Here is a 142,766-nt window from a genome sequence, read left to right as displayed (position 1 = left end):
TAAAGTGAAACCTTTAGAGAACAAACTTTGTCTTTAATGTTGTTTTTTTATATTTTAGAATATTTGTTGTCATCGTTAAATTTCTAAAGTGAAACCTTTAGAGAATTAAGACAATTCTGGAAAGTGGGAAACATATCCGCTGATTGCAACTGTTGTCATGATGCTCAGCGAAGAGGTCGTCTTCAAAAAGTCTCTTTTTTAGACAACCTCTTCCTCAGCACCGCTTCTTCGCCTGCTGCGCGTGCTTTCAACGTGCGACGTTTGCTCTGTGGGACCACAGGACGCAAAACTCGCATCTCCTCCCTCTCCAAACCTCATCCACACAAAGAATGAGGGTCGATGCGTCGCTCTTGTGGCATACCGGACTCTCATTCACATAAAGAAGGAGAGTCATCTTGGCATGGACGGGACAAGAGGCGACAGTTCACGGGGGGCCACCTTGGGCCGGCGCCGTGCTGCCTGGACGGAAATCCTCCTCAGGAGTATCCAGGGATGAGCAGAAACAGGGTCATCCGTCACGATGAGTATTCCTAGATGAGAAGCTTTAACAGCATCTGAGCATAGAGAGGAGCCGAGGCCCGATCAGCGCCCGGGGAGGCTGATCTCAGGAACCCAGTCGTTGAGACTGCGGCTCTCCTCACAGAACAGGTGCAGCTTCGCCAGAGCAGGGTCCTCCCAAGACCCTTCAGCTGGGTTCTGTTGAAAATGAAGAGGAAATATGGTTTAGTGATATGTTCCTTTCCAAAAAGCACCGAAATTACACTTCTCAAATGATTTAGAACCACATATTCTGAGCTCTACATACCGTGATCAGGACGCAGTGGGCATCTTCAAGCTGCTCCGCCTTGTCTCCAACGATCTCAGCCAGACGCTGCATGTCGCTCACTCTGACGATGCTGATGTCGTTGTCAAAGCAGAAGGACTGGATGAGGGTGAAGTGGATCTGCAGAGCGATGTCAAACTCATGATCGGTGGCCAAGACGCAGAAAGACACGCTGTCTGGATCACTGTGGAACAAAGAAGAGACAGGGTTAGAGATCAGTTAGCAGCTGTTCTAGGATCATCATGTTGGCTGCTCAGAGACGATGCCAAAGTCACTTTTAAAACCCGTTTAGTGTACTTACTCAGTCATGATCTTAGCGCTTTCGTAGACTCCAACAGTGAGTCGCTCCTCAGCCTGAGCGCAGAGCAGAGCTTCCTTCAGAGATTTCCCAGGTGACTGCATGATGCTTTAGGTAATAGTTCAGATGATGTGGTCAGTAAGTCCAGAAAAGACAGTTTGTGCTTCTTCCTTCGAATCTGCAAGCTTATATACCCCAGACCCTGGCACACGCTCACTCTCTGATTGGCCGTGTGAAGCACAATGGCTACAACAGGCCTGCAGCCCCCACCCCATTCTCTGGGGCGCGTGCCTATAGAAAGTCTTAGAAGTCGGGGGAAGTCTTGGTTGAAAGGATCAGATGAAGAAACTCTCTGACCTTTAAATAATTGCCTTGGCTAGCTTACAGGGATAATGAAACCACACAAGAAGAGCAGACTGTGGTCGTCAAAGTTCTGGAAGAATTAGAGCAGCCATTGACATTCAAACGAGGACCATACACATCTAGAGTACATCAGGGTTGGGCAATGGACCGAGACAGTATCAATATTGTGATATGATACTAGCTTTTGTCTTAGATGTTAAATAACGTAATTTAAATGTGTAAGGCTTGTACAACAGACAAGGGTTTCTGAATCAGACTGTTCAAGTGGTTTTGTTTTAAACCTTTACAACCTAGTCAGTAATCCAAATTACTGAATACTCTCAGTATAGATATTGTTAATAAAGCACCTTACAATATTGTCATAATATGTATATCGAGTCATTTGGTCAGAAATAATAGATTTCTTCACATCGCTGAGCAAAACTTAGCATTACATCTTAACATTTTGTAAACTGGGCCACCATTCTAGGCAGAAATGTATTTCCAAAATGTATTGAAAGTTGTTCATTATAACAGATTCCCCACCACAAGCAGGAGTCTTTTCGATGTTCTGCTGAACAGAAAATATATGGAAATCATATCTGCCTGGAGCTGTTCAAAATAACTAAAGTAAATGTTCAAGAAGTGTTTTGTTTTGATGTTGTTCTTCTATATTATTGCATATTTCAAGATGCGTGTCTGTTTTTAAGCTACTTTTTAAGGTTCCCTTCAGATATATTCATGTCAAAAGTGATCTTTTCACTGCATTGTGTTTTTTTTGTTAAAGCCTCCAGAAAAGGTTTGAAAGTCTGAATGAGTGCCACTTTGAAGGGATTATGAGCACATATGATAGTCCCCTTCATAATAATGTTGCAATCAGCTTTACTCTAAATATGTAAGTGTTCATTTTTTTAATATCTTCTCTCGTTATTTATGGTTTTAAAAAAAAGCAAACATATTTTCTTCTTTTTTCCTTTACGTACACAATTAAATGCTTTGGATTTAAGGCATATGATAAGCATGTTTTTTGGCCTTGATGTAATTGTAGTTTATCTAAAGACTTTAGTTGATGTTATCAACAGAGTACATGCTATTTAAGGAGTATTAAAAAACTACTTTTTGGGAGTTTCTTTAAAATGTTGATTGTACCTAATGTTTTGGCTACTTGTAAAGAGTAACATTCCAAATGTACAGCATGCATACACTCAAATACACACAACGTTTGCACACATTTGCCAAAACAGTAGGTGCTCCAAGTGACTGTTATGCAGTTACAACATATTTGCAGATTAAACTTCGTTTCAACTATTACGAAATGAAAATATAACATTATTGGAAGTTTGGAGATCCAGTGATCAATTAACACGTTGCAGTTGGTACTTTTTCATGTGTCATCATAATGCAAAGATACCTTATTTGCATAGGACGTCAGGCACACTTTTATAACTCAAGACCAATTTCACTGCATGCACTGTTTGTTGTAGATTGGGCAGTGGCACGCGCCGCTGCTTTGCATGCCTAAAGGCCGGCCCTCACTTGAGGCGCGTGGCATCTGGAGATGCCTGCGTGCTTTATCGCTCTGTCTGCACCAATCCCCTTAGCAACCGAGAGATACCATCTGTCCCCGCGGGAGGGAGGTGAAGGGGGGGAGCAGACAAAGCGAGTCAGGCAGCACCTGCTGCGCGTGAGGGGCAGTTTTCAGTCCACTGGAAATAGGATGTTAAAGTTTTGAGGTTGAAAAAAGGTAGCATACCTTCTTGTTCAGTTAAATGCAAAGGCTTTATTGTAATATGCACTTTGCACGTTATTATTGGAAATTCAAATCTTAAATCGCAGGCTCTTCCAACAATCCAACACAGAAACACTTAAAAAGAAATAGCAAATAATGCAAGACAACATTAAAATAACTTAATGCAATAGAATGGTGCAAGGGACACATACATGCAAGTAGAATGCAGAAAAACACAAAAGTTGGCTGTTATGTCTCAAAAAACACTTTTATTTATTTATTAAAATGTTGTATTTTTTCTTTATGTACTTTTATTTCCCTCAACCTTAAGTCCTATTTGCACACCACACAAGCCACATCAACATCTCATCCTGCAGCTTTAGAGCCCTTATATCCCTACAAAGAGGTTCAGGGTTTACGAGTCGCCGCAGGTCACCAGGAAAAAAAGAGCTTTCACCACCAACACCTGTCGCGCGCTGCAGAGGAGGCCTCCGTGTGGCAGATGTGTTGCAGAAACAATGGGTCGGTATCGATTTGCACGCGCCTGCCTGCCTGCCCTGTGGCCATGCAAGCTGATCCTTCCTAAAATAGTTCAGTGTTTGAACCTCCCTCAGCTGGTTCCAAATCAAACGTTAGCATGCAGCTGATGTGCTGATGAGTTTGCAGAAACTTAAAGCGATGGTATATACATATACACATTTGATGAAATGCACAGATAAGAGTTGTGTTGTAATAAATAAATAAAACACCTTGGGCCTTCTAGCACGTGTTTACAGCGCAACCCGAACTTGATTTATATCTGCCTTTACGTGTCTGGCACCGTTTGGAGATAACACTTTTCATTGTGAAAGTTTAGCCCATAAGCACGACTCTTTGGCATTCAAATGTAATCAAAACTCAGACAACAGCCTGGTGAATGTGGAGACTTGTAGACAAAGGGTCGGCGCACCCAGGGGTCGGTGTTGACCTGGGTTTAGGAGAGGGGAGAAGGGGGGTCCCTCATAGCGACAGTTCTCCATCTGCCGTTCTCCCTGCTGCAGAACAATAGCGCTGAATCAATCACCGCCAACCTGTGTCTCCTGCACAGCCAACCCCCCTCCTCTATTTACGCAGCAGTGGCAGCAGGTCTGACCTAATGCGAGATGAGCTTTGGGTTAGTATGCAGATAGAATAGAACCAAATAAGCACGAACTATTAGGGAGATACTGCGTTATCAGTAAGACAGATGTATTTGAGTCGTGCGTAAAAGTTTAGTCGTGCCTAAAAGTGATCATAAATTAATAGAAGGTTCACAGAAAAATGGTTTATAACCTATACTGTATGGATGGATAAAGAAAGACACATACAAATATGCCCCATATATAGTTGTGCGTAAACGTTTGGTCGTGCGTGAAAGTGATTGGCAACAAACTAAAGGGTGTCATAAACAACTGAATTTAAATGCACAGATAAACATCATCAAAACAAATGTTGCATACACATTACACAGATATAATACATTGCGTAAAAGTTTATTGATTCCTAAAGTTGTCAAAAATAGGTTTAATTCAATCCTCCAGATGGAGACATTTGATGACTCCACCCACCAAAACTCAAAACAAAAGTGCAATACACTTCACAAGTTCTGCTTTAGAGTTCAGTTCGTGTGGCCCCTGAACTCCCCAGAGTAAATAAATAAAAAGCGAGCAGGGCCAGCTGATGGTGGACACGTGGTCAGCATGGGCCAGCAGTGCAGATTGCGCAGCACCCACAGCGTTCTGGCACGCGCTCCTCATTTGCATGTGTATGGATGGCCGTAATAATAGAGGGCTTCTGTGCTCACAATGGGCCGTTTTTATGGCCAGCCTCTATAGCCACAGATGGCATCATCCACCTGCCCTTTCACTGTGCTGGAGGGGGAGGGGGCGCTGCACACTTTCTCCATGTTGGTGCTGCAAAATGTCAATAAAAAAACCTAAAAAACAAGAAAGATTTTATTTCAGATTGAATGTTTGAAAGTCAGGAAAGTGCATTATGGGGTTTTACAAACTCTGCTGAAGATGTGCACATTTAAATGAATCATATCAGTTAGTTTGGATCATTTTAGGATAACATCTCAGATATTTTCTATTATTTTGTCCCCACTGTTGCACAAATTATGCAGCTTGTGAGTTTTAATAATTATTATAAATGCATGCAATGTTATGCATGCTTAACAATTATATTATATTATGCATTTGTATCCTTACTTTGGAAATGGTTTGGTTGCAGCAGCATACAAGGCACTGCATGGAGTTAATCATATAACAACATACAAACATGATCATAAACTGTGAAGACATGCAAAACATTGGAAAAATAAATGCATATAAAGTAGAATAAATAATATGAAATATACAGAAAGGCTGAGTTTTCTGTCATTTGCACTAAAGTGCTAACACTTCTTTTTATTTTAATTAAGGTATTTTTAGTTTCAGTCCAGGCTGCAAGCACTCAGAGGGGGGGTGGGGGGGGGGCGTGCGTGGCTCGATGACCCCCATCAATCTGCCACGAGCCACAGTGTCACAATAGCATTATCATACCAATACACCATTCATCTCCCAGCCAATCAGGGCGCAGCGCTTTCACTGCCCTGCACGAGCTACAGAGTATAAAGAGGGGAGGCTGCGACCCAGAAGGCACTCTACTCCCTTTCGGATTTACTGAAACTATCTAAATATATCTCCTTCGTGGAATAATCTTCATCATCTTCATCATGACTCTTGAAGAAGTTCTGATCCAGAAGCCCATCGAGCGTGCCCAGTGCACCGGTAACGCCTTGGAAGAGGTCCTGGTGACCGCTAAAGAAAACGACTCCCTGACTGTTGGTGTCTACGAGTGCGCCAAAATTATGAACCTGTAAGTATGAAACTCTCAACTGAATGTTTCAACATTTGAATCAGTGATTTTACACACTTTGGGTAGTTTTTGGATGGAATCTCATGGCTTGTTTCTTTTATGTTGTCCCTACAGTGATCCAGACAGCGTGTCTTTCTGCGTCCTGGCCACGGATGAGGAGTTCGAGTGCGATATTGCTCTGCAGATCCACTTCACCCTCATCCAGTCCTTCTGCTTTGACAACGACATCAGCATCGTCAGAGTGAGCGACATGCAGCGTCTGGCTGAGATCATTGGAGACAAGGCGGAGCAGCTTGAAGATGCCCACTGCGTCCTGATCACGGTATGTAGAGCTCAGAATATGTGGTTCTAAATCATTTGAGAAGTGTAATTTCGGTGCTTTTTGGAAAGGAACACATCACTAAACCATATTTCCTCTTCATTTTCAACAGAACCCAGCTGAAGGGTCTTGGGAGGACCCTGCTCTGGCGAAGCTGCACCTGTTCTGTGAGGAGAGCCGCAGTCTCAACGACTGGGTTCCTGAGATCAGCCTCCCCGGGCGCTGATCGGGCCTCGGCTCCTCTCTATGCTCAGATGCTGTTAAAGCTTCTCATCTAGGAATACTCATCGTGACGGATGACCCTGTTTCTGCTCATCCCTGGATACTCCTGAGGAGGATTTCCGTCCAGGCAGCACGGCGCCGGCCCAAGGTGGCCCCCCGTGAACCGTCGCCTCTTGTCCCGTCCATGCCAAGATGACTCTCCTTCTTTATGTGAATGAGAGTCCGGTATGCCACAAGAGCGACGCATCGACCCTCATTCTTTGTGTGGATGAGGTTTGGAGAGGGAGGAGATGCGAGTTTTGCGTCCTGTGGTCCCACATAGCAAACGTCGCACGTTGAAAGCACGCGCAGCAGGAGAAGAAGCGGTGCTGAGGAAGAGGTTGTCTAAAAAAGAGACTTTTTGAAGACGACCTCTTCGCTGAGCAACATGACAACAGTTGCAATCAGCGGATATGTTTCCCACTTTCCAGAATTGTCTTAATTCTTTAAAGGTTTCACTTTAGAAATTTAACGATGACAACAAATATTCTAAAATATAAAAAAAAGAAGAGAGAGACAGTTTATTCTCTAAAGGTTTCACTTTAGAAAATGGCTTAATAAAGTAAAAAAACAATGATAATTGTAATATTGTCTTATAAACATAATTTAAAAAAACATAATTATGTACTGAAGACAGAAATGAAACTATGAACTTGTGATCATGATGTTGACATTTTTTGGAAAATGTTTGAAAAAAATAATGTTTATCTTCTAACAGTTTCACTTTAGAAATTGTAAGTGGAAAACGCTTAATAAAAACAAAAAAAGAATACGATGGTGTGTTGTGTTTTCACTTTCTCTTGCAAAGATGAGTTGTGTGTTTTGGGTTGACGGGGTCAGAGAAGAGGGAGGGGCGGTAATGAAACTAACAAAAGTTTCAAACTCAGCAGATTTGCATGGAAGGCGCTAAGGCCTGTCATCTGGTGTCCCTGTAGTAAAAAAAAACCCTCCGTGGTCCCTCCACCAGCAGACCTCATCTGCATGTGTATAGATCCGGGCACAAAGGCTGCAGCTCCCGGCCTGTCAGCTGCAGCGGGCCGCACAGAGCTCCCATTGTTCGGCCTGCAGATGTCTCTCCGCAGCCTAGCCGCGCCATCTGCCGCGTCCTGCAGGTGGGGGTCGGGCAGGGCGGGCCTGGGAGGAGCTGGGGAGAGATGGGGGGGGGGGGGGGGGGGGGGTGAGGGAGTTTGCCAGAGGGGCTGCAGGGGTCGGGTCTGGCTGGTTTGGGCCGGTTTGTCCCGGGCATCATCTGGTGTCCTGCCAGCTGCTGTCGGGACTACTATTTACTAGCAGGCACTTCGCGAAACTTTTGGTAAACAAAGCACAATGACGCGAGATCTGCTCTGCTGCCACCCCCCACAAAGATTTTTTTTCCTGCACGACTTTTCTTTATTCAACAATGAGACTACTTTTAGGACACAGAACTCATGTGTGCAAGTGTAATAAACACATTATGTTCTTATTTCCCCTGCACTCCAAAGTGTGCAAAGCTCAAATCAGGTGCACAAAAATATTTTGCATGAAATACTTTTTGCACAAAAATCTGGTATTATTTTGAACAAAAAATGTGTGCGGCTGCCTCTGGGGGCTTTTAAAGAGCATTTGTGACTTTTTATTCAATTAAAGTGTCTAAAGTAGCAATAAGTTGCATTCAATTATTATTATTTGTATAATGTTCATCTCTAATTTGAGCTTTTTTCTTTGAATCAGATCTCCAAACCTCTAAAAAATATTTAAATAAAAAAAACAGGAGTCAGAATTTGTATTTATTTTTTATTTCAACACCATTAGGTTTGTTTAAATGTGTCAGGCACTTTTAAAAAACACTTTCTGCTATTGCAGTAAAAACTGTAACGGCCCGTCCACATAGCGGCTTTGGAAAAAGCTTGCCGGCGGGCGTGTCTGAAGCTCGACCAACAACCAATCACATGAATCTCCCGCCCCTGACACACAAGCAGCGGTTTGATTGGCTAGAGCTTGTACTGGCATATGATTTGATTGGCTGACGCTTCCACCGAAAGCTTCAGAAGCTTCAAAAGTTGAACATTGCTCAACTTTTGCAGCCTGAAACGCCAGGAAAGCTCCGCTCTGCTTCCCACAATGCAGTTCGGCGAAAAGTGACGTCACCCCATTCAAAGTGAATGGGCAGAAGCGTTGGAAGAAGCTTCCAACGCCGCTGTGTGGACGGGCTGTAAGTGTCCGATACACAATGTGAAATATAAAAAAAGCCACTAATTCCATGCTTGTAGAAAATATATCAAAACAGTTCTGCCAGTCTTTTTATGAGAGCACACAGAGTTTGGATGTGTGTTTGATGCCCCTGTAGGCGCTGAGCCCCTCCCTCTTGGGGTCGCTCACCATCCCTCGCACCACCGGGGGACAGTCGCAGCCCCTCCTCTTCTGGGCGCGGTGCAGCAGGATGCGGTACACCCCCGTGACGGGGCTGCGGCTGTGTTTGGTCTGGCTGTCTGGCAGGTGTTCCGCGCTGAAGCCCAGCTCCTCCAGCGTGGCCCTCACCTCCTCCTCCACCTCCTCCTCCATGCTGCCCCGCTCCAAGTGCAGCAGGCTCTGCTGAGCGCTAGACGGCTCCGGGTGCACCAGAGACCAGGGGAACTCCACGGGGAGGAGCCAATTGCAGCCCATCATCTGGTCCAGGGCGTAGCGCTCGTCGGGGGCCGCCTTCAGGATGCCCTTGATGAGCCTCTGGCAGGGGCCGGGCACCCAGGGCGGCACGGTGTAGGCGCATTCGATGACGCAGCGCCGCAGTTTTCCAATGGTGTCGGCGCGGAATGGCATGGTGCCGGTCACCATGAAGAAGAGCACGACCCCCATGGCCCACACGTCCACCGGGGGCCCCAGGTAGCACTCCTCCCTGAAAAGCTCCGGGGCGGCATACTGCGGGGAGCCGCAGAAGGTGTCCAGTGCGTCGCTGCGCTCGGAGATCTGCGTGCTGAACCCAAAGTCTGCCACCTTCACGCAGCCGGTGCTGGTGAGCAGGACGTTCTCCGCCTTCAAGTCGCGGTGGATGATGTTGTGGTTGTGCTGCACGGTGAAACATAATTCAAATGGATTAAAATGATAATGGAATCCATAAAAACATCACGTTTTAAACCAATCCACTTCCTTAAACAAATCATACAACTTAAGCTGAAGACACAAGCTGTGTTCTTCACGTTTGTTCTACGACCAATACATTGTTTTTACAGTTTTTAAATCAGTTAATACCCCACTTGTGAATGTCCGAAGCATTTAGGTGTCTTAATAACAGCTGTTGCTAACACGTTTTTATCTTTCGCTTAGCGGTGGTGCCATGCGATTGTGGTGTAGTTTGTTTATAGCCGAACCTTTTCATTTCTGGCTACTCCATTTATGCCTAAAAAATCATAAAAGTTGTGGTTCAATTTGGAGATCATCCTATATAATGTGTAACAAATATAAATGTATGTTTGACATAGGGCTTGTTTGTTAAGTCCAACAGAAATATTCCATTGCTTTTTGTTGAGGGAGCAAGGCTAAGTTCCTGGCTCGCATCGAAAATATGTCATCACTGCACCGCTGTATAGTGTTTCTATGCTCTCAGTTGAGTCCCTGCAATCAAGCTGCAACATAAAATATCTGCTAACTTAAAAGACTAAATAAATACAACTTCACGTGGTAAAAATGAACACAGAGTTTGATCTCTCACCATATATTTGACGGCAGAGAGGATCTGGGCGAAGGTGATCTTGCAGGTGACGTCGGACAGTTTGGTCTCGGTGCAGATCCTGTTGTGCAGGTCTCCTCCTCCGGCGTACTCCAGCACCAGGAACAGGCGGCTGGGCGTCTCCACCACCTCGTACAGACACACCACGTTGGGGTGGCGCAGGCACTCCATGCTGCTGATCTCCCTGGAGAGCAGGCGCTGGGCGTGGCTGTCCAACCGGGTCCTGTCCAGGATCTTCAGGGCCACTTTGTCTATGAGGAGGACACAGGGACATTACATTCAATGAACAGAACATGTGTTAAGGTCTGATTGAATACTGAATATTTTAAATTAATACTATTTAGATTGTTGGACAGGCAAGAAATGTGTTTGAAGACATCACTTTCAGCCTGTCTGTTGATATCTTAGTGCTGTAACAGTTAGTACATTATAATTGATTATGAATCATCACAAAAACAGAGATTCAAATGTACATTACATTTTGAACACAAACTTACACACTGAACAACCTTTCTTATTAAATACAAAAACACTTACCAACTGTAATGATCACATATTTACTCACCTGAGCAAAAGAGCCAAACTTTCTGATCGATCCAATTTCAGGATTTCCTTACTTTGATATCATTCATAAAATATCTTGGGGTTTCTGTTTGAAAACATCACATTGGACTCTTGGACCTTTTGAATGAGTTGTTCCACTACTTCCTGACATTTTAGATATGATCTTCTGATCAACTGATAATGAAAATACTGTTTTTTTGCAGCCTGCATCACTACTGCATGACATTTTATATGAAATACTACTAAAGAGTGCTGATTTACTAATAATAAAAACAAAAGCAGAAGGACCAGAGTTTTGCTAACATGACCTGGAGTTTGGGTTATGTAAATGTGTTCATTAAGAAATTATTATATTATATGTGTCTGCATCCATGAATGTCAAGTCAAGCATACAATACCCACAATGCATCATATTATTGTGAACAGCTGATGGGTGGGTGTAATTTTTAGAGTTGTGCAATACTCTACTTTATGAGTAGTGTGTATAAAATGTATATGCAGTCTTTTGTTGTTCCTGATATTTAACAAGAGACTCCATCCACTATAACTTATATGAACCCCCATGCCCAAAAGCTGTGTGTACCCATACCCGTACCCATAAACTGAGTGTATCCCAATTTTTTTTGTAAGTTAAATGGATTGGACATTAAAGCCATATGTACCAGTGAAAGGATCCAGGCAAAGGTTGAAGGTTATTCCCACAGTCTGATATATTTTACATGTACCTTTAGTCAGAGCGTGGAAAGCCAACTTGACCCTGGAGAACGTCCCGAAGCCGATCTCCCCGCGGACCTTGTAGAAGCCCACCCTGCGGCCCACCACCAGGTCCTTGATGGTCTTATCATCCTTGCACAAGTCTGTGGTGAGCTTCTGCAGGGGGCTGAGGCGCGGCAGGGGGTACGCCTCCTCGTCCTCGGGGCCCACCTCAGAGGTGTCCTTCAGGCTGTGCCGGCTGTGGTGGAGCCTGGTGCTCGCCACCTGGTACTGCCTACCCAGCATGCCTGCTGCCGGCAGAGCAGCTCATCTGAAAAGACACAGTTACAAAGTCCTTGACTGCTCATTACAGTGTGGTAACTTTTTACCTTGTTAAAAAGCTAATAGGATGTTAAAAACCACATTTTTATTTCACTGGAAAGTGCATTCATGTAAGAGTAAGGTAAGAGGTGATACCAGATGCCTGTTCCTTTATTATCAATTATAATTATTCTACACCTGAAGTTATCTGGTGCATCACAGTAGGGCTGCAATGAAAGATTATTTTGATTATTACATTTAATAACTTTAAAAGTTGGAAAATAGTATCAAATTCAATTTGTTGCATAAAGGCTAAGGTAATGTCTTTACATCGCTTGTTATGTCAGTCCAAAACTAAATATATTAACTCTAACAATATAATAAAGTGAGGAAATCAGCAAATCTCCATAATTAAGATGCTGAAAACACCATTTCTGGCATTAAAACAAATAGTAAAATGATTGATCTAATATTAAGATAATTGCCTTTTTTTTTGACTTTCTTGTTAAAGCTCTACTTCAATATGACGTAGGACTTTAATAGATGCCTTACAACAGTTTGTACCCATAATACTACACGTTTACTGGACTACAATTGTCAAATGGCTATCTATTTAACAAATACATCAAGAATATAGAAAAATACTTGTTTCTTACCAAGTTTCCAAACTGCTGTGAGCCGTGGACTCCATTACACGAAGTTGGTTTTGGCATCCACATTTTTTGTCATGCTGCCTGTCTGTCCCCCCCGCACACTGAGCAGAAGTGTCCTCTCCACTGATGAAGGATTAAGGTGGTGTCATGAACTCTAATCCTGGTTTAATTTGCTTCGATGTCAATCCCTTCAAATTGCTTACATCACCTCACGGCATCAAAAAGTGGCCAAAAGGGATTCAAAAGACGACGAATGTGAACATGTATCCACAGCATGCATAACTACAGTATTGGTTTGCAGGTGTAGTGTGAGACACTATGGAGTTGATCTCTGGGCTCTTATGAAGATTAAATGCTATGTAAGGGTGTTAGGCGATGTTCCCATAGAGATTAGCTTCATCTGTCTGTCCGCTTTAGACGCTGAGCAGCAGAGATAAAGGGATTACAAAACTCCAGGTCACACTGCAGCAGGAGCGTTTTATACAGGTGTGGTGTCCTTGAGGGGCAGCGGAGGAACAGCAGGGACACGCTACACTCAAAAGTCCTCAAGATAGTTATTAACGCATACTTGGAGCACCATTGTTTTCATTATTGACTGATCTTTTTCCTGAAAGTTCTTGTTCATTTTCAGTGGCGGCGGGTCATTAGGGGCAGGTGGGGCACAGCCCCACCTAGTGTCAGAAGAAAGTATTACAAATAATGATTACAAAAAAATACTAAAAAATAAATAAAAAAACATATAAAATATATTTTAAGGTCATGTTTAATAATCTGATTCGTCTGTACATTTCTGTTTTAGTCTGTGTTCTTCTAATTAGTGTCTAGAGTGCCGTTTTGAGCTGTTTAGAGCCATGTGGGACAAAACCCGATCCTGCCCCTCCCTCTCACAGTCTAAGTCAGGGGTGCCCAACCAGTCGATCGCGATCGACCGGTCGATCGCGGGGAGATTCCCAGTCGATCGCGAGATGTGTCTAAAAATAGAACAACAATATTCAGTTTTATCGTTAATGTCCTATAACATAATCTTCCTGGGCCAGAATAATGCACTTGAACGCATCAAAGCTTTGTGATTGGCCGGCATGACCCCATGTGTCGGGGCGTGGCTAGTGGGCAGTGCACTAATTCGCTAACGTTGTCCGTGGCTGCTTCTCAGGTCGATTAAATGAAATCCTTGCTTCCCTCACTTGCGTCGTTTCCCTGCGTTTAGTCCCTCCCACCAGGGAAGCATGGAGAGACGCAAGGAAACCACGAGAAGCAGGGAAATGAGTTTTAAGAGCAATGGGACGTCCTTTCCTCCGGAGCGTCACGTGAAGCGACGTCCGTTTGTGATGACGCCGCACAGCTGATCGTCTGACAGCAGCTCTGTTCCCGTTATTTTCACAAACACCCCCGCCTCTGTTAGTACACATTTACTGACACAAACATTTGTATCATCTGTTGTAGACCCAAATACATTAAATACAATAAGAACTCATTCTCAAAAAAGATAAACGCCATTCTTAAAATTTATAAACGAACAATAGTTTGATTAATATTGATTAGAGTGCACAAAATAAATAAAATAATTGAGAGAAGAAAAAGAGATATGTTATCTATCAAAACCCAGTTAGATTAACATTCATTGGATTGCACACTTTGTTTGTTTGTTTGGATATGTAGTAAATTAACATTTAATAGCACTTAATGACTGACTGAATGGAAATGACAATAAATGAAAATGTAAAACGAAAAAAGCGATCATGAAAATGTTTCCAAAAAATGAATTAAATGATTTTTGACCACTTTGTTGTTCAGATATATCACATATTTGTAACTAAATGATACATGAATTGAAACAAAACACGGTATAAACTGAGGAGTGACTCCCGTGAGATTCATGTATTTTCTTCACTCCTTGCTCTCATGTCAAGAAGCATCAGATCAGTGCATGCGCTGCATCGTCCAATCAGTGAGCGATACACAGTAAGGGGGCGGGGCGAGTATCTGAGGATTTCATCGGAGGATGGTCTGGTGGTTCCTCGGTTATCGCTCCTCCATGATCGCTCCTCGCTCCTCGATCCTCGGTCCTCCGGCAGAAATAAGAGCCATGGGACGGTACTCAAGATGGCGCAGGCAAATCAACTTCCGGTGAGACCGAGACCGAGGAGCGAGGAAATTAAAATAGTCGACCTGAGAAGCAGCCCATGTCAACAGGAGTGACAGTCCGCACACAAACAAGACCGCAATTATGGCAGAAGCAAAACATATAATTTTAACTCCGAGTGGGAGGATGATTATTTTTGTATTTATTCCAATTCAAAGTCCATCTGTCTCATCTGCAATGCGAGCGTAGCTTTATCGAAGAAGGGTAATTTCGGAGCGGCATTTCAAAACAGTGCACAAATGCTACGAGACGGAATTCCCTCCTAATTCTGCCCTACGCTCCAAAAGGGGAGGGGCCTGAAAGGACAGCTAAATGCACACCAGTCCATTTCCACCAGGCCCAACAACAAGAGCAAGGCTGCTACCAGAGCATCTTAACGTGTCAGTCACGTTCTTGCGAAACACATGAAGTCTTTCAAAGACGGCGAAGTTGTGAAAGAAGCATTCCTGGAGGCTGCCGATGCGCTTTTGGGGACAGTAAAAAACAGTAGCATTTCAACAGGTTTTTGATAAAAACTCAAGTTAGATACAGTTATTAATCAGCTGTACGTTTTAGTTTGTTTGAACTTATTCATTATAATTATTGTACAAAATGGTATAAGAATGCAAACTTAAATTGATTATAGTCTATTATCAATTCAGGTTAAGAAACTAGTGTTGCTTGCATCCTATTTTAAAGGCATTTCTTTTTATAATCTACTAAAATGCAACAAAAAAATTGTTTGATTTTATTAATTTTGTCTTTTTTATTGCACTGTTGCAGCAGATTCCTGTAGCTTCAGATCTCAGTTGTCTTATTAGTAAGCCTCATTTATACTTTTGTAGCAACACTATTTTTATATAATGGCAAAGAAAGGGTTCAGAGTATTTTCTTTTTTTCCTGTGTCATATGTGGCAGCACTGTTCAATGTTTCTTGAAAACATTACCCACTGTAGTATGTGACGTGTGAATAAACTCCAACTCTGTATCAACAACACTGTTGTGTAACTTCAGTTAAATACTTGTATGTGTGTAGATTAGAAAGAGGTAAGATAAAGGATCTGCATTATTTTATGGAGTATTAATCGTACGAAGGTCAGTTTTATACAAGTAGAAGTGTGTATTTACCTGGTAGTAGGCTACGCCTCTCTATTTGGACTGGTAGATCTCGACAGACTGTCAACTTTAAAAGTAGCTCTCGGTTCAAAAAAGGTTGGGCACCCCTGGTCTAAGTGAACGGTGATTGTAAAAACTACACTGCGCATGCTCAGAGTATTTTTCTATTTAATGTGTGTGGCCAAAAAATAATGACCGTAGGGGCATAGTGCTCCCATCCCCACCATACGTCATCTCACATAATTCAGAATTGATTGGCTGTAAGTACTCACGTGTGCAGTGCTGCGAAACGTCACGTGTAGTTTGAAGAGGAGACGAGAGAGCAGCATATAGCTAACATCACCAGCGATTAAAAGAAGTAAAAAACTGAAAGAAAATGAATGAAGTTGACCATTTACTGGAGCACACATTTGAGACACTTAGTCTCGGAGAGAAACTGGAGGTAAAGCGCCTCGGTGCCCACCATCCACCGGATTTCCAAATGGTCCAGACTGCGGGCAAAGTTAAACGTGGGTTTAACGCTGAGTGGTTTGCTAAAAAGAAATGGCTAACGGCGAGCATCCAGAAGAATTCCCTCTTTTGCTTTCCTTGCCTGCTTTTTGGTGAAGATCAAGGTACTTGGTCGAGGACAGGTTACAAGGACTTAAAGCATCTTTCGGAGAGGACAATGAAGCATGAGAGCAGCAACAGTCATTTGGAAAATGCCGTAAAATTGGGATTACTTGGAAGGGTGAATGTTGCAGCTCAGATTGACAGCGCCTACAGACGCGGCATTGATTCTCATAATAGGAAGGTGGAAGAAAAACAGGTACGTGCTTGGTCGGATCATCACCTGTATTAAACTGTGTGGGAAATGTGAGACAGCACTGCGGGGGCCACAACGAGTCGGCGGACTCTCTGAATCCAGGGATATTCAGGTCAATTTTCGAGACAATGTGTGAGGGCGATTCCAGGCTTCAACGGCACTACGAAGCTCAGCTTGTTTTCAAAGGGACATCAAGCACCATACAGAATGAACTCTTGGACTGCATGTATGATGTGTACAGGGGGGAAATAGCCAAGCAAGTGGACAACACATCAATTTGTTGCCGTTCAGGCCGACGAGACAACCGATGTCTCCTGTAAATCGCAAAATGGTGATAGTGCTGCGATACATTATGCCTGACCTCACAGTTAACAGAGCGTTTTTTGGAGTTTGTGGAAGTAAGGACAAAACTGGTGTAGCTCTCTCTAACAGCATCAAGGCTGTTCTGGAACCCCTGAAGCTGAAAGAAAAGCTAATCGCTCAGACCTATGACGGGGCGGCCGTCATGAGCGGTAACGTGCGCGGGGGTACAGACGGTGATGAAGGAGACGTACCCAAACGCTCAGTTTGTTCACTGCTACGCCCACCAACTGAACCTGACCCTGCAGCAACTGTGTTCAGCAAGGATGAGCATCCTGAAGGTGTTTTTTTCTCCGGTTGCTCCAAAACGTGTTGCAGCTCTTGCAGAGGCAACACAGAGACGCATCCCACGGCCACCGGCTGTTGAGATGGAACTTTAAAAGCAGAACTGTGAACGCGGTTTGGGAGACCCGAGATGCACTACTTCAGTGTATGAAGCATATACGCGCACAACCAGGATGGGATGCGGTCACCATAAGTGAGGCATACGGCCTGTCAAAGAAACTGCTGGGAACCGAGCATTTATGCAGCTCCTGGAGTTTTTTTCGTTGCTTATGCCAGAAGTGGATGTTCTATACAACACTCTGCAAAAACGAAAGCATCGATGCACCTGGGATCAACAGCGCGCTCTGCCGTTTCAAGGAAAATGTTCAGAAAATGAGGCAGAAAACTGATGCATTGGCCGCCACTGCTCATGATGGAACAGACGAGCCAGGCCGACGAGTCAGCAGCACAGCGCCGGTGATGAAGGAGGCTTGTGACACAGTCATCTCACAGGTGGAACAGAGGTTCTCACAGAGTGACCATTTGATCGCTGCAAAGCTTGTTGACAGCTCATTCTTCCCACAGCATGTCCTGTCATTTCCTACACCTGAGCTTGACTGCGCCGTGAAACTGTGGCCTGCGTTGGGAAACAAGGAGAAGTTGAAGTCTGAGCTGACCACGCTCTACCGCCACAGTGAGCTTCACACTGGAAACACTGCCCTGTCTCTATGAAATCCATTCACGAGAACAACTTGGAGGAAACGTTTGCTGAGACTGTTATTTTGGTCAAAATAATAGTGACAACTCCGATGACGACATCCGAGTCAGAGAGGAACTATTCCACCCTCAAAAGGATAAAGACTTTCACTCGCAACACCATGGGACAGCCGCGACTTAACGCATTGGCCATGCTTTCAATTGAAAGCCAGTTGATCCAGCAACTACAGGACTTCATCCCCAAAGTGATAGACACATTCTGTCAGAGGAAGGACCGCCGTGCCGCTTTTCTTTTCAAGTGAGCCTTCAGCTTTGGTAAGTTCATTTATGTCATATATTTTGTTGATCTTCAGTGTTTTGCCTCTGCTGGATCGATTGATATTGTGACCTCGATGATGAGTGTCTGTGTTTTCCTTATATTTACAGTCTATGGTGTTTTAATGCTAAAGCATTACGGTTGTTGTTATTGTTAAGAATTACTTTGTGATGGTGACCTTTACTCCATGTATGAAGGTGCATTACTATGACATCCCCACGCTGTGTACGTAAATGTATGCGCTCACAGTGTTGCTCCTGTGGTCTTCAGTATGTAATTTGACACTCCCCCTCTCACTCTCCTCCCCCCTCTCTCTCGTCCCCCTCTCTCTCTCCTCCCTCTCTCTCTCGTCCCCCCCCCTCTCTCTCTCTCTCCCCCGACCTCTTTCTGCCCCCCCAGTTTTGTACACCTAGAAACGCCACTGTTCATTTTACACTTTTTCCAGCCAAAAAACCCTAAATATATTCAGTTTACAACATTTAGTGCTACAGCTTTTATAGCGGCAAACTCAGCACCTTTAAAACATGTTATTCTCAGGGTAAATTGACATTCTTATTGTAGGGGAGAAGAAGGGGGTAATTGAGCCAGTGGGTAAATTGAACCACCCCCTGCAGGCAACGCCTTATAGTTGTAATCAAGTGACCAGAAAGTATGCAAGCTCCACCCATTTCTCACTGCTTGTGAAAGAGAGATACTCATTGTGGTCTGGTAAGTAAACATTTTTACAAAAAAACGTGTTTTGCTTGTCAAAGTACATTTTCTAGATGTCAGCTATATCGGCTGTCATGTCAACAAAAATGTATCCAGGTTTAAACACATATTGTATATGTTGATGCGTATTAAACCATGTGAATCATTAAGCTAAAGATGACTTTTAATGCTAGGCTATTTTTTCTAAAATGGTAGTAAAAGCCGTGGGGTAAATTGAGCCAGTTTTTCAATGGAGAAATGAATGAAAGTAGGCCAAGTTGATAATAAGAGCTCATTGTAGGCTACATTTAAAGTTGAATTTACCCTGTGTTTGATTGGTAAGATGTATGAAATTGTATCACCATTTGTGTGATTACTTTTCCTTTTAACATGTTAAAAAAAAATCAATTAAATCGAAATTTATATTAAAAATATTTGAAAAACTAAACTTGTATTTGGTTTGTTATTTATTGTTTATAGTTACCTTTAAGATTTGTTGTAGGTATGCCCAGGTTTGAACAGTGGTTCAATTTACCCCCTGACCTGGATCAACTTACCCCTAACCTGGGGCAAGTTGAGCCACAAGACTTTTTTTTTTAAGAAGTAATATTTTCACTGCCCTTGATCAAATATGAATTCTTATCATTGCCATTGATAGGAGACATCCTGAATTATAGGTGTGTGTTTTCATTTTTACTATGTGTAATTTCTCCTTGCTTAGAGGACAGCATAACTAAAAAATGGCTCAATTTACCCCACTCTCCCCTACTTACTTTTATCTACATTTTCTCATCTTGTAAATACTTATTTTTATACTTTTAGCTTTTCAAATTGTGACTATTGGGTTTATTTGTTTAAACACACGATATGTAATTTTCAGCTACTAGGGGTCTCTAAATTCTGATGGAGAGTTTGGTAGCATCGTAAAGTAGGGAAGCGTTGGCGTTTGCCATTGCAGTCAGCTTCTCTCGGTTAGGACGACTTTATTGTTAAACTTTCAGAATGTTTTAAACAGGGCCATATACTTCAGAGAGGTCTCTTCATCTCCGAAACAAACTGACCTGTTGATAAAAGCTGCTAAAAACAACGAAAAAAAGCAGTTTTACAGTAAAAACGAGTGTTTTCGTTGGAGGTTAAAGTTAGCTTAGCTTGTTTCTCTGAAAACCTCAGATCCAGACGTCTAATGAATAATACCCTTCATCCGGTTTGAATGTATAGTAAGAAACAACATGGATCTTGAGGGTAAAAATGTACTTAAAACTGGATACAATTTCAATTTATAATGAGTTTCTGGCAGACAACCACAACTCTGATGATTGCACAAAGGAGATACAGGCCACCAAATGAAACGGTTACCTCATAATCTCTGTTCTGAAAATTGTAGGACACATTGGGAAAAATTGAATAACACAACTCAACCAAACATGTTAAATGGGTCTAGTCGTTATTAGACATTTTAAGGTGGAAATTGTACAGATTATGCATATACATTTTATTTTCAAAATCCAATATAGTTGCAGTGTCGGTTGGCTGGGATTTATAAATAATATATATATATATATATTACATAATCAACCACAGGAATGCTGATTTGGTATTAATGTTTGTAGGCAGGAGTAATGATCAGGAACCCTTTCGACCTCATAAATATGAATTTTCTCAGGGAACACTCTACTGTCATCTAATAAATAAATTAGTAAAAGTTAGTTGATATAGCCAAATAAAGAAACATATTTTTTAATGTATTCAAGTAGATGTAAAAGTTCTTCTTGACTTTCATACAATTCAACAATGGGAACTACAGTTCAAAAGCCCTGCTTGAAAAAAAGTCTAGATACGTAGAACACAAGTTCGTTGAGTCGAATTCTTGGAACGGGATTGGCCTTCCAGCGATCTCATTTACTCACTTTTACTTCTTCCCCCCCCCCCCATGCAGGCGTCTGATTGGATTAAAGCCTTAGAAAAGAACATGGCCTGCGGTCAAACGTGCCGTCACCTGTAGAGTCTAGCATTAAAGATCACAACAAGCAGTATGTAAAGTACGTCAACATCTCTACAGGAACTGGTTTTTCTTGAAAATGAAACCGATATATACAAATATGGAAATTGCTTTAGTCCCCTGAAGGAGATTCATGCACCGGTGGAGCTTCTGAACAACCTAGATCTTCCTCTTCTTCAGCCGGCTGTCGCTGAAGACGCTCACCCGCTGGTTCTCTTCTAACTCTTTGATTCTCTGACGCAGAACCGCAATCTCTTTGTTTTTCTCCTCCTGGAAGAACTGCAGCTTCTGAGGGAACACACACACACACACACACACAATATAAGCGGATGAGGGTAGTTTCATATTTAAACTTCGCTCAAATACAAATTTGTACTGAAAAGATTTGAACACATCATCAAAATGTAACTCAATTTAACCTCCATTAGAGTCGCCTGTTTGCTCAGTTATTTAGCCCAACAGGACTGTCCTGCTTGCAGCTATTCACACCTTTAATAACACAGATTTGTTGTTCATGATGTAGCATTGTTACCATAGACTTAACATGTGCCCCCCTTGGCCTTAGGCCGTGATCATCTGTTCCCTTGGACCCCCCCACCAGCAGCTAATGCCTTGCAGAGATAGTACAAGGTGTCATTCCTTTATTTTATAATTCCCTGCTGAGCTGCAATTGACACAGTACTAAACGACTTCTTTGTAGCACAGCACATCTCATGGGATCAGCGCACTTCAAATTAAGTGCTTGTTGGATTACCCGACAGTGTCTGAGACCTCCCTTACACCCACCTTTATAACTTCAGAACTTCAGAGGCTGTCTGTCTCTACTTGGCGAAAGAGAAACATTCGCGCTGTCGCCTCTCACTGTGCAACCTAAATGATGATGGGGCATGCTAGGAAGTAGCTTCTAGGATGTTTCCTAGAAGCTGGGGAATTACAGGATGAGACATCCAGGTTAAATCCAATACAGTTCGCTTTGATCTCAGCGGAAGTAGCGAAAGGTTTAAGGTTCAAATCTCACTCCCCTTGCACGAGTAGACATCACTTTGGCTCATGATGTTCTCCTCATTCTTGCACACACTGCTTGACAGTTGGAAACACGTTCCTGCACCACGGATAGATCACTTTTTACATGTGATTTGTACCTTGTTAGTTAACCTCTGTAATCTTGCACTAATATTTTTCACATTCTATGGACAATTTTGCACTAATGTACATTCTCAAATATTGAAGTGACTGTTATTTTGTATATATTGATTGTTGTGTTTTTACTTAATGTGTGCACATGTAAAAATGTGTCTTTGATTCTGTGTATATACATATCTGCACACATATTTTTTATATATATTTGTTTTTATATTCGGATTGTGGGAAACGGTATTTCGATCTCTGTCTGTACACACAAACTGGAAGATTGACAATAAAGTTGCTTTGAATGATGTAGTGTGTGGGCTGCTCACCCTCTTGAAGACGCTCTGAGGAAGCAGGTTGGAGCCGTGCTGCTGCTGCTGCTGCTGCTGGCTCCACTGAGCTGTACTCTGAACTCTGGCTAGCTTCGCACCAAACTGTCAAAACGTACACAGCAAAACAATCACAAGCTGCTTTAAGAGAAGCTGGACCTTCATATTGGGTAATCATAATCAATAACTGTCCACACTGTCTGTTTTTAAAGCACTTCTTAAAACCCACCTCTTCTCCTTAGTGTATTGAAATATGTTAGATTGTTGCATTTAAAGGTGGGGTCGGCCATTTTGGAGAAACCCGCTCGAGTGCGCTAGAATTTGAAAATACACAACCGGAAAAAATCTGCCACTTCCTTACAGAGCCCCTCCTCCAACACACGGATTTTTTGTCAAAGCACTTAAGATATTCATTGCTATCGGGATGTTAAGAGCATTCCATGGAATATAACAAAAAGTGTTTCTCGAGCCGGTTTCTCAAACTTACCTACCCCACTTTTAAATTGTCTATTGTTATTTACTTGTACTTGTTTTATGGTGTGTGAGCTGTGCTGTGTGATTTGTTTATTTGACTACAGCAGGGCTATCCCTTTGAGTATAATGTTAAAATCTAATCTACTTTTTTAAAGATTTCTTTTTGGGCCAGAGTGCCTTTATTCCAGAGAAGGTGTTACATTGAGAGATAGAGGGGAAGACATTGCCTGAAAACTTCGGTGGGCTCGGGTTTCGAACCCACCTACTAGCTACTGTAGTGACAACTCCTGTCATTGATTGCATCTCTGCGTGAATGATTAGATCATTTCACCTAAATCAAATGAAATGATGTTGATGGTTAAATTAGCTTCACATGTCGGCCTACTGAGTTCCATTTAGATCTCTAAAGGCATTGGGGCTATGTTGTTTGATTGAATTAAACACAATAAATGCACTCCACTGTTGTAGTATTTACTGTATCTGAAGCTCTTAATACGATTGCTCATATTTCAAGCGATCTTTTCCCCGGCCCCTTGCTTTGGATCATCAACCGGGCCCATTCCAAACTAATTGAATAGCCCTGCTGTACAGCACTTTGGTCTGGAGGTTTTAACGTGCTTTATGAATACAGCTGTATTGTATAATAACCTAATACCAGGCTATACTTAATCAATGTGGGTATTACACAACAGTCTTGTCAACTCAGAAAAAAGAAATAGTTTGTGACTTCTTCTTTATGCGTGGTGATATCTCCAGCAGAAGCTTTTTCTTTACCTCCATCTGTAACTTGAGGAGCTCGCTCTGCCTCTCCCTCTCCTGATCCTTCAGCCTCTTCTTCAATTCCCCCAGATCCAGATCCTTTTTCTCCAGAAGAGTCTTTACTTCAGCATCTTTAGCGTCCACTGACAGAAAATATACATATATACATTTTTACTATTTGGGTCTTTTGCCTCTGCTCTCTGATCCTGGTGGCTGACATCATTGTTGTGATGAAGCTCTAATATTGTCACTTTAATATCGCTTGACTGAAAAATGAAGGGAAAGAGGCTTAATACCTTTGCTTACATTAGACATTTAAATATATATATATATATATATATATATAAAAGGACACATCTGACAAAATGTATCAACACGTATGTATCACTCATTCCACTTTTACTGAGTTTTATCTTTTTACCAACATCAATTTTGATAATCTCTATCACATATTCATACATTTTTTTAATTTTAAACCTTTAAATGACAGTTTCTTTAACCCTTATGTTGTGTTCGGGTCTCCCGTGACCCGTTTCAAGTTAAAATTATATAATAACTACTCTCTAGTTTTTTTTATCGGAACAAGGCTTCATGATATCCTCCACAACGGCTATATCAACACTAAAAAACTAATTTTGACAATTTTAGCCAAGTCTGAAGGTCTCTAAAAAGAAAAGTGTATAATTTGGTGTTCGGGTCAGCAGAATTGTTTTGGGGGACTCGGGTTCAAATTTGGCCCAATCAAGATTCTTCTTTGACTTTAGACGCCCCACCCCCTTCACCCACTGTAACAATCATTTACAAAAATGTTTTAAAGATTGTGTTCTAATAGTATATTGTAGTCGGATAACGTAATGATCCACTGTCTTCACTATAGGAAATATGAGTGAATTGAATCACATGTTTTACTTAAATATGTGGTGTAATGTGTTGTGGAACCATACCATTAAATTACAACAGGATTGTACGGTTATGAATGCATAATAAGTTAGTTATGATGTAGTTAAAACAATATTGGATGATAGTCATTATTTGAGTGTTTTGGACTGAGATAAATCATGGGTCAAAATTGACTCGCCATGAACGGTAACAGCTTTCGGACACAACACAAGGGTTGAAAAATATCCCTGGTGTTATGAAAAAAAATTAAATGTAATTATAGTTTGTATACAAAAGCTAGGGGGATTGTTATATTTCAACATATGTTATTATTAGCAACAACATTGATTGAGGAAATGGCTCAGTTTGGTCTCTCTGCTTGAACCCCCTGCTCTGTTGTTTAGTTTGTTTCACATTCTCACACACCCATACATTACTGATTTCTAACTGTCACGGTTGAAATATTGTCCTCTTGTGGTTTGACTTACACTGGTGGAGCCCCTCTCTGCGGGCGTCCTCCACCTCTCTCCTGCTCTGCTGCCTCACGGTCTCTAGCTCCCTCTGGTGTCTCTCTCCTTCTGCTCTCATTTCACCGATGAGCTGCTGAAGCTCAGCTTTTCCATCCTGTTGAAAACCCAACAAAACTAATATATGTATGTCAATGTTATTTATCATTATTGCCTAACAAGTCAAATGTTTTTTTTTCATTCTCTAATGTGGCAACTTTCACGACAACCAATGTTCCCCTTTTGATTCTGACCACCACAAAAATATATTCATACAAAATACACATTGCCACTTTTGTATTTTATCATATATATTTCTTTTTTTCATAAATGTTGTCCCAAAGCTCAAAAAGCTCAACATTCCTTACGTTAATAGTAGGCACACAAACAATTGTATACAACCCAATCAAACGTAAATTCACCTTTAAAACGTCTTTGTACACTCCTGTATTTAATTAACTTAACAATAAATTCCTTTCTTACCTCGGCTGCTCTCTCCTTGTGTTGTTTCAGGCTAGCCATTTCACTCTTCAGTCTCTCGTTCTCCACTACAATATGGACATATTCAGAAGAACCATTATGAAAATCCCTTTATCTAGAAGTATACTATACATAAATGGTGCTGAGTGGTTACTTACAAGTGATAAAAGTGTAATTTTGAATAAATATCACAATTTTCAAAGCACAATTTGAATCAACTGCAGTGCTATTCAATTCAGCTATTCATTGAAAGTAGATTAGAGGACATATTCATTTTTAACTCTTTGTTAAACCTGTACATACATGGGTGCATAGGATTGCTTTTTTTCCCCTGACAAAAGTCAAAGACTGTTTTTTATAGGTAATTGCATTTGTTGGTAGTGGGTTATTGTTCAGACCTCTGAGGTTGCACTGCTCCTGCAGAGTCTGCTGCAGCCGGTTCACTGTGACGAGGAGACTGTCTCTTTCTGCAACAAGTAGACCAATAATTAGCAACTATACATATGTATATCATTGGCTTCTGATATAAAAGAAAACAACTCAATGAGAGACATAAAGCTTATGCCACCACTGAACATTTTTAAGGATGTTAAAATGTATAGCTTGAATTTCTGGAGAAATGTATGTGCAGTCTTCAACAAGGTATTCATTTGTAAAAAGGGAGCAACTATAGAACTACTTGAAAAAAAAAAGTACAATAAGAATATAACAGTTAGCTTTAAGGAGATGAACTATACACATAATGGCAGTCTGTCCAGATGTAGAGTGGAAGAGCTGTGCAGCCGAAATGTGCACAATATACTGAAGAATACTTTCATCAATATGTTATCATTGAACCTCCGGGCAAATAATGCTTCCTATCAGCCCAGCTTTACATTTGCAGAAATTAAGAATTGGATTTCTGAAATATAGAGAAGCAACTGTCGAACATGATGGTGTCGTTCAGCAGATGTACCAGTAGAGGGAGACATACACAAACAGAATCAAGCTCGACAAGGATCTCAGATCTTAGGAAGTAAATACTGTAGTACACAAAAACAAAAACTCACCCTCAATCAGACTTTTCTCTTTGGTCTGATAGAATTTCATTTGTCTACTGGCATCCTCCAGCATGATCTCAAATATGTTATTTTTGCCATTAACCTCTGCAATTTTCTGTTTAAAAAAAAAGTAAAACAAGAGTAAATACATTATACCAACCCACCTATTTATCTATACTGATAGCTGACATCAGGCTCGGGTAGTAATGGTTTACATGTAACGGTTATGTAAATAGGATACATAAAAAGGTCAATATATTCCCTTACAGTTATGTTAAAGAAAGATTGTCTACAGATTACTGGTACATATTTAAAAACAAAGGAATTTCTAGCAAGATTTCAACTTTTCAACGTAAACATACATATGAAACATGACTGTTTTTGACAATATTTTATAACTACGAGACTTTTTTTCACGATATCATTTTACATTTTAGTAACCTTCTCAACTCTGACGTAAATTGACGTTAAACACAAAATAAATAGTAAAACATACATACAAACAAACCAAACATTAGCAGCTAACGATTACCATTAGCTAATGGTAATCATATTCTTTGAACATAACGTTAATAGCGTTCCGTTTTTACTTTGATATTGTCAGAAAATGACGGCGGTTAAAATAACTTTAAGTGTTAATATCAGCCTCATAGATCTCTGTATTTATTTGTATGTGAGAAATAAAAATTATTCAACTTATCCTCAAGTATAACAAAGTGGAACAAACGGTACGACAGGCAAATAAATAAGACGGTAGTCATCCATAATAAGCCCTCAGTGAGTTAGCTAACGTTAGCTTATGTACCTGTTCTAGCAGAGAGAAGTCGTCCATTAACATGTCGAGGAGAACACAGTTGAACTTTATCATTTCCCTAGTTAAAAAGAAAACGGATGTGGGAAAATTAATAGTATTGTATTAATGCTTAAGTTCCAATGTTAAGTCAGATAAAAACAATAGTAGCTAGCTGTTGGCAACACAATTAAGCTAGCCCTTTCCTGCACGCGCAGGTTATGTTAATCATGTGGTTAACAACGCATCCGGGTACTTTACCTCTACGCAAGGCCACGCCCCTTTTAGATAATAGATAAATATAAACATTTTTTATTGGGTTATATTATTTGGGGTTAAGACCTTCTTATTATACATCCATGGTTAAGACCTATGGTTAAGACGTACATTATCAGAATAAGTGAGAAATGGATTTAACTTCTGTTAGACAGCCATATGCCATACATGTTTGCATACATTCACAGTAAATATTTATTCAGTATGATAGCTGTCTTAACAGAAGTTAAATTCATTTCTCATTTATTCTGACAATGTACTTAACCCCAAATAAAATAACCCAATAAAAAGAGTTGTTAAATAATAGTGAAGTCACGTTGTAATAACAATAACTCATCTCTCTCGAGTTTTCTTTTTGAGCTTTGCTAAAAGCCACTGTGTCAACTGTCCATCTTGTGTTGCCGTCCGGAGTTGTCCAATATGGCGGACCATCTCGGGAGGGACTGCGCCACTCTATTTGAATGGCGGTAAATACAAATTCTCAAGATTTCGGTAATCACAGAACATTTACTGAACGGTTGTTTATATAGACGTATATACATCATGCATAGCATTCATCACTGAAATTCATTATTAGTATTAAGCAAAGGAAGATGCTCATAGGATGTTACTGTAAATGCATTAACTTTTACTTACATTGAATGTAAATGATAGACCTAGTGCAATGCTGCAACATGTAGGCCTACTTAAAAAAAGCTATTTATTCTACTACTGAAGGCTATTATTCATCCTTACACCATAGACTGTATATATAAAGCCTTACACTCGTAACATAAATGATACAGTCGCCTGTGTACTCTAGCTGATATTAAGACAGACACATAGCAAAAGTATAAAGTTGTTTATTTGTAACACGTTGAACAGTTAAAATACAATAACTATACAAATGTTACACTGATGACCATGTAACCCTAATTTATCATTTGCATTAAATGCGCTGTCAGCCCGACAACAACTACAAACCTTTATAGTCCATGCAGTGAAAAAGAAATACTGATTGAGCTTGCAACTGACAACCCAAAATCTATTTTAGCTGTCTGCTCTAAAACACAGTTAGGAAAATAAATAGTAATGACATTGAAGTAATTATCATCTAATAGCCTATAATATGTTTCATTTGATGCGTTACACATTTATAGGTCTTGCTTTTTTTTTTTTTTTTTGGAGTTCAAGTGTTGGAAACCATATGATATTTGAACCCCAATACGTTTTAGTGTTAAAAATAATACAATTGTGGCATTTATTGAAAGGAATGAAAACAATATGAAAAACCACAAAATATGGCACATGATATATCACAGAGTAATTCCATCTGAATGTATTGTATCACAAAGTAGCCTTTGATATGTACAACATTATAGGAACGAAGCATATAAAAGTAAAATGAAATGTTTACATCAACATTGAATGAAATTACTACCACTAATGTCAAAAATGGGAAGTAAACAACCATCAACTTTGCAAAACCTGCAACAACGAAACTGCATTGTCAAAACCGTTTTAAATGAAACATATTTTTACATATTTATGAACGTTTGTATAACAATTCTTTTTCGGAAATCCGCTCAGGAAAGACGTTGAAATGGGTCAAACTAACTAATGATTTTTACCCATGAAACCACTGTTCATGTCCCTGGTGAAACTTTAAGTCGACGTTTACATAATTAAATTGGCGTTCGTAATGTAAAACGCAAGAACAAATACTTATTTTAAGGTAAACCATGATGCTTTTTTTTTTAACCCAACAAAAATACTATGTTGCCTAAATTTACTCAAGCAGTTTTGTAGCGTAATTAATTTTTCAATACACAATGTTAACAGCATGTTAACATCTACGATTGTAATCCGCTGAAGATATGTTGCTTCCCTTGAAACAATTGAAAATGCAGCTATGGGTTGCTCTGCAGATCCACATCTGTTTGGGCTAAGCGCCAAAATCAAACACTGAAAAAAATCTGGTGAAGACAGTGGAGCAATTAGCTATTAAAGAGTCAGATATTTTTTTGTGAGTGAATATTGGACTTACATTCATCAACAGGACAAAACACAACTGCAAATAAAGGATAGAGTTTCCCTTTGCCATTTCCACACCGGCAGTCAAGCATATTGTTATGTTCTCTTCCTCCCTCATAGCAAACTTCCAACTAAACTGTTACAGCCCGTCAGAGGAAGCAACACGAGGTCAGAGGTGAAGGCAGGACAGGAGCACAAGCAACCCACAGACTATTTTAGGACACCTGACATTCAATACTCTTGGGAGAGCAAATCGTTTCCCAAGCTTGTCTCTGCCTTCCATTGATTTAGATGAAAACTTTGAACATGTCAGAGGTGATCTATGGTGTTACGCTTCCCAAAAGTTCAGGGGTAAGATAGCCGCCTGGTGTCGGCACGATTTTTGGGATTATGAGCTGGGGGGGAGGTGTCGAGTTCGGGGTGAGTAAGAGGCTGTACTGCCTGTTAACGCACCCCACCACGGTGTAGACGGGAGCAGGGGGAAGAGGACACACGGTGGTGGTATCTGATTTGTGGTAAGGCGACAGGGATGGGGTTGAACTTGAGTACCCTGCTATCTGGCAGGGTTCACCCATGTCTCCTGAGGACACCCTGGGGCTCCTTTTACCAGCATTGAGCTCAGAGGTGTAGCCTCCATGATCTGGATTCACCACCAGGAACTGCAACTCTGTGTTTTCTTTCTTTTTCTCCAACAAGATTCCTTTCTCTCTGTCTTTACTCGTGCTTTGTCCCACCTCTGTCTGGTCCTCGGGTGACAGCAGCACCTTGCCAGATGACCTCACTTCACTCACCTGGGTGTACAACGCTTCTCTACCTGGCGCTGCAAAACAATGCTCCCCGGCGTTGGGGTTTGGGACGTGCGAGCTTGTCTGTTCTGAATCTCTGCTTTCGGTAAGATTCGGGATTAGAGGAATGAAAGGAGAGGGCTCCGGTTCGCAGGGGAGGTCCGGATCGCAGCAGCTGGCCCGGCCCGAGTCGTCGTCTCTGAAGCCGATGGAGAGGGGGGAGCAGTTGGAGGTCAGGGAGCGCTCCATGAGACAGTCTGTGTCCAGGTCCGTCAGTCTGTCGCTCTGCTCCTCGATGTCCAGATCGATGAACTCCACCCAGGGGTCTTTGTTGTACAGCTCCGACCTCAGATCAGGGTAGCCACCCAGGATGGATCTCAGCTCCCTAAGCTTCCCTTTCTGAGAGATTAAGAGAAAAAAGAGTTGATAAGAGAGTAAGTTCAGATGGTAAAGTATTTAGAGGCCAAACGCTAATAATTTGGGTGAAAAAAAAAAATCCCACATCCGACAACCCAACTATCTTGTTAAATGTTCTGAGACCAAATCGAAAACAGTGCAATGTTGTTGATATTTTCCATGGAGTGAGTTATTCAGCCAACCAAAATAGTTGAGGTTGAAGTGTGATGTAGGTGAAAAAATCCTTTATAGGTCAAAAATAAAAGTTGGGTCTGAAAATGGCTTCTCTTATGCATTTTAAGTTACAAATGTCACTAAAACACAGTGCAAGACAATAAGGACAAATAAAGATATGTGGCTTTGAATACCTTGAGTAGTTCAGGGTCAATTCCACTTATTTTGGGTCCAGGAACAGGAGGCAAAAGAATAACCATCAACCTTAGGGAAGGAAGAAACAAAGGACAAATGTAACAACTAGCTTTATACCTTACATTAAATAAGTCATTTGTGACATTGATATGTGTACAAAGGGCATTATCTTTAGTTAGACTCATGCATTGAGAAGTAAGTTGCCTTTCCCTTTAATAAACGCCATAACTGGACTCTGCCCATGAAGTAAAGTTGTTGTGTGTCATCCTGGATTAACAGCTTACCTATTTGTGTCATATCAATTAGACAGTAGCTAAATGCCTAACTCACTCAGTGAGACAGGTTTCGCAATCTCCAGCTTTGTATAATCTTAAATGTTGTTCAGCAGTTCAGTCAAGTGCGATAAAAGAATATTCGCACAAGCTTCAACATGAACCTCAAGCTCTCCATTGTTCATTCAGTGAGTGTAGAGGCCTGATGCTTTATCTCCGCTCAAAGTTGAGACTAGACTTATTTTGCAACATTTGTACTTTGACCAGGCCCTACTGTAAATACTTGCACCAAAATATTTTATATTTTACTGACATGGTTATATTACCAAATGGTTAGAACAAGGTCCTTTGGTAGTTCCTGCACCTAAATATTGGGAAACTAGACAGTGGAATTTGCTACCTTTCCCACAAAAAAAAGCTTGTTTTAAGGGTCGACACTCAAGGTGATACACCATGATATCACCATGAGTTCCCCTGTTGTTCACTTATATTAAACCAATTAAGTTTGAATCAGGTTTTCTGAAATGACATCTTAAGAGGCGCGAAAAGGCCTTTTAATGCTTGCTTTTGGTGAATTTAGTAGAAAAGTCAGAAACCAATTAGACAAACTTAGTAAATATACACTTGCAGAACAATCATTTGAACATGGGATGAAGCCGGGTTGAAATATAGTGCTTAATTGTTGCCATGTTAGATTTAAAAAGGTTTTTATAGATTTTTTACATGAAAATATCTCCGTGTCATACTACATCAATAAGAAAATAATGGCAACAACCATAAACAAATTAACAATTTTGGCTCAGATTAAGAGAAAAATGCGATACATATGCAAAGAGGGCCTTTTTGAAAGTAATTTAGGATAAATATAAAAGACAGTTAGGCTCAGTTAGTAAAACAAATAACTACATATGAATATTGGTTGATGATCCTTATTCTCAAAATTGACCCTTGCATGAAAAAGCAATGTTTTATTATTTGAAAATTAGTACAGAAATCATTTGTTCGTTATAGAATGAACTGTAAAAAGTTTTCTGGTGTATGTCTTTGTATAAACTTTGCCTGCAGATCTTGTTTAATTAAATCAAGTCTGTTTTTATTATGTTTTTTTCTGCCAGTGAGATCTCTCCTTCGACTGGAAACAGTTTTATTTCTTTTAGTTTCTGTTTATTGTTAAAGTTATTATCATTAACATTGCTCTCAAGTTGTTTCAGGGTGTCTTAAAAAGTATTAAAAGTTGATAAATCAATTTAGCGAAAATTAAGGCTATTAAAAAGTATTAAACGGCATTTTCCAAGGTTTTACATTTTGTAGCTTGTTTTCAATAAGTATATAAATGGTCCAAAGAGGTTGTATTCTACAGTCTGCCTGAATGTAATCATTGCGTAGGTGTGTAGTGTGATTCTGTGTAGTTTATTTATGGCATCTCGTTGGGTTTGACGTCATCTGAACAGGACATCGCACGCTCACTGCTTGATAGCGCGCCAAGGTCCGTTTACGCCGGTTGTTAAACAACATCGTTATGGGGAAATGCAAGTCTGCGTCCAAACGGTTGGAAGATAAGGAGGAAGGAAGTGTGTCGCCAAGGTAACCAGTTAGAACTCGAAGTAGCGATGAGGTCTTATAATGTATGGAAAGGGTCTTAAAAGGTATTACATTTGACTTCAGGATTCCTGCATATACCCTGTGTATGTGTGGATTTGGGATCATGGGGTAGCGAATAAAGGGGATCCTAGTAAAAAAACAACAACAAAATAACAAGAAAGCAATAGAAAAAAACAGACTTGACTTCAGACATCAGTACGAACATTGCAGAGCATGTTCAACACTTTTGAATAGCGAGCCTATCGAGGTCCACAGCCCACAGTGTGCCGTTCCCACACAGAAACACTGACACTGCTCAATACTTACTTTTCTTGCTGGGAGATGATAACCAACATCAGGATGGTGACTAAACACAGGGCCCCGAAGATGAGCAAGGCCAGCACTGGGAATCCAGACACCACTGAAAAGGACATTTTCAATGAATATAAAACATCAAAGTATCAAATCACTGACTTACATAACTTTGCTGGTTCAATGTGTTCTCTTATTTGCGTAATGGCTCAGTCCTTGAGACAGAAACTGCTTCAAAGAAATGACTCAGGCGCTTATTCAGACTCCAGACAGATGAAAGAGTGTCCTCACATTTACTTTATGAGGTTTCTTTATGAGAACCTGTATTAGACCTGAAGACACCTGGCTTCCTCCAGTTAAAGGAAAGCTGGATTGAATTAAGTACGGTTGTGTTAAATAGTTATCCGGTAATCAAATAATAAGATGTGTTCTGCATTAGAGGTTGAAAAAATACTCAGACTTTTAACTTAAGTAAAAGTACCTTTGTCTTAACATATTCCACTATAAGTAACAGTTCTGAATTCTACACGTTACTTAAGTATATGTACAGAGGTATTAAAAGCATGTTGTACTTTGAGTGCAGAATGGCCCTTTTGGAAGTATCATATTATTATAGAATATTATATTATTTAGTTTTATCACTTACATATACATTTCAGAGGAATTAAAAACTGTTGGAAACAGTTTTCTTTTTAAAAAACTGGGTTTATTTACCTTTTTGTACATATAGAAAATGTCATCCGTTTTATATGCAGGAAATAGCCGGTAAGTATGAGTGTCAAATAAATGTAGTGCAATAAAAAGGTACATAATGAAGTGGATTAAATCACATTGGTTTTCTCATACAGCATCTCTGTATAGTATGTGTATTCACTCTCTGTCCTACACGGCTTGTTGGAGCTCCTCCCCCCCCCCCCTCCCTCCCTATGAGCCCACTGTGCTCTGATGTGTGATTATGTGTTACAATGGCGTTTGCTAGCAACCAGAAAATGACACCAGCAATGACAAACAGATGAGAATGCTGCGTGGGGTCTGGGTGCCGTGTTGGCGGGACGTTGTGGGTAATAACCGGAAAAGCATGACAAGGGACCTTTAAGCGATGCTAGCTGCATGGTTGGTCACTCAGTAAGTCCACCACTGAAATGTCTCATGATGTAATTCAGAACTCATTCAATTCATGAGTTCAGTTATCTTTTTGTCAGCCCAAATACTTTGATTTATGACCAAACATCTGCAAATCGGCCAGCATTTTCCATCGACCGCAAGTTTACAAATGTTGGCAAGCTAACACTCTAAACTGATATAATTCTGGTAACTGTTTTTATCCATAAATAAACACAATCTATGGTGGACATCTTAGTTTAGGTACAACAAATGGAGGTACATCTTAAATGTATTAATTAAAGTGGATTCACTTGAATTTTCTTTCGGGATATGGACTTGTCTTATGTCTTTAAAAGAAAAGGGAAACATTGAACTGATTGCTCTTCTGCTTGTTTTTTTTTGCTTGTGTTTCTGCATTGCTTCAGGTAAATGTTGGTCACAGTGTGTGTGTGATCACAAGGATAACTACATAACATCAACAAACTATTTTTCATTTTATGATTCTGAAGCTCAGCAGAAAAAGTGGAGCTGTTAGATAAACTCTTAGCCGGAATACTGAAAGGTTTATTCAGGGTGACAAGGACGTTCAGCTGCAGCCTCACAGCTAAAATGTAGAAAGACGTATATAAAAGCAATTATGGTCAGCCTGAATGCAGTGAGTGTTAACCTTTAGATGGTACGTGTACGATGACAGACTCGCTGAACTCCCCAAACAGTTTCCCAGCCAGCATTTTACACCGAACACGGATCTCATGATTGGCATTGGTTTGAAGCCCAAAAATGGAGCGACGTGTGCTCTTCACAAGGTCGACCTGTAAAAAAGTAGATCAATCAGTCTATAGTCGGATATTTCAAATCAAATGTACATAGGTTGTACATTTTTAGTTGTAATTCACACACTAAAATATAACACGCACCATTTCCCACTGGTCAGAGATGGCGTTGCGGTACTCAACCTCGTACTGCAGCGTCATCCATCCCATCTTCACGTCGGCGGATTGAGGAGGATTCCAGCTCAGCATGATGTCAAAGCTAGTGCCAGTCACACTCACATTTAGCAGAGTCCAGTTCAGGCCTACTGGAGGGTCCGGCTCCACTGCAGGCCAAAAAATAGAAGCTTTATCCTCAGCATGGTATTATCAACAAACTTCTCTTTTAACTAAACTCTATACGTACACATAGATCCATTCAATCAATACATGGGATGTGGATGCTAAACTTTGGAACACTTTTTAAAATGTCTGTATCTTTCCACTAGTCTAAAATAAGATGTTACAATATACATATCCATTATTTAACCAGGTCAAAGTCTTACTTAGATATGAAATGTAATTTTTAAGAGTGACATGGCTAAGATAATCATTATAATCATCAATACACAGAAAAATACAACAGTAAAGCACCACAGATGAATGAGCAAAAAATGCAGTTAATATGCAATATTCAAAAAGACACGCACACTTTTTAAACCATCAAGATCAATCAGATTGGTCAACAGAGCTATTTCTCGATGTTTTAAAATGGAATAGTAATCATCTCTGTCAATATCAGGCCTAGATCTGTCTAACCTTGAGGACAAATATCTATATAATTATAGTGTCTATGCACAGATTACAAAGAACCAGCCCAAGGAAAGATTTACTTATAAAACCAATGAAAGTCTACAAGCATACAAAGAACACCACTGAGCAGCATTAGCATAAAGAAAAACAGTGGTGTACGCATTTCACTTCAAACGCCAGTTAAAAACGGTATTTATTTTTCTGAGAATATGGACAAAAGCATGGGTACTTTACCAGGTTGCAAACAAATCCTTTGATACGAAAGTCTTGCATGGGTTTTTATTTTCTACCAACATTCTGTTTGGATCGTGACAGGCGTGCAGTTCACTCACCGATGTCTTGAAGTTCGAAGCGGATCTCGTCATATATGATGTCTTGATCCCTCGAGTGCAGTTGGACTCGGTAATCTAACCAGACGGATGTGTGGCTCTGGTTGAAAAAGCACTGGTTTGGCCTGTCTGTGCTGTAGTGAGGACACTCCCTCCACTCCACAGGAGGAGTGTGGGGGAGTCTGCAAACGAGGAAGACACCAGTTGTTTAAAAAAAAAAACTGCATGGAAATGACGGGAATTACTTTGTTCAGTCCGATAATCTACTCGAAGCAGTTCCTAAATATTTTACAGACACATATATATTAGATTATTCTAAGACCAGTAGTGGAGCTTTATGTAAATGTAAGCCTGCCTTGAATGCGATTCTCAGTCGCATGTCATGGGGTTGTTCAAATAAAAAGTATATATCCTCTGGGGGGGGCGGGTCATTGCTCAGTACATTTTATGCCACTCTGCCAATTACATCACGAGATATCTTGCAGACAACGTGGAACATTTGGCCTAAGGGGAGTGGTAGAGATCATAACAAAATCTGTAAATACATATTTAAACAAATACATTTCCCTGTTTGAAAATACTGGACAAATCAGTTTGGGAGAAACTATTTTCCCTCTCCATTAATTTGAAGCTTTTGGTTTGCATTTCTAAAGTCACTTACCCATCAATTTGTTGTTTTACATTTGCTGAAATTATCACATTAGCATGAATAGTTAAAGGGGACCTATCATGCAAAATTCACTTTTGTACGTCTTTTATACATACATATAGGGAACTCACCAAGTGTCACCAAGTGTCACCAAGTGTCAGAAAACAAAACCCTCTCTTTTCCTCCGTACCCAAATCTCTAAAAACGGGGCTGCAACGGATCTGATACAGATTTGAAATATCTCTGGCGTCAGAAACGAGGAGCTCCGCCTATATGGGCAACTCTCCACCTATCAGGAGAAGACAGCCACGGCCATTGCCGTTCGAAAGCGCTGGAGACTGTAGTACATATGCCTGGCCTGTAGGTGGCGCTGTAGTCTGCCACAAAAGCAGCGAAGAAGACTTCTCAGATTCAGCCCTTGCAAAAACAGGGCTAAAAAAGAGCAAATAGAGCGAAATGAGGCATGGCTAAAATGCATGATCTGTTTGGTATTTTGAAAAATGGCCCTACAATATATTATTAAAATATAGCATGGTCCACTTTAAATAAAATAAAAAATCTTCAAATTTCTTTCCGTTTTTTATCTGGACGTTCATTTCCTATGATTCACAGAAAGAGCATTGCTCGGTTATCAAAGTGTTCCTCCTTACTGTTTGGTGATGTAGAATAAGCGCAGGTTTCTCGGCTCGGAGACGCTTCTGGAAGTGCCGACACTCCAACTGCAGCGGAAAGTCTCCATATTGTTGGAGACGCAGCCCGTGAGGTGTGGGTTTTCCTGGGGGAAACCTGCAGAGGGAGAGAAACATCCATATTAGTTTTCCCTGTTTTATTTTGTCCCGTCAAACATCTGTCTCTGGTTTCCTGTTTTATTTTGAAAAGTGTTCACCCCCAGTCTTGTCTGTTGCTTCCTGTCTCTGTGTTCCCTCCCGCTTGATCACCCGATTGTGTTCACCTTGTGCCCCTGTGTTTTCTCCTCCCTCCCCACCTGTGTCTTGTTCGTGGGATTAGTCTTGTGTGTCTTGAAGTCGTTGGAAGGATTTTGTTCTGTGGGATTTAATGGTTTGCCTTGCCATATTTTACTTTGTTGCCTGGCCTAGTTCTGCAATTAAAGGATTATTTGATTTTCAACCAACCTTCTGCATTTGGGTCCTGTCTACCTTGCCCTCCAGCCGTGACAAAACATTTCATTCTTTTAAAGAGGCAAAAATGTACAATGCTTTATGTTCAACTGTTGTGAATTGACACATGTATACACAACCATGGCTTCCATTGGTTTCTGTGTTTGGGTCCAACTGCTTGCCATACCCTGTAACCCCAAAATGTTGACCCACATCTACTGTAGGATTTACAGTATGCTGATTATGGATAAGTAAGTCATACAATCCTGCTTCAAATAATCCAAACTATGCCTTTATTTGTTCGTTTTTTTGACAAGTACAATGGCTTACATTTTTAGGAGTATTTAGGCATATATGTGGTTGGATTCACTCAGTATAAACTGTTCAGTGTTACTATGATCATAGAGCCAAATACTCGAACATGATTCTTGTTTTATTTTGTGATTCAGATGATCAGCAGTAGTATGGAGGGGGCTGTTAGATAAACTCTTAGCCGGAACACTGAAAGGTTTATTCATGGTGACAAGGACGTTCAGCTGCAGCCTCTGGGGTGTAACGTACAATTGAAAACACTTTCATAACAGCTTTTTTCATCCAGACTTTATTCAGTGAGTGTTTACCTTCAGATGGTACAAATACAGACTGGCTGAACTCCCCAAACTGTTCCCCAGCCAGCATTTTGCATCGAACCCGAATCTCATGATTGCCGTTAGTTTGAAACCCGAGAATAGAGTGATATGTGCTCTTCAAAAGGCCGTCCTGTGGTAAGAAAACAAGGTTTGAACATCAGAGGAAGTGGAACAGCTAAATTATCTTATTTTCATCTTATCTCATTCCTTTTAATTTTCTAAGAAACATTCACAATCAATGTATCAAAGTCAAGGTCAACTTTATTGTCAATCTTTCAGTTTGTGTGTACAGACAGAGAGATCGAAATGCCGTTTCCCACAATCCCGAATACAAAAATATAATATGTATATCCTATATATACACAATCAACAGACACATGTTTACATATGCACACATTAAGATAAAAACACAACAATCAATAAATACAAAAATAACAGTCACTTCAATATCTTTGGGAATGTACATTAGTGCCAGATTGTCCATAGCAGCGTAAAAAGTGTCTGGTGCTGGAATTAAGTGTCAAACACCTACCGCTTTCCACTGGTCAGAGATGGCGTTGCGGTACTGGACCTCGTACTGCAGCGTTATCCATCCCATATCTGCAGATGGAGGCGGCTTCCAGCTCAGAATGACGTCATAGTTATTGTCGGTCACAATTCGCAGAGTCCAGTTCAGGCCCACCGGGGGATCTGGGCGCGCTGCAGGCGAAAACAAAAGAGTTTTAAAGGTCACCTATTATGCAAAATCCACTTGTTCATGTCTTTTATACATCAACATGTGTCCCCTCTTCTTCATGTCTTTTATACATCAACATGTGTCCCCTCTTCTTCATGTCTCTTCTACATCAACATGTGTCCCCTCTTCTTCATCAACATGTGTCCCCTCTTCTTCATGTCTTTTATACATCAACATGTGTCCCCTCTTCTTCATGTCTTTTATACATCAACATGTGTCCCCTCTTCTTCATGTCTCTTCTACATCAACATGTGTCCCCTCTTCTTCATGTCTCTTCTACATCAACATGTGTCCCCTCTTCTTCATGTCTCTTCTCCATCAACATGTGTCCCCTCTTCTTCATGTCTCGTCTATATCAACATGTGTCCCCTCTTCTTCATGTCTCTTCTACATCAACATGTGTCCCCTCTTCTTCATGTCTCTTCTCCATCAACATGTGTCCCCTCTGTGGAAAGAGACTCTGGAAGTTTCAGGAACAAAGATTCTCTCTCTTTTTGTCCTGATCCATTTCTATAAAAACCTGTCTGAAAATGAGCTGATCAGATTTTGGCCACTTTGTGATGTCATAAAGGCATCGGCTTGTGTAACCATTAGCCAATCAGCAACCAAGGTAACCCCCCCCCCACATCACCTGAATCTCCTCCTAGAGCACCATTGTGTTCTTTTTAACCAAATCTCTCTCAGAGGGGCGTGGGGAGGGGCTCCTTATTTTCATCTAAAGTAACAGACAGAGAATCAGCACTTTGGAAACAGGGCTGAAACAGAGGGGATTATGGGTAATGCTGCAATGATCTGTTTGGTGTTTGGAGCCAAACACTTCAGAGACATGTTTGTATATATCTGAGACCTGTAATATATTGATGAAAAACAGTATAATAGGGGACCTTTAAATATGGGCATATAACATGAGATTGACTCACTTTTGGACTTAGCTTCAAGTGTCTATTTAAGAAACTACAGATTTGTGGCAGCTTCACGTGGGATTTATTGACAAAAAATATAGAATAATGCAATGCACTTACTATTCAGTTAGAGAGAAACACTACCATGCCCTCAGATATAGTAATATCTCACAGCTAAGTGTAAACCTGAACTGGACTCTTGCCTTGTCAACTGAGTGAGCAGGTGCTCCATATTCCAGATAACGCTTGAACACAACCATGTGCACATGTGAGTAGTAAAAGCAGTGACCTTGCTAGAACAGGTGGAGAAAGAGATTCTTTTAACCGTGCTAAAGTAAATGTACTTATACCCTTAAGTGCAATTTCTGTCATCTTCACCTTCTTTGATATCAGAAATATACAGTATGTACTACTAACTGACTTCACATGCAATCCATTTGTATATATTTTTGTTTCTTCTTGTCCTTTTATTAGCTGCATCAAACAATATATATTGCACTTCAATGATAAGAACACAAATATATATGTAGGTTTAACATTTCAACACTTATTATTGTATTTTTAATATGTATTGCATATTGTTTAAAAGGCCTTTTGTTGAAATGGTTACGTTATTGAACCCGAACTCTATCAGAAAGACAGGAGGATGAACTCAAAAGAAAAGGGCCTAATAGTATATATAGGGGACCTTTAATATCAGCAATTGAACAAGACTCTTTTGGAACAAAACTGCGTATACAGTAAGTACAGCTTACACATAAGGATTCATGGATTCATTCAATAGAACATGGGTGGTGGAGAGATGTTATTTGGAGTATCACTATGAAAATGTCTCTATTTGATTACTTACACAGGGATTTTCTTTTTCTTTATACATCAAGTAATATTCAAAAGCCACTTAAGAAGATCTATGTTCTCCATGTTTCTAGGAATAGGAATACAACATGTGATATACATCAGGCTATCAATGATACATGGACCTTCAGAATATGGATAGGAATGAATCTGGAAAGTAAGATGTATGAAAGTGCTACTGAAGTGGAGATTTCTGGCTAAAGAAAAATCATGATTTTACAGAAAAAGGCATTTAAAGATATGTATTGTGAAATTTGATACAAGACTCTACCTGTGAAAAGTCTTACATTTTACAAACAGATATCCTCATCAATGTACAGAGAAGACCATTTATTCTCTGTTTGACTTCATGCAAAGAATTCAAATATCATCAAAACTAGGCTCAGATGTTATAATAAAAGTATAAAAAACCCATCTGATTTCTTCTACCAGTTTGGCATGCATTTCTTTATTACAACACCAACAAGTAATTGTTGTTTTCCTCCTCTAAAAACAATAGTAAATACTAGCATTTTGAAACTTGGATAATCATGAGTTATCAAAGATTATTGTTGTGATTAACGAAAACATTTGTCTAATGAATTGAAGTACTTATATGTAATAATACTAACTGATTGAATATCATGGTGGCAAAATATGCATAATTCTAAACATTGACTAGTGCATGAAAACACGTATTGTTTGCCTTTCAATATGTACATGGGTTTATATTCTGCTTTCTATCAACTTCCTGTCTGGATCGTGACAGGCGTGCAGTTCACTCACCGATGTCTTGAAGTTCGAAGCGGTTCTCGTCATACATGATGTCTTGATCCCTCGAGCGCAGTTGGACTCGGTAATCTAACCAGGCGGATGTGTGGCTCTGGTTGAAAAAGCACTCGTTTGGCGTGTCCGTGCTGTAGTGAGGACACTCCATCCACTCTTTAGCCTGTCTGCAATGAGGGGGGGGGGGGAAGACAACATTTGTTATAAAATTAGAAGAATTGTATTCTATCTTCTTTAAAAGGTCCCCTATTGAACAAAATCCACTTGTTCATGTCTTTTATACATCAACATGTGTCCCCTCTTCTTCATGTCTCTTCTACATCAACATGTGTCCCCTCTTCTTCATGTCTCGTCTACATCAACATGTGTCCCCTCTTCTTCATGTCTCGTCTACATCAACATGTGTCCCCTCTTCTTCATGTCTCTTCTACATCAACATGTGTCCCCTCTTCTTCATGTCTCTTCTTCATCAACATGTGTCCCCTCTTCTTCATGTCTCTTCTACATCAACATGTGTCCCCTCTGTGGAAAGAGACTCTGAAAGTTTCAGGAACAAAGATTCTCTCTCTTTTTGTCCTGATCCATTTCTATAAAAACCTGTCTGAAAATGAGCTGATCAGATTTTGGCCACTTTATGATGTCATCATGATTTTTTGTCTTGTGTAACCATTAGCCAATCAGCAACTAAGGTAACCCCCCCCCCCACCTTATCATCTGAATGTCCTCCTAGAGCAGGGGTTCCCAACCTTTTTTCCCAAGAACCTCCCACACACACACACACACACACACACACACACACACACACACACACACACACACACACACACACACACACACACACACACACACACCACACACACACACACACACACACACACACACACACACACACACACACACACACACACACACACACACACACACACACACACACACACACCACACACACACCACACACACACAACACACACACACACACACACACACACACACACACACACACACACACACACACACCACACACCACACACACACACACACACCACACACACACACACATGGGTTTCAAAGTCTCAAAAATGCTACAACTACTGTCACAAACTGGATGAATGTGATGTATTGTGTTAAAGGAGGATGAAAGCGTAATTAAGGAGCACTATTGGAGTGACTTTGATGGTTATTGGACTCAGGATTCATTCATTTGGATTCCCGCTGAATGAAGAAATGAAAGGACGACGGAAGTGGAAACAATTCACAAAGGGATTAAACTGTTTAAAACACATGCTCAAAATAAGCCGGATTTTGCCGATGTGTTTATGTGGATTCAAAAGTCGTAAATAATCTACAAAATGGAGGAGACCGATCTGATCGGAGCAACTGTGACAAATAATCCAACTGAAACCGGCATGGACAATGACTATGTTTTTTTAAATGCGCTTATACAAGCCCGGTTTGGACACTTTACGGGCAGAAGAAACATTTATATTAAAGAAACAATTATACATTTCTGTCTTTTTATGCCTTTAATAGCTACTAACTTGATTTTGTATTCAAATTAATTAATCAATTATTTTTTATATTTTATTGTAATGTAGAGACAAGGCTTTTAGCGACAATCATGTATTGCAGTACAATTATATGTAAAAAAAAAAAAAAAGTCTAAATATGATATTTGGCCTCAAATCATCTGAAGCCTGGCTCACCCTCTGCGATCTTCAGTGGTTCCCCCCCAGGTGGGGAACCACTGTCCTAGAGCACCATTGTGTACTTTTTAACCAAATCTCTCTCAGAGGGGCGTGGGGAGTGGCTCCTTATTTTCATCTAAAGTAACAGACAGAGAATCAGCAGATTTGTGGCAGTTTCACGTGGCATTTGTTAGAAACACTACCATGCCCTCAGATATAGTAATATCTCACAGCTAAGTGTAAACCTGAACTGGACTCTTGCCTTGTCAACTGAGTGAGCAGGTGCTCCATATTGCAGATAACGCTTGAACACAACCATGTGCACATGTGAGTAGTAAAAGCAGTGACCTTGCTAGAACAGGTGGAGAAAGAGGTTCTTTTAACCGTGCTAAAGTAAATGTACTTCTACCCTTAAGTGCAATTTCTGTCATCTGCACCTTCTTTGATATCAGAAATATACAGTATGTACTACTAACTGACTTCACATGCAATCCATTTGTATATCTTTTTGTTTCTTCCTAGTCCTTTTATTAGCTGCATCAAACAATATTGCACTTCATTCAATGATAAGAACACAAATATATATGTAGGTTTAACATTTCAACACTTATTATTGTATTTTTAATATTTATTGCATATTGTTTAAAAGGCATTTTGTTTAAATGGTTACGTTATTGAACCCGAACTCTATCAGAAAGAAAGGAGGATGAACTCAAAAGAAAAGGGCCTCTTCTTATCTCTTTCCCATTTTTCAATGTGTGACCTTGGTTTGCTTAAACTCACAGAAAGAGCATTTTCTGTAATCATTATTTCCCCTTACTCTTTGTTTTTGTAGAACAAGCGGAGATCTCCCGGTTCTGAGAAGTTCTTGGAAGTGCCGACATTCCATCTGCAGAGGAAAGTCTCCAAATTGGCGGAGACGCAGCCCGTGAAATGTGGGTTTATCCGGGGGAGGACTGTAGGGAACAGAGGGAGGGGAAGAAAAGTAAGCACACATCGAATTATTTTCCAACTGTAAAGATGTATGACGCTTTCTCCTCTCTGGTGCAACTCATATAAATCATGGCTGTGCTCCAGGGAGAGGATAGTAGCTGTAACTTAAACCCTGTGAGCATCGCAGCCACAGGGCAAACGTCAGCTTTTTCCTGGAAGTCCTTTTATTGCTCTTCAAATTAAAGCTGCGGTGGTAGAGTTCACCACCACGGCTGTCGTGGAATCTGCTTTCTGTGAACTCAAAGAAGGCACAGAAAGTACTCCTTGGAACCAGTTTTACTAGCTGCGTAAACTCAACCCATGTGTGCACACAGAGCATGTTTCTACAGATTCCTCGCAGCAGACTAAGCTCCCAAACCATGTCTGTCTGTCTGTCTGTAGGGAGTTTCACACTCTCAAAGCCAAACAAATGAAGGGGCTCTATAACGCTTTTTGGGGTTTTTCCTTTCCTATTGAAGAAGAAGAAGAAGATTCAACTTATTGTCATTACGTAATACAGGTACTATGTAACTAAACGGTTTCTCTGCATTTGACCCATCCTAGTGTTAGGAGCAGTGGGCTGCCATTATGTACGGCGCCCGGGGAGCCGTGTAGGGAACGGTGCCTTGCTCAGCGACACCTCGGTAGCACTTGGTCTTTCCGGGACTTGAACTGGTGACCTTCCAGTTGCCAAGCCAAGTCCCTATGGACTTCGCCACCCTAATAGTGTGATATATAGGTTTTTGTACATCTTTTCAGGCTATAATCCAAAAGTGTCTCTCCAACACACTACCCCCCACTGCCTGAAACACCTTCATTGGTCTCCTTTGTTTACTTCCATAACATAGTGACATCCCTAAGTAACACTTGTGCTTCTATTGGCTAGCACTCCAACACATTGTACGTGATCGGCTAAGGGTCAGGATATCTCTAAGCGGTTGACCAATCACAACAGAGCCGGCCAGCTAACCAATCAGAGCAGACTGGGCTCTGGTTTCAGACAGAGGGTGAAAAGAGATGCTGCAGCACAGGCAGTATGAGAACAATAAAGAGCTTTTAGAACATTAAAGCATGGAGACATGTCCCAGTAGAGACACTACATACTTATATGAACCTGCAAATGAGCATAATAGTAGTGCTGTAGCGACGCGTCGACTTCAAAATATCGTCGACGACATATTTCCGCGTCGACGCGTCGCCACCATAGACTGTATGACGCCACACACACGTGGGTCACCCAAAGCAACAAGCAGTTCGCAATCGCACTTCTAACACAATGGAGACTGAAACGGCTACCAACTCCTCCTCACAGGATTGCGCACGAAGCCCTCAAACGAAAACATCTCGCCCTAGGTCTTCAAAAGCATGGGAATATTTTAAAGTTAGTCCAAAACGCAAAGATATTTATATATTTATATCTCACTGAGACTGCTGCTTGACCGGAAGCAGCAGCTAGCTGTGGTGGCAACCATTAGCAGCTAGCATTTGCTCTCCGATTTAAAATGGAATTATGGATTATAAATTCAATAATTTTTTTATACATAGACGTTAAAAACCTATGGATTAACCGATTCAGCCGCGTTTTTTCTCATTTTAATGCCATTGAACACGTATTTTGATCAGATTGACAGCTACGGTGGTGAGACGATCTCCCTAGAAGCTCTGTGAAGGTACGTGTTGTGATGACTGTATTTGCTTCCCCTGTCGCGAGTCCGGATCACTCAGTGATGATACTATGTACCTACATAATCTGTGGAGTCTCAGCTTTAATCGGATATCTTGTATGTGCAGCTACGATAAGTAATAAGGGTACTTTTATCTTGAGTTCTGTGCCAATGTCCGTTAGCATTTTTCGCTCAGGGGTCATTTAGATGCTTCTTATGAGACTTGTGTTTTGTTTTGGTAAACATGGTTTGTATCGTCAGTTAGCTGAGATTATTTCCGTTAATCTGGTATAATACATTAATAGGTTCTTAAATATTAAGATCCCCTGAGACACAGTATCGTGAAAACATTTTTTTTTACATTACGTTTTTTTTACATTACGTTTTTTATGAATTTAACAACAGAAAAATAATCGTTCGATTAGTCGACTAATCGATCAAATAATCGCCCGATTAATCGTTTTCAAAATAATCGTTTCCCCCCAGCACTACATAATAGGTCCTCTCTTAGTAACATTTAGAAAATATTGTTACTGAAAAATCTATTGCAGACAATCATCATAGTGAAAACCTTATCATGACAGCCATAAAATAAATTATAAATATTTGTAAATTACTACCATTTTTAGAATGCTGTTGACTGATGGTCATACACATAGGGAAGGTTTTTATAAAAAGAAAATAAAGTTTAAAATAAATAAAGAGACATTAAATGTAAAGGAAATGTCCACTCAAAGGTTAGTCCACATTATTTGACAATATGAAAAAAAAAAAACTAATTTACATATTTGAATTTATAAAATAAACTGTAAATCTGAAATGGAAAAGTTGTCTAATGTAGACAAGTTATCCCTTTAAACAAATAGCTGACTGTGCTTTTGTATTAAGCAGGGCTGCTGATTGTATTACCAGTAGGGATCCTAATCAATGATTCTGGGGACAGCAGCTGCTGAAATCAACATGTAAGAACACACGAGTGCATGCTTGCCGAGCACAAGATGGCTCCTTCACAGCTGAGAGGCAGTGCTCAGAGCGACCATTAAAACCTCTGGCTCGCTTAGGGTGCTTCAGGGAAAAGGAGGAACAGGTTAAAAATAACCTGTTTACCAGATTCCCGACTCCTCGGAACTCTGCTTGGCTCAGGATTAAAAGAAAAATCTATTTGACACTCAGCTATGCCGGGCATTGACATGTCTCACCTCATCATGTGTGTGTGTGCATGTGTGTGTGTCAACTTGATTTATTAAACATGTTTCTGGGTGTGACAGCAACTACAGTAGTACAATTGATAAATACGTATGATATGACAATAGAAAACATCCAACTTCTGCCATACAGTTTATATTATACTTTTAATTAATAGAGGTTTGTCAAACACATACATATAAATCTGAGGATTGTATATGGGAATGGTTACCTACATGAGTTTCTAGAAAGTGTACTGTATCACATATATATCACACAAATCTGGTCTATATTTGCAACCAGTAAAAAAAAGTGTGGATTGGAAGCATTGTGGTTTACTTTTGATTGTAAATAATTATAGGTCCCATTTAGCCCTACTACTACTTGTTAAAAACCCTACTTCAGTAGTAAATGGTCATAAATTGGGTAATTTTAAGTATTTATGTTATGTAACATAACATATGTCATCATTTAATTACCTTATGTAAGGGGCAAGAGTTAACGTAAGTTGACTTAAGTCAACCTTTACTTTTGGTTTTACACAAACAGCAGTTTCCTGATATAACATATTGAGCTGATAGGGTTAGCTGTTGTTTGGTGGATACACAAAACAATTCATCAAGTATTGTTAAGGTCTTTATTTTTGCTGTCCTTCCTTGTCAAGTTATGAATGGCCCTGTATCCCTTCACAAACTAAATCAACTCGCTAACCATACATTTTCCGCTCGCTGCTGTGTTTGCTCAACAGCCGCGAGACAGAGTTCACCCCTGGTGTAAGTAAACATGTGAGCGGCAGCAGCCAAGCACTTTGTGAACACAGCCATCAGAGCCAAAAAACACACACACACAATTTCCAAGATTGAAAATATCTATTTGCAACATATTGTCATTACAGGACTCCCCTTTCTGAGGTCACACGCATACAGAGTAAACATGCTCACAGCATGAATCTCTCTAAATGCTGCCGACAGTTTATTTCAGGGTGAAACAAAAACATCCTCGCTCAATCTGTTTTGAAAAGACCGCATGCGTTTCCTTTTCAGGAACAAATTCGAGCGGAGCAGGAAATAGCAGCTATTAATCTCCTTAAAAGGACTCACTCATACAGCAGATGCCGTATGTTATAGAGGCAGCTTATTGTTTTTGTCATCTGTATTTCCATTATAGCATCTATTAACATCTGCTCAGTATGTAGGTGGCAAGCCTTCATTAATGTCTTCCAGTGAGCACATGTCCGGACATCAATCAGTGCACTCTCAGGAGGAAAGACCTCATCCTCTGTATTTAGAAAAAGCCATTTCCTACCATGGCTAAGAGCTTTCAAACGCTTTCAATAGTAATGTGGGGAACCTTTTACTAACAACTAACTAACAAGGTCTAACAACATAACAAGCTTGTGTATGCCTGAATGTATGGAGCGGCAATATGACCTCATAATCACATCAAGAAGCAATGTCAAGAGGCAATGTCCTGATTCCTGGATGATATACAGTGGTAATCAGGTGGTGAGGAAGAATATTCAAGTTCCCCCTACAGGGACTATTTCATTTGTCGAATTAAATCTTGAGCGTCCAGTGGATTTAAAGTTGGAGCCATTTTCTACAGAGTACCTAGAAATGTCCGTAAAATAGTACAAGAGATGATCTTCAGTAAGAAATATCCAATCATCAAGCTAGTGCCAAGTGGTTGTGTCTAAATTGAAAACCCATCGGAGAAACCTTGCGAAAGGTTTACCCAGACTGGCTTTACTGTAACCATTAAAAGGTAAATATGTAACTATCTTGCGAGAGATTCACAAATGAAGGCGGGTTAGACCTTGTCGTGCATTTATTTATTTTAATCTTTTACATTACATTACATTGCATTTAGCTGACGCTTTTATCCAAAGCTACTTACAATAAGTACATTCGACCAGGAAGACACAACCTTGAAGAAAACAGAATCATATAAGTACATCAGGTTTCATAGAGCCAAACATTTCAAGTGCTACTCAACTGGCTTTAGGTAAGCCAGTCCTTTATTAGTATAAAAGTGCTTATTTTAATCTTGCGCAGAGAACATCCCATCCATGATCTGTTAAATGGTGCACAATTTCCCCTCGATCTTCCCATCCTGTACTTGTTGTTCCACTATCGCAAAATGGGTTTTGAGTGCATGCTTTAAAGAGAAACTAAGAGAAGAAGACAGCTCTGACCTCTTCTCGTTAGATTTAGCAACATTCTGAGATGGTGCTGCTAGCTACTTTCGTTAGAAAGAGTTTGGCAAAATTGGCAGAGTTTTCTAGTTTTATACATTTAAAATCTAGTTTAGACTTGCTAGCTTCTCAAATGTGACTCAACCAAGCTTTAACGCACAACTATCAATCTGTAAGACCCAACTCTTCAAATAAGTTATAATCAAGCATTTCCTATACATTCAAGTTGCTATCAACAAAAACAGCTGGGTTGTTGCTAGCAGCAACCTGTGTTGATTAGAGCATTGAAAGGTACAGTAGGCTAGCCGCAACCACAGGCTAATTCCCATGCCTCAAATACATTTTTAGGTACATTGTGTATTCAATTTTTATAGCCGTTAGCACTCCTTCCCCAGCAAGAGTATTTGGACGTCACTCAATTAATTAAGCAAATAACGCAAAGGAGAATTAAGTGTTGAAAGCATTAAACGTTACTAAACAAACGTAAACAAGACATAGCCAGCCATAAGCTCTGTCTACAAGATACATTACGTCTCTTATAAATACTGAGATAATTAGTTTTTCATTTTACATACCAAAAAGCTATCTACCACAAATTGTCACCACATTGGTTTCCATAACTCCTTTTGAGATGTGAATGCAGCGATTCCGAAAAATCTGGAGGGTATTCAAAGTTGGCGAACTGTAGCGCACGAGTCTGTAAAAAACATGCAGAGCTGAGGCACCGTTGAGTTCAAAGGACAAATTAGCAGCAAGTTGAAAGCTTTCACTTGCTTGTTACGCTACAGGGGGAAATGACATGCCTCTCAGAACACGGCTGCCTTGTTCGTAAAGCATAAAAAGAAAAACAGAATAAAAGTAAATGGCAGGAGAACAGGCTGAACACATCATCTGTCAACACCAAGCTGAAGTACACTACAAGTGTTATGTAATGTGACAAGCACAGGATGTCCCCATGTGACATTAAGGGTCAATGCAGACCGTGTGTATCTTTGGGTAAAATACAACCTGTGTGTGCGAAAATACAGTCTTTTATTACCACTGAGGGGCTGTTACGGAGAAAAGGGGGGGGGGGGGCGCGACACTCTAAACAGCTTCCCATTGTTCAACAGTGGAGTACTCTCTACTCTCCAGAATTCCTGGGAAGCCAATTCACTAGAAAATCTGCTCGCTCTGTGTGGAGGGCTTTGCTGTTGTGCAACACATATTCATTTGCATGCCAAATCAGTACGCAACACACAGTAACATTGCAACTGGACATCTTTTGTATTATTCAAGGCGCTTTCAAATTGGGCTGTTGTCTATTAAGGGTTTTATCTGGTGTTGCGCAACTTGTAATTGCCAACCAACTACATCAAAGATAATTAAACATCTAAAAATGTGTAGAAAAGTTAAACAAATCTAAATCAATGCCAACCACAAAAGTTGCAACCATAATAACACAATATGTGATATAAAATAACAATAATTCAAAATCTGCATCATGCAATCATGTCTTGAAATGCCAAGAAATGCTTTAAAAATCGAAACTTCTCATAAATATTCATACACATACCTGGCTCAGAAGCGTATTCCTGCGCTGAAGCAGTGAAGATGTGAAGGAGGAAGAGGAGCATGGTGAGAGCGACAGTCATGGTGTTGAGCTGTGGAGAAAACATGTGGCGTATAGTTAGTTTCTCCGTGCAGTCCACCCAGCTGCACCACACAGCCAATGAAGGCCCAGCCCACTACCACCATTAAACACTCCTTAACTTCTCTCAGATGAGAGGTTAGGTACACCCAGGATCAAACCAGTGCTTTATATAAACACATTCAACAAATAACGTAATGTTCCAGTTTGTAAACCGGGCTCCAGTGCATATCAGCTTATCTGTTATTCTACATCCTAACATTCAGCTGGAGGAACTATGCAAATATTTCTCTAAATACCTGACTCTTTAGGACACGAACCTAATACGTCAAAGTCAACTTGATTGTCAATCTTTCAGTTTCAGTGTACAGACCCCCTTGTATGTCTTTGAATGTGTGTAATACAGTAAAGTTATACTGCTTAAGGATTTGAAAAAGTTTTTGATGCTTTAGATACAGTTGACTTCTTGATGTGAAGACATTTGTGTATAATTTCCCTTATAATTTAGAGCATAGTTGATATGATCTAGGGCTGCACGATATTGAAAAAAAACTGACATTGTGATATTTTTTTCCCCTGCGATATATATTGCGTTTTTTTTAACTATATTTAACCGGATGAAGGATTTTAGTCAAGGACGTCTGGATCTTAACTGGTTGACTCATCATACCTTAAAGGTTGCTTACCCTCAAATAAGGGGGTTCATCTGTGAATGAAGAAGAGAAGAACCTTTTTGTATCCAAAATAGTTCCAGATGGCAGATGTTGCTTTTCTTTTTGGAAGTAAATCTTCATTCTCGCCGGTATTGTCCTCCTCTGCCTCGCTCATTTTTTACCGGTGTTTTGATGGTCTGCAAACTAGCGGGGCGGGGCCTGCTGTGATCTGATCAAGAATGATTGTGATTGGTGGTTTGCTGTGCATGCAGAGCCTGCATGTCACTCACTCAAGTACCCCTGACATGAGAGCCGCGCAAGTTTTCCTTTTGTAGCAAACAGCAAAAATAATTGTAACATGACGTGTTTGAGTTAATTTGCCTACTTAATATCGGCGCCCTAAAAAAAAAAATGACATTTTTTTTAAAAATAAAATCGCACGTCCCTGCGCATGCGCATATCGCGGTTATCGCCATGACACGATATATCGTTCAGCCCTAATATGATCTATGGTAAAGTATTCAGAACTTTTGAACGCTTGAACCTTAACTCAACGATTTCTCAACAAAGCAACCAGTCATGCCAACTTTAATTACACTGTAATCTGAGTTTTTTTTTATTTGAACTGTATTGTCATGCTATAATTTAGATATTTTATTTAAGTGTATTTGAAGTGTACTAAGTATTATGTTCGTAACCTGTATTTAAATCAGGCTTTGTAATTATTTGAGTGACCGAGATCATGTAAGTGTATTTCAAGTGTACTATGTATTAATTTATTGAGCTGTACTTAAATCAGGTTTTAAAATTGTTTGACTGATAGAGATCATGCAATGTTATTATTTGTTTATTGATTGTTATGAACCAGTCTGAGGACCACAGATGGAAATGAGCTATTAGCTATAATCTGGCATATTGCATCTCTTCTCTTTGCTGAGATTAATGTTTTTGTATGCATGGTCCTTCTATAAATAAATACAAATACAAATCGATGAAGCAATCGAAGGAGAATGGTCAACAACTAGTTTGATTATCATCCAATCGTTGACGTTGTCTTTTTCTTATTGCAAAATATCATTTTTTACATACCAAATGAGAAATTGGTTAATCTAGACAAATTATAACCAGATTGGTTAATAATGAAAAATGACCCTTAGTATGACTTTTTCAAGTATATGCTTCATTACTTTATTCTTTGAACTTCAATTTTAACTTAGTCTGTTCTTAGTCTTAATCTATTAGGAAGCTGCAGCTGATTCAGAACGCCGCTGCTCGAGTCCTCACTAACACTAAGAAAGTGGATCACATCACTCCTGTTCTGAAGTCTTTACACTGGCTTCCTGTGTGTCAAAGAATAGATTTCAAAATACTGCTGCTGGTCTATAAAGCACTGAATGGTTTAGGCCCAAAATACATTTCTGACCTACTGCTAAATGATGAACCATCCAGATCTCTCAGGTCTTCAGGGACTGGTCAGCTTTCTGTCCCCAGAGTCAGAACTAAACATGGAGAAGCAGCGTTCAGTTATTATGCTCCAAATATCTGGAACAAACTCCCAGAAACCTGCAGGTCCGCTGCAACTCTTACTACTTTTAAATCCAGGCTGAAGACTTTTCTTTTTGTCGCTGCTTTTAATTTAACTATTCATATCTTAAACTGCACTGTAACTTTTATCCATGTACTTTTTTCTTTTAATGTTTAATTGACTGCCATGTATTTTTTTCTTTTAATGTTTATTTTATTAGCTTTTCTTTTTAATGACTGATTTTAAATGCCATTTTCTTAATGTCTTTCATTTTTTGTAAAGCACTTTGAATTGCCTTGTGTTGAAAGGTGCTATATAAATAAACTTGCCTTGCCTTGTATTTCAGATTAATTTTCTTTGTGTTATTTCATAATGTTATCATTTCAAAATATCCAATGACTCAGGAGGTTATGTTCTTTGGTTCAGTTTGTTTTTTCATGGCACTTGTTGAAAGGTCGATGGCCATGGAACATTTATGAATAGATCAGAATCATATAATAATAATAATAATAATAATACATGGTATTGTATAGCACCTTTCCTAATGCTCAAAGACACTTTACATAAGAGGATATGCATTATATTTCACAAGTTCTGCACTCTCTGAATCCTTTTCCAGTTTCAATATAACTTTTCAGCGCAAACAAGAACACGTACAAAGAAGTTAGAGTTTTCGAACAATTCACATATTTTTCCTTGTAATTTAACTAGGAGGGTCCTATTTAGATTATGAGCACGTTTTATTCATATAATTTGCGTGGGATCATAATGCGTTTCCTTTCTGAAGAGAACACTTTTGTTCTCACCATGACATACATCTCCAGCCAACAGGATTGGCTTCCTGCCAGCACATTGTGAAATCCATCCTTACTACATTTTGGACCTTGTTTGGATCTTGTTTACTGAGCCTTGGCTAGGGATTCATTCAGGATTCGTGTTATTTTCATTTTGTGAGGTAGCGTTTTTCAACCCTCTGTGAATTAGTGATTAGGATTTACCCGGTATTTGTCCAATTCATTATTCAAATCCTCTACAAAAACGTCCTAAATGCTGAATAATCTGTTTTGGAGACGCCTCCTTACTCACAAAAAAATAACGGATTTAGAGTGAAACATAAAATGACCTAATAGCATAAAAATCTGTGTCAACAGCCAGACACATAGGAACAATCCCTGAAGGTGTTTTTTGAAGGTAGAGCATACGTCAGAATGGATAAGATCATTGAGGTATCATGTTCATGACCCCACCTTGTGAACAACATTTCTTTATGGAAGATTCAAATAAAGGTATCATTATAACATATTGATATGTAAACTATATATGTAAGACTATAAAGGGGGAAGCCAAAGTGCCAAAATGTGCTGAACACAAGACCATACATTTCCCTGCTACGAATAAAGGGATTCTAATTCTGATGTATTGAGTTGTCGATGTATTTAAACTGCGTGAACAACTCTTTCATTGAATATTAATCTCTTCTAGGAGGGGAAACCCAGGCTGTTGCAAGCACAAGTGCTACATTTTGATATGTACAGGACTCAATATACAACATATTTACTGGTATTAACTGACCCTGATTACATGCAGTATCGCAATATAGATAAAGCTTAATCGATCTTTGCTCTTCCTCATAGCTTTCATACACATTTTATAAAAACAGTCATTTTTGTCATAGAGACAAACAAAAGATCCCTAATAGATTCTTATGTAGCAGTTACAAGTTCATTTTATTCGATATAAGTGTTTATATTATTAATATCCACACACATTTTTCTTAATGTATGTCTAAATATGTTGCTGTATCTTTAACTTGCTTGATTTACAGTCATTCGAATTATTATAATAATACCATTTCCAGTGATGTTTACTCTTTGCAATTAAAGGATTACATTTACGTTTCTTTAATCCTAGACTGTAAAATAAGTAAATCATTTGTGGTTATTTTCTTTCCATTATCTATTTTGGCCTCAAAGGTCTTCGGTCAGGCACTTAATCTGTCCCTAATTGTGTCAGGTGAATTGGAGGGCTTAATATATAACTAGACATATTCGCATTGCTCGGGCCAAGTGAGGGAAAGACAATAACTCACTTCCACCAACACAAACGTTGCTGTAGTCACGGCATTCTGACTCTGTAATCTGTGTATACAATAGTTGGTATGTTGATAACAGACACACATTTACACTGATAAGACACATGAACAAACTACACTCCCTTCATAGCTGCAGATATCATCTCATATATATACAGCCTATTTTTGGATGAACAGGTGTGGATTCCAGAAACAAACTCAAGGTCATAGAGTTTGGGGAACGTACTAGTACACTTGGTTCATTAGTTTTTCTCTGTTTCTTTGTATACATTTATATCTGCGAGTCATTTAAACCACAAAACAGCATTGTCCTCGAATGTCTCTCCCTCTCTACTTCTAATCAAAAAAGAGCAGAAACTTAATTATAGCAAGGATAGCAGAGAAGATAACAGACATATATTCATCTCACATTGTGCCCATTTTAAATGCATCATAGTGTATTGGGTATGGAATTAATCTGCAGAGGCTCTGCTTGAAAATGAGTCCAACAAAGGCCAACATGTGGCCTGTATAATCAAATGTAAAGCTTGTCTTTTTAGCCTGATTACCAGAATTGGCTGATACTGAAACACTTGTTGATCACAAGTTGCAGCCCCCACCAGAGGATTACAGAGGCACGATTATGCTTATTGGGGGTTCTCCCTTTCATGTGGTGTGTTGTATGGTGGGTCTGCAAAGGGTCAAATCCCAAAGTTCTTTACAGAGGGAGTTTCTCTCCAACACACTCCACCCCTGCCTGAAACGCCTCCATGTGTTTGCTGTACTTCTGTATCCTAATGAGATTGCGCTTGACTTGTGCTTCTATTTGCTTGCACTCCGACACATTGTATATATGGTAGGCTAAGAGGCGGGACATCCCCAACCAATCACAACAGAGTCAGCCAGATAACCAATCAGAGCAGACTGGGCTCTGGTTTCAGACAGAGGGTGGAAAGAGGTGCTGCAGCACAGGCAGTATGAGGACAATAAAGAGCTTTTTGAACATTAACGCATAAAAACACATCAAGGGGCACGAAATACACATTTGCAACTGAAAATAAGCGTATAGGGGAGAAGCAAACAGACATTGACGGTATAAACAGTTGTTTTTTCTAAAAGGCTAAACTACTGTACAGTCATGTTGGTTTACAGATAATAAAAGGCTAATGGCTCCATCTATGTTAGATTAGCCATGAAAGACAAGCCTACACAACGCATGTTCTCCAAAGAGGCTAAAAATAAAAAAGTCCTATACAATCCATGTTGACCTTGCTCTCTGACTTGACAACACAACGGTCATGACTATTTTGGGAGCCTGCTGTATGATGGCATTGGTAAGTCGTAATCGTAAAAGGAATCTAGGTCATTTGTCGCAGTATTTTAAGTAATATTTAACTAGGCATTGTGTGAATGCAGCATCAATGAAAGAACATAGTTGTATAATTGAAGGGAGGGTCGTTTAAAGCCAAAGAACATAGAATTTGAAGTACTGAGTCACTTTGGCGCCTTACAGTCATTGTTGATTTGGCCCCATGGGGACAGCATAACAAGCTCTAAGCACAGTGTTATTGACAAACTAGCACCTTATAAACTGTGATTTCAAAAGTGTTAGCAGGAGTCTTAACCGTGCATAACAATGTGTTGAACCTTCAAACTATTTTCAAATGTCTGGTTTTTCTCAATTATTTCCTCCTCAAGATATTCATATGAGACAGAAAAAAAGAAAGCTTGAATAAGTGCATGTTACACAAATAATTATCTTATTTTTGACGATAGATTTATTGTGAGCAACCACTTGAATAATTAGCGAATGCATCAAGGGGGTAATAGTATTCTTTCTAGGATATAAACAAATGTCCCCTTAAAAATTGCAACATACTAAGGTTACGCAAGTCCCTCCAAATTAAACGTTATGGCCCCTTGGATACTTAACACTTAACAGCACTTATGAGAATACTTATAATTGCTTTCCATGCTTGACCAACTATAGACTACACTTTATTTATTTATTTGCACATATAAACGACATATATAAAATACTTTATATCTATATATATATAGATATAAAGAGAAAGAGTTTGAACAGTGTGCATGAGAAACAAAAATGCTTTAAGAAGCTAAATCCTCTATTTTATATATTAGTAGTAAGACAAAAATAAGATTTAAATGCACAATGTTCATATAAGTTAATGTTAAAGTTCAGATCCACTTGCAACATTTAAAACTCAAGAGGCTAGTATATTATATATTCAAATATAGACAACATTAAGGCTTACTTCACAGAAATGGCAGTTCAATTAGTTTGTTATCACAGTTTCGGCTGTTTTTCACACAGTGCTGTCTGAGATGTTGTAAGATTAATAAAGGAATATGTAGATTAAAATGCTCTGATACCATCACATACAATATATAATGAAGTATCCACTGTCAGGAGGATGTCAGTGTAGGATACTGTCGGTTTGCATACAGCAGCGTAAACACACGGACATGCTAAACAAACGTGAAGTAACTCACTGTGGTGAAGTGGACAGCGGTCTGCTCCCGTCCTACAGCTCCCACACGAGGTCCTGCAAAACCGGGTACACCATTTCAATATCTCACTCACAAATGAAGTCCACAATCCCTCTGAACACAGCGCCGACACTCTCTGGAAAACCAACCGGGAAACCGAGCTCCATGCAGGGTGGTGACGCTGTCGAAGAAACGCCTGCTCACTGTTCTCCTCGTGTGTGTTTATGTGTTTATGTGTGTGTGTGTGTGTGTGTGTGTGTGTGTGTGTGTGTGTGTGTGTGTGTGGTGTGTGTGTGTGTGTGTGTGTGTGTGTGTGTGTGTGTGCGTGTGTGCGCGAGTGTGCGTGTTTTTGCAGCTGAAGCAGCCAGCCTGTTGTTCCCGAGTAAGAGAGAAATGTCGCCTTCTGCTGGTGGTGTCTGGCTACTGCAGGATAACGCCCAACAGATCTCCAGGAATCATTTCGGATTGTTAAATAATTAAAGTCTAATTAGATAAATGTAATTCAGCATTCATTTTGTTCTATTTGTTTTTCTATTATTATTATATATTTTGTTATATAGAAATGTTTTTTTTATTGTTTTTAATTGAAATGCTATGGCTTTAGTTGTGTACAGCTTTCAATTGATTTAAGTGACACAGTTTAAAAAGCACATTTGACGATATAAATGTTATGCAATATATCAAAATATATACATTTTGTATTGATATCTAAATCTGCAAAGTAACTGATGTGGAAGAAATGTAGTAGAATGTAGAATAGTGGTTACTAAAATCCCATTAATGGAAATACTCAAGTAAGGTAGAAACAACAAATCAAAATTGTACAGAACTTGAGTAAAAGTATTAAGTTACATTCCATTAAAGCTTGTCCATAAGTCCATCATCCTAAATAACTAGAAGTAGAAGAAGAAGTCCAGCATTCAAAATAGTATCTTGTAAAAAAGTAGTAGTTTTGCTAGATCTGCAAAGTAACAAAATGCACAATGTAACGTTGGTTAAAAAAAAAGTTCAATATTGTCTATTGTGTTGTGTCATTGTGAAATGGATTGGAGGAAATTCAGTCCAGCATAGAGGAAATGTTCAAAGTACTTCATATTTTCACTTGTATGTTATACTGTATGAACAGTAACTAAAATGAGGATGTGAGCCTCTATAGTAAAGTACAAGTTCCTAGTTCCATGTACCGAAATGAAAGCAGATGAAAGGGAGGAACAATCTAAAGGAATGAAAGGAATAACCTAAAATAATATAAGGTTTTAGTTACTAGTCTTTTGACATATTACGGAACTGCTATGTTTAGCGCGTTATTTCACAGCCTGGGAGTCACTTTACAGGTCAGGTTTAGTCTGTGGTACATGTAGTTCTCACATGGCAGTAACTTGTTTTTGACAGCCTGTGAGGACCACCCACACAATTGCTTTGCATAGCACACATGCAGGCAGAGACACATGCAGTCACACATGTCATATAGTGGCAGTGTGGTGGGAACAAGCTGTCAAAACAACTCTTAAAGTCAATATGATATAAACTGCGGTCTATTTACATACCAGCAGACAAGGACAGACATTAGGATACAGTTGGAGTTGTGTTTCTGGCCTCATGATAGGCTATATGTAATTGCAATACTTACACTAGCATGCCACAAACTCCTGAGAGAAGTATTGGTCTCTTTAACTTCTCAATGCCCAACTACTGTATGTTCGCCGGCTAGTCTCTTACAAGTCTGTTACATGCGGCCTATAAATATTAGAAACAGTCCTAAAAAACCCCAACATGTTTTAAAAGTTCAATCATATAACTATTTTCCGTGTCATTATAACCCCACAACTTTTGACTGCAGTTTATTGACAGCTTTAGAAGAAGAGATTATTTTTCATCTGAGTTCAGCAAGTCAGTGAGCCAGACCTACAATTTAAAAAAAATGCACTTCAGGAATGCACTTCTACTAATGAAAGCTTTAGCGCAAGTTCAATAAGGAAGACCTAACACGAGTCACTTACACGTCACTCTATGGCTCCCTTCCCCCCTCATCAAATACGAGGGCGTCACCCCTCAGCAGCCAATAGCTGCACATGCTAAATTCCTTAAATGCCTGCTCTTCCTCCCTGTCAGTTGTCATTGCAGATGATCACACGCAACCCGCCTCCCGTCTCCTTCAGGACAAAGCTAAACCTTCCTCCTTCAGACCGGTCTCACCTACTCATCACCACCACCAGTGTCTAGACCCCGGGGATTTAATCGGAGCGGTTATTTCCCTCCTGAATGATTATCCTGCAAACCGGGGCCTAATCGCCAAACACCATTACATTCTCCTGTTGTATTATCGTGGCAATCATTTCATTCATATGACGTGTAAACAATAAATATGTAATTCTTACATCACGTCTCTCCGGTTTGAACTGCGGTTTTGTACTGTTGGGTCATGTGTTTTGTGTGTGTCATAATGGACTAAGCTGCATTTTGTTGAGCAATCCTGTGTGGCAAAATAACAAGTAATCCTTGAACCCTTTGCACTGCAGCAGACATGTGTTCCTGTTAACTCTCAAAGTATTCCAGTGTATGAACAACCCACTTCTTGACCTTCAAAGAAGGATGAGAGCTGAATAAAAACACATTTGTCTTAAGGCACAAGGCCTGGACTTAACCAATGGTAGACCTGTCACATTGTATCTTCAAGCATAAAGACAGGACACAATGTATTAACGGTAAAGGTGCTTGGTAAATAGTGAAGTTAGCATTGTGTTTACTTAGTTAATGTTAATTATTAACTGTTACGAACTCAGACACTTTGGATGTAGGACCCAATTGCACAACACGGGAGACAGAGGTAAAGTATTTGTAAGATACTTTATTTTCCAAATACAGCATTGAACAACAAAAAAGGTAACTATCAAATCTCTAGCCAAGATGACAAAAATAGAGAACAAAAAATTAAAGCGCTCACGTAGTGAGGAATCAAACTTTTCAAGAGCACAAGGAGCATAGACCTGACCATATAAGAGACAAAACGAACTGACGAGGAACACTGGGAGACAGGGGAATTTAAACACATGACAATGACAAACAGGTGTGAACAATCAGGGGCGGGACTGACGCTGATGAGCACAGGAGACACAGAAAGGATGCCAGGTGAAAACAAGGAAGCCTGGAATGAGAGATAAACGGTGAGTGAGAAAACAAACATGAACCTGAACCTCTCTAGCATTTCTCTCGGTGCACAACATTAACAGCAAAAGCAAAGTTCAAATAAAACTAAATCATACAAAGAAGCTGAAAGCTGGATCTTCTGAGATTGCAATTTGCAAAACAACATTCCCGACCACACCCACCGCCAGAGGGAAACGTGTCAATGTCCCAACACCAGAAAGGAATGAAGGCGTCTCCACACACTGTCTGTATTCATCTTTAATATGTAACATGTCTTGCTGAATCCTGCAGGTCAGCTGCAACTGTTGATATTTTAAATCGAGACTAAAAACATTTATTTTTGACACTGCATTTGGATGAGTTCACATTTTAACTGCAGTGTGGCTTTTTATCCATGTATTTTATACCTGTTTTTTTATCTTTGCTTTTTAAATGCTTGTTTTTAAAATGCCTTTTTATAATGTGCTTCATCTGTATATTGTTTTTAAATGTCTTTTGTCTTATTTTGTAAAGCACTTTGGGTTGCCCTGTGCGGAAAGGTGCTCTAAATAAACTAGCCTTGCCTTGCTGCTGAACCCAAAATAAGAAATGACTAGATAACAACCACAACTTATTCATATCCAGGCCTGTTGCGGCTCACGGCTACAACCATATCAGAGCGATCAGTCATCAGGTGGTGGTACTTGTATTGGGTAAGATCCAGTTAAGATGTAGCTGCCTTTGGTGATGTTTGTCCTTTTCTAAACAAACTGCATGTTAACTTAAAGTATCACAATCAAGCGTAAACATGCATTTCTGAAAAGTGTGGCCAATGTGGAAGTGCCCTAAAAGTTAATTATTTCAAATGGCCACAGGGAGCCACACCTATGGTTCAATTAAAATAAGTTTATGAGAAAATGACTCTACTTCTCCCTTGATTTATTAACCTACTGAACATTTTCCTGATGAGTTAATGATCTCAATCACTAGTTTCAAATCTTATTCAATATAGCATTATGTGGATTTTGTCTATTTAGAATAAAACAGCCAATACGCTAAACTCCAGGCTTTGAAACTGTAGAGCACAAACCAATGGGCGACGTCATGGTGACTAAGTCCACTTCCTTTAAGCAGTCTTTGTTCACAATGGACTTTGTAAAGCAATTTTCAGAAAAGATGGATGGGGAGGATATCACTGTTGTTTTGTTTAGAAAAGTAACAAGGGGCTGGATACATTAGTTATGTTTCAGTTTTTGTCAGCATTGCGAGATAAGGCATTTGGCCTTGGCAGAGGTCTGTGCTTTCCAAATTCCCGTCTATTTTATTATATTCCTCTGGACATCTTACTTGATGCTGTTTGGGCTTTTCATAATGATTTTACTTGTATTTAAAACAAGTCTCAAAAACATTGCCCGTCTCCGCCCATCACTCTCCTCCTCTGCTGCTGAAACCCTGATTCATGCATTCATCACTTCACGACTCGACTACTGCAATAGCATCCTCTCGCAGTGCTTCTCAAAGTGTGGTCCGCGGACCACTGGTGGTCCGTGAGTGCCCCCTAGTGGTCCGTGAGTATATTGGTAACATTTCACATTTGAAATAAATACATTTATTTAAGTTTTTCGCACTCTCGCTGGAATATCTCCACAATGGAGCGAGCTTAAGTTTCACTTTTGATTGCATGATATAGCCCAGATAAACACCTTCATCACACATGTTGCCACTTGTTTGTACCATTTTCAGGCGATTTGTAAAAAATGATGTGTTTTTGGATATTTGTGGAGTTAGGTGGTCCGTGAGTGTTTTTTTATTGGTTAAGTGGTCCTTGGTATGAAAAAGTTTGAGAAACACTGCTCTACGGCATACCATCCAACCTAATCAATAAACTCCAACATATCCAGAACTCTGCTGCCCGCCTCCTCACCCACACCCGCTCCCGAGACCACATCACTCCCGTCCTCCAGAACCTCCACTGGCTCCCCGTCCGTCAAAGAATCAACTTCAAAGTCCTCCTCATTACTCACAAAGCCCTCAACAACCAGGCCCCCCCCCCTACCTCATAGACCTACCTCACAGACCTGCTGCCCCACCACGCCCCTTCCCGCTGCCTCCGCTCATCAGAAGCCAACCTCCTATCCATCCCCACCCGCACCAATCCCCGGACCTGGGGGGACAGAGCCTTCTCCGTCGCTGCCCCCTCCCTCTGGAACTCACTCCCCCAACCCATCAGAGACTGCACTGACCTCACCACCTTCAAAAAACTCACAAAAACTCACCTCTTCAATCTGGCTTTTAATGTGTGATTGTTTTTGTATTATTTGACTTTAACTTTAACTATATATTTATTTGTTGTTCCTTCCTTTTCTTTTCCCTTCACTATATCTGTAAAGCGTCTTTGAGCACCTGTAAAAGCGCTAACAAATTAAATCTATTATTATTTAAAAGTAAAAAAGTCCCATTTTGAAAAACAAAACAATAAAAAAGATGAATTTATTTTATAACTCTAATAAGAAACAACAACATGTATTTTGTGCACAGAGCAACAGAGCCAAATGCATTCAAATATGGGCCACATGGGGGAATTTGTGAACTTTGCCCAAATCTTCCTGACTTATACTGATATCCTTCTCTACGTAAACAACTATGATGCAACTATTCCTGTCACATCCCAAATGTGACTGTTTTCACAAAAGAACAGATTTCCTAACTATTATTTTTGTACACTTCAGCACTCAAAGCAAACAGGCTTATGAATAGTGTTACTGGAAATAAAGTCATAGTTTGAGATAAACAAGCAATAACACTGGCCTTGAACTGAAGCTGTGGAAAAGAACACTGGGTCTGTGTTCATGACCCAGAGGCGTTACAAATCTGGCTGTACAGATTAGAGTTTCTTCATTCTTGGGAATTCCGGTACTCGGGGTTGTGTTGAATACTCTGCACTCTGCTGATTATATAACCAGTGTTTTCCAGTGGATCAGACAAGAGGACCATATTCTGAGAAGCACATCATGAAGGTACTGTAAAACACACATTTATTATTTATGATACAATGATATCGACAAATGGACAGTGTTATATGTCAGTAACCTTAAAACTGTCTCTGAGTTTATCTACACTACAATTTGTATTTCTGTTATCCCTTTCCAATTGATAGTAATACATCAATTCATACTGTCACCACTCACTAACTCATGAACTAACGTCTGTTAATTAGAGTATATCAGTTTGCTTTACATAATCAATGTAGAGCAAACTGAATTGAGCTAACAGTTTTCCTGTTTTCGGTGTACAGATGGATTTGGTTGCAGTTCTGTCTTCTTTTGCATTGTTGGTCGTCCTTATATGTCCTGTATGGTATGTACACACAACTGTCCTAACATCTTACTGCAATATTATCGCTTGTACAGTAATGTATTAATTGTGGAACAATGTCTCTCTTCTCCACCATATCAACATTCCTGGGACCCAAGAATGCAGCTTTAAAAAAAAAAATGGATTAATACTTTTCTGTTCATTCTCAAGCGACAAATATAACATGAATATTGTTTTATATTGTCCATGTCTTTCTCTATTAGCTGTCAGCATGTTGACTGCAGATGGGGGTCTTATGGAGAGTGGTCAGAGTGTGATGGCTGCTCCAGGACAAAGGTACTTTAAACCACAAATCCTTTGTATAGGTTTTCATTTCAGACCCCATTTACATGCAAACGTATACGAAACGCAAACGAACCGAATACAATATCAAAAAAGTCTTCCGTTCACACGAGAACGCTCGGGAGTGCTGGAGACGCCGTAGTGCATGTGCCGGGCCTGTAAGTGGCGCTGTACTTCCACACGAGACCGCTCGAAGCGCTTGAGATGCTGTAGTACATATGCCGGGCCTGTAAGTGGCGCTGTACTTCTGCCACAAAATACACCAAAAGCAGCGAAGAAGACCCCCGAGCATGGTTGCCATGGTCGCCCTTCTGTTTATGCCCCTAGTTTCCTAGCAATGATAATAATTAATATTTGATCAAGGGCAGTGAAAATATTACTTCTTTAAAAAAAAAAAGTCTTGTGGCTCAACTTGCCCCAGTGTAGGGGTAAGTTGATCCAGGTCAGGGGGTAAATTGAACCACGGTTCAAACCTGGGCATACCTACAACACATCTTAAAGGTAACTATAAACAATAAATACCAAACCAAATACAAGCTTAGTTTTTCAAATATTTTTAATATACATTTTGATTTAATTGATTGATTTTTTTTTAACATGTTAAAAGGAAAAGTAATCACACAAATGGTGATACAATTTCATACATCTTACCAATCAAACACAGGGTAAATTCAACTTTAAATATAGCCTACAATGAGCTCTTATTATCAACTTGGCCTACTTTCATTAATTTCTCCATTGAAAAACTGGCTCAACTTGTGTAATAACGTGTGTAATACTATTTGCGCAGATTTATAATTTACCCTATCCACTGATTGTGATCAAATTACGTAATATTTGCTGCAACATATTATTGATTTAACCTGGCATGACTTTCTGAACTTGAGGGAAGGCTCTCAATTCATGTTGTGTGGTAGGTTATGCAGACAGGTTCCCTCGAAACTTTGAAAAACGTAATTGTATGTTTATAGTAGATGTTTTAATCAAAAAGTGGCTGCTTCCATGTAGAAAATACACACAATTTAGTGACTCTGAGAAAAGCTTCACGGCAGTAAGTTGCAAAACATTGGGAAATAAAGTGATGTCACAAGAAACAAAAAATGATTTCATGTTAATGGTTTAGGTGCGGACCCGCCATGTGGAAGTGTACGCCCAATTTGGGGGTGCGCCATGTTCAGGAGAAGCCACACAAGCACAGCCATGTGTCTCAAAGAAAGGATGTCCCCTGGCAACAGGCTGTGGAGATCGGTTCCGTTGTACCTCTGGTATGTTGTGACATCTTGTATTTAGCTAAATGTGGAAGTGACTCTAACCTGCATTTTTTAATTGGCCTATGGGGGGTCACTTCACGGATTACAAAAAAGTCAGATGCTTCTACCTTGATTTTTACACCACTGAATGTTTACCTAATCAAATCTGAAATGCTCTAAATATGCATTCTTTCAAAGGGCCAACAGGGGGCGCCTTAAAAGGGCAGATTTGATAGAAGTCTATGACAGAATGACTCAATGTATCTCTTGTTTTATTACCACACTGAATGTTTCTACGTCTCATTCATACGGAAGAGGATTAGGGCCACATAAAACATTTTTTTGTGAGGATTTGAAAAAAACATTATTATTTTTTGTTCTGAGATTAAAGTCAGAATTCTGAGATTAAAGTCAGAATTCTGACTTTAATCTCAGAATTCTGACTTTAATCTCAGAATTCTGACTTTAATCTCAGAATTCTGACTTTTTTCTCAGAACAAAAAAACATTTTTTTTTGGGAGAAAAAAGTCAGAATTCTGACTTTAATCTCAGAATTCTGACTTTAATCTCAGAATTCTGACTTTTTTCTCAGAAATACCGGTAACTGTAGAACCAGCTTCACTGCGATTTACACATTGCAGTAGGCAACAATGGAGGACGTGAGTGCATTTCTGCGCGCCAGAGGGGTCCAAGAGGAAACCATAATAAGTCATTTTACAACCATCTGCAATGGTTCTACAGTTACCGGTATTTCTGACTTTTTTCTCCCAAAAAAAATGTTTTTTTGTTCTGAGAAAAAAATCAGAATTCTGAGATTAAAGTCAGAATTCTGATTTTTTTCTCAGAACAAATTTTTTTTAATTTTTTTTCAAATCCTCACAAAATTTTTTTTTATGTGGCCCTAATCCTCTTCCGTACATTCAATATAGAATGCTTGGGTATCTTGTTATTTACGGTTTGCTACCACATCTTCTTAATGTTTTTACCTTAGAACTTTATCCCCTTCTTAGTATTAGTTTTTTTATTTCATAAAACCCAAAAACTAATTTCAGTTAACAAAACATTACCATTAATTTAAATATGCCCAGGAATGCTAATCTTTTGGTTAGGTTTTGCTCAGGGTCTTACCAGATTGTCTCAGTTGTTGCAATACTTTCTTACACTTTCTTATATTCAGCAAGACTTCACCAATATTATAATAGAGGTAACTTTTCACATGTTTTTTCTAAATTATGTATTGTAGAATAAATTGTCTTTACTGTAAACATTACGCAACGCAGGTCAGTGTATCAGCCAGTCTCTGGTGTGCAACGGAGACCAGGACTGTGAGGATGGTCTGGATGAGAGGAACTGTGATGGAGACAACAGCCAGTACTCATGTGACCTCGACAAAACGCCTCCAAACTCCGGTGTCACAGGCAGAGGGTGAGTAGATTCAACTCCAACAACATGAAAATGAGTGTGATAAAGGCTTGTAATCGTCATATTTGGGGTGAAATTGTTGCCTATACATTGGCTCCGAACATTGGGGTCTTAACATCCACAAGGACGTTTCTCGGGGAGTTTCATTTGTTTCTGTTAAAACACATCACTTAATCCAAGGTGGTCAGTGTACTTCAAAAAACAAAGTGTCCCTTAAAAAAAGGGTTATAATCACAGATCTACTTAATAAGAGTTCATTAATTCATTCCTTACAGGTACAACGTGTTAACAGGCAAACTGAGAGCAGGTGTGATCAACACTCTGAGCTTCGGAGGGCAGTGCCGGAAGGTGTTCAGTGGGGACCATCAAGACTCTTACCGACTGCCACATAACATCCTCAGGTACAACTTCGAGGTGAGTGTTTATGTTCACAGATAAGGAGCCAATATGTTATAAATGTAATGTGTTGTTATTATTATTATTATTATTATTATTCCGGTGTTTTATAACAACCTGTAGAACACTCTCTACAGGAAAAGGGAAAACCCCAAAAAGCATAATGGGCCCCTTTAACTGATATAGATGATTAGTTTGTACCTGCTGTATATACAGTTAGGTAGTTTTATCTAAGGCAATTAATCATATTCTATAGGATCATCAGATTTGTCTTGTCATAAATCCCTAAGGACTAGCAGCTAGCATGGCAAACAATATGGCACAATAAGCTCTCAGCAGCTACGCTAATGAAACCAAATGCTGAACTCTGTTTGTGCTGCAGGTGACTGTAGAAAATGAAGACAGTGATGAATCCTACGAGAGCTCCTGGTCCTACATGCAGCACATCCAGGCCAACGCCTTGGTGGGACACGACCGTCGTAGTTTCCACAAAGAGCTCACTGACAATAAGGTAATGACAAAACTTATTTAGAGTGAAACCATTGATATGGCTCTTCTTGGGCTTTGTGACTAGTTGCTTTAAACCTATTATTCACCTATTATGCAAAATCCACTTCTTCATGTCTCTTCTACATCAACATGTGACCCCTCTTCTTCATGTCTCTTCTACATCAACATGTGTCCCCTCTTCTTCATGTCTCTTCTACATCAACATGTGTCCCCTCTTCTTCATGTCTCTTCTACATCAACATGTGTCCCCTCTTCTTCATGTCTCTTCTACATCAACATGTGTCACCTCTTCTTCATGTCTCTTCTACATCAACATGTGTCCCCTCTTCTTCATGTCTCTTCTACATCAACATGTGTCCCCTCTTCTTCATGTCTCTTCTACATCAACATGTGACCCCTCTTCTTCATGTCTCTTCTACATCAACATGTGTCCCCTCTTCTTCATGTCTCTTCTTCATCAACATGTGTCCCCTCTTCTTCATGTCTCTTCTACATCAACATGTGTCCCCTCTTCTTCATGTCTCTTCTACATCAACATGTATCCCCTCTTCTTCATGTCTCTTCTACATCAACATGTGTCCCCTCTTCTTCATGTCTCTTCTACATCAACATGTGTCCCCTCTGTGGAAAGAGACTCTGAAAGTTTCAGGAAAAAAGATTCCCTCTCTTTTTGTCCTGATCCATTTCTATAAAAACCTGTCTGAAAATGAGCTGATCAGATTTTGGCCACTTCATGATGTCATAACGATTGTTTTGGCTCGTGTAACCATTAGCCAATCACCAACCAAGGTAACCCCCCCCCCTTATCACCTGAATCTCCTCCTAGAGCACCATTGAGTTATTTTTAACCAAATCTCTCTCAGAGGGGCGTGGGGAGGGGCTCCTTATTTTCATCTAAAGTAACAGAGGAGAATCAGCACTTTGGAAACAGGGCTGAAACAGAGGGGATTATGGGATGCTACAATGATCTGTTTGGTGTTTGGAGCCAAACACTTCAGAGACATGTTATGTATATATCTGAGACCTGTGATATATTGATGAAAAACAGTATAATAGGGGACCTTTAAAGGTGTATGTAGAAGTATACAAATAATGACTTCTTGGTGTTTTGGTGTCAATCGTCCAGGCCTACAAACTTATAATCCTGAAGAATAAAGTGGAGCTGGCCCAGTTCCAAAACTCTGCGCCTCAGTATCTGACTCTGGCTGAAGGTTTCTGGAAGGCCCTGTCCTTGCTGCCGTACACGTATGACTACTCTGCTTACCGCCAGCTGTTTGAGATATACGGCACACATTACCTTTCTGAGGGCAAACTTGGAGGCGAATACCAAGGCTTGTTGGAGTTAGACCGTCAGGCACTCGATTCAACAAGTAAGAGCTTTGATAATAATTAAAACCTCACTTTTAAGAGTGCCTTACAATTCTAGAAGTCTTGGACTTTTGGGATTTGTTTTCTTGCATTAAAAGGTTCCCATCAGAACATTTCTGAATATTTTGCTCCTGTCTTGTTTGTGTAAAGGTACAACAAATATAGACTACCAGAGGTGTTGGAGAAAGGTGAAACGCCGTTTATTTAGAAAGAAAGTCACGACAACCTGTGAAAAACTGACAAAATCTTTATCCTCCAGTCATGGTAAGTAACAGGAAATCCTTATTTAAAGGTTTGCCCTGAAGTGTCAAAGAACACAGTTATGCAAATACATTTTGTCAAGTTGGATTGAAATCTCTTTTGCCTTTTGCCTTCAGGAAACAAAGTAAACAACATGCCCATCAAGGTCAAAGTGTTTGGGGGAGATATGGCTTTGACGGGCGCTTTGGCTCTCCTGGATCTTGATAACCCAGAAGCTAACGGAGAAATCTATGACAACTGGGCCTCGTCTGTCAAAGACTTCCCTGAAGTCATAGACATGAAGGTATGACAGTGAGCTGGTACACAGCTGGTTGTCAGCTGTCATCTGGATGTTTATTAATTATTGTTTGATTAGTTGATCGAGCTTAACTAACCCTTCACCAAATCCCACCCCCCTTTGATTATGTTGCTGCTCCTGTCAAATTTGTAATTTCAGCATGGCGCGTCTGCAATTTAAGTAGAAAATACTGGCAGGATTAACATTCAAATTTGATATACGTTTTTTTTAAACAATAAGCATGCTCTGTCAAAAAAGACAAAAATAACCTTTCCTTTTCTAACAGGATAACTACTATTAGTCCAGCTTATTTAAAACCATATTTGGACTTGAATATACAATAGCACTCTTTTAAACCAGTTGAGTCTTCCCCTGTTGGCCATTAGAGAGAATGCAGTTTTAACACATTGGCTTTAGTTTTCAGAATCAGGAGTTGCCCCGTGTTTTGTACATTATCTGTGTATAAATGTTTTCTATACTTGCACAGTTGTAAAGTGTACACTTGTTTTCCAGCTGCGTCCTCTGTATGAGCTGGTGAAGGAAGTGCAGTGTGCAGGTTTAAAGAAAGTCCACCTGAAAAGAGCCTTAGAGGAGTACCTGTTGGAGGAGCATCCCTGTCACTGCGGGCCCTGCCAGAACAACGGGAAGCCGCTGCTGACGGGGTCCGAGTGTCACTGTGTCTGCTGGCCGGGAACATGGGGCCACGCCTGTGAACAGGGAGCTGTGATTGGTGAACAACCAGGTACACAGAACTTGAAATTAGTTTGGGATCAAATGTCACAAGATACATGTCACTGATAGTATTATCATAGAAACAATGGTGACACAAAGCACTTCTAAATCGAAACATAATCTTTCAAAGGTTGCATAAGAACAAACATCCATGAACAAATTACATTTGTCATTTTCATTCTTACAATACAAAAAGCTTGCAGAAAAGCAAGACAACTTTCTAAACTAAAGAAAAGTAAAAATTCTCAAATGTAATCATTGAAGTGGGGTTACGAGCTTAAGAGCAAAAAGCCTCCCAGTAACTGGAAGATGTAATAGCAGTGTAAAGAAAGTGCTTACAAAATCCTAAGATTACAAAAATGTAATCCAGATTCAAAATTCAAATACGTCCAACCCACTTTCCTTTATTGTCTTGAAACGGCAAGTTATTTCTATAAGATTTACCCGGAAAAAACGGGTAAAAATGTACGTTTATGTTACCATGCAGTCCAATCAATGAAAGAACAGCATAAGATAATGTTTATTTGTTCTCTCAGGTGTGATCGATGGCAGCTGGACCTGCTGGTCTTCCTGGGGAACCTGCTTTGGAAGTAAAAAGAGAAGGACCCGAAGATGCGAAAACCCCGCCCCCAGGAATGGCCAGCACTGCATCGGAGAGTGGTCGGAAGTGAAGCCTTGTGAGGACCCAGACATCCGGTACTTACAGTAAGTTTATGCACAGGAACTTGTGGGAAACAGGGTGTATCCCAAATATATGACCCCAAAGCAAACCCATAGATTTTCTGACTTGGTTTTCATAATATAACAGAAGATTTAAGACTTAATATCCTTAATTTGATTATACACATACACAGTGGCATTTCTATATGTACAAAAGTGGTGGGGCACAAAAAACTTAGATGTCTATAAGCTTCTGCAGTGAGGTTCATGGCTGGTGAGGCACTGGCAGTGACTCTTCAGGTTTACAAATATTATATTTTGACCTAAATCAAAATATAATATTATTTTCAAAAGCTTTTTTAGTCTGATGCTTCAATTAATTTTAAACAGACAGTTCAACAAAAGGATACCCAAAAAATGTAATTTTATCATTTAAATATTGAATTGTTCTCTCTTAGTAAGATCCCATTTTCAATAAAATGGTGGTCTTACCTTGACTTGAAGATGAAGTCCATTTGCCTATCCTTCTGGACAAAAATCTCTATTACTTTTTTGTAAAAGTCCTCCTTATCTTCTTGTAGTTTCAAAAGTCTATCATAAATCTAAATGATGGATTTATGATTCGAAAATGATAAAAGTAGGATAGACATGTGGATATTATCCGGCTGAACAAAACGTACATTTATCTAACAGCTACGTTTCCCACACATCTTATTTTGAGCTATTTTCTAAAATCCTATGGAGAAATCTCATTGCTTTTTTGTGGAGGGAAGCCATGCGCAGCTTACTTCCTGGTTTTAGGACGCGTCTCTCTCCTCCTCTTCACACACCACACTTTTCGCGGCACACGTACTTACAGCCAATCAGCTCTGAATTATGTGAGATGACGTATGGTGGGGATGGCAGCTCTATGCCCCTATGGTCATTATTATGGCCACACACATTAAATAGGAAAATACTCTGAGCATGCGCAGTGTAGTTTTTACAGTCACCGTTCACTTAGACAGTGAGAGGGAGGGGCAGGATCTGGTTTTGTCCCACATGGCTCAATAGGCACACACTGTAGACCAGTGGTTCTCAACTGGTCAGGCCTCGGGACCCACTTTTTACTTGGTCAATACATCGCGACCCAACATTTTGAAGCACTCAAATCTATTCAACAAAAAATCGTGCTGTAATATATACGCTTTTCAGCATACAATATTAATAAAAGTGAAGTACAGTGCATATATCCCTTATATCCCTTCACAAAACTAAAGTATGCTTTTAAAAAAGTTGAATGAGTTGATGGAATCAAAGCTGAACTATATAAAAAGGCACGCATGCTGAAAACCCAACCCCAGCAGGGGGTCTGGGGGGATTCTCCCCCAGGAGATTTTTAGAAATACTAACATAAACTATGCATTCTGGTACACTGAGAAGAAAATAAATAAATCTATTACTTCCCGACATATTAATAATATTTTATGCCATTGTTTGTTTTTCACTTTGTTCTGACAGCTGAACGTGCTGCTCCTCACAGAGAGAAGAGAAAAGAGGAGATAGTCTGTGTGACTTACTTTAATTTGTGGGTAAGGGTAGATAGCTCCCATTGTTCTGTGACCTGTCAGTCATCAGAACGGGGGTCATATTTCATTATGTGTTCATTTTTATCTGAAGTTGTACCCATGGATGTATAAAAAAGAGTTCTACCGCAAAGTTATTCTCCGTGGGGACTTCCAGCAACAATCTTGATTCTGATTGGCCAGAAGACTCGAAAAAACATCAGCAAAGATATTTTATTGAGAAGATGATCACTACGTGACAGAAGTTTTCAAAACCGTTTATGGTCTCCGGTACTTCCAGTCCAACGCCGACTGCATGCACAGCGTTAGAAAATCGGGCCTTCAAAATAAAAGTTTGACTTTTTCCCCAAAAAAAAATTCCAATTTTTTTTTCTTCCCGCTCGAAACAGGTCCGCGACCCACTTTTGGGTCGCGACCCACCAGTTGAGAACCACTGCTGTAGACACTAATTAGAAGAACACATACTAAAACAGCAATGTACAGACGAATCAGATGATTAAACATGATCTTAAAATATATTTTATAATTTATTTTTTGCATTTTGTTGTAATCATTATTTTTAATACTTTCTGCTGACACTAGGTGGGGCTGTGCCCCATCTGCCCCTAATGACCAGTCGCCACTGCACATACAGTAGAAGTGGTTTAATGTGTAAGATATGCCATAATATACATTATCAAAAGAACATTATCAACAAGTGGAGAGTGTACAGTGTGGATGTTATGTCAAAGATGTCTATGTCTTCTTAACTACTTAAGTTAGCATGATAGCTAACTTGCACTGGCCCGTCCTCTCTTGTTTTCCCACGTATTCCTCTAGAGGTGATAGTGAGGCACTGTAGAGCCAGTCCACACATTAAATACCCTAATTATGCAATACAATTCGCAAAAGGTGGTGTTAGTGTTTTAATTTTCTCTGAACTTTGTGTGTGCAGGACGATGGAGCCTCAGTGCTTCGATCTCCCTGCAGTGACTCCACCAAAGACATGTGGAGCACCCCCAAACCTCAGGAACGGATATATTGAGGTGAGTTTGCTTGATTTATGCATGCATTTCCAAACATTTGGACTACCTATGTTGCAAATGTATTATCTTTTCAATTTACACACGGCATCTATTGCACGTCTGTCCGTCCTGGGAGAGGGATCCCTCCTCTGTTGCTCTCCCTGAGGTTTCTCCCATTTTTCCCTTTAAACTGTGGGTTTTCTCCGGAAGTTTTTCCTTGTACGATGTGAGGGTCTAAGGACAGAGGGTGTCGTATTGTCATACTGATATTTTGTACAAACTGTAAAGTCCACTGAGACAAATGTAACATTTGTGATATTGGGCTATATAAATAAACATTGATTGATTGATTGATTGATTGATTGATTGATTTATGCTGTTTAAAAAGGTTGTTCCAGTTACTGTATTATAAATAAACTGGAGTTTTATTTTCTCAGAATCCCAGGGACTTTTACCTGGTTGGAAACACAGTGCAATACTCCTGCATTGACGGTTATTACCTTATTGGAGGCGCTGTGGCTCAATGCACTGAAACCCAGAAGTGGAGGACTGAATCGCCGGTTTGTAAAAGTATGTCTTTCACTATGTCAGGGAGGTTATGTATCTGGCTGTATTATTAGTTTATTAGCGATATATCTCAGAAACGACTTTACTTTAAACGATTCAATAAAGAAAGTTGGGATTTTGTAGGCACCAAATCCAAATCCATCTGATAGTTACTGAGATGTTTTTCAAGGCCCTAAACCCCAGATTAAGTAAAAAGGGCAGACTCATTGCCAAATGTAGTCCTTTTAGCTAGTCCTTACTAACTCAACCAAAATGGAGTATTTTCAACTGTCATGGTTGCCATTAGACAGTCAGCATTTTTGTCTGTCACTCCTTTTTTATTTGTACGCAAATGTGGATTAAGATGAAGATTAAAAATGTCTAAAGATTTTCTACGTGTCCCTTTTATGCACCTCTAGAAATCCCAGTGCTGTGTTATGTCCTCAGTTCTTCTTGCTAAACGTTCCCCTCCTCCCATCTCAGGTGCCACATGTGGGTTTCCTCTACTCAACAGTGACATCATAGCCACCCCTATCGAGGCAGCCTATCAGATTGGACACAGAGTGTCCCTGTCCTGTCCTGTGGGGTCGGTGCTGGACGCGGAGGAGGTGTCAGAGATCATGTGCAGTTCCAGTCTGCAGTGGTCTCCATCACCGGCCAGCGCTCATTGTAAAGCAGGTACATTGCATTAACTCTCAGGTTCAATGTGAAAGTGTAAATATACATCTGTTTGCTAGCAGCTTTTGCCCCTGGGAGCATAAATACAATTAAATAATTATGTTTTACTGCAACCCTGATCTGTTTTGAAGCAACATTTTAATTTATTTGGAGTCAGTCAAATATTGAATCCAGTTTACCTCTATATTTTCTCCTCAGTGCTCTCAGGTCCCACTCCTCCACCTGGCCTGAAATGTAAGCCTTGGGAGAACGTAGGAATAACTGAGTGTGTGTGTAAAATGCCATCTCAGTGCTCGTAAGTATTATTTTTTATAATCATATTATTGTCATGCACAGGGAAAGGCTTTTTTTTAGAACTACGTAGAAAATATATGTAACGATTGTTTTCCTCTATTGCCCACATTAGGACTTCTCTGCAGATGTGTGCCAGACTCGGTTCAAGCCGAACCCGAGTACTCAGTCTGTGTCAGCTCGGAGCTCTGCGCTGTTTGGGGCGGAGCTTCGAGTTAGCGACAGACTGTGACGGGCCACAAGAGCTGTCCCTGTCCTGTGAGGACTGCAAACCAGGGACAGTTTGTCAGGGTAAGTAAATCCTATTTATTACACCTTGGACTTTATTGTTGTTGTTTTGACATGGATATTAATATAGTACTAATCTGCACATCAAGTTTGTTGGGACAATACGTCTATAATGGGTTCAGGACAATGACTACATATTTTAAACTGAAGAAGAAAACATTGGCCCTGAAAAGTTGCACTGAAAAATCTGAAAGTCACTAATTTAAAAATAAATTGCATAAAGAAAAAGTCGGAAAATTGTTACAGATAAAATGCCATCCGATTATTCTAAAGGCCCATTATCCTGAACGTCAAGTGTGAAAGATAATAATTTTGGACTAAAAGATTATTTGTTTGGCAGCCCAAAAACTATCGTTGGATGGCTCCAAAAATACAAACTTTTATGCATTAGCCAAATAGTTTCTAATTAGCATAATTGAACATTAACAACATTTCATGAATACTATGTCATTGAATCATTAAGTAGGTCTGTAAACTGTCATGGATATTGGATAATAATTTACCATTCACCATCATTTTCTGCCAAATAAGTCAAACCTGCGAGTTTATGACTCAATTGGCTGACTGGGTTTTCTTTTGCTCAGTTATTAGCGATGTAATTTCCCGATTTCAGGAAGCGATAGGAATAATGTTCAAAAGATTAATTTAATTATTTAACATGTGGTGTAACTGCATCATTATATAATTGTTTTTTTTTTAATTCTAGAATCGAAATGCGTGTGTCAGAACGTGTCAGACTGCCCGACAGACTCCGCCCCCCTTTGCACCAAAACCAGTGATGACAGCGTTGCCAAGACGATGACTGAATGTGAGGTGGGGGCCAGACGCTGTGCTAATGAGCAGGTCCATGTTGTCGGTATCGAGGCTTGTCCAGAATAAAAATGTCTGAGCTCTCTCACTCTGTACATAAAGGAGGGACATGTTGTTTTCAATGAATTGTAAATAAAAAAATGTACAACACTTGAATTATATAAATCATGTGCCTTTTACGCATTTGCATACACATATTTACATAAGCTTATTTTCTAAAACTAAGAGAAAATCTTCAATCATACAAAATTAAATCAATCAAATAAAATACTTCGACTTGGCTTTGTTTTATTATATAAAGACTTATGAACTAAACTATTTTGCCAATTATTAGTTATGAATCAAAAGTTATGATAACAAATAACGTGTTAATGAATCATTTCAATACATTTTAGATCTCTAAATATACCTTTATTTTTAAGATCCTACAGTTATGGAAGTCTGTGTTTTTCAAAAGTATGTTGGACCAGTGTAAAGTAGAAAATAAGACAAAACAATGTGTCTTTAGGGTGAAATAATTCAAGTTCTTTCCAACAGAACTCAAGATTTTCAAAAAATTATGAAAGCATATATCAACAGCTTATTACTTACTAACAATCGAAACAGTTTGATTTCCTAACACATATGAAATGAGACAAGTCAAATTCCAACCAAAGGACTTGTTTACATTCACAATTTGAATGCACATTTTGAAGTATCGCATAAGAAAAGCTGTATGAAAGCCTCAAATACGCTTTATGCCTTGGCCAGAGTTGAGTATTAAGCATGAATGGATTCTAGAAACAAAAATTGGAAAACAGGAAAAAGGTAAAACACTTTGTACATTACCATTATATGAGTGAAGGAACTACTCATACTATAGTATAAACCATTGTGAATGGCAACTTGGACCTATACAATTTTTTAAAAAAAACAACGTTGTCAATCTAAAATGAAGGCAGATTCTGCAACGGCATGGCTTGTTTTTGCCACAAATGTTTTCAGAAATACATTTTATATACTTTTCGTAACAGGAGAACATTTCCAAACAAGTCAAAATGGTGGTTACCTTTCTAATCTGAGGGCATACAATGGAGGAGACGCTGTTGGCATGTTCCCTCACTAAACATTTCCATGGTAACGCAAGTTCAACCAATCAGAGATGTCGTTTTTACACAATCATTCTTCTTGACATAAGGTTGATATCATAAACTTCTGGATTTTATGGAAGCACCATCTTGGATTCATTGACCTTTAAAAAATCTGCTATTCAAAATATACTTATTATTACTTCCATAATTTACAATTGTTCTCAATTTAGCAACGTTATTTGCTTTCCATTTGGAGCAGTTACGTGTGCCTTTGATAAGGGTTAGGGTTGGTTGGGGTTAGGGCTACTTACTCTTGATCTTTGAACCCAAGTATACTTGCTTGCCATTCCAGTTGTATAAGTGTATGAGTAACATAATAATATTGTGCAATATATGCTTATGACAATACAGTCAGATGTTTAGATGGATTCATAGAAAAGCACATGAAGGATCATCTGGACTCACAGACGCCTTCATTGAGAATCTCAAACTGATAGTCGATGCATTTGAGGGCGGTCATGGAGCACAGGTCCATGCTGCGAGTCCTCTGGGTCCGGGTCAGCTTCACACAGAACATGTTGGCTTCACCTCTGGGGCAGTCCCGAGCAGCTTTGCACTCACACTTCTTTAATGCTGAGAACAGACGAGAGTTAACGTTATGATCTTTTTTTTAACGATATCAATGTGAAAACTACTTTGATGAATGAAGAATCCATGCTGAAACACTATGAGTGACTGCAAGCTAACAATACAACTTAAAAAATGATGAAGAAATTCCAGTGAATTTATCTCAAAGGAACATTTGATTATTTTTACACAGTTTTTGCCATTACTGTATTTGGTTGGTAATTAAAAATAATCTGCTGGATACACTCTGAAAACATGAGCACAACCAAAACAAGGCAAATGTTCCCAAAACATATTACAGCCTAAGGGTTTGCTTCCGTGAGCATTGACGAAAACTATGACAAAATACTGTATGTTCCCAACAACCTTTTTTTCCATGACTATGACAAGACCATGCGCACCATGCTGTGAATGAACCTGGCCCTTCCTACATCCAGGACATGGTTAAACTGTATACCCCAGCACGTGCACTCCGCTCTGCATCAGCCAAACAGCTCGCTGCACCCGCACTGCGAGGGGGACCCAAGTTCCCATCAGCAAAAACACGTGGGTTTGCTATCCTGGCTCCAAAATGGTTGAATGAGCTCCCCATTGACATCAGGACGGCAGATAGCTTACACATCTTCCGGCGCAGACTGAAAACTCATCTCTTTCGACTCCACTTCGAGCGATAGAATTATTAACAAAGCACTTATATACTAATAAAGGACTGGCTTATCTAAAGCCAGTTGAGTAGCACTTGAAATGTTTGGCTCTATGAAACCTGATGTACTTATATGATTCTGTTTTCTTCAAGGTTGTGTCTTCCTGGTCGAATGTACTTATTGTAAGTCACTTTGGATAAAAGCGTCAGCTAAATGCAATGTAATGTAATGTAAAAAGACGATGACGAATCGGCACAGATTTTCATTAAACGCCAACACTTAGTATATCAAAATTCAATATAGTTCATGAAAAAGACAACTAATACCGGTACTAAATGCAGTAAAAAAACTTGACTAAAATGTCTCTTTATCACTATCACTAAAATAAGAAAAATGCCGAGACTTTTAGTCGAATAAAACTAGCTTGGAAAAAAAACGTTTGACTTATTACGATAAAAATGAACAAATACACAGAATTAACAATAGGACCAAATAAAAAGGCTAACAATAAAAGAATACCTCCAATTGAAGTTGTTAACAGTTTTACAGAAAATGTATAATGATTTTTTTTTGGGAAACCAATAATTGAGTACTGCATATCTAGACCCTTCATATATTCGTAGGCTGGCTAAAATGACTTTATTGAACCTCAGTTGGTTGTCTCACACTGGCAGAATAAAAGAAAAAGTAATAGAATGCTATACTCTGTCTAAATCATTTATTCGAATCAATGCAAAATCATAATGTAAAATGTTTTGTGTCCGACCAACTCACCAGAGCAGGTCTCCCATTCGTAACATGTGTCGAGGTTACAGGGCTCCTGAGCCGAGCTCTTGGAGGACATGTTGGCTCTGAAGTTGGCCCACTCCAGTTTAGCTGCATCCACCTCGTCACATGACCCCTCGCTGACGAAGAAGAGCGGATCGCTGTGGCAACGACCGGCATGGAAGGAGCAGAGGGACATCGCCACGGTAACACTGAGGTCAATGTTCAGGATACACAGAGTCTCGGGTTGTGAACTACACACACACACACACACACATTTTTGTTGTTATATGAAATGCGCAAATAAAATCTAAGATAGTAGTAATACAATATTTGTATATATTTGTTTTATACACCACAATGGATTAAATGCAACTAAAAGTGCTTCACATCAGGATAACTAGAAAATCTCAGCATAACGACTTAGTTTCAATTATTTGCATTTAAAAATTATACTTTTTATAGTACCACAACGAATAAAATGCAACTAAATGTGATTCACAAAAGGATAAATACATTTATATCAAGAAATATAAGGAACATAGAATAATTTAACAACAAATATACAATTGATTTAATTGAAAACATGTAATTAATAAATACGAAGACATATAGATAGAAAGATTGAAAAATGATTGAGAAAAACGTACAGGCAGCTCTCTCTTTGAATGCAGACACATTTAGAGTCCTGCAGTTTCTCTCCTGGCCCGCACTGACTCTCAGGAACAAACGGTTCCTCTGCAAACAGGAAGTACACAGAAACCAGATTTTAGCTGTCTCATTCATGCATAGTATTTTACATACAAAACCCGAGCCCCATTTGGGTCTGTCTCATTTAGTTTGTGGGACACAGTCCTGGATATTTCCCACATATAGGTAAGGGAACACAGCTGCGTGCTACTCTTTATCAGAGGCGGGGAACCAGATGCGAGTCTGCCGAACCAACCAGCTACTCCTTATCTGTGAAGCGTTCTTTGTCATAAAGCCATGGTGTTAGAAAACACTGATGATAAAGCAACATTCTCATGCAGGACGGTTTTCACTAAGCGCAGCAGAAGTTATGGTTTCCCGGCCATTGAAGAGCTTACAAAGATTGTGCTTTATTGAAAGTGTGTTCAAACTTAATATTTATATAGCTTCTCGTTACGCCATTCAAGTGTGGCAGTTGGTTAAAAATCAAAACTCTTTTTAAGTTATGTGGTCTGACAACACGTCTTATGACCCAATTCTGATTTAATCATAGTGCTAACACTCTGAATAATTCAGTTTCAGTTGAACATAGGAAAAACAACAAGATCAGTAATTATGTGACAATGTCCATAAGTGACATGTTGATTTGAACTATCGCTAACATTTGATTTGCAAAAAGCTTCAAATAAATAATACTAATGATATACATGGGTTAAGATTGTATATCTAAAACATAACTTCGTTTATGTCTAGATCAGTGTTTCTCAAACTTTTTCACACCAAGGACCACTTAACCAATAAAAAAACACTCGCAGACCACCTAACTCCACAAATATCCAAAAACACATCGTTTTTCTAGAACAGATTACAAATCGCTTGAAAATTGTACAAACAGGTGGCAACATGTGTGACGAAGGTGTTGCGCTGGGCTATATCATGCAATCTAAAGTGAAACTTAACCTCGCTCCATTGCGGAGATATTCCCGCGAGAGTGCGGAAAACTTAAATTAACTTATTTATTTAAAATGTGAAATGTTACCAATATACTCACGGACCACTAGGGGGCGCTCACGGACCACCAGTGGTCCGCGGACCACACTTTGAGAAGCACTGGTCGAGACTGACGCATTGCAAAAACCATGGGAATCTCACTTTCTTTAAGCCTCTTTGCAATAAACCTGCATTAAAAGCATTGGTTCTAGAAGTTTTGTTTCTACATTTGCATGACTCTGGGATATCTAAAAGAGCAATCTACTGTACCATCTGAGCAGCGTAGGTCAGCAGGTAGGGGAGGCTCCCAGATGAGACTGTCGCTGCATTTGTAAAGGCCCGATGGCATCGGTCTCAGGCTCGACTCGTCACAGTTCAGTCCCACTGATTCCCCCACTCTGTACTGCTCTTTGGTGGGGAACAGCGTCATGCCTTCAGGGATCTCAGGAGGAAGGCACAGTTTCCCTGAGAATCACGATTTTAAATCAATGTAACACACTGGAGCAGAAATATTACAGTCCTCGCGTGTATCGAGAATGACCTTACAGAAATGTGTGGATGTATGATTACCAATTTACAACGTTTCATGTGAGAAGGCAAACTTACTGATGCATCTTCCTTTTGGTTGTTGCCACGTGCCATCAGGAAGACAGTTGATGAACTGAAAGCCCTCCAGGTCAAAGCCAGTGAAGCACTGGAACTCCTCATCCTCACCAAAGTCATAATACTGTTTCGCTTTCTGTCAGAGGAGGCAGTTATTTGTATTAAGTTACATGGTTAGCCACCATATAGGAGCTTTGATCTGAGCAGCTGCTGCAATGTGCGTTAGATGTCACAATGCTGACACTTTCTAGGACTAAATTAGTGGAAAGTGTAAGTGTTACCCTGAGGAAGCTGTTGGTGGGCCTCTGTGGCCTCAGACAGCCCTCCACACCAGGTGGCAGCGTGTCCTTCCAGCCTATAGTGAAGTCGTCATCATTGTCACACGTGACCTGGCTGGACACAAAAACATGGAACATACAATAAATCCTAAATGATACACTTAAAAAGAGAAAATACAAGCTTGACTACAACCTAATTGTGTTAATGTAAGTTGAAATGTCTGCAGCAACATATATGGTGTATAAATCAGCATTCAAAGTGTGCTTATAAGATTGTGTAAGAGAAACAATCTTAACATCAAAAATATCTTATTTTAACATTTGATTTCAATCAGTGAGATTTTATGGTGATTTATATATTTTTAGTTAGTCACATAATAGGAATTCTGGATGCATAAAGGGGTCATTGGGGGGGAATGTTTTATTTAAATGGTTATTTAGGTAGTCAACTAAAAGACACCTAAAGCACCAGATAAATACATTTTGGTTACAATTTGCAATATAATAATTTTCTTGAGTTTTGAACTACTGGGGTCAAATTGACCCTAGAGGATAAAGGGTGTAAAGTAAATCTGAGGATAACAGGAGGGTTAATTCTAGTGAAAAATACATTTTAATGAGATCACCATGCCATGTTTAGTTAACTTTACTCCATGTGATTTGATGCTAGCTGTGTAACTTTCTTTGACTTTTCAATAATGTCTCAACACATTCAAAGCAAACTGTTTTTCCTACTTTTCAAAGATGGAGATGTGACACGGGTCCTCCTGTTTGTCAGGGCCCTTGCAGGGTTGGCCTCCTCTGAGGGGGGCGGGGTTATCGCACCGTCTCGTCCGATGTCTTTTCATCGTCGCTCCACAACGACTCCACGGCCCCCAGCAGCTCCAGTAACCATCCACCACCTCTGTGGAGATTACAAATCAATCCATACCAAAACATCACCAAACCTAGTTTAAATGGAACTGTGTTTTAGCTTAAACGTCTAAAGTACTATATACAGACTGCAGTGTTCTTCACATGATCTCACACATAAGATCAAACTCATGAATTTGCAAGTCAGGGAGGTAAAAACATACATTTATACTATGAGAGAGATAAAACAAAGGCTGTGTGTTGTTCATAATTAAATGAAAAAAGATCACTTTGAGATTCTGGACCATTTGGATTAATTTTGATAGTATGGAGTTGTGTTATGCTTGCAGCTGCAACATTAAACTGATTTTCTTACAACACTAATTGAAGCCCTTGACTTTCATCCTAATAGCCACACTTGCTGAGGCTCATGGTTATTCTCACCATACCAAAGCGAAGGGAAATACAGCATTTCCTAGAAACAATGTTTACCTTATTCAAATTCAAGATCATCAAAAGAAAATGTTGAACAATACTTTGTTGTCTTCTATTTTCTTGTTCATCAGGATGTTGTGTACCTGAAGTAATGTCCGGAGCTCGTTTTTCACAGTTTGTGCCAAAAGTGCCGGTTTGGCAAACACACTTGCACTCTGTCCCGGAGAGAACCGCCCTGCCGTTGTTGGGGCACGGAGAGCACTTGCAGGTATCAAACTCGTCCATGTACTGCAGCAGGGCCTTTCTCAGGTGTCTCCTCTTCGTGGCGGCACAAGGGATCCCCCGAACCAGATTTATGATGGGAAGCACCTGGACAAATACAGACAGACAACTTAGAGTCTATGCATGACATTAATGCACACAATGTACAACAATATCTGTTTTCTTTTTTTTGTATTACTGCCGATTTTTATTCCATAGTTAATTCCATTCCATTGCAATGTAAATACTGTTATATTTGACTATATTTTGTATATTCTTCTAGTTCTCTACCTGTGTTTTGAATTCTTCTTGTTTTACTTTTATGTATGCACCACGACACCAAGTCAAATTCCTCGTACGTGTAAACCTACTTGGTAATAAACCTGTTTCTGATTCTGAGACAAGAAGGCAACATCAGCTTTTTGTAGAATTGAGTTTTGTCATTTTGAATTTCAGTGGTATTTGATTACTTTGTATTCAATCACAGCAGGGTTGTCCAGAACAGACTTTGCCCAGTTTTTAAAGACTGTTGAGTCCGGGGCGGGGCGCTCCCTCTCCCAGGCCAGAGCCGCGGCCTCTCCAGCTCGACCTCCTTTCGCCATGGAGAAAGACTTCTCTGATGCCTTAATGTACGAGCCTAGACCAACGCAATGAAAAGCAGTTAGGAATCAAGAAAGGCAAGGCAAGTTTAGTTATATAGCACCTTTCAACACAAGGCAATTCAAAGTGCTTTACAAGATGAAAGCCATTAAGAGCATTAAGAAGCATATTATAACATGGCATTTAAAAACACTCATTTAAAAGCAAAGATAATAAAACATGAATAACAAAGGAACATGAATACAAGTTACAGTTCAGTGTGAGATACGAGTATATCTAATGTGTATATATGACCCAATATGTATATATGTTCACTTTCATCTCTTATTTAATTTTTTTTTTTTATCATTTTAATTTGTATCTTTGATTTGATCTTAAATTGTATTAATCTGTGCTATCCTGTTTTTCATTCGTACCCTGTTGCTGTCAAACTACTGAATTTCCCCACGGGGATCAATAAAGCTCCATCTTATCTTATCTCTTATCCATTAAAAGAAGCGGCAAAAAGAAAAGTCTTCAGCCTGGATTTAAAAGTAGTTGCAGCCGACCTGCAGGTTTCTGGGAGTTTGTTCCAGATATTTGGAGCTTAATAACTGAACGCTGCTTCTCCATGTTCAGTTCTGGTTCTAGAAAGTGGGCTGTCTGTCAGTATGAGTAACACACCTTGATATTTCTCAGTCATCCTGTCGTCGGAGCACCGGGTTACACTGCTGTGTTCTGAGTAGAGAATGATGGTCCAGGTGGACTCTCGGCCCAGACAGCTTTTGATGTGCTCTTCTGTCTCACCTGGAGATGATGAGCAACATGTCTGTTACAATCAAAACACTGTAGCACTGTATGCGTAGCCTTTTACATTTAGATATTAAAGGTTCGCAACTTTTTTCTCAGTTCTTTTTATAGCTTCATGAGATATTTTTATTTTGTACACAATGGTAGTGAGTATTGGTACAGTTATTCAACTAAAAGTACATTGCAAGGCCCATTTTAGTAATGATAAAATAATGTATTCTCTTTTCACTTCATTTTTCCTTTAATGAAAATTCAAAACAAATATAAAATCAATCTTAAAACCTGTTCTATCGTATCTGTGTATTTGGAAGTTAACATACATTTCTTACATGGAAATCCCTTCAATTTGGGTTACATTGAACTGGCCTTTCTGAAAATGTGTTAATACATACAGTATTTGACATACAGTAACACAACATCAGTTAGATATCAAGGAAAATAAATGATGTATACCATCCAAGCAGCATCAGAAACAGTCTGGACTTTAGCCCAGGGTGTAATTCCGGATTTTGACCACCGGGTTGTGCTATAATACCTGAAGTGGTGAGCTCCTCTCGGCTGTACTGGTACAACAGGTCATAATGGCCTCCCAGTTTCCCTGAGCTGTAGTAGTGTGTGCCGAAACGCTGGAAGATGTCCCTGTAGAGAGCGTAACTGTAGTCCAGAGGAAGAGCGTGGAGGAACTGGAGGAAAGGCAGCGACAGGACGAGGTCCCCCGGGTCCCTCACCTTGAACGTGGATACAGGAAGAACCTGGTGCACCCTGTAAAACTTGGAGTCCTACGGAAGGAAATATAGGACATAAAACAGGAAAAATGGAAATGCATGCATGTGTAGAGATTCGTATATATATATGTATGTGTTGTGTGTGTGTGTATACATTTGTGCACGTATGTACATTGTGGGGACCATGTAACAGACCGTGAGATCTAAGGACACTTTTGAAAAACGGGGAAATTTGCACCGGGCATCACTTTTTTTATTTCTAGGATGGTGTTAAGGGATGAGTTAATGCATTACATTCATAAAGCTTCTCACAATTATATTGCTAAAATGTGTTTGTTGTTGTTGGAGTCACTCACCGTTTTCTTTGAAGCTTCAAAAGCTTCCTTGTTAGAGCTGCTATGGGACATAGATGTTCCACTGAAGAAAAAGATGGGGAAGAAAAAGATGTTTCGACCTGGTTGGTTGTCAGTAGAGGAGTCTGATGATCTCTTTTGGACAGACTCGGTGTGGAGCGGCTCGGGCGCAATGCTGAAGTCCTCCAGCTGTCCAACCTTTACAACCAGAATGTTTGTAAATCAAAGTCTAAAATAATAAGGACAGTAACAAAATAGCTAAACAAATGTCAAATTGTAACGTTGAAGCCTATATGTGTAGGATTGCAAATCCCTATCCATTGCTGCTCTTCCACACATACTACAGCAGATGGAAATAATGACACTGAATTTGTTGATCCAGTTTTACTTGAGATAGTCAGATTGTCGTAATATTTGTTCCTTCAAAAAAGGTATAATGCAGTTTTGCACTTTAAGAGCCAAGCTACCATTAGGGTTCCACCATTATTATTGGCCACTTTTCTGTCACTACAGTATGTTTCGGGTTTAGGACATTCTAGCAGAAACAGGCGGAAACAGATGCCACTGAGATGTGGGTGGTGAGGGCTTGAAACAAACCAATAGTTATTGCAATTAATAATTATTAATAGTACCTTAATTTCAAAACTTTCAAAGTTATGAGGGATGCGGTGGTAAAGCAATGTGGTCGGAGGTCTCCTGATGATGCAACTTCCTCCCATAAACATGTTGTCCAGTACCGCTGCCCTGGGCTCTTCTGCCAGAGCATCAAACCTACACAAACAAATCAGTAAGAAGTCAAATCTCATGGAATCTGTTTGGTGCAATTAGCACCAAAGTCCAACAATTCATTGGCTGCCCGAAATGATTGGTCGATAACAGATGGATAAAGAATTTGCAGAGCAAGAAACTGAAGCATGTAATATATATGCTTATGTTAGAGTGAAGTATTGTGTGTTGTATGTGATATCTTAAACGGTTTAAATAAAACCTTTCAATAGTTTATTGTTCGCTAACATTTGTATTAAAAATCTATAAATTGTATACATTATGTCAACAACATTTACAAGCATTTGAATAAATATAATTGTGTTTCGGTCTTTGCAGCAGTGGTACAGGACTTTTAATGAAGCAGTGCAAGTTGTACTAATAGAAATTCTGTGTTGTAAGAAAGGCCAGAAGAGCACTTGACAGAAAGGAATGTATTTATGGACACAGCTGAAAGAAATGTTAGGAAAACTGTAAACTCAGCAGTGACTTTCTGACCATCAGCTCACCCATTCCCCACCAGGTCAGCGCCGGGGGCCACTCTCTTCTCCGCTGGACACACAATTTTGAGGTCGCCACAGTCCCTCTCATCCGAGTTATCTCCACAGTCGTTCTGCCTGTTGCACGTTAACGTGGAGTTTATGCAGCGTCCTGTAGCACAAAGGAGGTTTTGAAGAAGATAACATTTTGGTTTGGTTTTTATCTGTGTCTGTGATTAGAAAGAAACTTCCCTGGCTGATTATATATATTGATGAACAAAGACTTTTTGTATTACAATGTTTTACAAATGAGACATGTTATTAAAGATGTGCTTATTTGCATACGTTTACAGAACAGATTATGGAAAACATTTTATTGTATTCCTTTTTCATTCTGTTTACATATTGGAATCAAATGATTTGACAGAGGGAATGTTTGAACACTGCACATACCTGTACAAAAAAAGAAACACATTTTGGCATTCAAGTTCTACATAAACCATTGTAATATAGATGGGAAAAATTGCTGGAAAATGTGCAGTACGTTATAAAAGTAGGGATTTATTAAGTATGAGAAAATAAAAAAATAACTTTAAGAACAAACATTTTTTTTTTGGAAAGGGGTTAACTTGAGATGAATATAACAGTAGGGTGAAAGTAGGCTTTTCATGGAAACGAAATAGCCTCAAAAAAGTGTGATTTTTCCAGTTTGTTGTTTCTTCAATCAGCAAGGAAAATGATCATTAAAAAAACATAACAAATTGACCACATTGGAAGATTGTACATGTGTGATGTTTCGCGTCGCTTCTTTTACACACCAGTCAAAGTCTAATTACCATTATCGCACTTGAAGTCTTCTCTGCAGTCGACGGGGGGTAGCTTGCACTCAGTGGAGGGGTAACAGGGCCTCTCCTCCGTCAGCTGCACGCTGCAGGCCGATCCACCAAACTGGGACGGCCTCTGGATCGACCGCGTCCGAAACTGTGGTAACAACATGTGAGAAATACTGGTTGAGATTTGTATTTATTAAATTTAAATGTACACTTTAAAGGTCACCTATTATGCAAAATCCCCTTTCATGTCTCTTCTACATCAACATGTGTCTCCTCTTCTTCATGTCTCTTCTACATCAACATGTGTCCCCTCTTCTTCATGTCTCTTCTACATCAACATGTGTCCCCTCTTCTTCATGTCTCTTCTACATCAACATGTGTCCCCTCTTTTTCATGTCTCTTCTACATCAACATGTGTCCCTTCTTCTCCATGTCTCTTCTACATCAACATGTGTCCCCTCTTCTTCATGTCTCTTCTACATCAACATGTGTCCCCTCTTCTTCATGTCTCTTCTACATCAACATGTGTCCCCTCTTCTTCATGTCTCTTCTACATCAACATGTGTCTCCTCTTCTTCATGTCTCTTCTACATCAACATGTGTCCCCTCTTCTTCATGTCTCTTCTACATCAACATGTGTCCCCTCTTTTTCATGTCTCTTCTACATCAACATGTGTCCCCTCTTTTTCATGTCTCTTCTACATCAACATGTGTCCCCTCTTCTTCATGTCTCTTCTACATCAACATGTGTCCCCTCTTCTTCATGTCTCTTCTACATCAACATGTGTCCCCTCTTCTTCATGTCTCTTCTACATCAACATGTGTCCCCTCTTCTTCATGTCTCTTCTACATCAACATGTGTCCCTTATTCTCCATGTCTCTTCTACATCAACATGTGTCCCCTCTTCTTCATGTCTCTTCTACATCAACATGTGTCCCCTCTTCTTCATGTCTCTTCTACATCAACATGTGTCCCCTCTTCTTCATGTCTCTTCTACATCAACATGTGTCCCTTCTTCTTCATGTCTCTTCTACATCAACATGTGTCCCCTCTTCTTCATGTCTCTTCTACATCAACATGTGTCCCCTCTTCTTCATGTCTCTTCTACATCAACATGTGTCCCCTCTTCTTCATGTCTCTTCTACATCAACATGTGTCCTCTCTTCTTCATGTCTCTTCTACATCAACATGTGTCCCCTCTTCTTCATGTCTCTTCTACATCAACGTGTGTCCCCTCTGTGGAAAGAGATTCCGAAAGTTTCAGGAACAAAGATTCTCTCTCTTTTTGTCCTGATCCATTTCTATAAAAACCTGTCTGAAAATGAGCTGATCAGATTTTGGCCACTTTATGATGTCATAACGATGTGTTGGCTTGTGTAACCATTAGCCAATCAGCAACCAAGGTAACCCCCCCCCCCCCCCCTTATCACCTGAATGTCCTCCTAGAACACCATTGAGTTCTTTTTAACCAAATCTCTCTCAGAGGGGCGTGGGGAGGGGCTCCTTATTTTCATCTAAAGTAACAGACAGAGAATCAGCACTTTGGAAACAGGGCTGAAACAGAGGGGATTATGGGTAATGCTGCAATGATCTGTTTGGTGTTTCGAGCCAAACACTTCAGAGACATGTTTGTATAGATCTGAGAACTATAATAAAGTAGTGAAAAACAGTATAATATGGGGACCTTTAAAGTTGTAACCAATGACTAAGTAATCAATAAGGTCTAACGGCTGTTTCTTGGTTTTTACATATCTTAGGTACTTAAATAAACCATGAAACCTATGAGCTTCATATCACAATTCGCAGAAAAGCCTCAACCCTTTCTTTAATGATACACCCGTTTGTCCTTAAGCACATGTAAAGACATTATTTTGCCCCCAAAAGCTAAAACAAATGTTCATTTTTAATTTCAATGTAATTTATTGAACACCTTGCCTCAAAGGCAACCTTTCATTATGTGGACAAGATGTGTTGGTGCTTGAAATGGGTTAACCAAAGTCTTAGCTTCACAAAAGTAGTGTCACATACAATATACAGGATTGAGTCCTTAATCCAGAAATGAGTTCGCATTTTAGCACTTTTGGTTCCCTCGTCTCAAAGTCAATGTGTTTTTAATGTTTTTGGTTCTTGCCTGTTTCTGAGCGCAGGGCGAGCAGTCGGACCACGTCCCAAACTCCGTCAGCAGGCAGTTGATCGGACAGCTCTGCTCGTTACAAGCTCTCCTGTCGTGTTTCTCACACAGCTGACGGCAGCTATTCTTCCAGTAATAATCATCGTTATAATTAATGTTCCTGTCAAACATAATACACAAAAAAAGAAACGTAAAAAAAATCCCTTTTACATGCAGCAGATGTTGGCATCACAGTATGAACCAGGCATTTGTATTTCACAATCCTAACTGAAATCAGAAGAGGAAAGAAAGAAAAAACGTTTCAAATGACAGTATTTCACAATTTTCCTGGCTCAATGTTCGGTTTCAATTTGCTAAATTGTTGATAACACGCTTTGCTCCTAAATCTGGCCTCCGAAGCCATTCTGTGTTCAGATCCTTCATAGAGTGAACGTAGTAATACACACTACCACAAGTAGACAAGCATACACCCTTACTGATGAAAGCTGATGTTAAGTAAAATCATCCAAATGCACTTAAAGTATCTAAAGTAAAAGTATTGATTGTGCAAAAAAAACATCCCTTTAGTGTATTACTTTTGAGGTTTTTGGATAATAATAATTTTGCCCATGAAAAGCAAAGGAAATGTGTTAGCATTTGACCACTTATAGTGCCCTCGTCTCGAAGACAACGTTTTTGTTATCTTGTTTTTGATGAGATGCCTGAAATAAGATCTTTTCATGAGTTTATAAGAATAACAGCCATTTCCAGATTTGTGATGATGCAATATCAGCCGATCCCAGAGGTTTTTAATTAGTTATTTTACCTCAAGTGAAATGTATCAACACATAATGAAGCATTTCGTCCTTTAGTTTATCAAAAACATCTGTTAATACATTGTGCTTACTGGACAGGAAGAGGATACAAAGACTGTAATCTGAAAAGCTGTCAGATATATGTTGGACAGTCTCTTAGATGCAGTAGAATAAAAGAATAGTTGCATAAAATGGAAATACTCAAGTAAAAAACAATAACATCAATTGTGTACTTCAGTACATGTTAGGAAAATATCACTTGTCACCGGCTTGAGTTTCAATCTCAGGATCCATGTATTTGTGATCCTCTCCAGAATGGAAGTAGTCGTCACATACAGAGCATCAACTAGTTCCTGAACAGTGTCCTTCACATGCTGATATCCAAGAGAGGGAGTTACACAGTCACAAGATGGAGGAATACCGGTTTTATAGGTAAGCATGCATCCTGTCATTTACAAAATACTGAGTTTTTTCTCAAACTTCTGACTTTTTCTCAAACTTCTGACTTTTTTTCAAAATTCTGACTTTTTTTCAAAATTCTGACTTTTTCTCAAAATCTCAAAATTCAGATTTTTAGAGAGAGGGAGTTACACAGTCACAAGATGGAGGAGTAGAAAGCAGTCTTCAATGTTTACTTCAGATTAGCTCCACGTCAGAAATGAGCATGCTTGTCATATATCTCTCTCCATAGAGGCTGAATCATCATGTTAATCACATAGCTATCATATGCCTCAAACAGTCCTGATGCTCTTCTAGGTAATCACACATCCTGTCATGTTCACAGCTACAGTTGGGATACCTTTGTTATCACGTGACTCTGATATTGGAAGAGTACATTCAGTATTTTCCCAACAGTACAGTATTTAGGTCAATGTACTTTTGTGTCTCACCTGGATCTGTACTGTGTGCCGTGGTTGCAGGTCCTGGAGCAGAAGGACCAGGACCCCCAGGGGTAGCGGTCACAGAAACAGGCGAGGCCGGCTGAGGTCCAGCCGAGCAGCAGCAGCAGCACCAATAACCCCCGGGAAGACGCCATGAGGGTGGGGGGGGGGGAAACTGCACTTTCTCTGAGAATAATGTCCAGAATATCATCATCAGATGCATCACACTGTATGTCTGTGTGTTAAGAGGTGTTGGAAGAAATACTTTTCTTTCAATTTGGACAAAGCAAGGCTATTACATCCTGCTAAGCTAGGCTAACCATTTTTCTGACCACAGGTTGGTCCTAAAATATCTTACTCTGGAAAGGTTGATTTCAAACTAAACCGCAATAACCTATAAAAACAAAGTGCTGTTGAAATCGTCCTGTGGGGATTGTCCACATTATTGAGCATGTAAGTCACTTTGGATAAAAGCATCTAGGCTATAATGTAATGTAATTTCCATAGAGGAACTTCCTAATAAAGTGTTCTCAACATGTTCACATGACTGGAGTTAGAAAACTGCTCTAACTTAAATCTGCTTGACTCTACTCAGGCAATTTAAAATGCTGCAGCACTTTACTGCAGTGCGTCCTCCAGGATTTGCAATCCGTCTTTGCATTTACAAATGTTTCAACAAAGTCTATTTAAAAAATAATAATTTTGTAAGCACTTCACATTTCATTAATAAAGTGAAAAGATACAGAAGTGTTTGGAACCAGGCAAAAGAGAAAAAAGGAGGAAGACTTATTGTAATTTGCATCTCCAGAATAATGTCCAAATTCTAGCCGTAAAATGTATTCTCAAGATAACGAGTTTAATGTTGAAATGTTAAATTAATTCTTCATGGGAAAATGCTCTTGGTGTAATTCAACTTCACCGTCAAAAAAGAACATAAATCTTGCTCTTCTGATTAAGCTTTTCATATTCCTCGCATTAATACTGACTTTATTGTTGACATTATGACCTTATTTGGTATGCAAAATTAAAACATAACTTCTGTTATTTTGCTGCCTGTAATTGAGTGTTTTACATAATGCATTAAAATGCATTTAATAATAAAAAAGACAACAAAAGAAAGCAAGTACAATAGGGTTGTGTCCAAAAAATAAGCAAAATCTGACTTACCACGCACACTGAAGTCCTCTTGATCAGATATTAAGGCTTTAGTATGTTAATATTCACGCAGTTAGGAGTCCTCTCACTGAGTCCACTCGGCACTGCAGGCAGAACTCAATCTGAGTTTGGGTTTGTTGCAGAAAGGTAAAACCCCCTGTGATTTCCCAATCTGTTCCCAAAAACATCTGAAAATAAGAAATACTAATATCCAAACACAGCAGCACATGAAGTTCTTACACAACCATCTTGTCCTTTATTTTTATGAGATGGGAAGAGCTCTGGAGTTTCCCGGCTGCAGAGATGTAAACCAGATGTTCCTTGTTTGAGACTTGACGGATAACGATACCGAGGGGGAGACAAATATATTTTCTTTCAACACTTTCAGATTCTTTTTTACAATCTGGCAATGCACACCATCAAGATTGCTCAATGCTCCACAAATACATACATCAAATATACCTCAAATATTAATATTAGAAACATATACTTTGAAAAGAAAATTCAGGAATTTGCACTTGCAATCAGAGGTTGCACACATGACAGAAATCTGGCAACATGGAAATAATTTTGATTGAAACAAAGATCACCGTAAAGGCAGAGTTAGCACATGTGTCTAAAACATTACATTTAAATGTGATTCTTAAGAAATATATTTTTGTGTTTTGTTTTGTTTGATTTGAGATAAATATATAGTTGGGAACATATTAGAAATGACTCTTACTAGCATACGATTGCTATCAATGCAGTCTGTGTGTTAAGAGGTGTTGGAAGAGTTTCTCATTTCGCTCTATTTGCTCTTTCTAGCCCTGTTTTTGCAGGGGCTGATTCTGTGACGTAGCTTTAATGCAAATGAGCTGCAGCTGACCACGCCCCCTTGCAGGAGAGGGGAGCGTGCTTTGAGATCAGCTGCTGGGCTGTCAGAAGAGGGGGAGAAAAAGAGATCTCCGTCCTCCGTGTTTTATCTTATAGGATTATATATAGTCATTATTCATTTGTTTTAAAGCTCAATAAATAACAAAGAAGACCTTTGACCGGCACTTTTCTAATTTTGTCCGGAAGATTTAAACTTTAACGGACATGTTGACCGGCGGAAAAAAAATCTAACTGAAACTCTGCCGCACGGTCCCCTCGTTCCTTGAAAGAGGCGGAGAGGTGGGTGTTTGTCATCTGCTGGTGGACTAACCGGAGAGAATTACAGCGCTTGTCTCGACGGGGAGGGAGAAAAAGAGCCAGAGCGGAGAATAAACAGAAGGGCTACCATGGCAACCATGCGAGGGAAGTCTTCTTCGCTGCTTTCGTGGCAGACTACAGCGCCACTTACAGGCCTGGCATAGGTACTACAGCGACTTCAACGCTTTCGAGCCGTGGCCCAACCCCACATTCCCCTGATAGGTGGAGAGTTGGCCATATAGGCGGAGCTCCTCGTTCCTGACGTCAGATAATTTTCAAATCTATATCAGTCTGTATCAGATCCGTTGCAGCCCCGTTTTTAGAGATTTGGGTATGGAGAGGGTTGTGTTTTCTGACACTTATTCATGTATAAAAGACGTACAAAAGTGCATTTTGCATGATAGGTCCCCTTTAAGTAACGTACTTAGGTAACCGTTAACTAGATAACTTAAGTAACGTACTTAGGTAACCGTTAACTAGATAACTTAAGTAACATACCTCGGTAACCGTTAACGAGAAAACTTAAGTAACGAACGTAGGTTAAGTAGATATTTACGGCTGATATAAGTCAGCTTTAGGTTTTGGATTCACACAAACAGACGAACAGCGGTCTTCTGGATATCCCATTATAATTTCTCATGATAGATGAAACAATGCATCTGGGCAAAACAAGCGCCTAAGGGGTACGATGAGCGTCCAATGACCGTATTTGACGTGTTGGGCGTGCCCAGACATTTCTTAGTCATTTAGCCAGTTGTTGATGATCTCAGTTTATCCCAAAATATATCTTGGAGAAAGCAGAAGGGCCTAAAAACCTTGTAGCAGCTTAACTTTTCATTTCTTTATTACACACGCACTGTTGAACACATTATTTTTTCTGTAGCTGTAGCTATACATTTTATAATGAAAGTAGCGTTATAAGTGTATGTATGATTACACTGTGGATGAATGGCACACCACACAGGTGTTCTCAATCGCAGGAGCTTCTACTGATGGAGTTCAGGAGGATACATAAGAAGGCGGTGGGGACTAAAACGTCTCACGACACATTCAAACATGGAGGCGTGACACAAGCGCAGTGAGACACGAACAAATCTAAATAAAAAAGGCCAGTGCATAGCCTGAATATGTACATTTTTATTTTATATTATATAAAATGGCACACAAAGAAAATTGAGGAAGGATGGCAGCATATGTACGAAAGGAAAGAAAATGCAAAGATAACTCACCTGAAGAAAAAAGCCTCCTGACTGACCCAGCTAAACAAATCGTACTTTACTGTTAGCTTGTACTAAAACATTTTTTATATGTATCGAATACTGAATGTTAGCTGGCCAGGCTAATGCAACACTTTGGCTTCAGAAGTTCCCTTTTTCCCACTGGATGTAGAGTTCTGCAGGCATGACGTATTTCTGTAAGCTGACCCGGAAGTTAGCATTCTTCCGTTTCCCTCGTCAAAAGGCCAATGGGATTTTGGATTGTTCCCCAAAAAGGTGCACACAAATGTCATGATACTTTGCAGTTTTGTTCAGCAAAATTATCTTCAAGAATGAATGCCACTTTTAGGAGTTTTAAGTGTAAACACAAGAGAAAAAAGCTAACGTTAAGCTAATAAACGAAGCACATGACTTCAATGTCACCATCGCTAAGCTAAAGCCAAATGATGCTCAAATGTTTAGTAGCCACAACCGCCTCTTTTAAGACGGATCATATTCAAAATTCATGATTAGGGCATTGATTAAAGTATATTATGTTTCAGAACAGAATGTATTTAGCATAATGAAAGACATTATTTAAGGGTGTAACAAAAACCCATTCGAAACAAATCCATTGACTTCGAGACGAGGGAACAGGAAGGGCAAAAATGCTATTATTTCCGTTTGTTAGGTATTATTCCTGCAGCTCTCTATTGTGTAACTACAATCTATGTGGTATATATTTTAAATAACCAAAATAAAACAAGCCCAAATACAGAACCGAGGTGAGTCGCAGAACTCCAGAACCAAATGACCAACGAGCAAAAAAGGTAACATCAAGATGAATAAGACAAATGGCATATCATTAGATAACAGGTACTACAAGATTACAATTTCAGATAATATTGGGGGAAATACTGTAACTGAATAGAAAGATAAATGTGATCGACATCACACAATAACGTAAAGTGAAAGTCCTTTCCTATGACAGTCGTGCTGCCTTCAGGCTCTCAGCCAGACACCATGCAGCAGAGTCCAGGGAAGCGTCTCTTCCTCTGTCTGATCAGCGGGTCTGGGGTCAGATTCAACAAGCTGCTGTCATCTGGAACAAACATGAAGGGGGTCAGGATGACATGATGGAGTCTGATAACAAAGAGACAACGTCCAGGGTCCCTGGCTCTTGACCTTTTTACTTCTGAACCTTTAATATCTAAATGTTGCACATGTCTATTAGTTGGGAGAAGTTATGTACATATATCCTTATTATTTGACGGTTTTCTTTTCTTATTTTTGACCGAGTTTTCTCTCCTTTTTAATCCTTTTAATTCCTTTTTGGTTTGAAGAGTGTCTTCTTACAATTCTCTATGTATTGACAAGCCTACTGTATTTTATGTTTGGTCAAGCATCTGTTGGAGGATTTTTTTGTAACCAGCAGCCACTTTTATTAACGACCGTAAACAGTTAGCTTGACTCCATCCAAAAGTAAAAGACTCCACCTGCCATCAAATCTTGAGCTGTATACACCTGACATGTAAAAACGACGACCAAGATATTATCCCAGAACTAACAACACAACTTGTCCTTCTTACATTTCTGTTTCCAATGGTTAAAAAAACAATATAGTTAGAGGTGGATTAACTTTGGATAGAGCTAGCTGTTTCCAGAAACGATTTTAAGCTACATGTATGCTAATTGGTTATCTCTAATATTAAGCGTACAGACAATGAAAGACCTTATTTAAGGCCTCCTTACTGACCCAGTATCAGTATCTTCTCATGTAACTCTTTTCAAGATAGTGTGACACTAATGTAAGGAATATCATCCGCACCAAACATTTCATACCTTGGTTTTTCAGTGGCAGTGGCATCGTGTCCCTGAGTTTGCTGAGTAGGTTTCGCATCTCCCGCATATCTCTGTGAAAACGAATATAGCGATTCATTTTTTGAATCTTTTTCTGAATTCACAACAGTAGGAAGACACAGCTGCAGGTGGTGTACCTCTCTATATTTTGAATATCCATTCCCACCAGCCACTGCTCCTGAGGGAAGTCGATGGGGGAGGAGGAGCGCTCCTCCAGGATGGGAGCGTCCGAGCTTTCGTCCACCCTGAAGTCCAGCCTCGGCTCCGACTCCGTTCCTTCGGGTGAGAGCACAGACAGCAGCAATGAGGCATCACCGACAAGAAAAGTCAAAGATAGAACAGATATTTAAGGCAATGGGTCCAGGAAATTGTGCTGGAGTTATAACTAATTTAGAAATAACAGGGTTCAGAAAGTGAAGTATTGTGTAGCCCTGTATGTCACACAATCAAATCATGAACACAGGTCTTTTTTTTATATAATTCCCTCGTTTTAATAATATAATGATGTAAGTATGTTGACCGAGCTCTCTACTGCCCTCTGCTGTTTCAACAGTGTGTTACATCAACTATGATCTCTTAGATATGATTTAGCTTATCCAATGGGAGAGAACATAAATATACGTTTTATGGCATCATACATTTGACCCTTTTTTAAAGTTGTATTGCAGTTGAAAATGCAGTTAAACATTTGTTTTAAAGCCAAATACATTTTGTGAAACTAGTGCCAGGAAAGGGTATGAATATAGTATACTATATAAAATACGAAATTGATTTTAAGAAGTATTGATTTAAAAAACAAGATGTGTTAGATGTTAAAAACACCCTCAGGTCTAATATGTGTATTTTGGTAAATGCATTTTTCTCAAGCAGGCTTTATTTATAGATTCAAAACCTATTTTATCAATGCCTTTTAATAAATGCAATGTGTGATTAAATGGTCAGACATTTGGTCATAGCAGGAAGAGCACAGGAGTTACTGATGACATTAAAGATGGCTCAGACCTATCAATTATTTCCCAGAAAGCCATGCAGTACGGCTCAGTACAAGGACCCTGAAAGTTGGACGGCTAAATATAAGTTATCTCATTTTAACTTTTCCCCTTCCATGAAACATGTGAGCTTAGTTTTGAATGAAAACAAATACAGATTAACTTTATCCGACCTGCAGTGTGATGCATGTACTATTGGATGTATTGAAACTGGCTTTAAATGTACTGTAACATTAATTGTGTGGCAAATTAATATTGTGATTTTTTTTGGGTACTTTTTCTGTGCAGCTGCAGCACCCCCAGCAGGCACATGGACTTCAGCATCTCTGTTATGAACATCTCCAGACAGCACTGCAGCTGGATGAAGAGCCGACAGATCTCAGGGTGGATCTCCCCGTCCTCCAGACTGCAGGGGAAGAGGAGGAGGAGGAGGAGATGAAGATTGAATCATACAAACAAAGAATAAGTACTATCTATCTATCTATCTATCTATCTATCTATCTATCTATCTATCTATCTATATATCTATCTATCTATATATCTATCTATCTATCTATCTATCTAAAGCCAAAATATGTTCCTGAATAAGTCCTAAGAGTCCTAGTCGATCTTTCTTACCCAGACACAGAGATGAGGCTGAGGTCATGGTGGGCCGCCCGGGCCATGGAGCATCCTTTGGCCCGTGTGTGCTGCATGTGAGCTCGCAGAGAGGGGCAGTCGGCGGACATCTCCCCCACGGAGATGACCTGCTCGCGGTACAGCGCTACCAGGGTGTTGAATTCCTGCACAGCCTGGAGAGAAACACAAACATCCGATAATAAAATCAAACCATAAAAAAACGGGTGTGCTCGTTTTTTTTGCCTTTTTTCACCAAAATCGCAACTTTATACATTTGATTTGCACATAGAGTCTATGTTAATGAGGGTGACCAGGTTGCTAGTGTGGGACAATGTGGGACATGTTACTGCGATGCACAGATAGTTTAGATTTCAATATTTATGTTAGAAATGTAAAGTACGGGTCTCCAGCAGATATAAACTGCTGGATGAAATGTTGGGCAATTTGCACAATTAGCATCCATTAGCATAAATAATCAATAATTCACCTTAACTTTTTATTTTGTTCTGTTTTTTTTATTTAAATAAATGTTCTCGCTCATGATCAAAAACTGTATTGTTTTCCCTGTAAAGTAAACATGTTATTCTTGCATTCGTTCAAAATGTTTATGAACTGAACAGTGCATTATAAATGTATATTTATGTTGAGATGTCGCAATTGTACAAAGCCTTGGCAATGCTGCATGTCATTATCATCATGCTAATAAAGCTATTTGGACAGAATTTTCAATATAGTTTATGTGGACAATAGTTAAAACATTTCTTGGCTGATTTGGACAATTAAGGAGTGTTTTTAGGGTTTTTCAGGGACACTGAATCCACTTGTGACATTTTCTGGGGGGGAAATGGCAGTTTTAACCAGAAAGTGGCCATATTTTGATGCATTTTTGGTCCATTTTAAAGATTTAAGAGACTGAAATCTGCTCCTATAAAGCTTTCAAATAGACTAATATGTTGGGCAATTTGCACAATTAGCATACATTCCATCAGGATTAATAAGCATTATAGTTTATGTTGACAAAAAGTATTGCCAGATTTGGAAAATGTTTGAGTGTTTTGGGGGGTTATCGAGGATGCTGAATCCATTTCTGATATTTTTAGGATCAACAATGGCAGTTTTACGACAACACTCCTGGTTCACAGTGCTGGTAACTAGACTCAAATGCCAAGTTTTAGACGGGTGACAATCAAATGAGGGACATTCAATGTGTGTGACGTGGGACAAATGATAGAACATGCAGTGCAGTCTCACACAAAGCAGGACACCTGGTTCCCCCAAGGTAAATAAAGGACCTTTCCTTTGGTGCAGAGCTACACGCTAACACTGACTGTCATCCGGAGATATGTCTCACCATCCTGCTGCCGTCCACGGCCTCCTCCGTGCTCTCGCGCCGCTCCGGCTCCGTCTGCGCCACCTTACCGCTGGGGAAGATGCTCCCTGCGGATCTCGGGCGCTTTTTCCGCCCGTACGGTGCAGAACACATGCATGCACAGCCACCACCGGAGCCCGGCCACACAGACAGAGAGACAGAGGCAGATAGATACCCCGTTTTAGATAGCTGCTGTGTCCTCTACAGAGAAGAATATAAATGACCCGCTTTGAAGCAGCACGGTGGCGGGGTGGTGAATCCCTAAAGAAACGCAGGTGAGTCGTTATTCCCGGGGTATAGCAGCGTGTAGCGGGCCGGACCGACCCCCAGCAGCTCGCTGTGCATCCCAGCCGAGAAGAGAGTCACCTTCAGCCCCTCCTGAAGGCCGACAGAGAGTAAGGGAGGAGGGGTGGGGGGGCTCCTTCGTCTTCCGCCGCGCGCTCACGAGGATTCACGAGCCAAGTCGTCACTCTCTGACTGACAACTGATCGGTAGCATCAGAAACACAACAGAGTGTTTCCTGTGGGACATAAACGTTCCTTTACAGAAAAATGATAATTGTGAAAGGTATTTAATGCATTGGGCTTTTCCATCCACTTTGTTGAAGTCTAAGGTGATGTAGAGCAGGATATCCATAATAAAGAGGCATTTTCCCATCACAAAATGCTTTAAAGATTAATTAAAGATAACAAATCTAAACAACATATTCTATTTATAATGATTGATTTATGTTTTCTATTGAACAAATGATTTATGTTCCTACCTAATATACCCACAGGTCCTTAGAAATGTCCTTGTTTTAGATTAATTATTGTATTGCCTTTTAATACTTTTTTAAGGATCCTTGAGAATAATGTAATTATAGAAACTCCATTTCAAAACATTTAATCATAAACCATTTTTAATTCATTCAATTCAATCGCATCTGTTTTTATTTGCATAATAAGCTTTCAAGCAAACACAACTTTTAAAAACATTAAACCAGATCAGAAACAAGACATTAACAAAGGAAAGGCTCCCTTAAAACAGGTGCAGGTGATTTAGTCTTGCCACCAATTTCTCTCCTCAAAATGCAAAGTGCTTACCCTATTTTGTTCAAATAAGAAAAGCAGATATGCATAGCTCTAGTTGCACTTTTTTGCATTTGCAATTTATTATTTTTCATAAAAATAAACTCTTTACATAATATGAACGCCAAGACTTTTTTCCACATGCCTTTTCCTTAACAAAGACATTAATGAATTAACTGAAGTCTTTATTTCAATGTATTTTTGGCTTCCTATGCATCATATTCTGTGCCAGAGGGTTACAACTGAAAGCTATGAATTCCAGTTTCATAATACGTGTTAAAGTCAGTAGGCACAGAATAATTAAAGGCAGCATACGGATTTTTTATATACCTTTGTGTATCTGATTATTTTGTCAGTACATCAATCATTCACCTCCATCAAAACCTGCTGCTGTCTTTACCGCATACATACAGTATTTAATTCCTGAGCATGTTGAACACATGTCCAAACATCTCCATGCTAAGAAAATCAATATCTTGGAAGACATTATTCCTTGGCCAAGCACTTGACACATTTAAGCGAAAACGAACCACTGGTAAACTTCTGAAGCTTTTGCACGTCTTAAAAACAGCAGTTGCTTACAAGTGGCTAACTGAGAGGGCGTAAAGACATCAGGCTGAACATTACCGTTTAGACAATTTCATTACTTTGGACTGAGCCAGCCTATCTGCTTCCCCCTGCTTCCAGGTTTATGCTAAGCTAGGCTAATTGTCTTCCAGCCTGTTCACCACACGTAACACAGACATAAGAGTATTAGCAATTACCTCTCTGAAAGAAAACCAACACGCATGTTTTTCTAAAATCTTGAAACTGTTTCTTTCGGCTAAAAAGTGACATAATTCATCAATGTTTGTTTTGGCTGATCCTCACTACCAACAGTGCCGAACAGCGAGTATTTAGGTTTTCCGCGAAGTAAAAAATTATCAGAAGAAATGCCACTTTTTGTACCTCAGCGTTACTAATTTGTTTTCTGGAAGTCAGGACACCGCAGGGTATTATTGCAATAACACTATAGTAACACTGGCAAAAATAAAACGGTGATCAAATCATCACTTGACACATATTGTAAACATTTCAAACCATATGTTTACAATACCTGCAAATGTTAGGTTCCTTCTCCCTGATTTCTAAGTATCTCATCACAGAGATATTTTGCTGCTGAAATAACAGCTTTGAACTCACATTCCCTTTCAAGAAAAAGATCAAAATAAACCTGCAGCGCTCCTCTGTGTCTCAAAAGAAGAAAAAGTACATGAAGAAGAAACTGAAGAAGGTGGCCAGGATCCAGTTGACGGGGATGTAGACCATCACCAGGCCGTTGTCGAAGAGCCAGCCGCGCACGCCTCCGAAGTCCAACGTGTCCAGCGTGAAGCCTCCGAGCGCAAAGTGCCAGCGCCTCGCTGTCTGCCTCTGCTCACCTGAAGGGAGACGGAGACAATTACTTTGTTTTTCAATAACAAATGAATTTCTTTAGGAAGAAAAAAAGAATATATGTTAAGAATTTAGTTTTTGGGAGAAGGGGTGGGATTAAATTACATTACATTACATTACATTGCATTTAGCTGACGCTTTTATCCAAAGCAACTTACAATAAGTACATTCGACCAGGAAGACACAACCTTGAAGAAAACAGAATCATATAAGTACATCAGGTTTCATAGAGCCAAACATTTCAAGTGCTACTCAACTGGCTTTAGGTAAGCCAGTCCTTTATTAGTATAAAAGTGCTTCGTTAATAGTTCTAACGCTCGAAGTGGAGTCGAAAGAGATGAGTTTTCAGTTTGCGCCGGAAGATGTGCAAGCTATCTGCCGTCCTGATGTCAATGGGGAGCTCATTCCACCATCTTGGAGCCAGGACAGCAAACCCACGTGTTTTCGCCGATGGGAACTTGGGTCCCCCTCGCAGCGAGGGCGCAACGAGTCGTTTGGCGTAGTGCACGCGCTGGGGTGTACGGTTTAACCATGTCCTGGATGTACGAAGGGCCAGATCCATTCGCAGCATGGTAAGCAAGTACCAGTGTCTTGAAGTGGATTCTAGCAGTTACCGGAAGCCAGTGAAGGGAGCGGAGGAGCGGAGTGGTGTGGGAAAATGTAGGAAGGTTGAAGACCAGACGAGCCGCTGCATTCTGGATGAGCTGCAGAGGTCGGATGGCACATGCAGGTAGACCAGCCAGGAGGGAGTTGCAGTCGTCTAGGCGTGAGATGACAAGAGCCTGGTGTGTAAACTTCTTCCCGATCCTTTTCAGATGTGTAATTAAGTAGATCATTTGTTTATATATAATTTAGAATCAGTAATATTTTTGTTTATCTGCTTAAGTTTGTATAGTATAATAATTATTATGTTTCATTGTTATTTTTTTGTATCATTGTTTTACACATTCGAAATAAATCAAATCAAATGACGTTAGATTTGGATTTATTTCTAGCTCAACTGTTCAACCCAAAATGTTATTTAACCTTTTGCAATTTGAATTTCCTTATTAGTTATTTTGTGTTTTGAAGAATATCATTTTTTTAAAAAGGCATATAATTTATGGAACTCAAGAGCTAGCAAAGTAATGGCCAACAGACCATTTGGTTTTCTTTAATTATTATTTAAAAGCAAATTATAGTGAACAATTAAAAGCTTGAGGTTTGATTTCATTGCCTGCACATTGCCCACTGCAGTTGCCATACTTTTAAATATCGCCAGATGTTCTGCAATAGTGATAAAAAGTGAAAAGCTAGGAAAAAAGTGATTTTGTGTATTCTTTCAAAATTAAACAAATAATTTCCGTTTCCATTTAATATTGGTTGAAATTATGAGGCAAAAATCCTTAAATGCGATATTTATCTATTGGAGAAAGTGTGTAATTATTTAATGTATTGTTTGGTAGGGTGTTGTGTTGTGTATCTATATAACACCCTTTTTTACGACATGTACAGTAAGTCCATTATGCAATAATCTATATCTTACTGAACTTTATGTGTTTTATTGCTTTTAAAACCATAAGTAGTGCTGCGTTGGCAACTTCTGTAAAGATAACGTTTATTATTGACTCTTAAATCTCCAGACAAAAGCAATATCATGTCTGCGTTCTATAAAAATAAGGTCAGGGTATGACTTAAAGACGGGGTGAAAAGAAGGTCAGGAGCATTGCATTATAAATGACTTTGTTATCCTTATCTTATCCTAATAAATAAGTCTTTCATTTTCACTGAACAGTCAGATGTTGTTCCTGTCATCCAACGATAAACAGATCTAGCTCCTATCAGAAACAGAATCCTGTTTACTTTCAAAGGATTTATCTAAAACTACTTTCTAGACTTAAGAAAACTAAAATAGAGGAAACTCGTTCTCACCCCAGAAGGCTCGGAAGCGTTTGCGACAGCTGGGCAGCGGCCATTTTGCACACGCAGCACTCTGGAAGCTCTGCTTGCGGGCGTTGTACACTTTGGGGAAGAAGGTCTTCGCTGTGTGGTTGAACTCTGAAGAGAAATATAAAATCAGAATTAGTTTGTTTCCACTTCCAGGAAATGTAGTTTCTGAAGAAGAGCGACATAAGTATTCGGAGAACATCTACCTATTTAGCGGATAACATGTCAGATATCTACGGAAGCCCTGATAGGATATCTGGTTATCTTTTTGCCGCTGCTTTTAATGGAACTATTGATATCTTACGCTGAACTGTAACGTTTCTCCGGGAGGCTTAAAGACATTTCTATAGGTTTAGAATCCTGATTCTGGGAATTGAAAGGTTTAAAGGTCCCATGTCATGCTCTTCTAGTTATTACCCGTCCCCTTGTGTGTTATGAAGGTTTTTCTGCATGTAAACGGTCTGCAGAGTCACAAACCCTCAAAGTACACCCTGTAGCGAGTAAAACTCTAACACAGAAAAGACCTGTCTGTGCTGCCCCAGAACGCCTCGTTGGAGATTTCTCTTTTTCTTCCTGGGTACAGTGACGTACCCAAATGGACACTGTGGCGCGCTTACACTGTAGGTGCGCCGCGTTTGGTCGTGCGGGAGGGGGTGCGGGTGCTAGTGGAGCCTCGCAGATGGGGGTGCTGCAGCCCCCTCAGCACCCCCCCCCCTTCCCGCGTCCATTCGCGATGTCTCGCAGCAAGCAGGAAATGACACCAGTAACCCGGCTGACACTGTCCGGTCCTCGCATTAGCGAGCCGCGCAACGTCCCGCCAACACGGCACCCAGACCCCACGCAGCATTCTCATCTGTTTGTCATTACTGGTGTCATTTTCTGGTTGCTAACAAACGCCATTGTAACACATAATCACTGATGTTCCGCTGTAACGGTGGTGGACTCATCAGAACAGAGTGGGCGAGCTGACCAATCAGAGCACAGTGGGCTCACAGTGAGGGGGGGGGGGGGCAGGAGCTCCAACAAGCCGTGTAGGACAGAGAGTGAATACACATACTATACAGAGATGCTGTATGAGAAACCAATGGGAGTTTGGGAAATTGCACAATGTAAATCTATTCTAGTAGACCTCAACAATGGAATCATGATCAGTAGAAGTGGCCATGACATGGGACCTTTAAAGTCCAGATTCTGGGAGTCTAAAAGAAACTGGTTTAAAATCCAGATTCAGGGAATCTAAAAAAGAAAGGGAAGTTTCTGGGAAACGTAAGAAGGTCTCGGAGAGGCACCAGACTTTTCGCGCTGCTATGGATAGTCTTGCACTAATGTACATTCTCAAAGATATTGAAGTAACAGTCATTTTGTATATATTGATTGTTGTGCTTTTATTTAGGTCTTAATGTGTGCATATGTATAAATGTGTCTTTGATTGTTCATATATAGGTATATACATCTTTGCATACATATTGTTATATATATTTGTTTTTGTATTCGGGATTGTGGGAAACTGCATTTGGATCTCTCTGTCTGTACACACAAACTGAAAGATTGACAATAAAGTTGACTTTGACTTTAATTGACAGGTTTATTCATGTGAGCTCACCTTTGTGGGGGGTGGTGTGAGAGATGAGGGCGCGGCAGAGGGGGCACGGGGTGTTCGTGGGTCGATTCTTGGCGATTGTGCGCAGACACGGCTCACAGAAGATGTGGGCGCAGGGCTGGCAGCTGTACGGGCTGAAGAACACCTCCAGACACACGGCACAGGTGAGGCCCTCTCTGTCCTGATCCTCACCTTCAGACAGGGAGGGACTCACACTCTCAGCCTACACACACACACACACACACATGCATGCACACACACACACACACACACACACACACACACACACACACACACACACACACACACACACACACACACACACACACACACACACACACACACACACACACACACACTATTTTTATACTGTGTAGGCATGATTTTCCTCCTCTGAAATTGTAGGTACTCTAGCTGTTCAATATGAATACATCAATATGAATATGCTTCAAATGCAGTACATTTTATTTACATTGTTTTAGTGTAAGTCATAAACTATCACCATTAACAATATTATTAGTTTATTCAAAGTTTCAATAGGAATAAAAGGATGAATTTAAAGTTACAGACACAGGGACAGTTTCATCCCACAGGCCATAAGACTATTAAACACCTGCGCTTTTGAAACAACATCCATAACATTCATCTGGCTGCAACTTACAAATTATGTATCTAATATATCTTATTCCAATCACTTGTATATCGACTTTTATTTCACTATTTTCTTTTTTGTATTTACTATTTTTTCAGTTTTATTGTGTTGCTCTGTTGGAGGAGCCTGTGACCTAAGATTTTCATCGTCATAACTACGCTGTAGCTATGTTCGTATGACTAATACAAGCCTTGAACCTTGAACACATATATTTAGAAATAATTCCTATACAAATATTTTTCCCCGTTTTAATGTAATTTTTCAAATGTAATAAAAAATGACATCATCCTTGAAATTCAGTAAAATAAAAACAATTAAAATAATAGTAAATCGTTTTTGCCGGAAACAAAACATTATTCTACTCAATTTAAGCAGATGAATGATGATACTTATATTTAGCCGTTTCGTCATTACCGTTCTAACTTTTTTCTGCAACATTTAAACTTTCCACAAACGGGAAAATATTCACTAACTTTCAGAGCTTTCTGGAATGTGAGGAGTGTGTTTGAGTCCTGATGTCAGTGTGTCTGACCTGCTGGCTGAGCATCCATCGCTCTCTCCTCCTCTGTTTCCTCCGGACGCTCTTCAGACGGTTCTTCTCTCTCCGGCTCAGTCTGTTGGAGGCCGGGGGGGCCATGAAGGCTTCAGGCTGGGGAGGAATCACATTCACACAAATCAGAGATTGGCATAACCTTAAAGGTCCCCTATTATACTGTTTTTCATCAATATATTATAGGTCTCAGATATATACAGAACCTGTCTCTGAAGTGTTTGGCTCCAAACACCAAACAGATCATTGCAGCATTACCCATTATCCCCTCTGTTTCAGCCCTGTTTCCAAAGTGCTGATTCTCTGTCTGTTACTTTAGATGAAAATAAGGAGCCCCTCCCCCACGCCCCTCTGAGAGATATTTGGTTAAAAAGAACTCAATGGTGCTCTAGGAGGAGATTCAGGTGATAAGGGGGGGGGGGGGGGTTACCTTGGTTGCTGATTGGCTAATGGTTACACAAGCCAACACATCGTTATGACATCATGAAGTGGCCAAAATCTGATCAGCTCATTTTCAGACAGGTTTTTATAGAAATGGATCAGGACAAAAAGGGGGACACATGTTGATGTAGAAGAGACATGAAGAAGAGGGGACACATGTTGATGTAGAAGAGACATGAAGAAGAGGGGACACATGTTGATGTAGAAGAGACATGAAGAAGAGGGGACACATGTTGATGTAGAAGAGACGTGAAGAAGAGGGGACACATGTTGATGTAGAAGAGACATGAAGAAGAGGGGACACATGTTGATGTAGAAGAGACATGAAGAAGAGGGGACACATGTTGATGTAGAAGAGACATGAAGAAGAGGGGACACATGTTGATGAAGAAGAGACATGAAGAAGAGGGGACACATGTTGATGTAGAAGAGACATGAAGAAGAGGGGACACATGTTGATGTAGAAGAGACATGAAGAAGAGGGGACACATGTTGATGTAGAAGAGACATGAAGAAGAGGGGACACATGTTGATGTAGAAGAGACATGAAGAAGAGGGGACACATGTTGATGTAGAAGAGACATGAAGAAGAGGGGACACATGTTGATGTGGAAGAGACATGAAGAAGAGGGGACACATGTTGATGTAGAAGAGACATGAAGAAGAGGGGACACATGTTGATGTAGAAGAGACATGAAGAAGAGGGGACACATGTTGATGTAGAAGAGACATGAAGAAGAGGGGACACATGTTGATGTAGAAGAGACATGAAGAAGAGGGGACACATGTTGATGTAGAAGAGACATGAAGAAGAGGGGACACATGTTGATGTAGAAGAGACATGAAGAAGAGGGGACACATGTTGATGTAGAAGAGACATGAAGAAGAGGGGACACATGTTGATGTAGAAGAGACATGAAGAAGAGGGGACACATGTTGATGTAGAAGAGACATGAAGAAGAGGGGACACATGTTGATGTAGAAGAGACATGAAGAAGAGGGGACACATGTTGATGTAGAAGAGACATGAAGAAGAGGGGACACATGTTGATGTAGAAGAGACATGAAGAAGAGGGGACACATGTTGATGTAGAAGAGACATGAAGAAGAGGGGACACATGTTGATGTAGAAGAGACATGAAGAAGAGGGGACACATGTTGATGTGGAAGAGACATGAAGAAGAGGGGACACATGTTGATGTAGAAGAGACATGAAGAAGAGGGGACACATGTTGATGTAGAAGAGACATGAAGAAGAGGGGACACATGTTGATGTAGAAGAGACATGAAGAAGAGGGGACACATGTTGATGTAGAAGAGACATGAAGAAGAGGGGACACATGTTGATGTAGAAGAGACATGAAGAAGTGGATTTTGCATAATAGGTCCCCTTTAACAGCTACAGTCTATGGGTATATAATAATATACTAATATGTGTTGAAAATATGACAAGTTTCATCCTCTGGGGATCAGGAATATCTACAGCACATTTTATGGAGATCAGCTCCTACTTTGTAATATACCTCTTAAAGAACACATTTTAGCCTCTTTTTTTATTTGTAGTTATTTGTATTTACTTTTTCATTCTGACTATATAAATGCTTAGAACCAGTACTGTTGCAGGCCTCTGCTGGGTTTTTAGGGTACATCATAGTTTTCCACAGGAAATTGTTGTACAATCTCAATTGTATTATGTCAGTGGCAAAGCTTCTGCTCTGAATGTCTTTGTGTTTATGTTATTCTAAAATGAAACTCAATTTCTCACAGGATAAATACATTAGACATTCGTAATGTCCTTACTGTATGTACAGAAACAAAAGTATTCCTAACAAATGCATATTTTAAATGACTTTACAACAATACTTTACACACTTGCATAATGTATCTTGTACCCTATTTCCATACATATATATATATATATATTTTTTTTTTTTGTAGGTTGGGGTCTTATAATGTATTCTAACTTATTCTGTACATTTCATATTGTGTATATCTACAGATACAGTATACATCCTTCTACTGTTGATATGTATATATTTACTGGGTGTTTTCATGTGCAATGTCAATATATTTACTGTAGAGCGTAAATCTAGTAACATACCACCACCATCTCCTCTTCATCCTCCTCCACCTCCCCGTCTGCCACGCTGTCAGAGACGGCCCTCCTTCTGAGGAGCAGCGCTGACACGGGAACATCCTGTTGGACAGACGAGGTCTCTGGAGAAGACTCTGCGTCCTCCACCCTCTGCAGAGGGGAGCGTGTCCTTCCAGAGACGAGCGGTCGGCAGGCGACGAGCGGTCGGCAGGCGACGACTGACGCTTCACCTTCAGAGTCAAACCGCTGACTTGTAGGATACGAGACAGGTGTGTACTCACGTGTCCTTGGTCTCTCCACAGCAGACTTCACTGTAGGGCAGAAGCAAGACGACCTGATGGAGGCGTCTTCCTCCAAACTGCGGCGTCTCCGGTGAGAGATGCAGTACAGAGGACTGAAGGAGAAGGACGGGGGGGGTTCACTGGAGGCCTGAGCAGCACAGTTGAGGTGTAAACTGTTGAAGTCCGTCCTCCGCTCTCTGCTCTGACAGCCGTCCGTCAGCACAGCGGTCTGTTCCTTCTCGGACGTCCTCCTCCTCCTCGGCTGCACGATGAGGACGCAGTGTTTGTGGTCCCGGTCCACGCGGCTCTTGCTGAGGTGGACGGCGGCGTCTCGACCGCAGGGACACTCGCTGTGGTTGATGAAGTTGAAGCCGCCTAAACGGGCGCAGCAGTTCTGACAGTACAGCTTCCCTACGGTCCACTGGGCCTGGACAGTAAAACCAATGATGTCTCAAAATCAATTGGTTTGTATAAAGTGCAAGGTTGGAACTAACGATCAATTTTCTTCTTCTTTTAACTGTTGATAATGGCATCAAACTTTACAAACCCAAAAACATTTATTTAAAAATTATATGAAACTATAAAAAATCATATCCTCACATTTGAGAAGTTTAAAAAAATGAACTATCCAGTATTTTGATAAACAACTTGAGACATATTGATTTTTCAAACAATTTCAATTAATTTCCTGAAGATCCACATCTACATAAAGTGTTGCATAAACACTCAAATATAAAGATATGCGTTCTTATTAGATCATCCAAAATGTCTGATACAGTGTACAACTGCAAACCAAAAGACACATATCAAAGAGAAACTTAGTTTGACTTTAGTAAAAAGAGAAATTGGAATCTTAATGACAGCGACTGAATGAGAATAAATAACCCCCCCCCCCTCTTCTAACCTCCCTTCCCCTCACGACATCATTTAACCCCGAATGATTGCAGCTCACTTTATGACGGACAGAGACACTCACCTGGTGAACTGAGGTCAGGATCCACTTTGGCAGCGCGTCAACGTCCACGTGCCAAATAGTGCACCCTGCCTCTGAGCTGTCCTCTGTGGCCTCCGCCTGCTGCCACATTACGGACACACAATCAGCGAGATCATCCCCTCACACACACTGATAGCACGCCATGTTTTTTATGACTGAAACACAAGCTGTTATCTCTGACTTTCCCAAACCCGATGCCCCCCCGACAGCTTTAGACGACTGCTATGACTAACGTAAAATGTCATTATGAGTTCAAAAGGTGAGATTAAAGTTAAAAATGGTTATCACTAATTAGAAATGTGGAATGATATATATAAGAGAAGAGCAGTAAGTCCTCATATTTAAGAAGCTAGATAGTAGGGCTGCACAATTTGGAAATAAATAACTATTTGAGATTATATTTACCTATATTGGAATTGGATATGTTTTGCGATATTGGAGGGATTATCATTTTTTAAACACGTTCACAATTTCACTTAAAAATATATTAATATGATCAAAGTGTGATTTTTTAAGAGGATCTCTACCAAATACATTTTATTAAGTTGAATATTGCGATTTTAATATAATGTTGATCAATTGTGTACATAACATGTATCAGTTATGAGACAGGGAATCGAAGTCTGTGTTAAGGAAAATAACACATTAGTACTAATTTTGTTAGCATTATTTGTCATGTTGGGTTCTCAATGCTTTTTAAGTGCAACAATTGCCACAGATATTGTTTTTTTCTATTCTAAACTGGACTGTAATATAACCTTATTGGTCATATATAAATACTGAACAATAAGTCATACATTCTTGATTGTAAAATGTGTTAAACAACTGAAAAAGATTCCCTTTGTTGTGAAAGGAAACATTACCAATCAACATATTGTTTCATGAGCTATAACTATTCAACAATTCCTTGAATGCAAGCTCTGTAGCAGCTTACCTAGCCGTGGAGTAGAGACAATGCATGAGTAGCACTTGAAATGTTTTGGCTCTATGAAACCTGATGTACTTATATGATTCTGTTTTCTTCTAGTTTGTATCTTCTTGGTCGAATGCACTTGTAAGTCGCTTTGGAAAAAAGCGTCAGCTAAATGTAATGTAATGTAATGCATGCGAAAACATCTCAAATCAAGTTGCTTAACACATAAGAAACGCATAAGATGCACAACATGTGTACCAACCGTTGACAAACAGGTGGAGTCCACGACACATTTCCGACACCTCCTGCAGCGGAGCATGGTCCTCTCTCTTTGGGACATCTGAGGTCACGGTCCAGCTGTTGATGATGGAGATACTGAACACACAGCGGCACTGACACGCACTTTCTTTAGGTTTATGTCAGAGTGAGTTATAATGAATTTGTCATTTTTCATTTATAGCCATTCAGTTCTATTTAATAGGAATATTTCCAGAAATGCTGACACACCATGTATCAGGTTTTATAGATTTGGTCTTGCATGTGACTCGCATACACGACTTAGTAATAGTATAATAACAATGTCATTTAGTGTTATAGCACCTTTTCAACTGAGTTACAAAGTGCCTTCACATAAAAATATTTAAAACACACTCAAATATACCAAAAAACCCGCAACTAAAACAAATAAAAAGTATAAAACATGAAGACAATATGTTCTAAAAAGTGATTTAATAGACTGGATGTAGTTTGTAGCCCTGATCCAAGACAAACAAAGTAAAACATGTTTAAAAAGACGTGTTGCTTATCAAACCCAAGGCTAGACAGCTATTTAAAAATAGGTGCTATGAGACAGGTATGAGACAAGTCAGTGCAGCGAGACAGTTATTTAGCTATGAGGTAACCTGATGCTACACACTGTGCACCATGTTTACCAGCATATACCATTACATTAATAATGATGTGGTTATTATTAGAGTGAACTCCTTTAGGATTCAAAGAGGAACACATCCTGTTGTATGCATCGGCTCAAACCCTGGACTTAGTTATAATATAATACACATATAGAGTAGGCTACTTTGCTGTAAAGCCTGTTGAAACTCCATTATTAAGCTACGAGCCTAGTCATGGTGTTTATTTAGTGCAAGGGATTTCCGTCAGTGTTAGAACTACATCAACTAAGCTACAGTCTTAAATATGTTTGCATGTAAGCTAAACTACATAGCCCTCAGTGTAAGAATTAAATTCAATGTGTTGCTAACTTAGCTCCACAACAACATGTTTTCACCAAGACATAACATTCTTAAGATAATGACAATCAGCATGTGAGTATATTTAATAAACATACTCGCCTTGCTGACAACTGGGGATTCTTTTAGGACCTTGTAACGAAGAAAACCTGTTAAGAAACAATAAAAGTTGAGCAGCCTTTTCGCTTTAAGTAAGGCTGTGACGTCATGAGAACTGGGACGCTACGGAAAGTCTAACAGATCAAAAATAGGATATCCGTTTTGTTTTTATGAGTTTATTGACTTGTTCGTTTATTTATAAAGACAACATTAATCATTTTGAACCTATTTGTTTGATATTTAAATCAAAAAACATTATCATATGCACACGGACGTCTTGGGTGGTTAAAAAACAATACATTATTCCAATAATATGTGTACACTCATGATCCACATACATTTTCTTTTCGCATTCAGTTTATTTTATTAAGAGGCTGTGCTTTCTTCAGCTTGGGAAAGCCAGAATGATGTTGAACACATTTAGACACTTTCATTAGGCTATATTTATAACATTTTACAGAAATGACTTCTATTGAATGTGTACAATACATGTGTTGTTTACTGCACACTGGTTTGACATAGTGTTCAATGTATTTGTAAATCTGCATCCTTCAACAACAAAAAAAAAGGTTAGTTTCACTTGAAATAATAAAGGATGACCATCATACAGTCTATGATCACCATTTAGTAATTTTAATGAAAGTGGACCAACGCCAGGGGGCAGTGCCAACGCCAGGGGGCAGTGTCCCACCTGGCGGACATAGAGCGCTGACCGTGGTGCTGGTAAAACAAAAACAACTTCACTACTTTGTAAAAAAGGTAAATGTGAGAATAAACAATATACTTACTGCGAACAAGGTAAATGATAAATCATTATATTTTCTTTTTAATTGTTGTTCTCTTAATAACAAACACAGTTGTGCATTGCACATAGGAAATTCCAAAAACCCAAATAATAATAATGTATTATAATTGTTGTATTATTATTATTATCATTACTGTTGATTGTTGCTGTCGTTCTTTTTCTTTTGTATGAGTATTATAACTATAGATAAACGGCGCAAAACAGATCAGTTCACCAACACCATTAAAATGAGACTCAAAGTTACATTTTACATAAAAAGGAAATATTTCAAAGCTTATTTTTTCACCGAAATCGCAAAATCCACAACAAATATACTTTAAAAAAGTTGCAGCATGAATCAGAATACCTATAGTCCCACAGAGGGGACATTTGGAAGAAGAGGAACACACATATGTAGCCTACTATTACATGAAAAATATTGTGGTTCTGTAATGTATTTTTTAATAATTCCCGCATCTCCTCTGCCTCAGCTGCAGACTAAACAGACCCAAACCTCCAAACTGTGCTCCATCCTTACAGAAACATGACGCATTTTCCATCACTGGTATAAATACGCAGCATCATTCTCCGTGAGCAGCCGACACTCACAGTTCAGACTCTCTCTGCTGCGCGAGGCAGTCCCACAGTCCACTATGCGCTCTTCAAGGTGCCACGGTGTGATGCGGACCGGGCTCTCCATCAAGTAACAGCAAGCTCTCCAAACCCAACCAACGATGGAGGGCGCGAACAACACGACCGCCTGGCCTGAGTTTGACAACTCTTCCAGCAACAAAACCCTCACACCTGAAGACGAGGAGGTGAAGCTGAGTTATCAAATAGTCGCATCCCTTGTGCTCGTGGCGCTCATCCTGTGCGCAATATTTGGGAACGCGTGCGTCGTTGCAGCCATCGCCTTGGAGCGGTCTCTCCAGAATGTTGCCAATTACCTGATCGGTTCTCTGGCTGTCACAGACCTGATGGTGTCGGTGCTGGTGCTGCCCATGGCGGCGCTTTACCAGGTGCTAAACAGGTGGACACTCGGGCAGATCCCGTGCGACATCTTCATCTCTCTGGATGTTTTGTGCTGCACCTCGTCCATCCTCCACCTGTGCGCCATCGCCTTGGACAGATACTGGGCGATAACGGAGCCCATAGAGTACATGAAGAAGAGGACACCGAGGAGAGCCGCGGTCCTCATCAGCGTCACCTGGCTAGTGGGATTCTCCATCTCTGTGCCACCGATGTTAATCATGCGCTCCCAGTCCAGCAGCATGGCAGAGGACAGGGCGAACCCAAAGCAGTGTAAGATCAGGCAAGACCCCTGGTACACAATATACTCAACTTTCGGGGCTTTTTACATCCCGCTGATACTCATGTTGGTTCTTTATGGGCGGATTTTCAAAGCAGCCAGGTTTCGCATCAGGAGGACTGTGCGTAAAACGGAGAAAAAGAAAGTTGCCAACTCGTGTTTGGCGCTATCCCCAGCCTTGTTTCACAAAAAGAGTCCAGGGGACGTGCATGGCAAAAGCTGGAAACGGAGCGTGGAGCCCCGGCCACTGCTTAGTGTTAACGGTGCGGTGAAGCACGCGGAGGACGGAGAGTCTCTGGAGATCATCGAAGTTCACAGCAACTCCAAAGGCAACCTGCCGCTGCCCAACACCCCCAGCTCCGTGCCGCTGTTCGAGAACAGGCACGAGAAGGCGACAGAGGCGAAGAGGAAGATCGCGATGGCACGGGAGCGAAAAACGGTGAAGACTCTGGGCATCATCATGGGCACCTTCATCCTCTGCTGGCTGCCCTTCTTCATCGTAGCCCTGGTCATGCCATTTTGCCAGGAGTCGTGCTACATGCCCCGCTGGCTGGAGGATGTCATTAACTGGCTCGGCTACTCCAACTCTTTGCTCAACCCCATAATTTACGCATACTTCAACAAAGACTTCCAGAGCGCTTTCAAGAAAATTATCAAGTGTCATTTTTGCAGACCGTGATGGACATCCAGATGACAGCCCTAAAAAACCAACAGCCTATAAGAAAGTGGGACAAGGAGATTGTGATAATGTGGCTAAAACTAAAACGAGGGCTCATAATAATAATAATGATTATGTCGATCATCTCCATCGTTTTCAGTACGGGAATATTCCCAGAGATGTCTGTAGCCTATGCATAGATAAAGCTGTGATCGTTTAAGCTCCATGTTCCTCATCCTGTTCTGTAATATTCAATAAAGAATTACTTTTTCACATATTTTTTCGGAAGTCGTGATTTTTTAAATGACTTTGTACAAATGTTTTGAAAATTTGAAATCTTTGAAATCTTGCAAATTATATGGTTTCTAAAATAAGTGACACAAAAATGGTTAAAAAGGAAACATTATTCAGCAAAAATATTAACAGATCAAATGTTTGATAGTCGATTCATTATTTAAGTCATTTAGGAATAGACATGTCAACTCTTTGCTGCTTTTCTTGTTTTTTTATAACAGTTCATTTAGGATTTGGCACTGATAGTCAGTCGAGACATCTGTTGACTCACTTTGCCCCCTTGGAAATTGTGAATTTGGTACATTATACAGCCAAATCACAATTTAAATAGTTAAAAACATACTGTGTAAATAATTAAAAACAATTCCACATACTTGATTATGGTCTACGTGTCAATTCCAGTCCTGTAATGCTTCCTGAACTCCTCAACTAAAAGATATTCAAATAAAACACTATTTTGTCGACTAATCGATTACTGTAGATTTAATCAACAGATCCGTAAAAGTGAGTTTCTCTGCAAAGATCTTTAACCAATTAGACAACTAATCGACTACTCCAATAATTAGAATTGAAGGAGCCAAAAAAGCAGCACTTATCAGGTGGACTTACATTCATTCACAGCATTTAGCTAAAGCTTTGACACAATTCCATATATATTCTCATTTAAAGACTGAAATGGTGTTTAACAACAGCACTGAAATGAAACAACACCCACACTGTCGTCTCTGTGTGATTTATTCTTTAGGATTTGTATTCTTTTCGTGCAGATAATCGTCACCTGAATGAAACTCATGGGTGTGCATGAAAATCAGGACATTAAACATAATTGCCTGTACTGCATTTTTCTCAAGCAAGGCACAGAATACGCAATTTTCCAGAGGAAGCTGAAAAGACAGTGTGGGATGTCACTTCCAGATAGGGATTTTTTTTCATCGTCTTTGATGAAAACATTTCTCTCCATGTTAACTTCATAAAGCTTCAAGAAATATCTGGGTAAAACAATAAAAATACAATTTATGTGCGGTAGACAGCAGAACAAATATGGTTTTAATTACCGTGGTTAATATTTGTGAATCTAAATTAATCACAGGGGGACGTACAGTAAGTTCTTGTCTTAAAATCCTGAGAGAATTTGATCTTGCTGTAACAGAACATGTCTCACCCTCCTCAAAGTGTCTTCAAACAGCACCACGAGCCCCCACAACGTCCCCCTCCGAGCCCCACCAGCACTCTGATCCTCTCATGCGGGTGGATCTGCTTTATCTTATGAAACAAAGGCAATCTTTATTACAGTGGAGAAAAAAATAGCATTTCATCATTCCAGGGGGTGACGCCAACAGAGTGTCAGAGTGGCAAAGAGACAGAAAAAAAAACCACATTCATAGAGCGGTGATAGAAAGGTGGCTGATGAAGGGGTCGGGGGGTGCTTGTAGTGCCTTTTTGCTCACAGCTTCATAACATATAAGTCCATCTTAAGGAGGCAGTGAATGGGGCACACAGATGGATGCTGTTGTCATAGCGACATATGGTGGATGCAAACTCTGAAGGGGCCGAAGGGGCAATTACCTGATCAAAGGCCCGAGGAGACAGAGGTGTGTGTGAGGGGCCCGCAGCTGGCCCACAATACGCAGGTGTGGATTTTGTTCTTTACACAGAACAGGATACAGTAAAGTGTGCCCGAGCTCGGCCTCTCTTAATGTACCTTTTTTTTAAGTTGTTCTTTTTTTTTTAATCGAGTAAAATACCCTTTATTAATCCCCAAAGGAAATTAATTATACACATTAGGTCTGAAAACACATTTGTACAAACACATGCGTTTTTTTAATGCACATATTTTATATCATTCTATTTCAATGTAAATACTGCGTTATTTAATTTGTACTATATGTTTTCTTATTTTTAATTTTTTTTTATTATAGTGTTCTTAAAATAGTTCAGTATCTGTGTTTAATTTTTTTTTAACTTTTATGTATGCACCACGACACCAAGTCAAATTCCTCGTGCATGTCAACCTACCTGGTAATAAACCCGTTTCTGATTTTGATTTATTGTAATTGAGGTTTTCGGGCACCAGCAGAGCAGTTTCTTGCTCAAGGACACCCCAGCAGTCAGATGAACTGGTACATCTCTAGCTTTAACACAGTGTATTTCTTTGGTATACGATCTGGACTTGAACCAATGTCCCGTCAGTTGCAATGCCAAATCCATACAGACACGCATATGACACCTTCTGTCCTTAAACCCTGCAGCGTACAGGGGAAAAACTCTCAAAGAAACTCCTCAATACACAGGGAAACCTTGTGGAGTAGCAACAGGTACAGCCAATGTGCTGGTTCTAATAACTTAAATGAGAATTATTTAAAACCCAATACCCTATAGTTAAACTCATATTGGTGGACCTTTATCTACAGTTCTGTCATAAAAAGTATGCAAACATGGAGCTGGTTCCACAGAAGAAACAACCCCAAAAAGGTTATTATAATAACCTCCCATAGTACGATACGATACAATATACTTTATTGTCCCCGTAAGGACATTTGTTCTGGACTCCGTCCTGCAGTTCCGCATACATGTACATATACAAACATAGTGGACATTAAGAGACATACACATATCATCAGTCATACACCGTTTGAACAAAAACAATACACAGATGCACATGCTGACAATGGCGACCTATTGCACTACCCTCATGGCCAACATTTAAAAAGTAAATTTCATTACATTTGACTACATTTCATTTCATGTGAATGTTAAGTAGCTTAATGGACATAGGTAGGAATGAGTGCTTATAGGGTTCAGCCTGCTCTTGGGAACCCTAAATCTTCTACCAGAAGGTAGGAGCTGGAATTCTGGGTGGAGTATGTGGGTGGGATCAGACACAATTTAGTTTGCCTGTCTGATAATGGACTGCTCGTATATGTTTTGGAGAGATGGGTGTTTTTTAACCCCCATAATTTTCATAGCAGTCTGTACCAGGCGAGCGATCTGTGACTTTGACTGCACTGTCAAGTTACCATACCAGGCAGTAATACCATACCTAATGATGTTCTCCAACACTGCATGATAGAACAGTAACATGAACTTCTGGTGGACTCCGAAAGCCCGGAGTCGACGCAGAAAGTACAATCGCTGTTGAAGTCTAGAGCACAGACCTTGAACATGCGCCTTCCAGCTGAGTGTATTATCTAGATGGACACCAAGGTACTTATAGGAGCTGACCTGATTTATGGGTTCATTGTGGATAACCACCGGCCTAAGGTCACCCACTGCCTTTGGGTCCCACACCATCTCCTCAGTCTTCTCTTCATCTCCCACAGTATCATACATTCTGTCTTTGTTCTGGCCCTTCTTTCAAACTATACGATATATTGAGTTAAATATCAACCTCGTAAACTCCCCCAGGACACTTGCGCTCTCGGCGGACATTAGTGTCTTTCAGAGGATATATCAGGCTGAGTTTTAAATCTAGACTTAAAGTAATGTTATCATTCGGAGCTGGACCAGAGGACTTCAAAGACGAGTCTCTTCAGGGGGCAAAAACAGTTTGAGGGTAGGCTCAGTGAATGGAAGCGGGACAATTATAGCATTAGATATCAAAAGTAATACACATTGAATAGACTTCTGTAGTTTGGAGGGATTTTATTGTCGTTCCCACTTTCCCAAGGTCACAAACTTATAAATGCCTTAGGACAATCATTTGTCTTACAGTAGGTGTTTGGAGCAGTCTGAATGTATGGCAAATACATGTTTTACATTATTTTTGTTGACGACTAGTGCAGTGCCTGTACCATGCTGCGGCATTGTGGTGTGTTTGAATATTTTATTATACTAAATAGGATTTTTTTTAAAGGGGATAAAGGACTGCCACCACCACTTGGGACATAGATACAAAAAGACAAGAAGCCAAGAAGAGGATCGTTAACTGAGGGGCAGAGTTTCAAAATAAAGTCATTTTTATTTAAATGCAATCAAAAGATAAAGGAAACCCAGGAAATGTTGCTGCATGATATAAATCGCTGGTTAGAAAAAAGAAAAAAAACTAGTTTAACATTTTTTTTTTTTTAAACCATCTTTACCAGCCTCGCAGATGGGGGTGCTGCCTAAACGCTAAATGTGATAATGTCGAATACATGTATTATTTGATGGTTTAGCCTTTCTCAGGCTACAACATGGTTAAGTTTACGAATATTATTAAGGAATACAAATCCCTCTTTGCAATGTTTACCAGCCTTCTTAGGCTTTTCAATCATTAAACTGGAATAAATACAATATTGTTAACATGAAAATATGATTTGTTCGTTGTTTAGAGTTATTCTAAGGCTTTACTCATTGGGAACTTGGTATGAGATAGAGCAGTGGTTCTCAAATGGTCAGGCCTCGGGACCCACTTTTTCCTTTGTCAATAAATTGCAACCCGAAATTTTGAACCACTCAAATCTATTCAACAAAAAAATGGTGCTGTAATACGCTTTTCAGCATACAATATTGATTAAAGTGAAGTAGCATAGAGTGCATAATATCCCTTCACAGATTTTATGAAATACTAACAAACTACGCATTCTGGTACTCTCTGAGAAGAAAATAAATAAATCTATTACTACCCGACATATTTATAATATGTTATGCCATTGTTTGTTTTCCACTTAGTTCTGACAGCGGAACTTTCTGCTCCTCACAGAGAGAAGAGTAACGGAGAGAGTCTGTGTGAATTACTTTAAATTGTGGGTATGTAGATAGCCCCCATTGTTCTGTGACCTGTCAATCATCAAACCGGGGGTCGTATTTCATTATGTGTTCATTTTTATCTGAAGTTGTACCCATGGATGTATAAAGAGTAGTTCTTCCGCAAAGTTATTCTCCGTCGGGACTTCCGGCAACAATCTTGATTCTGATTGGCCAGAAGACTCGAAAAATATCAGCAAAGATGTTTTATTGAGAAGATGATCACTACGTGACAGACGTTTTCAAAACCATGTATGGTCTCCGGTACTTCCAGTCCAACACCTACTGCATGTACAGCCTTGGGCCTTCAAAAAATAAGTTTGACTGGTCGCGACCCACCAGTTGAGAACCACTGAGGTAGAGCACACTATTAAAGGAATGGTATGCTCATGACACTCATTTAAATTTTTTTATCATCCGATAAAACAGAACAGTCTCTGCCAGTCTCTCTCTTTTTTTTTTTAATCCGATGACATTATCAGTGATTTTAAACTGATTAATTACCGAAATAACATCAACACTGTGGGCGGCGCCATTGTACCGGACGTGACGTAAACCATGCGTTTGGTTTCGAGGACACGTTGATGTTCATGTTATTTACTGTAGTTACTCTCTTCAAATATGCCTCATTGTATCGCGAAACATTGCCACAATTCTGATAGGAACAATCCACGGAATGCTCGGTTCCATCTGTTGCCAAAAGGTAAGCGTAGGAAGTACGTTCGGAGGCAGTGGCTAGCGAAATGTGGCCGGCCCGAACCGAAAGATCCACAGGCGCATGTATGCAGCGAACATTTCAAGTTTCCGGACGACTACTCTGAGAGTATGATAAAACATAACATGGGATTTATTGAACAACCATTACTTAAAGGGATAGTGGAAATCCGCGAATTTTGGGTTTAACTTATGTATTTGTATTAAAAATAAGCATAATAAACAATTTCTTTTAATTTCATGCGCCTAGTTTCATTTTATTTTCAATTTTACTGCGCCCTCTCAATGAAACGAAATACTTCGGGAATCGTCGGGAATCTTCGGATGATGACGAGAGCAGAGGAAGACGGGCACAAACAATGGCGGACATTCAATAGCATTTGCATGTGAATAGCCGACCTTTATTATGGTGAATAGATGTGTTTTGTATGGCTGTAGTGCGACAGCAAATGCAGAGAATGGCGTATCGACGCATGCGTTTCCAAGAAACCCAGCCATTCGTCGTCAGTGGGTGAAATTTGTTCAGAAATGTTCACTATAGGTAATACTATAAGACTGTAAGACGGCAATACTTTATACCGAGTATATTGCCATAAATATGATGATTGATTATCAGTAACAAATTCTCCGTGACACAACGACATTGGATTAACCTTGAGATGCGTTTTTATTCCGTTGAACACAACTTTTGATCACAAATCAAAAAAGGTAAGACGTAATTATTGTAATATTTTTGGAACCGGATGTTGTTTACTTTCTCTTTTCTGGCTGATAGCTCCAGGAATTCGAGGTCTTACAGTGATGACATTACATGTGTGGAATCTGTGGAGTCTCAGCTTTAAATCGTATATCTTGTTTGTGCAGTTAAGATAGTAATAAGGGCATTTCTACCGTGTGTTGTGTGTAAAAAAGCGTTAGCATTAGTTAGCATTGTTTCGCTCAATGCTAATTCAAAGGCTTGGTATTACTCTTGTGTTTTTTCTAGCTAACAATTGTTCTTATTGTCAGTTAGCGGAGTTTCTTACCTTTAAAAGGGTATGAAACATTAATAGTTTCATAAATGTTAAGAAGCCCTGAGACATGTGAGAGAAAAAACTGTGGGAGGGGTCCACTGGGGGGACCTTCGGGCTTAACTGGTTAACAATGATTAATATTTGTAAAGGCTACAGGTGATCTTAAGATGCGTGAGCTATGCTTAGGGACCTACCAGTCAAGATTATTTGTGCGTAGGGGTGCATCATCTGGCGCCTGGTCCTGGTCATCCTCGCCATTGCCCATGCCGTGAACCATCACCTCGGGCTCGGGCTCGAACAAATAAGGACGTAATGGTCCATCGTCTGGCTCAATATTCTCACCATCGTCGCTTACTGAACCGGATTCAGATTCAGTTCCTAAAACGACATTTTCGTAGGAAAGCCGAGAGGATGTTTCTGACTCGCTATCATCACTGGATACCTCGTACAATCCTTCTTCTTTGTCTGGTATATTTGCCCTTCCACGTTCATTCTGCATAGACGCCATAGTTTGTTATCGTATCGTCTTCCTGAGTTTTCGTCACTTCCGGTTTGGCTGAGTCGAACATTTCGTTTCTAAAAAACTTCGGGGAAGCTGCAATAAAGTGCTTCTAACATGCGTAAGGCAATTATTATATTTTTTTAATCAGGTGTGATTGTTTTGGTACGTAATTATGCTTGTATATAAGTTAAAACGAAACTATTTGAGGTTCCATTTCCACTATCCCTTTAATGGAGATGCAGTACCATCGGTCTTTCTGGTGTCATCACCGACCAGGACACCAGTTCGGCCAGTTGAGAAATCGCCCTCTGCAAGTGTGAAGCGACGGAGGACCAGAAGTAGTGCTCGGAGTAAGAATAAGGTATGTTATGGCGCATTTCCATTGCAGCGGGTAGCCCCGTTTAAACGTCCTTTATCGTCCAGGCCAGGCCAGTTTTTGGTGGCCTTTCCATATAGCGTAGTACCGGCTAGTGGGTATTTCCCCCCAGTTTTTCCGGCCCCATAAAATCGTGGTTCTAGGGCCAGGGACAACGAGGCTGAGTATGCTAAACTAGAGAGGGAATCGCTAGCAAGGGTGGTACTACATGCATACATATCTAGTAATCAAAATCATTGTATCTACTAAGTAGTACTAAGTAGGCTCGAACCTGTATGGCTGAATTCCCCCTTCCAATCTCTTCATATTGCTCAAAACTTCGCCATGTTTTCGTGTGTTTACCATAGACTGTATATGGTGTTTACAAAGTGAACGCATGGATGACGTCACGACCATCACGTGACTACTGAAAATGGGCAAAATGGCAGCGGCCTGACGGAAGAATATACAGGTTTTGATAAAAAAGAGCTATAAAATCATTATTTACCGGGGAATATCGCTGATTTCTTCAGGGTATGGTTTAAACATAATGTTTCACTAAATACTGAAGTTTTGATTAATTATCTAATGAGTGGAGCATTCCTTTAAGATGTCAAATCTGCCTGTTTTACACACTTTGACCAACAGGGGGGTTCAGATCAAGCTCATGAGATGAACCCTTTTGCGAACCAATTGGCTGGAAAGCTTCAAAGCTTCATAAGGCTTCATCTCGCCATCACTAGCAGCAAGTAATCATAAACTGCTAGCAGAACTGAGACCAATGTATCCTTAATAATACGTTACGCAGCCTACCTGTAGCAGCAACCATGACAGCAGAGACAAAGGAAGCAACAAATACCTCATTCACACCAACGCAACTCCGGTTCAAGCTCCGTGCTAGAGCTTTTCAGGTTCAGAACCAGTTCTTCGGTTTGGCTCTGGCTCTTTTCACACCGCCCAGAGTCCGACTGGTAATGCGTCGTTGCGTCATCGTTTGCGTCATGACGTAACCGTTTGCGTGCCTGCTTCATAAAGCCAAACCGTGCGGGTGAAATCAGTTGCATTCATTTCTTATGGCTCTATCTGCAGCTTTTCTGGAGTCATTTCTGTGGTTTAGTTATATTCTTATAAAAAAGTGTACTCGTGTCAATAAAGGTTTTTTTTAAAACACAACTGCTTCCGAGGTCGGTCGGTATTTCTTAACCATGAGTGTGGAGTAACGTTGTATCTTTCATTTAAATGAACTGTAACCTTCACCCAGGTATGTAACATCTGTTCTCAAATGAACACGTGAAGTAAAGTTTAATATTTATAGTTTTATAGATTTATAATGAGAGGTGATCAATGTGAATGCTCAGGTTCCACCTTAACACGCAGACACGTTGCTTCACCATGAGCAGAAACCTTTACAGTCTATGGCAGAAACACTGAAACTCTGAAACTGTTGTTAAGTTTCTCCATCGTTGTGTACAAACCATGGTACAAACTGGATAAAACGCGGGCTTTTTGTTGTTCAAGAGTTGATCTGTCTCTGCCCCTGCCCCCGCCTCGACGTAAGCGTGACGTATGTGGTGCTTTTGCTCTGGCCGGACAATTTTTTGGTGCTTGAAACGAACCGGATTCCGGAGCTAAGAGGCTGCTCCGCTGCCGTGTGAAGAGGAAAACCCGGTGCTTTTCAAGCTCCAGCTCCGAACCGACCCTGAAACACCGTTGGTGTGAATGAGGTATTAGGGCCACCAGGTGCTTTACTCTGCTCTAATGAGGGGAGTGTTTGGGGGAGGAGTCAGGCCTTGAGCTGCATTCAGGAGCCATGTTAGCTTTACTATTTCCATTCAAAGTTTACTGTTGGGAAAATACTGAATGTACTCTTCCAATATCAGAGTAGAACATGATAACAAAGGTATCCCAACTGTAGCTGTGTACATGACAGGATGTATGATTATCTAGAAGAGCATCAGGACTGTTTTAGGCATATGATAGCTATGTGTTACGACCATAGACTCTATATATAAAGGTTACGACCCTGGATCGTTATGTCATGTGTGTGCAGTAGGGGTGTAACGGTTCACAAACATTTCGGTTCGGTACGTACCTCGGTTTTTTGGTCACGGTTCGGTTCGGTACGTTTTCGGTACAGCAGAATTTTTTTTCACAAAACAAAACATATATATATATATATTTATTATTATTAAACTGTGAATAATGTATTCACTCAAATAAATACAAAATATAATAAAATAAACATTAAGGTGCAGCATTTCGATGAACTGAAATAATCTGTATTTGAACTTTACTGTACTAGTACTCACAAAACATAAACTATTAGTTTTGGGTTTTTAATTATTATTAAACTGTGAATATTCACTCAAATAAATACAAAATATAATAAAATGAACATTAAGGTGCAGCTTTTCGATGAACTGAAATAATCTGTATTTGAACTGTACTAGCACCTAAGCAGCCAGTTTGACATTAGGACTTGCTTGTCATTGTATTTTCATGTTTTTTTAAAGAAAAATGAACTTGTCCACATTGCTTGCCGAAAGGGCAAATCTGCTGGCACTAACAATATCTCCTGCTGTGGAAAAAACCCTCTCTAGGGACAGAGGTAACAGATACAGCCAGGTAGCGCTTTGCTAACATGGCAACATAAGGATATTTGGCGTTTGTAATAGCTTTGGTTCGGTCTGATCTTTCTGCGAGTGGTGGAGGCTTAAATGCTAGCGGGAGTTGGGTTTGCACTTCAGTCTTTTTTCTTTTGGTACCGGTGATATTCACGTTCGAGTGATGCCTTTTCAAGAGTGTGCAAGTTTGATGTATTGCCAGCTGCGTAACCAATGTTAGTTGAACAATGCCGACAAACAGCTTTGGTTCGGTCCACCTGTCTTTGTCCGTCATCCTTGTACGTAACTGTGAAACCAAACTGTTCCCAAACCGGAGACTTCAATGATGCTGGAGGATTTTCGAGCTCAACTTTATCTGCGTTCGTCATTAATTTTCGATAGTTCCTCAAATTACTGACTACATTTGAACGCATCCCTCTGACCAGCTCTCATAGTATGCCTCTCATCCAATGAAATGACTTGCTCGCTCTATGACGCGTTGAACCCAATGTGAGCAAATTACTCTGAATGCTGCGACGCAGCACCTGAGATTACTTCCAAAAAGTTGTTCACGTTCTCAATTTTTTACGTTTAACGTTATATTCGTTCGGTACACACCTGTACCGAACCGAAGGGCCCGTACCGAATAATTTCGGTACGGGTACGTGTACTGTTACACCCCTAGTGTGCAGATATTTTCCCCTCCTCCTGTGAGAGTCTGTGTGGCTGTGTGTGTGTGTGAGTGAGCAGGTGGTGCCCGTTTAATGATTGGCTGCCTTCGACAGGCTGATTGGTCCACTTGAGGAAACAGGAGCATTTAAACTGCAGCCATGCAGTTCCTCTGCCTCTCTCCCATCGACCTCTCCTACTCCCAACGCTGCGATTGGTGTTGAAAATCTGATCTGTTGTGCTGTGTGTTTAAATCTACCGATTACCGGTCCTTTTGTACATTTTTGTATCTTGGAAAGCTAAACTGCCCCAGGCATTGCTTAAAACAACGCATGAGCAGTACGTTAAAAAAGACAGTTATTACCAGGGCTGCACATAACTGGTGCGCATGCGCACCCCCCGCCAAAAAAGGAGCACCGGATCATTTGAAAAAAGGCGCATTTGCGCACCGAGAGAGAGAGAGAGAGAGAGAAAATAGAGAGAAAAGAGAAAAGAGAGAAGAGAGAAGAGAGAGATATTTGCAAGTTGCATAAGAACTGGTAAGATAGCTGGGTTTCCCACCCATAGTCTTTACTTGGGCGGGCCGCCCAGGTATATTAACGGCCGCCAAAGTATAATTCGCGAGCCGTTTAGGTTTGATTTTTTTAATCCGTCCGCGAGCACGACGGCATCTGCGATCCCTCGCTTTACCCCTCGCTATCGCGTGAAGGGTCTGCTTTGTGCGCTCCGCACAGTAACCCTGCTGCGAGGCACGGGCGAACAGTTCATGAGCGTGCTCACTAGCGCACCTCGCCCCCCGTTCATAAAGTCAAGTATCCCTCAAAAGGTCCGGTTTATTTCATTTTAAGGATGCGCACCAAGCAACATCTCCAAGTGCTCCTTTGAGTACCAGGGCAAAACAGTTATGTGCACCCCTGGTTATTACTATATTTCTTTACTCTTCATTTTGTGGCAAATATTTAAGCGGCTAACTAAATTGGACATGAGCAGGGGTTTGATGTAAAATGCAAAATGTAGTAAATGGGGCTTTAAAATGTATGATATGAGCAATAATAAACAAAATGGTTCAGGACAGAAAAACACAGTTTGCTTTTTAAGTGTTCTTCTGAAAAGCAATGCGCAAAAATATGTAGCTGTGAAATAATCTTACCAACAAAGTGTGATAAAGTATTAAAAATGAGTTTTAAAGACAATTTTTACACTTGCATATAGGATTTATTGTAGATCCAAATAATACTTTTCCTCTGCAGCGTGGCACCATGGTGATGACTGCTGTCACAAAGAGACAGAAGTTACCATTAAACAAAAAAACAATCTGTTTTGATGCATTTCCTCCACAACACAATTGTTATGCTGTAAAGGTGTAGTCCCTCCTAACAACAGGATTTGTCTGTCAGATTTGTCTTTTTGACAAGAGACATTTCAGAGGATAATTCCTCAAAACAAAATATATCCTCTTGAAGACGAACACAAACCATCAAACTTTGCCAATTCCAAAAAGTCACTTGGAAATGTGCAGGGCATAACTAACCCCTCTAAATCACTGTTTGAATGTACGATTGCTGATGCCTGTGAAGTCTCGAGGTTTGTTGTCTACGCTTCCTCAGAGAATTCCTCTGAGTGCACTTGGCGGTAAATAAGCCTGCGTATTGGAGGAGGTGAAGAGTGTGGATTACATTTCAGCCATACGCTCTTGAACTGATCAGTCATGTTTCCCTTGCAGCGAACGCCGGTGGTGTTTTCTGTCAGAGGAATTATGTTACGGGCTCTCACAGCCTCGCAGAGATAAACCCTGCTTGGTTTTCTTTTAGGAACTGTTGTTGTTAACACCCTTAGAGGCAAACAGCGGAGTAGGAAGATTCTCTTTTGGAAGGAAACAACATTACATTTGAGTTGGTCAACATATGATGGATATAAAAGGGGGGAATTCAAAGTGGTGCCTTAGAGTCCCTGCATGTATAATTATTATGTGATTACAGCATATTTCTAATCATTTTGGTAGCATGAGCCAGAATATTTTCATAGACATGACCTCAAATCAAATTGGGTGCAGTCTGTGATGCTTGAGCCCTTTCATTTTTGTGTCTTTGGAACGGAACGATGGAAAATGTAGGCCAGACAGATACTTGATGATTAAAAAAATTATAATATGTATATTTAATTATAAACATTAAAATACAGTATATTTTCAATCAATCCAAAATGTAAGTTACTTGGGAAAAAGCTTCAGAAGAGCTTATATTTATTCATGTACTAACGCATGTGAGATCACCAAACAATTTTGTGCAGACCAAAACATCTCGACAACTGACCAGTCTAACATAAAACTGTTTAATAGCTGCATTGTTCAACAGGGTGGTTTCACAAAATTGACTCCGAAATTGAGATACTTTTTCCCCCAAAATGTTAGGGGCCAACTCCCATGTCTTGTGATCATCAACTTTCCCTGTGTGAAAACAAAAAACATGGCTGACGCGGGTTTGGCCAGAATGTCATGAATCTTTCACATAATAATAATGATAATAATGATAATACTGACTTCTGGATTAAGTCGTGGACTTCGGGTCGTGGCTGAACCTGTCTCTGCGGTCCTGCCTTGGGTCTCGCCATGCTGCTTCCCTGATGGCTCCCACAGGATTGTAGCTGACATCCTCGTGGATTCATCTTCTTATTACAGACACATGCATTTCCTAACATTCGGTCTATATGCTGTCAAATGTATTATCTCTTCGATTTACACACGGCATCTATTGCACGTCTGTCCGTCCTGGGAGAGGGATCCCTCCTCTGTTGCTCTCCCTGAGGTTTCTCCCATGTTCCCCTTAAACTGTGAGTTTTCTCTGGAAGTGTTTCCTTGTACGATGTGAGGGTCTAAGGATAGAGGGTCTAAGGACAGAGGGTCTAAGGATAGAGGGTGTCGTTTTTCTCATACTGATATTCTGAACAATCTGTGCTGTTGTATTTGCTGTAAAGTGTCTCTACTGTAGGCTATTTTTATTATATGTACAGCACTTTGGCTCGACCAAAAATCGCTTATAAATGTGCTATATAAATAAAACTTGATTTGATTTAATAATAATTATAATGATAATAATACATTTAATTTCTAAGCGCTTTTTCAGGTGCTCAAAGAGACTTTACTGTGGTGATAAAAAGGAAATACAATACAAATATTAAAACAGCAACACAACATAATTCCCACATTAGATGACATAGACTTATTGAAAATACTTAATTGTAGCGATTGCATACAGTAGTTCCCTATAACTTCATTTGGTGACAGAATGCGATGCGAACAGCAAAGAATCACCGTGCTTTATCTCGAGTGAGCTTTACAGACGACAGTAAACTATACAGTTGCTCTTCGACTCTCTTCCTCACATTATAAGTAAACTGCATTAAAAGTAAATACATATTTTCAGTAGTCATGGTCTGGCTTTAGTGTTCAAATTGTTGTTCAATGTCTTTGCTCATGCACAAGCTTTGTCCCTTTTCTTTCCATTCCTCTCTTAAGTCTTAGAGCCTGGTCTGATTCTGGCTTCCTGGACCTGACCCGATTGAACCTGTGCCATCATCGCTTTGTGGGACATCAAACAGAGGCTCATTGTTTGTTGTGCTGTTGTATTTGTACCTTCTGCAGGTGTTCCTTCTCTTCTCCAGCTGATTTACGCACAAGAAGAACAACGTCATCATTTGGTCTGCATGTTTCAGATCATTGTATTTACAGAGAGTGTGATGAAAGTTGCAAATAAAAAGGCATAAGAAATACAAATAAACAATGTAAGGTTGACTCTCAAATGTGATTATTTTTTGTTCTGTTAGCAATATAAGGACCTTTTGGTAATACTTTGTTAATGACACCCTTGTCTATAATGCATGATCCCAACTGCACAGGACACACTGCAATTTGTTTTCAAAGGTAATGTGCCTAAATGAAGGCTTCAATGTCCGTAAAGATCATACCCAGGGTCAGAAAGTACTGCCTAGTGTAAGTGAGGCAATCTAACACCCATTATTCTTCACATCTCTTGATATTTTTCAAGGTAAGGGAGTTGTGGCATCACGCAGAGATGACAACACTACGGGCAATTGGACCAACGAGCATTTCCTCTCACTGGCTGCCGAGTGCAGAGAATGAGACGCGGACAGATGCAATTAAGGATCTGCAATTTGAGTCAAGAGCTTCTGGAACAAATTGTCACTTACAGAAAATCCTGGTCGAATGTATGAACCAGAAGTGTCAATTGTCAGTCAACTGTGTTTGCTGAAAAAAAACGTTGACATTTATTTAAATAAAAAGTGATTAATCTGTTGCCTGTTCCTCTTGTACAGCTTTTATTAGAGTTCACCATCTTGCGGGAACATACTTTATGAGGACTCAGCTTCTTCCTAGCACACAAAGCTAGGTTTAACACGGCTTAGCTTGTTGCTATTACATTTATTTGCTAATGTTAGCTACATTAAGCTAATGTTAGCGAGCTTTGTTTTTGCGACCAACGCTTGTCTCTTGATCGGTTTCTTTTTTAAACACATTTTGCAATGGTGGACCGCAAAATATAACAGCTAGTAGTTTGGAAAATATCGATATAAAGACACTCAATGTTGATGAATTTACTGTTTATCAGACAAACAACAATTAGCTAGCTAGTGCTGTACAACAAATTAAGACTACAGGGAGGAGAGCTTGTGTTGGTCACAGAAGACACAAACCTTGAGGTAATGGCCGTAGAAAACCAAATTCAGCTAGCGCAAACACCACCGCCCGGAGTCATGCAAGTCTGTTGGCCAGCTTTGAACCCCGGAGCTATAAAAAACAACCCTCACAGCTAAAAAGTCATGGAGAAAAAACACATATCAGTCTAGGATAAGAGGGCGAATTCAGGATTGGTTCGGATTCCTTTTAATCCATTTATGGTCGTGTCAAAATGGTAAGCCTTGATTTGTGAAACTTTCGCAATATGGTTAAGTTTAGGCATTGACATTGAGTGGTAAAGGCTAGGGTAGATTTTAATTTAGCGCCTCTCAAAAGTTGACAACCAGGTGTTTCTTTTTTTGCCAAGCTGTATCGCTGTCCATTTTTGCTTTGTTGTTCTTCAGCCATTCTTTTTAGATTTATCTTAGCTAATTATGCCCCAGTATCAGTGTACATAATCATTAAGAATGATTATGTACATAGTCCATGTGATAGTCCTACTTGCTTATAAAGGCATATAAAAGGCTCATATTAAAATGACCAGTTGAAATTCGGCTTTTAGTTATGTTAAACTCCATCCTACTCCTAATGATTCAAGAAGAAAACATCTATTTGAATAAAAAGATTAAAATGTGCATTTCATAAACAATACAATGACAGGTGATTCAGATATATTTTGAATGCTGTATGAAGCATTTTAAAATACTACTCATATCATTCGGAGATAACACCATTCAATCAATATGAATCTGATCCAGAACACAAACACATTTATATTCATCCTTGCATAGCGTTCCTTTGTTTTATTTAATTGCAGCAGCAGTGCATTGTTTCAATTGTCTTCCCTGGCTCGGCTTACAACCAATTAAGAGACGACAGTGCACTACATGCACAGATTGAATTTACTGGCTTTTAGTATGGAGACATTGGCCTCACTTTCAGACATCAATACAGAAAAAGACTAAGGGAGAATGTCACAAAAGGTCTCAGTTCTCACCACGGCAAGCAGAAAGCAACAAACAAGCATCAACTTAAACAGCCTCCCTCATGAATTTGCAAACTCTTGTTGAATTATAAATGAGAGGCCTGATGGGAAAACATGGTTAAATATTCAAAGAAAATTCATTTTAACAGCTTGTTAGGGCGAAGGTAGAAACCAGATCAACAACAGACAGATGTTACCTGTCTGTCTACAGGGCTACTTAAGAAAAATATCAATCTGCTTATTATCAAACGTCTGTTTTATAAGGAGCCCCTTTTTTTAAAGTTTCACCTGTATTAATTGTAACGTGACTTTGAATGTGTTTAAGAGACGATTGAACAACTGAATCACGTCTGAAATTGGCTGGAATAAAAGGACATCTTCAGAGTCATCATTAAAGACTGTGAAGGAACTGCAGAGTAAGATTCCCACAGAGAGAGTCAGAGGAAACACAGAGGATGGTGTGAAACAGGGAGGGTCACTGCATGGAAAACCAGCTGAGGAAATGCCTCCCATTTGGTGAAACAATGGGCTCTGCTACAATGACTTCACTGTAAAAATGAAGACACTATAACTTAGGAATTGTATTATCAGCATGTAAGACAACAAATAAAGTTAAGGCATCAATGCAAACGTCAGGACTGCCTCACAACTAATATATAAGGCTGTGATACATTATATAAAGTCTTCAGTTCTCTTAACTTCCACCAGTCTGAACTGGAAATTGCAGAGGTCTGGCACAAAGTAAGGTAACTGTAAATGGATAGTACATAAACAAATTGAATGTCTCTCAAAAACGCAAGGTTTTGGATGGCCCCTTATCTGAACTTTGAATCGGAATAAGTACACAGTATACTGTCTATGTAGTATAGATCACTCTAAGCCAACACTTAATCATCGCCTATAGCGTGATTATCAGTCCATTAGAAGAACATTTCTTACAACTCCCTTTAGGTAATCACTGCAGTCTTATCAAATGTTTTTATCTCCAGTCTTGTTTTGCATCACAGATCAGAGAGACGAGTGCTCGAATAGGATGACTTTTGAATGGTTGGAGAGGCTGGAGAGCCTGGAGGGCCTGAAAGCTCCGATCCGAGAGTATATATCTGCGTCTGAGCAGGCGCCCCAGGACAGGTGAGGGCTCGGCGGGGTGGTGTGGGTCCCAGGCAGGTGGAGAGGGAAGGCCAGGACTGAAGGTGTTGGAGTGAGAGAAAGTGGGGTGTGGAGCAGAGGAGAAGGCAGCGCAGGAGGTGGGGGGAGTGGTAGTGGGGCGATGACAGTGGGTGTCACCAGGGTTACAGTTTGTAAAGGTGGTGGTCTACCTGCAGGGACCGTCCCGTTTTTGTCTGATAGTTCCTGACATGACTCTGCGTGTTTGAGTGTGTAGGTGGCGCTGTGGTAGAAGCTGTGGTACTCCAGCGCGTGCCTCGCCCGTGCCATACTCAGCCTGCAGGACACAACACAAACCAACAAGACGTAAGTCAGCACACGTTTGTCTTTGGTGGAGTCAGAGCTTGGTTAGCCTAGCCTAGCATAACGTCTGGAAGCAGCTAGCCTGGCACTGTACAAGTTCAAAAATCAATAGGAATGGATACACCACAAAAGTACGTATTTCTGGGAATTGCATGTCTACCATGACAGGATCCTAATTGACTTTCCCTGTGCATTTTTTTAAAATTATTATTATTAGTCAATTTTATTGAACATGTTAGAAACAAAACAAAAATAAAAAAATAATAATTATAACAATGACAAGCAAAATAAAAAAATAATAAAACGTTCAAGGTATACAAAAATAGAAAATAAATTCTCAAATTGTTTCCGTCATGTTCAAAAGGGGCAAGAATAAGCTTAAACACATTTCTGGTCCCCCTCTAGCATACATTGTTCATGAAAATAAAAGTTTAGGTCATCAACTTCCGTGATATTTGATTCATTGTTTTAAACAAATCATTTCTTTGTACAAAACGACCAAAAACTAATTTTACAACGACAAGAAATAGCAAGCATGAGTTCACAGGTTCTGCTCATAACCAGTCAGGGTTTGGTTTCTAAATAATTGTTTTAGTTTAGATAAAGTTGCACAGTATTTCAGCTCATCATTGCATTATTTTATTAGCAGCAACAAGTAAGATGCTGTTAGAGATTGCCGCCATTTAAAAAACATCTGTGAAACGAGGCTGTTCTAGAAGTTTGGTGACTTGTAACGTATCAGAATTTGGTAATTAAGTACTTGTTGATTCACGTATTACTCTCCGAAATGTACACACCTGTGTCTCAGCTGTAAGAGTTTGTAGAGCAGCAGCAGTATTAAAGCTCCTGCAAGAGTCACCAGAAGAACAGCTATCCGCGCATCCAGGCTCCAGCAGGATCTCCCAGAACCCCCTGGAGAGCCACAGGTCCTGGGGGGCTGTGGCGTCTGCAGGGGGCCCTCCATACCTCTCTTAGGGTTAATGATGGCCTGGAAGAGGAGAGTCTCAGGTGTGGGAGGGATCTGGAGACGTGTGATGCTGGTTACCTGATAAGCATCTCTGCCAGGTTTCATCCAGATGGGAAAAATTGATGGAGTGTTGTTCGGTGTAAATTATTTCCACATGTTGAACACACTCTGAGAAGCGTGAACAGGTGTCTCCGAGGTGGTAGCCTTAGGTGCCTTAGGTGCTCTGTAACAGAAAAGGCTGTCAATCAATACTTGTTTCAAAATGAAGCTTCAAACATAAACAGCTTCACAAAGAATGCCGCTTATAGATCTGGGAATTACACACTCCCGTCTTACCAACACACCCATAACAGTTTTATCCATCTGGCAAAGTATAAATGTTGCCTTTACGTATGGTAGTATGGTAGAGCTCGGTTTCTAAGATGTTAATAACTTCACTGTAACAGCATGCGGCTATTAACGCTGATCTTGCTGAACAGGAGTGTTTTGCATTGAGAATAATTTGCATATAAATAGGCACATTTTTCATCCAATAAATTATTATTTATTATTTATTTATTATTATTATTTATTTATTTATTACATATTATTAATTAATTTAAATATGTGAAAGCATAGAATCGCAATTTGTTCAGGGGTGCATTTAATAGGGTAAATGCAGAATCTGCGGATTACTCTCTGAAGGTTTATGAGAAATAAATTACATTATTTCTAACTAGTCTCCAATTTCATTTGCTGCCACATTACACAGGTTTCCTGCTGTGTAACAGAATAAATAAATCAAAAGAATAGTTTGAAATCATCAGCACTTTTAGTAAAAGGGTTGTTGTACCACAAATTATTATAATTATAGCAATAACCAGGCCTTAACTGACTACTACTCTCAATGTGTTTGAATGTATTGTAGTTTTCAGAGAGTTAAACAGAGAGAGTTGTCTTAAAACAAGTGTTTTGTAATTTAAATCAGTGAACAGAAATAAATAAAAGAAAAAACATGCTCTTTAAAAACCTTTAAACTTGAACTGACTCTGAAAATACAACGAGAAATGTGCGACTTACTTCGATTTAATGTGACGGTGTTGTAGTTGGTAAATATGTGAGACAAATCGAACTAAAAAAATAATATTAGAAGAGCACTGGTTACAAACTGTGTTGCTTTCCAGGACCGAATGTGAAGTCCTGAGCACGCACCAATGGGAGGAAGCCGGTGAAAACAGCAGGAAACAGTGCACTTCCCTTACACTCCATGCAGAGATGTGATTGGAGAGCACTTCCTATCACCATGGATACAGGAAACTGGTCAAGGATGTATTTGTATAAGGAATACATTTGGAGTTGAGTCAGGGTCTGAGGAAAACACACACAACATGGATCTTAAGGGTAACAAATACTTAAAACTGGATAGAATTTCAATTTATAATGAGTTTCTTGCAGACAACCATAACTCTGATAATTGCACAAATAAAATATGAACAAATAAAAGGAGATAATGGCCACCAAATGAAACGGAACGTTACCTTTGTCAAAATCTCTGTTGGTTTGAAATTTGCTGGATACATTTGGAAACATTTAAATATACAAACAAACACGTTAAATGGGTCTAGTCTTTTTTAGACATTTTAATGTGGAAATATTATGCATATTAATTTTATTTTCAAAATCCAATATAGTGACAGTGTTTGTCGGCTAGGATTTATAAATACTATTATATATATATGCATAATCAACCACAGGAATGGTGATTTGGTATTAATGTGTTTAGGGCCCTTTCGAATTCATACATATGAATCTTCTCAGGGAACACTTTTAAATTAGTAAAAGTTAGTTGATATAGCCAAATAAAGAAACAGATTTTTAAATGTATTCAAGTAGATGTAAAAGTTCTTCTTGACTTTCATACAATTCAACAATGGGAACTACAGTTCAAAAGCCCTGCTTGAAAAAAAGTCTAGATACGTAGAACACAAAATCGTTGAGTCGAATTCTTGGAACGGGATTGGCCTTCCAGCGATCTCATTTACTCACTTCTACTTCTTCAATCCCCCCCCCCCCCCCCCCCCCCCCATGCATGCGTCTGATTGGATTAAAGCCTTAGACAAGAACATGGCCTGCGGTCAAACGTGCCGTCACATGCAGAGTCTAGCATTAAAGATCACAACAAGCAGTATGTAAAGTACGTCAACATCTCTACAGGAACTGTTTTTTCTTGAAAATGAAACCGATATATACAAATATGGAAATTGCTTTAGTCCCCTGAAGGATTTTCATGCACCGGTGGAGCTTCTGAACAACCTTGATCTTCCTCTTCTTCAGCCGGCTGTCGCTGAAGACGCTCACCCGCTGGTTCTCTTCCAACTCTTTGATTCTCTGACCAGTAGCGTAGGCAGAAATGTATTTTAGGGTGGGCCTGTAAAAAATAGGGTGGGCCAGATTTTTCTTCTGCGCATCAGAAGCTAACAACAATCCCCGCCAGTACCGGTGGCAGATTACTTTTAGAATACTTTTGGAATACTTTATTTTTCCATAACAGATGGGTATGTTTCGGTGAACAGGAGACACGTATTTTACTGTTTTAATGGCTTATCAAGAACTCAAACACGACATCTTGGTGTCATTCTGGACAGCTCCCTCTCATCTGCACCCCACATAAAACACATCACCCGGACTGCACTCTTTGTACTGTCTTAAAACCTTTCCTTAGAATATGTTATGAATTGTAAGGTGTCCTAGGGTGCTTTGAAAGGCGTCCCTAAATAGAATGAATCATCATTATTATTTATTATTATTATCTGAAACGATGTAATAACTTTTAAAACTTTTTCCAGTCACTTGCCCCATGCATTCAGCAGCAGCAGGCCATTCACTTTGATTTTATCCCGTTATAAATGTCATAATTTCGACAATAAAGAAATGCTACATAAATGTTATCTTGCACATTTTATCCAACCATCTCCGTTTCTAACTTTCAATATATTTTAAAAGAGATCTCTCTCTCTAATCTGCGTGCGGGGGCGGGGCCTCACAGACATGCTGCAGCGCCGTGCAGTGTGCACACAGTTCTGCCGGTAATGAATATTACATTTGTTGAGGTAACTTTTCCACCAATAATTCCAATAAGTATTCCAAAATGTATTCACTTCAGGTTTACAAAAGTAAATGTAATCAGATTACTCGGTTTTCAAATGTAACGCCAGCTGAATACACTTGATTTTTGTATTCTGATTACGTAACGTCGTTACATGTATTCCGTTACAACCCAACCCTGTGTATATATCTCCGGACTGTCCACCAGCAGATGAAAAACACCCACCTCTCCGCCTCTTCCAAGGGACGAGGGAACCGTGCGGCAGAGTTTCCGACCGTTAACATTTTCTTTCTTCTGACAGCCCAGCAGCAGGAGAGGTGGGGAGAGGGATACGTGGGGAGAGGGAGGCGGGGCTATTTCATCGTTATCAGAAAATGATCGTATAGATCGCTGCTAGATGAGGGCAGTGGGGGCTCTTCTTGGAGTCTGGCTTTTAAAAAAAAAACAAAGTTCATTAGTGAACTTTGAGACATCATTTATTTTGTCTCACGTTATTATGGGGCGCGCCGGAACCAACAATCAGTTTTTACCGTAAATGAGTTCGGTTCAGTGGATAAAGCACATACAACATTAATTAAACTCGATATTTGTTCACTTGAATTTCACTTTGAATTATTGGATATTCTCAATGGGTGAATACATTTTTTTATAATAATAATAAAATAATAAAAACAAATAAAAAGATTTTTTTTTTTTAAATGACACCGAAACTTTCTCAGGTTGGGCCAATGACTAAACTGGGTGGGCCTGGGCCTACGCCACTGTCTCTGACGCAGAACCGCAATCTCTTTGTTTTTCTCCTCCTGGAAGAACTGCAGCTTCTGAGGGCACACACACACACACACACACACACACACACACACACACACACACACACACACACACACACACACACACACACACACACACACACACACACACACACACACACACACACACACACACACACACCCACACACACACACACACACACACACACACACACACACACACACACACACACACACACACACACACACACACTAATATGTGTAATGTGAAAAGGAATGTTTGATTGGCGGTGGTTCTGTTTCTTAAAGTTACATAATATATATATATATATCTTTTCCCTTTTTACACTTAATTGTTGAATAAATGACACTGAATGAGCTATAATCACAACATGAAAACAGGATAAGAAATGATTATAAATGTGTAAATGTGTTAAAATTACTAAATAAGTCCCTAAATTGTATAAATATTTAGAACCTTTACCACTTGCACATTTTACACAAGCATCCATCAAAAGGGCCATAAAACCATCAATATTTCTAGAGATATTGCAAGAAAATGGACAATATCAAGATGCTTTATGTGCCATTCTATCACACATGAACTGTGTGTTATGGGTTAACCAGGAACCAGTGATGCAGGGCTAAGAGTTTTTGTATCACACACCAGAACTGTTATTGGATCAAATCGGTCGACTCACAAAAATATGCAATCATAAACCACCTGAACCACACAAATCGCCAACTGCAATATAGTTGCACAGTTGTGAGAATATAAGTTTGAGACAAGGACAGAGGCGAGCAGATGAGCATGTATTTGAAAGAGACAGAAATTGTACTACAGAGCGGTGCAAGAATGAGTCCTAAAACCCGGAAATGAGTAAGTATTTGCCACTTCCTGTTCCCTCGTCTTCAAGTTTTTTTTGGTTAGATGCCTGAAATAAGGAATATTATTAACAAAGGTTAAGAGATTCAACATTATGGACATTAAGTCAGTAAGCACTGCACTCTTTAAGGTCAAAAGCACAATTAAGTTATCAAAGAAACATTTCCATGAATACCTATACATCCAAAACCGTATCCAATGTGTAGCGCGGGTGCAAATATTTTGTCAAACTAAATTTTACTGGGTATGAAATGTAGTGGGATTAGTAGATTAGTGGGAAATTAGTAGTGGGATGAAAAGTAGGAATTAAACTTTAGGGCACAAAATAAGTTGCGTGTTCAAGGGATTTGCTTTTATATTTAAAGGTGGGGTAGGTCATTTTGGAGAAAGCAGCTCGAGTGCGCTAGAATTTGAAAATACACAACCGGAAAAAATCTGCCACTTCCTTACAGAGCCCCTCCTCCAACACACACGAACGCGCACATGACCAATGAGGGCACGAGATAAGTTTGTGCACAGATGGAAGGCTGACAGGCAGGTAGGCCATCCAGTTACTTTAGCCGGGCCGGATAAAATGATTGGTCGTGCTTTTTACAGTACTACGGCTTCCACAGATGAAATATGTTATGTATTTATTGTGAAAGCATTTAATTGCTACCGGGATGTTAAGAGCATTTCATGGAATATAACAAAAAGTGTTTCTGAAATAAATGACATACCCCACCTTTAAATCCTTATTCTAGGGAACAAAACATAAAATAGAGTAGTGCAGGTACATTAACACAGTCTGACCTCTAGATCAGAGCTTTGTCTGGGGGGGGGGGGGGGGGGGGGGGGGGGGGGATAGGAACAAACTTAACAAAGGCAGTTTGAAAGTGAAGGGGAGACAGCCGTTTCAGTGCCACGGAAGCAGCCCACATTAGTCCCACCTGTGCCAGTGCAGGTCAACAGATGCAGAGAGATGGTGGCTGTCGTGAAAGGCTTGCCGCTATCTGATTGAGCCAGTATTCAGGGGACGAATAAATGACACAGAAAGAGGCCAGCTCCGACGCAGGACCAGCTCTCATTTATCTGTCTAATACGTTTTGACGGCGGGCCAGGCCGAAATGGAGAAACTCTTAGCTCTCACTCAATATCCCTGCCTGGCACCCTCACAATCCTCCGATATTGGAGAAGAGAGTAATATTAAAAGATCTGTTATCTAGTTGGGGTGGTGATCCGCCCAGACAACCTGCTGGAAGAGGATGGAGGACTGTTCTCTAAAAGCACAATGACGATATTAAAAAAAAAGTGTCTTCATTATGAGACCTTTAATTAGTTTATTCATTCCTAATAGCTTATTGAGTAGGGATATAATGATATAATTCACTATATTCTGTTTGTGATATTATTTTCACATCGTTTTTTTACAGAATGTATTCTCCTCTTGCCTCGTGTTTTTTAATTCATACAAATATGTTAGGGTCGTGTATAGAGTGTGTTAAACAATGCATGTTTCCTTTTTATTATGAATGTAAAGCTGATGATATTTTTTGACAACAAATAGCATGCATTAAATATTTGTGTAGTTCATCGGTGTCTTGCAATAGTTGCACACAACTCATCTACTTTATTTTTTGTTTAAGGTAAGCTATAGCATCACCAATATGAATATTTTCATCCAGGAGATTGCTGTTCGTGTTCCAATTAAATCCGACGTTAACATCTTATCTTATTTTCCGTCCTTTCGTGAACCCCCGTAGTTATTTTAACCCAAACACCTTCCGTTTCCTGAACCTCACCAGTTCATTTGTTAGCTTAACAGGTTCTACACCACAGGGCTACACCACAGGGCTACACTGATTGATCCTGTTGTCCGCCATTCTTAGGACACCACGAAAAACAATCAATAACTCATCGCTAGGACACAATGTGAAGATGAGATTAAGAATGATGATGACAATTTAATGGGAACACCTATTATTATGTTGTTGAAGATGATATCACTTTTGTTATTCAAAGGGAGAAATGTTGTTGATAAGTGATGATGCTCACTGGCATGTTGTCTTTATTAATGTGTTAAACCATTGTTTGTGCATCCCCAATGTCCAACATATTGAAGATGAAACAAGAACCGAA

The 142,766-nt window shown here is 39.8% G+C and overlaps 11 protein-coding genes across 14 annotated transcripts in view; 3 read left to right on the top strand and 8 right to left on the bottom strand.

Moving 5' to 3' along the window:
* Positions 1 to 1,266, bottom strand: part of LOC117542926 (growth arrest and DNA damage-inducible protein GADD45 gamma-like) — a 1,611-nt gene extending 345 nt beyond the window's left edge. The window contains exons 1-3 of the mRNA XM_034210810.1: positions 1,125 to 1,266; positions 806 to 1,007; positions 1 to 696 (exon numbers count right to left, since the gene is read on the bottom strand). The exon at positions 1 to 696 is cut by the window's left edge and continues 345 nt beyond it. Of these exons, the coding sequence (XP_034066701.1) occupies positions 583 to 696; positions 806 to 1,007; positions 1,125 to 1,225 (417 nt within the window). The 5' untranslated portion in view covers positions 1,226 to 1,266 and the 3' untranslated portion in view covers positions 1 to 582. The remainder of the gene's footprint in view (positions 697 to 805; positions 1,008 to 1,124) is intronic.
* A 4,603-nt stretch (positions 1,267 to 5,869) lies between these two features.
* Positions 5,870 to 7,421, top strand: gadd45gb.1 (growth arrest and DNA-damage-inducible, gamma b, tandem duplicate 1). The gene is made up of 3 exons (XM_034210809.1): positions 5,870 to 6,069; positions 6,184 to 6,391; positions 6,501 to 7,421. Exons 1-3 carry the CDS (start codon positions 5,927 to 5,929, stop codon positions 6,612 to 6,614), a joined length of 465 nt encoding a protein of 154 aa, XP_034066700.1. The 5' UTR covers positions 5,870 to 5,926; the 3' UTR covers positions 6,615 to 7,421.
* Positions 7,422 to 8,840: 1,419 nt separating this feature from the next.
* On the bottom strand, positions 8,841 to 13,040 carry si:ch211-22d5.2 (serine/threonine-protein kinase NIM1). The gene is made up of 4 exons (XM_034210828.1): positions 12,587 to 13,040; positions 11,642 to 11,940; positions 10,335 to 10,603; positions 8,841 to 9,691 (listed from the first exon to the last, which is right to left on the bottom strand). Exons 2-4 carry the CDS (start codon positions 11,913 to 11,915, stop codon positions 8,930 to 8,932), a joined length of 1,305 nt encoding a protein of 434 aa, XP_034066719.1. The 5' UTR covers positions 11,916 to 11,940; positions 12,587 to 13,040; the 3' UTR covers positions 8,841 to 8,929.
* A 7,285-nt stretch (positions 13,041 to 20,325) lies between these two features.
* On the bottom strand, positions 20,326 to 27,547 carry LOC117542924 (coiled-coil domain-containing protein 152-like). The gene is made up of 8 exons (XM_034210808.1): positions 27,373 to 27,547; positions 26,577 to 26,682; positions 25,926 to 25,994; positions 25,531 to 25,595; positions 25,030 to 25,165; positions 23,678 to 23,805; positions 22,430 to 22,534; positions 20,326 to 21,260 (listed from the first exon to the last, which is right to left on the bottom strand). Exons 1-8 carry the CDS (start codon positions 27,433 to 27,435, stop codon positions 21,132 to 21,134), a joined length of 801 nt encoding a protein of 266 aa, XP_034066699.1. The 5' UTR covers positions 27,436 to 27,547; the 3' UTR covers positions 20,326 to 21,131.
* A 912-nt stretch (positions 27,548 to 28,459) lies between these two features.
* LOC117542923 (growth hormone receptor-like) lies at positions 28,460 to 58,334 on the bottom strand. 2 transcript variants are annotated; one of them, XM_034210807.1, is made up of 13 exons: positions 58,104 to 58,334; positions 51,266 to 51,353; positions 44,516 to 44,651; positions 42,011 to 42,177; positions 39,285 to 39,451; positions 38,744 to 38,882; positions 37,656 to 37,791; positions 36,360 to 36,538; positions 35,383 to 35,561; positions 35,133 to 35,277; positions 33,377 to 33,470; positions 31,196 to 31,265; positions 28,460 to 30,830 (listed from the first exon to the last, which is right to left on the bottom strand). In XM_034210807.1, exons 2-13 carry the CDS (start codon positions 51,342 to 51,344, stop codon positions 29,967 to 29,969), a joined length of 2,355 nt encoding a protein of 784 aa, XP_034066698.1. In that variant the 5' UTR covers positions 51,345 to 51,353; positions 58,104 to 58,334; the 3' UTR covers positions 28,460 to 29,966. The 2 variants fall into 2 exon arrangements, with proteins under 2 accessions (XP_034066698.1, XP_034066697.1); XM_034210806.1 differs by lacking the exon at positions 58,104 to 58,334 and adding an exon at positions 52,027 to 52,180.
* Positions 58,335 to 63,936: 5,602 nt separating this feature from the next.
* c7b (complement component 7b) lies at positions 63,937 to 77,097 on the top strand. Its single transcript, XM_034210788.1, has 18 exons — positions 63,937 to 64,243; positions 64,522 to 64,583; positions 64,805 to 64,877; positions 66,007 to 66,148; positions 67,414 to 67,558; positions 67,831 to 67,969; positions 68,334 to 68,462; positions 69,588 to 69,831; positions 69,980 to 70,093; positions 70,207 to 70,373; positions 70,881 to 71,109; positions 71,636 to 71,804; positions 74,259 to 74,349; positions 74,766 to 74,898; positions 75,358 to 75,552; positions 75,751 to 75,847; positions 75,959 to 76,134; positions 76,838 to 77,097. The coding sequence occupies exons 1-18, from the start codon at positions 64,238 to 64,240 to the stop codon at positions 77,008 to 77,010; spliced, it is 2,484 nt and encodes an 827-aa protein (XP_034066679.1). The 5' UTR covers positions 63,937 to 64,237; the 3' UTR covers positions 77,011 to 77,097.
* Positions 77,098 to 77,330: 233 nt separating this feature from the next.
* On the bottom strand, positions 77,331 to 93,814 carry c6 (complement component 6). 2 transcript variants are annotated; one of them, XM_034210786.1, is made up of 18 exons: positions 93,675 to 93,814; positions 92,517 to 92,693; positions 90,833 to 90,992; positions 88,704 to 88,848; positions 87,898 to 88,039; positions 87,256 to 87,394; positions 86,627 to 86,821; positions 86,081 to 86,324; positions 85,420 to 85,542; positions 84,627 to 84,793; positions 84,039 to 84,264; positions 83,344 to 83,512; positions 82,612 to 82,723; positions 82,334 to 82,466; positions 81,998 to 82,192; positions 80,698 to 80,785; positions 80,057 to 80,301; positions 77,331 to 78,644 (listed from the first exon to the last, which is right to left on the bottom strand). In XM_034210786.1, exons 2-18 carry the CDS (start codon positions 92,660 to 92,662, stop codon positions 78,463 to 78,465), a joined length of 2,811 nt encoding a protein of 936 aa, XP_034066677.1. In that variant the 5' UTR covers positions 92,663 to 92,693; positions 93,675 to 93,814; the 3' UTR covers positions 77,331 to 78,462. The 2 variants fall into 2 exon arrangements, with proteins under 2 accessions (XP_034066677.1, XP_034066678.1); XM_034210787.1 differs by having other exon boundaries at positions 90,833 to 90,953.
* Positions 93,815 to 95,661: 1,847 nt separating this feature from the next.
* LOC117542914 (regulator of G-protein signaling 7-binding protein B-like) lies at positions 95,662 to 101,351 on the bottom strand. Its single transcript, XM_034210791.1, has 6 exons — positions 100,850 to 101,351; positions 99,499 to 99,671; positions 99,156 to 99,286; positions 98,029 to 98,167; positions 97,874 to 97,944; positions 95,662 to 97,133 (listed from the first exon to the last, which is right to left on the bottom strand). Exons 1-6 carry the CDS (start codon positions 100,979 to 100,981, stop codon positions 97,042 to 97,044), a joined length of 738 nt encoding a protein of 245 aa, XP_034066682.1. The 5' UTR covers positions 100,982 to 101,351; the 3' UTR covers positions 95,662 to 97,041.
* A 399-nt stretch (positions 101,352 to 101,750) lies between these two features.
* rnf180 (ring finger protein 180) lies at positions 101,751 to 114,288 on the bottom strand. Of its 2 annotated transcripts, none has more exons than XM_034210789.1 (8): positions 114,170 to 114,288; positions 113,083 to 113,177; positions 111,890 to 111,988; positions 110,639 to 111,340; positions 108,079 to 108,195; positions 106,898 to 107,117; positions 105,280 to 105,405; positions 101,751 to 103,355 (listed from the first exon to the last, which is right to left on the bottom strand). In XM_034210789.1, the coding sequence occupies exons 2-8, from the start codon at positions 113,158 to 113,160 to the stop codon at positions 103,171 to 103,173; spliced, it is 1,527 nt and encodes a 508-aa protein (XP_034066680.1). In that variant the 5' UTR covers positions 113,161 to 113,177; positions 114,170 to 114,288; the 3' UTR covers positions 101,751 to 103,170. The 2 variants fall into 2 exon arrangements, with proteins under 2 accessions (XP_034066680.1, XP_034066681.1); XM_034210790.1 differs by having other exon boundaries at positions 114,166 to 114,254.
* Positions 114,289 to 115,562: 1,274 nt separating this feature from the next.
* htr1ab (5-hydroxytryptamine (serotonin) receptor 1A b) lies at positions 115,563 to 117,022 on the top strand. Its single transcript, XM_034210814.1, has one exon. It carries the CDS (start codon positions 115,685 to 115,687, stop codon positions 116,936 to 116,938), a length of 1,254 nt encoding a protein of 417 aa, XP_034066705.1. The 5' UTR covers positions 115,563 to 115,684; the 3' UTR covers positions 116,939 to 117,022.
* Positions 117,023 to 132,964: 15,942 nt separating this feature from the next.
* LOC117542935 lies at positions 132,965 to 137,073 on the bottom strand. Its single transcript, XM_034210830.1, has 3 exons — positions 136,967 to 137,073; positions 135,738 to 136,130; positions 132,965 to 134,914 (listed from the first exon to the last, which is right to left on the bottom strand). Exons 2-3 carry the CDS (start codon positions 136,010 to 136,012, stop codon positions 134,479 to 134,481), a joined length of 711 nt encoding a protein of 236 aa, XP_034066721.1. The 5' UTR covers positions 136,013 to 136,130; positions 136,967 to 137,073; the 3' UTR covers positions 132,965 to 134,478.
* Positions 137,074 to 142,766: the final 5,693 nt, after the last annotated feature.

The sequence above is a fragment of the Gymnodraco acuticeps genome, unplaced genomic scaffold (genome assembly GCF_902827175.1).
Source record: "Gymnodraco acuticeps unplaced genomic scaffold, fGymAcu1.1, whole genome shotgun sequence".
Taxonomy (NCBI): Eukaryota; Metazoa; Chordata; class Actinopteri; order Perciformes; family Bathydraconidae; genus Gymnodraco; species Gymnodraco acuticeps.
Note: the sequence above shows the minus strand (reverse complement) of the source record. Positions and strands in the feature narration are given on the sequence as shown.

Coding starts and splice junctions, on each gene's coding strand:
- c7b (XM_034210788.1), top strand. Junction 70,094..70,206: donor ATCTTTATCCTCCAGTCATG/GTAAGTAACAGG, acceptor TTTTGCCTTCAG/GAAACAAAGTAAACAACATG. Junction 76,135..76,837: donor ACCAGGGACAGTTTGTCAGG/GTAAGTAAATCC, acceptor TTTTAATTCTAG/AATCGAAATGCGTGTGTCAG.
- si:ch211-22d5.2 (XM_034210828.1), bottom strand. CDS start 11,915: ATGCTGGGTAGGCAGTACCAGGTGGCGAGCACCAGGCTCCACCACAGC. Junction 10,604..11,641: donor TTTCCACGCTCTGACTAAAG/GTACATGTAAAA, acceptor TCCTCCTCATAG/ACAAAGTGGCCCTGAAGATC. Junction 9,692..10,334: donor TCTCTGCCGTCAAATATATG/GTGAGAGATCAA, acceptor TTCACCGTGCAG/CACAACCACAACATCATCCA.
- LOC117542914 (XM_034210791.1), bottom strand. CDS start 100,981: ATGTGTTCTGCACCGTACGGGCGGAAAAAGCGCCCGAGATCCGCAGGG. Junction 99,672..100,849: donor CCGTGGACGGCAGCAGGATG/GTGAGACATATC, acceptor GTTTCTCTCCAG/GCTGTGCAGGAATTCAACAC. Junction 97,134..97,873: donor ACTGCCACTGAAAAACCAAG/GTATGAAATGTT, acceptor TGTTTGTTCCAG/ATGACAGCAGCTTGTTGAAT.
- gadd45gb.1 (XM_034210809.1), top strand. CDS start 5,927: ATGACTCTTGAAGAAGTTCTGATCCAGAAGCCCATCGAGCGTGCCCAG. Junction 6,070..6,183: donor TGCGCCAAAATTATGAACCT/GTAAGTATGAAA, acceptor TTGTCCCTACAG/TGATCCAGACAGCGTGTCTT. Junction 6,392..6,500: donor CCCACTGCGTCCTGATCACG/GTATGTAGAGCT, acceptor CATTTTCAACAG/AACCCAGCTGAAGGGTCTTG.
- LOC117542923 (XM_034210806.1), bottom strand. CDS start 52,134: ATGAAGATTTACTTCCAAAAAGAAAAGCAACATCTGCCATCTGGAACT. Junction 38,883..39,284: donor TCTCTGACCAGTGGAAAGCG/GTAGGTGTTTGA, acceptor TTCTTACCACAG/GACGGCCTTTTGAAGAGCAC. Junction 31,266..33,376: donor ATCATCTCCCAGCAAGAAAA/GTAAGTATTGAG, acceptor TCCTTCCCTAAG/GTTGATGGTTATTCTTTTGC.
- htr1ab (XM_034210814.1), top strand. CDS start 115,685: ATGGAGGGCGCGAACAACACGACCGCCTGGCCTGAGTTTGACAACTCT.
- LOC117542935 (XM_034210830.1), bottom strand. CDS start 136,012: ATGAAACCTGGCAGAGATGCTTATCAGGTAACCAGCATCACACGTCTC. Junction 134,915..135,737: donor CTCTTACAGCTGAGACACAG/GTGTGTACATTT, acceptor TGTGTCCTGCAG/GCTGAGTATGGCACGGGCGA.
- c6 (XM_034210786.1), bottom strand. CDS start 92,662: ATGGCGTCTTCCCGGGGGTTATTGGTGCTGCTGCTGCTGCTCGGCTGG. Junction 82,193..82,333: donor ACCAAAAGGAAGATGCATCA/GTAAGTTTGCCT, acceptor CGTGATTCTCAG/GGAAACTGTGCCTTCCTCCT. Junction 80,786..81,997: donor TGACCTACGCTGCTCAGATG/GTACAGTAGATT, acceptor TCCTGTTTGCAG/AGGAACCGTTTGTTCCTGAG.
- rnf180 (XM_034210789.1), bottom strand. CDS start 113,160: ATGTCCCAAAGAGAGAGGACCATGCTCCGCTGCAGGAGGTGTCGGAAA. Junction 111,989..113,082: donor ACTCCACCTGTTTGTCAACG/GTTGGTACACAT, acceptor GTAATGTGGCAG/CAGGCGGAGGCCACAGAGGA. Junction 108,196..110,638: donor ATGAAGAGGAGATGGTGGTG/GTATGTTACTAG, acceptor ATTCCTCCCCAG/CCTGAAGCCTTCATGGCCCC.
- LOC117542924 (XM_034210808.1), bottom strand. CDS start 27,435: ATGATAAAGTTCAACTGTGTTCTCCTCGACATGTTAATGGACGACTTC. Junction 26,683..27,372: donor ACTTCTCTCTGCTAGAACAG/GTACATAAGCTA, acceptor TTTTTTAAACAG/AAAATTGCAGAGGTTAATGG. Junction 25,596..25,925: donor GGAGCAGTGCAACCTCAGAG/GTCTGAACAATA, acceptor TCCATATTGTAG/TGGAGAACGAGAGACTGAAG.